The 130,327-nt window shown below is 39.5% G+C and overlaps 5 protein-coding genes across 11 annotated transcripts; 4 read left to right on the forward strand and 1 right to left on the reverse strand.

The window, feature by feature from the left end:
- Positions 1–1,628: 1,628 nt before the first annotated feature.
- ankmy2a (ankyrin repeat and MYND domain containing 2a) lies at positions 1,629–7,330 on the forward strand. Of its 2 annotated transcripts, XM_085177313.1 has the most exons (10): positions 1,629–1,850; positions 2,285–2,349; positions 3,205–3,343; positions 3,450–3,548; positions 3,961–4,121; positions 4,424–4,638; positions 5,023–5,158; positions 5,359–5,487; positions 5,686–5,815; positions 6,399–7,330. In XM_085177313.1, exons 1-10 carry the CDS (start codon positions 1,784–1,786, stop codon positions 6,536–6,538), a joined length of 1,281 nt encoding a protein of 426 aa, XP_085033439.1. In that variant the 5' UTR covers positions 1,629–1,783; the 3' UTR covers positions 6,539–7,330. The 2 variants fall into 2 exon arrangements, with proteins under 2 accessions (XP_085033439.1, XP_085033440.1); XM_085177314.1 differs by lacking the exons at positions 1,629–1,850; positions 2,285–2,349 and adding an exon at positions 2,675–3,145 and having other exon boundaries at positions 3,186–3,343.
- A 1,319-nt stretch (positions 7,331–8,649) lies between these two features.
- lrrc72 (leucine rich repeat containing 72) lies at positions 8,650–10,806 on the reverse strand. Its single transcript, XM_085177316.1, has 7 exons — positions 10,486–10,806; positions 10,319–10,392; positions 10,149–10,218; positions 9,987–10,068; positions 9,089–9,202; positions 8,873–8,962; positions 8,650–8,790 (listed from the first exon to the last, which is right to left on the reverse strand). The coding sequence occupies exons 1-7, from the start codon at positions 10,498–10,500 to the stop codon at positions 8,690–8,692; spliced, it is 546 nt and encodes a 181-aa protein (XP_085033442.1). The 5' UTR covers positions 10,501–10,806; the 3' UTR covers positions 8,650–8,689.
- Positions 10,807–17,428: 6,622 nt separating this feature from the next.
- On the forward strand, positions 17,429–20,819 carry sostdc1a (sclerostin domain containing 1a). Its single transcript, XM_085177315.1, has 2 exons — positions 17,429–17,763; positions 19,075–20,819. Exons 1-2 carry the CDS (start codon positions 17,559–17,561, stop codon positions 19,518–19,520), a joined length of 651 nt encoding a protein of 216 aa, XP_085033441.1. The 5' UTR covers positions 17,429–17,558; the 3' UTR covers positions 19,521–20,819.
- Positions 20,820–20,963: 144 nt separating this feature from the next.
- Positions 20,964–74,578, forward strand: crppa (CDP-L-ribitol pyrophosphorylase A). Of its 6 annotated transcripts, none has more exons than XR_014876856.1 (10): positions 20,967–21,358; positions 23,946–24,219; positions 29,996–30,145; positions 37,754–37,858; positions 39,105–39,150; positions 41,102–41,199; positions 49,299–49,376; positions 49,480–49,572; positions 56,126–61,783; positions 62,402–74,273. XR_014876856.1 is itself a non-coding variant. In XM_085177310.1 (10 exons), the coding sequence occupies exons 1-10, from the start codon at positions 21,123–21,125 to the stop codon at positions 74,373–74,375; spliced, it is 1,302 nt and encodes a 433-aa protein (XP_085033436.1). In that variant the 5' UTR covers positions 20,970–21,122; the 3' UTR covers positions 74,376–74,578. The 6 variants fall into 6 exon arrangements, 4 of the variants coding, with proteins under 4 accessions (XP_085033437.1, XP_085033435.1, XP_085033438.1 ...); XR_014876855.1 differs by having other exon boundaries at positions 56,126–61,778; positions 62,396–74,273; XM_085177310.1 differs by lacking the exon at positions 62,402–74,273 and adding an exon at positions 74,280–74,578 and having other exon boundaries at positions 20,970–21,358; positions 56,126–56,251.
- Positions 74,579–116,436: 41,858 nt separating this feature from the next.
- meox2a (mesenchyme homeobox 2a) lies at positions 116,437–127,208 on the forward strand. Its single transcript, XM_085177913.1, has 3 exons — positions 116,437–117,488; positions 121,593–121,765; positions 126,299–127,208. Exons 1-3 carry the CDS (start codon positions 116,936–116,938, stop codon positions 126,515–126,517), a joined length of 945 nt encoding a protein of 314 aa, XP_085034039.1. The 5' UTR covers positions 116,437–116,935; the 3' UTR covers positions 126,518–127,208.
- Positions 127,209–130,327: the final 3,119 nt, after the last annotated feature.

A 130,327-nucleotide genomic window follows, 5' to 3' on the forward strand; every position in this document is an offset into this window, starting at 1 on the left:
TTACTTTCATTCCAGTCGTCTAGCTCTACTTGCCTAAATATGATCATGAGATTTTAAGACAATATTATTTAATGATCAACAAAATACATATAAAGTGAAATGCAAAGACAATTCTAATCAAACAGACCAATTCACGTATGTGACTTGGGACCCGGTGTCAATTAAACACCGACACTGAACTTGATCTAACCATGCTAAACCATCGCAAGGCTCCCCAATTAAACCCTGGGGAAACTGGAAAGGCACCGTTGGAGCTGGGGTTTCGTACATGCACTGGCTTGAAGGCTTGGAACTACTCTGACCATCAGCTCCTGCTCGTTCCACAGCAAGAGAGCTCCTACTGGTTTAAAGGCAAGTTGGACTGTGGACTATTCTGTCGTTGAGCCATTGAACACTGGCTTTGCCCAGCACTGTGCCTTTCACACAATTTCTCTTGCACTAATATACTAATATAATAAATAACAAAGAATTTCCAAAAATTACTAAGGCTATCCCTCAAAACATTCTATGTACAGCATATAATCTTTTTCAAAACCCTGACTATAAATCCCCTGACCTCCCTGAACTCTTGGTAAATGGGCATAACATTACAGCTAACCGTCTAAAAAACTCCCAAATTAGGGAATTATTTACTAATGGTTTTTTCCCCTATAGATCCAATCCAAATTCCATCTCACATCTGTTCTTCGGTGATCAAAAGAAAGAGATCAGAAACAATTACCTAAAACTTCCCATTCCTCCCAAAGCTAAGGAGGTCCACTACAAAATCCTTTCTGGTATTTACCCTTCCAAAGAATTTCTCAGACGTCGCTTTGCTATTGATAATAATTCTTGCTCTTTTTGTGATGGGGATATTGAATCAATAGAACATTTATTTTATAAACATTTATTTTATTTTATCTTCCCAAAGATTCCAAATTTACTTGAATTTTCTAAAAATGATATTATCTTTGGTTCTCTAAGAAAAGAAAAGAAGCTTGAAAATGTTCTAAATGTAATAATTATTACGGGCAAATTCTTCATTCACAAATGTCGTTTTCTGAAAACAAAGCCGTCCTTTTTTACTTTTCACAAAGAACTCTGCCTCTTCCTCTCATCTGTTAAATTTATGGACAAAAAACAAGCTCTGGTTCTCAATCATATGATTATTGAATTAGATCTGCTAGAAAACCCCTAAGGTATAACGTCTTTTTTTTTTTTTTTTTTTTTTTTTGCTTTGATTCTGTTTGGGTTTTTTTTTTTTTTTTTTTTTTTAATTTGTTGTTGTTTTTACTTCCTGTTCATTATCTATCTTCTATATGTTGGAATTCAGCCTGTTCTGATACTATTTCATGTTGGGAAATAGTATCAGATTGCCATTTGTAGAGATTGCCATAATTGTTGTACATTTCTGTGCAATTAAAAAAAAAAACTTTCTAGACTTCCGTGGAACTCATCAGTTTTTTAAAGGGGGGTTATCTCTTGCACTTCACTGTTGTGACATATGATGAGAAAATGTGACATTATATGTAATCCTCATATTTCTTAGATTTTTTTGTTGCATTGTTCTAAAAAGTCCAAAAGTCCAGACGGTGGATTAAACGTTGACGTATTTTTGACTGTGACACATATCCTCCCTACTAGGGGTTGGCAGTGGTACATTCCAGATGACAGCTCGTTCTGAGCTAGCCTTCATGCCTGAGCATCAGCATACTGTCGGAGCCACGGACAGTGTAGAGTTATTTGAAAACTCGGTGGTTTATTTGTGCCATTATAGTCTCGTTTGAAGCTAATATTGGCCAGAATGTCTGCTTTAAAGAAAGGAGACTTGTCACCAAGTGAAAAGGAGTTGTTTGAGGTTATTACTGCAGGTAAGCCGGCTAACGCTAATCCCTGAAAACACAATACAGCAGTTAGCTCTTGTTAGCTCTTTTGAGAAAATGTGACTGAATTAAATAACTGAACCGCAGTTAAAGCCGTGATGCATGTTTGCAGCTCCTTTATTAATAGCAGTTGACTTTAAAATTAGCTGTGTCAAAGCATATGAATAGCTGATGTTAGCTCAAAGCTAATCATTCAGGCTAAAATGTAGTCCCACCTCACTAATGCCAACTTGCAGGATAACATGAGTTTTAAACGTGATCTAAGTGGACCGAACTACGTGGTAGATTAGAATGATTATGCAGTGTATAAGTTGGACTATGGCAGACTAATTTAGAAAAAAATCTTAATTTAATATAGTTTAGTAGCTGTAAATCGTAGTGTTGTGTATACTGAAATAATACTGAGGGTTTTTTGTCTTTAGGAAACGTTCAAGAGGCCTCAAGGTTGCTGGGGTGTAAGGATGTTCGAGTCAACTGTTTGGATGAGGTAAAAGAGTATGTCTGATCGCAATATCGAGAAAACAAAACGTGCACATGTAACAAAGCACGTTATCTCTCTCGTCTCTTTTACGTATTTCATCGAATGTTGACTTGCAATGATAATTTTTAGTTACGTTTAATTTATATTAACAGCGTATGCACTAATAATTCTTTTTTGAGTACAAATACTAAATCTGGTGTCATAAATTGACAACTTACTGGACATTTTTCAAAAGCTCCTCTCTACCTCGTTTACAAGGGTTAGGGCCCCCCTAACCCTTGTAAACGAGGTAGAGAGGAGCTTTTAAAAAATGTCCAGTAAGTTGTCAATTTAGATTATTTCTTGTGTCTTATCCTTGTCACAAAAATCGCATTCATCTCTAATTACGATATAATCATCAGGCCAAAAGGTTCAAATGGTAAAATAATAACTACATCTGAGACACCATCTGTGGTTTCTTCTAAAAAGTAGGTCTTTTCATTTCAGGACTGCAGTGTATTTGTGGAGCACACATTATGGGCTATTTAAGACAAGGTCAAACACATGTGTTGCTGAATAAAAGGACAAATTATAAGTCACCACTCTGAAGGACTTTAGAGGACGTTTGTCCTGTCCACCTGTCAGAAGCAGATGGTTGTAGTTAGATGTTTTTTAACTTTACTGTACCTGTAGTAGATGGTGAAGGTAAGTACAGACAGATAATAAAAACAAGCATTTTAACTGTTTAGAAGCAATTGTAGTAACCATTTTTTTAATCTATTAGTTTAGAATTTTTTTCTGTAAATATTTCCTTATTTCTAATCTTTGCTTAAATGCAATAAATATCAGCAGCTTTTCTTAACTTTTTTGTCTTATCCACAGTATGGGATGACTCCTCTCATGCACGCCGCTTACAAGGGAAAAGCAGACATGTGCAAGTTGTTGCTTCAACACGGTGCAGATGTGAATTGTAATGAGCATGAGCATGGATACACAGCGCTGATGTTTGCTGGCCTGTCAGGTAAAACCTGTGTGTGCGTGTTGGTTTTAATCGTTCCAGCAGCATCACTGAAGAATCAGTTGTTTCTTTATTAAGTGTTGTGACTTTCCTTCTTTTGTGCCTGCAGGAAAGACTGATATCACATGGATGATGCTGGACGCAGGGGCAGAAACAGACATAGTTAACTCTGTCGGAAGGACTGCTGCACAGATGGCAGCTTTTGTTGGTACGTTTGGAGTAACGGTTAGCGTTTAGGTCTTCAGTGGTCTACACACAAAGACAAAAAGACAGAGACAAAACCTTTTTAGTCAGATTTTATTTTCTTCTCTTTGCATGGAAGAAAAAAACTAGAGATTGGCATTAGCTTCAGTTTTTTTATGTATTTCTTTTTCTTAACATCCCTTACCTACCTACTTGACCTACATTAGATACAAATTATTGGAACTGACTGATCTTGGGTATGATCACTTTTTTTCGATTATATCACTTCATTTTTTGCTAGCTGATACATTCCCACCATCCGTGCCCTCCATACACACTGAAGAAATCTTAGAATTGCCTTTAGTATTTCTGTTTGACTGGTCATTTATTGTACATGTGCTAAAACAAATGAACAAACTAATTTGTTCTCTCTTTAGGGCAACATGATTGTGTCACAGTGATCAACAACTTCTTCTCCCGTGCCAGACTGGATTACTACACTAAGCCTCAGGGTTTGGAGAAGGAACCCAAGCTACCACCCAAACTTGCTGGACCTTTGCATAAGGTCATCATGAGCACCAACCTGAACCCTGTCAAGGTAAAGCTTCCCTGGTTTCTAAAAGGTCATGATATAAAAATATATAATTGATGCAGCTATTGTTATTACCCACTGATACAGATTAAAGTGCTGTTGCAGTCTTTTATTTATTCATTTGCAAATATTACTCTGATTTCTTCTGGTTATGGGCATTGTGCAGCAAACCTTCAAATACATTTTGTCACCGAGCAATGAACGGAACTGAAAATAGATTTTTACATCACAAATTATGAGCAAAGACATTAAATGTAAACTGCATTTCTTTTACTAAGAAGAACCTCAGTGTTTGGTTTGTTTTCCAGATGGTGATGCTGGTGAAGGAGAATCCTTTACTGGCGGAGGTGGAGGCGCTGGACAAATGTCGCCGTGTGATGGAGCTTATCTGTGAGAAGTGCATCAAGCAGCAGGACATGAACGAGGTGTTGGCCATGAAGATGCACTACATCAGCTGTGTGCTGGGAAAATGTGCCTCCTTCCTCAAAGACCGTGAGGACAAACTAGATGGTCTCCTTAAGAGGTGTGTGATCTAAAAATGATCTTTGTTAGACCTACGATGATCTAGTGTTTACTTTCTGTGCTTTTTTGTGTGTGTTAAATAAATGTAAAGGTAGCACAGGTTAGAATAGGTTCTTAATTAATTTTTTTAATGCTTCTAAGCAGCTTTTCATGGTAGGGCATTTGTTTTTGTCAGTGTTGTGACCAATATGGATCGTAACAACACTGATGGTGACAGAATTGTTGGTTATTGTACCCACTCTAACACTCAAGCCTGATCCTGAGTGGAGCTATGTCTGTTAAAACCAAAAATTCCAAAATGCAGTGAATTTTATTATTATTTTAAGTTATTTTTGAGATGACATCCACTGTACAGTTATAAATACCTCTAATCCTTGTTTTCCAGCTTGCTGAAGGGTCGGGACTCTGATGGTTTCCCCGTGTATCAAGAGAAGTTTATCAGAGAATGCATTCGCAAATTCCCATATTGTGATGCTACTCTGCTGCAGCAGCTGGTGCGGAGTATCGCTCCTGTAGAGATTGTGAGTTTGCAAATCCAACTCACTGGAAAGCTGAATGGATCAAAAGGCTAAATTAAGCGTTGTGTGTCTTTTCATGAAAAAACAAAAAAGTCAGAACTTTGTTTTGAATAGGTTTCATTCAAGCTTAATGTATTTTGTAATTAGCTGTGTGTGGTGGTTGATTTGTGTCTTTTTTTTTTTTCTTTCTAACATCATTGCAGGGTAACGACCCCACAGCTCTGTCAGTGCTGACTCAGGCCATCACCGGTCAGGTCGGCTTCATGGACGCAGAGTTCTGCACGACCTGTGGAGAGAAGGGAGCCGAGAAGAGATGCTCCATCTGTAAAATGGTGAGCGCCAGAGCTACAACAGATTGTCGGTTTTACCTCAACAATGAAGCCTGTTGTTGTTTCTTTGTTTTAATTTGATGTGAAATTTTTAATTATGACCTTTTCTGAGAGTCCTTTCTTTAACTGAGTGCTTGGATTGTTTACCTTTTTTGACATAAACGGTGTACAAATAAAGTTGTTGTTTTTCTTTCTCACCAGGTGATCTACTGTGGCCAAGCTTGTCAAAAGATGCACTGGTTCACCCACAAGAAAGTTTGCAAGAAGCTCCAAGAGCAGAGAGAGAAACAAGAAGCAGAGGCAGCCAAACTGAGGATGCAACAGAACAAAGGTCTTTTCTCCATCAGAGAGTTAAAATAAGTCACACAAAATAGTAACACAAACATTTGTTTGTTAAATGTTACAAAATGTGTGTAATGACAGTGTTCTAGTAAAGTAGCATCAGTTCCATTTTAAGGTCATTTTAACATCAATATCTGACTTTTTACTTAAAATTGTCTGCTTCAGGATCAGTGTGAATAGAGCCATCATGTTTCAATATTTTTTTATTTTTTTATTTTTTCTTTAAATTCCACTTTTGAGAAAACCCTTAAAAGCTCAAATTTTCTGCTTATGGATTTACAAAAAAAAATATTTTCAAATTAAAAAAAAAATAAAAAATTTTACATGCTTAAAAAAGAAAATTTTAAAAAGGGAGGCATACAAAATAACATCACTAATTAAGAACTCATTTGAATTTTCTCCCATATTTAAATAAACTCACAGTAAAAGCATGCTGTGAAAGACCTTATATTAAAATATGATCAGTTTAATATAGAACTTTAACTGACGGTCATCAAGAGTTGATCAGGATAAAACACAGAGCTGCATGTGATTAAAATAGGTTTGAATGACTTGTCTTGTTTGTCTTTCAGAGGAGAGTAAAGCTGTGCAGGATGCCACAGACTCCATGCAGGAGCTTTCAGTAGACACTAGCAGTGAGGTCACCCCTTCAAACACTGCAGCAGAAACGGAAACATCAGACCCTGAAAGCACCCCAGCTGCTGGCAACTGATGAACATCTGACAGTTGAAGACAATGACCATCTTCTCTAGGGTCTATCCACACACCACAGAGAGCAAACTGGCCATAATAATAAACGCCAGATAAAGACTCGAAGAAGGACTCATATTTATTTACAATCTAAGACTCTCACCATAATGGCAAGACACATCCGAGGAATGCAGTCTTTGTGTCCTTTTTCTAAGTTAACTTTTCATATGGAATCGTTATAATATCTGAATGTGAACACTGCATAGGCTAAAGTGTTTTTGGTAGACGTCACTGGGAGGGATTCGTAATGGCTCACATCCATTATGGAAAGCAATTCTGCCTTAAACTGTAGCAAACTGTGTGGGAATGAAGTAGCCAATCAGAGTTGTTGTTTCTTTGCGGTTATTTGATGTATTTCTGGGACGTCTTTTGTACTGAAAACATTATGGGAGCTGTGAGTGAAAGGCATGGCTGAAAAATGTTGACCAAAAATGTATATTTTTTAAATATAAATGACATCAGTTTATTTTTCATGAATGATGAGATGTGACTTTAATTCTCAGGATTTTCCAAATTCCGACTAAATAGAAACATTTACTCCAACATCCACTGTTGAACAAGGACATCATGTCAGGACGGCAAGTGTCAGTTTGTCTTGAAAGATCTCACTGTTGTAGTTTTGATGTTCTTTCATTTGTTGTGCACCATGAATTATTAGAGAAGCTGAAGTCAAAATATCAAGTTCAATAAGGCTGTGATTGTTCTGAGAGCTGGTGACTTCAAATACATTAAACAGAGACCAACTTCACTGAAATATGCTGTAGAGTTTCATTTTTTTTAAGTGTATTTATTTATGTTTGTACACTCACTCCTGAAATTATCAGGGTGTGTTTAGTGCAATCGATAGCATGTAAATCCTGTGAAACACACTTGCCCCTTTACTGTGCCCTATTGATTTGTTTCGAGTCTTCCTGAGGACTTGACAAACATATTCAGCACAGCTTCCCTTTATTGTTCAAAATGCCAATTAACACTTTAAACTTTTGCCTATAAACATTAAAAGTTACCAAGATGCATTCTGGGACTTGACACCTTTTCATAGTTAGGTAAAGACATGTGGAAAATCATTTTGGCATAAGCATAAATGTCAGCGATGGACGAGGAGGCAGAGCGGTTCTGCTAATCAGGTGGTTCGATTTATCCAGTATGCATGCCAAAGTGTCCTTGAGCAAGATACTAAAACTCAAATTCCCCCTAATGCATAGATCTAGGTATGAGTCCTTGATGGGGTAAAGACATTCAAGGATTAGAATAATGAGCTGTATTGATGTGCAAATTTGTGAATGGGTGAATTGGAGAAGTTCTTTGAGTGCTGGTATTATTTATCAAGTGTATTACTTTGAGGTTTATTGGTCAGATTAAAGTGGAAATATGTATTTATCATATATTCTGAGTGATAACTGGACTCTAAATCAGTTTTTATTCTGTAATTGTTAGCTTCAACTTTGCTAATTAGGACCAAGCATGAAAACATCAAGTATATATGTGACTCACATTGTTTGTGCTGCTGTAACTTTACTGTATGGTTTCCATTGGTGGTATTTAACATCCAGAAGTGACACATATGAAAGAGCATGGAAATGTCTTTTACAAGGAATCTGTAGTTCCGAGTATGTTGTCCAGGAAAGAACTGGTTAAAATGCGACGCTTCCTACCGATTTGAAATAAAGTCTGAGTATATCCTGTTCAGCAGAGAATAAACCACATTCTCCATTAACCCATTAAACTCTCTTGTTTAGTGCACACTTAAGATGACTGTACAAACTGTTACTGCCAGTTTGCATCTATCATTTCGTTTTGCATTTTATTCTGTTTGATATTTGTTTTCATTTCTTTTCATCTCTGGGGTCATCTGTGGCTCACTTTGTGTCAAATAACATTTTGGGGTTTTTCAGATTTATTTTTACGGTCAACTTCTTCCTGTGATTGTTATTGGTCTTGGGGGAAATCTTCAGTTGTAGCTTTTTTTTTCACTGTTTTGGTTTACTGGTACTTTAGGCTATTCAAATTTACGTTTGCAGTGCACCTTTTGCTCTATTTTGAACATATCACAGAAATAATGAGAATGGAGGAGAAACTTTGCACTGTGTAATGACTGAACTTGCATAGGAAGTTAGGAAGACTGGCGTCTTCCAAAAGCCACAGACTGGAGGACGCGGTGACAATCCTGACTGTAAATCTGGAACGACGTCTTCCTCTCTGCTGGCTTCACTTCTAATAACACAACAGAGACAGTTCCTGTGTTTGTAATGACAAACCGCGTGTCCGATATGTCAGAACATTTCAACATCTTTACCTTTTCCATCTAAGATCTGGAGTGAGGGCAGGCGATGGATTACATGTTGGCGATAGCCAAGTTCATGAGAGATGGGATTGAGGGAAAAAGCTGCATTTTAAAATACACAGTATAGTCAAACATCCACATTTGCAGATGGATCTTTAAAGCATGAACAGAATTTCTCAGCCCAGGTTGTTGATCTGTGATGGGTGTGGTTGATGGTTCAGGACTCACTGGCATTTTGGAGCTGCTGCATCCTCCTGAGCTCGTGCATTGTGTCCTCCAACCCTCTGATCAAGTTGTTGTGAAGAAACAGGATTTGCAGGCAGGTCAGATGACTTAGAGCACCTGTGTGGGAGAGAAAGTTTGAAAAAGTCACGACTACATATGTCTTCTTTTCTAGAACTTTTTCTTCAGGTCCCTACAGCATATCTATATGCATAAATGTGCATGTCGAGGTGAAAAAATTACTTTTAATAATTAAAAATAATTTAAGCATTAATTCCAGCGCATTTTAGAGTAAAATGTTTTTTCACCACTTTATATTCATCTGATTTGTGTAGTAACTTTAAAAAAAAATCAAATAAGTAATCTAAAAATACATAAGTAAGTATATATACAAGAAAAGAAATTGTTAAATGTTAAATCATTAAAAAGATGGGACTGTGTTATAACAGAGGAAACTGTGTATTATTTCAAAATAAAAGTACAAAAGTGTTTGTAGCCTCCCCGAGTATTTCAGGGAGTTTCAGAATTTAGCATAATAAGGACCTTATATACATGATTTTTTCTTCAAATCAAATCAAATCAAATCACTTTTATTGTCACATCACAATAAAAGTGATTTGATTTGATTTGATTTGATTTGAAGAAAAAATCTTGTAATTCAGGTGATGCTCTTTCTTAAAAGAAAGACTGCAGCACTTGTTTCAACACCTAAAAATTAAAGTACCTAACTAAATATGTTGCAAACTGTGAGTAAAAATTGAAAAATATATTATACACATATTTTTAAAAAATCTGCCATTAGACTTTCTTTTGATCCAGTAAAAATCACGTTTTTTGTGTTTCTTTTTGTTGTTGTTGTTGTTGTTTGTCTCTTTTTGCATTCAGGGGAGACTGAGAGGTTAACCTGAGACAGACTTGATGTTGTTATTTTGAAGGTAAAGCTCAGTCAAACAACAGTTGACGGAACGGCAGCTCAGCTCTCTAATCTGTAAGAATTAGAGAGAAATAAATTTAATCGTCTGTTCCATCCTGTATGCAAAAAAAAAAAAAGCTGTAAGTAGATTACCTGGTTGTTGTTCAGCCACAACGTCCTCAGAAAGTGAAATCTTGATAAATCAGGAACACTGGTGAGTTTTCTGTTTAACACAATACAAACCGTCTAAATAATCTCTGGAAAATTTTCCTCTGTAAGTTAAAGATATACATATATTTTAGAACAGTTAATGCTTTTCTTACTTTGTGGTAAGGCTGAGTTGACAAACATCGCGGTCCCTTCTTATTCCACACTTCTGGAGATAGTCTTCGATGACCTGTGGGTAGTAGGAAAAGGAAAAAAAGGGGTAAAACTTACATTCATGGCTGTGAAATGGTTGTGAGAGGTGTTGAGGTTAAAGCCGATTCACCTTGCCCACCTCCATCTTCTGCTATATTTCCTGACCAAGGCACACCTGTTGCCAGGATACACCTGTTGAAATCACAACAAACACAAAAGTTGCTCTTCTATTTCAAAAGAATATGTGATTGTGATATGTGATGTTGTTGGCTTTGCTCTCATAGGGCTGTGGGAGATTTACGCACTTTTTGTTCATTTTTGCACAGGTTAAAGAGTTTATGTTTGTAACATCTGCAGGACAGCCAGAGATCCAGCAGAGGGCAATGCTTCACCAGACCTGAGTGGCAAAGTCAGTAGAATTCATTTAGGTTAAAACAGTACATGCAGCAACCTAAATGATTAGTCAGATTTTTCTATTATCGCCAGCTGCATTTCAGCCACTTAGTGCAGTGATTCACATTTAAATAACAACAGTTTAAGTCTCCATATGTGGAAAGTCATGTTTAAAGTACTTTTTTCCCATTTACTTTATCTGAAATTTGACTGTTTGTTTTTATTAACGTGCTTGCACGAACTATGTGTGCAACAAGGATGGCTTTTTGACCCCAGATACTACCCTCATGTTTACTGTCTGTTAGTCATAAGTAGAAACTGTCTTTTGTGCTCTCAGACAGTTAACTGTTATTTCATGTGACTGGGCATGAAACAGAGCACTAAAACCCATTTGTGAAACTGACAACGGGAAAATTTGCTACGTTACTTGTTCTACATTTCTTTCTTTGTCATGGCTCACTGGTCTTCACATTGTTGGAAATAGTTTTACTTGCATAAATGTAAAATCAGGCTACACTGTTACATCTTCAACATTACGTAAATATTTTAAATAGAAAATATGTGTATAGTTTTAATAATTATTTACATTTACAAATATTTACATTATTATTTTATTTAAGTCCTTCATAGACTTCCATACATAAAACTGAAATTATGGCTCTTGAGGAACTTGTGTTTGGTCACATCTATTCTCAATCTAATCTTAATTGACTTAATCACTTTTGATTAATCAAAGTACTGATATACTGTAAATAGCCTCAGCTTGCGGTCAATTTGATGGGTGTTCAATCACATTTCATAATCTTCTTTATCAGTTGGAACAGGCTGATTGTAAAGTGGTTGCATAAAAATGAAAACTGTCAGTGGGAAGCATGATGATGACAAGATACCACCCCCTCTTTTGTTTGTATTATACATACAGAAGCTGACTAGCTTTGTTTACCACAAATGCCTGAAATGCGAAAACAGCTTGTTATAAATGGTAACTTAAGACAGCTAGCAGCATTTCTAAAACTCACAAATAACAACACATTTATTTTCCTTACATTGGCGTTTTCTACCTTTCCTTTTCACTATAACATTTCGAAAGTGTAAAAAGCAAACTGTATTGGATTCCACTACGACACCATGAAATCTTGTTGTTCTAAGCACCTCGGAGCACCTGCCAGTGTTCCTCCATAAATTTTGTTTGTCACAATCTCTTTTATCTTTTTGTGTAATCCCAGATTATGATGTTGAAATCTAGGGCTGGATCAGGTGACCCTGAATCCTCCGTTAGTTACACTGCATTAGACCTAGGCTGCTGGGAGTTCCCGTGATGGACTGAGTGCTCACTCAACTCTTTTCATTTCAACATCATTTCATTTAATCATTAGTTATTATTCATCTCTTGCCGTCTTCCATAGTGTGTGTTTTATGCTGTCTTCCCAGCCAGTCATGGCAGATGACTGCCCCTTCCTGAGCCTGGGTCTTCCGGTTGTTTCTTCCTTTTGAAAAGGAATTTTTTTCTTCCCAGTGTCGCCAAGTGCTCGCTAATAATAATAGTGTAAATACCAGACAGGTAAACTCGGGAGAGAACAGCAGTGACTGAGACACCAGCCACGGTTTGTTCAGCTTCTGCTGAGAACTTTTCCAAACTGTGTTGCCACATTGACCCTTCCTTCTTGGCTTTGTTCCAGGTGTTGTGCATACCTTTTGTACCCCTCCGGTTGCCCTCGCCTCACCTCTCATTACTGCATACGGGCACTTCCTGGTCATGCACACACTCCTGCTTGTCAATATGCTGTTAACCCGGCCACCTTTCATTTCCCATGAGGGTTGGGGGAAGCGTGTTCCTGCTGCTGAGTTAGAGCGTGTGCAGAGAGGGAGTCGCTCTCACCTCTCTTTTTTTTTTTCTTTTATATGGTGAGGACACAAAAGGTAGAGCCTATCATGTTTACCCTTCGGCATTCACCCACTCCCATAAGAAGCTCAGAGGGGCGTCAAAGTGTAAATAGTCCTCTGAGAAGAGTTGGCCACGTTGTCCTTTATTTTCTCTCGGAAGTAGAGTGAATGAGCCCCCGGTGTTCCTGTTTGAGGAAAAACAAAAGAGAGAGGAAACAATAACAGAAGCTCAGTGTCAAGCTTAATGACAGAAACCAATCACCTGCGGAAGGGATAGAAAGGGATTACATTTATGCAGGTGTGGTACTACACTGCAAAAACACCACTTATGAATGAAGCTTCCAATTTAATGTCCATCTCCAAAGTCTATTAATCTGTCTTGAGAATTGTATGTAGTCAGTAGCATTGATCCTGTTAGAAAATCCTGAAAGGTGTTGAGCAGGCCAGTCAACGTCTTTCTCACAAACTGGGAAAACCATTTCATTATGAACGTTTCTTTCTCTCCTGCACAACTTTTTTCTTACTTTCCTCCCTTATTTTGTCTTGTTTCTTTCCTCCATTGTTTTCTCCTTTTATCTTTCCCATTTCTATTTTTCCTTATTTTACACACATTTTGTTTTTATCAAGTCTCTTGATATTCGTTTCATCCTGCTAATGTTGTTTCTATTTGTTTTTCCTTTTAATTTCCTTTTTCCTTTCCATTTTATCGTTCTTATTTCTCTTTCCCTTTTGTTTCTGCCTTCTTACATTCATTAATTTGCCCATCCTAACCCACTTCTTTCCTAAATTTTTGACAATTCTTATTAATTTTTAAACAAATTTCAAAAATTTTGATTTTTAACATCGTAGTCCATCTGAGTATCTCTTCCATCTCACTCAGCAGAAGTATGACATCCTCAGGCTGTCTCTCCTGAAAAGGGAGACCAGCCCTAAAAAGTGTTTGTGTTATAATAAAAGCAAACAGGTAAGAGATCTTGCATATCAACTTTCATTCACATGAGCAACAATTAGTGCCTGTGCATGACACCGCTTTTCATATCTGTAAGACAAGTCTGGATTGAGTGTTCCCCACAAAAGTAATTAAATCTCTTGTTGTTTTGTACAGCGAACATACAAAGACTCCAGTTAGTCTGGGCACTTGAATCATTAGACGTGTAACTGACAGGAACTGAGGGGTCGGCAGAGGGAGGATACAGCAAATTACCCACACACAGTATCAGCTTTCATCACTGAATTCAAGGCAAGTCCCAACGTGGAGTATGTCTAATGTGACAAACTGAGCAGGAGGTACAGCTTAACCCGGTGTCTTTAACCGTCAGCCTTGCAGACATTTGCAGTTCATTTTCTAGTATCACTACTGAAGACGAGCACTTTCATCTGCACTTATAATCATCAGGTTTAGTCATGAGTGATGCATTTTTTTCCTTTTTAAAAAAACACTTTCTGTGATTGGTCTGGAACACAGAAAGTCAGAGAGGTTCGATTTTTCTTTTATTTTGGAGAACATGCTGTAAAATTGTTCATAGTTCAGTCATTTTTACCTTTATTTAGAGTCAAAGAGCATGTTATTATAATTAATCCATTATTTTCATTTCCAGCTCAACTCTACTTTTATTCTTGGACTTCATTAGAGGAGCATGAGTCACCATTCTTATGTAGCTTATACTGAATGTTGGTTCGGTCCTTAAGTTCATGCACAGTTTGAAGCCAGCTGTTTTAGCTCATGTTTTTTTAAGCCCACCGTTCCTTTAAGCCTGCTTTGGCTACTCCTCACAAAAAAGAAGGTTTGAACAGCAGGTGGGTGAGGCTGTGTGCCTGAGGTTACCATATAAGGGACATCCACTCTTTGACATGATAAATAGCCAAGAGTAATTTTTTTAAGGGTAAAACTGAGAGTTTACAGCAGTTTGAATCTCGAGATTCTGGCTCACAGGGACTCTGCACATACACAGACCTCATTATTATGAGGTCCACTTTATAGACTCTACCTTTTCTGGACAGAGTATATATTTTTCAGCCGCATGCAGTTTGGATTTGTCTTATGTTTTAAATTTCACTGTAATTTAGAAAATCAAATTCACACGCACATGGATAGATGGATGGATGCCACATTGTGAATTATACTGACTTTATACTGACTTTGCTTTGCTGACTCCTGCTTCTCTCACAGTTCACAATTGAGTTTGTATGAGTGCCATGAAATAGCATGGAGATGGTGTGATGGTTTGCACTGTTGCCTCACAGCAAGAAGGTTCTGGGTTCAAATCCAGACTGAGCCTTTATGTGTGGAGCCTGGCCAGCCTGTGTTACCTCCAGTTATTTGAACTTCCTCCTTGTATAAAGACATGTAGGTTGAGTAAATCAGTGAATGGTTATCTGTCTCTATGTGAAGGTGGTATACCGTGCAACTTGCCCTATGACAGCTGGAGTAGGCTCCAGCTTTCCTGCAACCCTCATTTAATATGCAGAGGCGAACAGATTTAGCACAGACATTTATGTTCTTCCCAGGATGAGCCTAAAATTTGATGACCCTAAAACTTTCGCTGTAGTACCATGTAATTTGTCAAATCAGTAATGATGTTTATAAGCTAATATTTACATTGCCATTGTGTTCACTTGTAATCATCACATTTAGGAGTAATTAGCAAATTTGAGGAAATCACAGGCCATCTTCCCATGAACCTCTACCAAAGAGTCTTTTCATGACTAGATGAGCTGCGCCCTGCTGGCACAATTGGAATCAACTGGAATCCATTTATGTGTCTGTGTTGAAAACACAGACGTTCCTGAACCTCCCATAGCTACTATCAAAACTGTTGCTTTTTCTCTTCTTCCATCCTTATACAGACCACTTCGTGTAAGGTACTTTATTGTACTTGGTAAGAATCAGCAGGTTTGGCCTGAAGTGAAGTCCCGATGGCTTTAGCAGATATCACTTACATTGGGAAGAGGCTCTGCACTGAAGAAATCCACCACTTTTCAAAGAGCTTGGGAAAGCCAATATCAGCTGCCATGACCGCAGTAATGGCACCATATCGGGAGCTGAAAGTTGACCTGGAGAAGTAATTACAGTCAAAGTTGGTAAAACAACTCCAAGGTCAGACATGGTGCTCATTTTTTCATGAGGAGGATTGTTGTTAATGAGCCAGCCATCCACAGGGGCCAGTAGGCAGGGGCTGTTAAACTGGGCAGTGTGGTGGCAGAGGTTTTGGTTGGTTCTGGGGAGCCATGAAGCTTCCCAAACACTGTCTGATGATAAAAGATCTGGAACAACCAATGACCCCAGGAAGCACCATATAAGCTGTACAGGTGCATTAAGAGTTTCATGAATTATTTCTACATCTTTTTCAGCTGACATAAAAAAAGCCTCAGAATTTAAGGTATAAGACTTTCACCCAACAAGGACCATTGCTGCTGATTGCTTTCCAGGATGCATTTCAGCCAACATAAGCAATTACTAACGGTACACTATTTATATGTGTTTTAGAACTTATGTAATGATGCTCACACTTAAGCGCATTTAACCAATTTGGGTTTTCACTACTCTGTTATGTTGTATATCCAGTGCAGGTCTGGAATATTTGAATATTTGTGTTGCTGAGAAATTATTATCTAGTAAATAATATTTAATTAGAGCAAACAGAAATCAGTCATGGTGTTCAGAGTTGAAGTAATCTGGAAAAAAAATGCAACCACTGATTTAGAAACTATAACTGTGCGAATAAGCAGCAAATAATTGACTTTGATTGGTCAAAAATGTTTATTTAAATCAATACTTTGTCCTCCTCTTTGGACTTAAAGTGGCCCATAGACCTTTTTAAGCATCTTATGCCCCTTCATGCCACTTAAAGTATACACTGATACAAACCAGCTTTGCTTTTTTATAATATCAACAGCAGGAGTCACTAAAAGCTAATCTGTTTATTATGGGAACCCAGTAGCAGCCAGTCTTATTGTATGACACCTCAGTGAAACTATTACTTCAAAACACTGGCACACGTTAGAGCCCTTTTTTTTTTTCTTAAGCAGAGGAACAAATCTGATTTAAGAACGTTTTGGAAGTCAGAACCATTCCTGATCTCTAATAAAAAAAAAGACTACTCAGCTGCCTTTTCTCGAGAATGGAAAAGTTTTATATGATTTATATGTTTTGACTTATTCTCTGTATTTAAGATGTATAGCTAAACTATTGCATTCAGCCAACTCAAATTCAGACAAAAAGCTGAAATGGACTTCCAATCTAATCAGCATTTCTTGGCTTTTCTGCCCTCCTGTAGCGGATTAAATTAAAGGTTAAGCTCTCTGATATTTGATTTTGGTACGCCGTCTCCAGAGAATATATGCAAACTTGTAATCTTGTTTCCATTCACTTGATTCTGGTATGACAAATGAGATTATGAAGAATTATTCTGAATCATGATGGAATTTCTTTAATGAAATCCCAAAGATAGTTTTATCCACACTGTGCCTGTAATTGCTGTTCTTGTTTGGCTGAGTCAGAAATTAGTTTTAATGCCGATAAAGGTCAGAGCTGTGGAAACTTGGGAGCATTATATTTCTGTTTACTGCTGTTTGTTAATTTAGCCCAAACTGCATCTGAATGTTTTAAGTGAACAAGCAAAACCTGTTGATGTGCCAACTGCTCACATAATCCCATCATGCTCATCACCCTTTCTGCATCTAGTATACTGTTTAGCTCTCCAAAATAAAAATAAAAAACTGGGCGGGGTTGTCTTACTGGGGTATACTTTTGGCGACCAATCAAAACTTCTCGATGAAACGCACCTGAGAAGCTGCCAAAGCGAGAGGCGGGCGGGCTATATAAAACCCACTGCCCTCACATGTGTCCCCCAGCGTCGGTTCGCTTATAAGAGGCGACTGCTTCTCGTTTCCAACGTTACACTCTCTCCGTCCCCAAACGCAGCCATGCATCTCAGCGCGCACGAGTCTCGCCATTCCCTCTTCTTGTTTTGCATCCTGCTGAGGAGTTGCCAAGCCTTCAAGAACGACGCGACGGAGCTCCTGTTCTCTCACGTGAGCGCCCCGGTGCCGGAGGTCCAAACCAACGTCTCCTTGAACCGTCCACGAACCGGCGGGAGAGGAGCGGGCAGCGCGGCGCACGACAGAAGCGGTGAGTGGAGTGAGGGGACGCATCCTGTTTCAGAGGACCAGAGGATGCTCCTCTGCTTTGGTATTTTTGGAGTTTGCAGTGAAGTTTATTCTGCTTTAAACTTACTTTAGAGAAAAAGGTTCTGCTTTGTTGCAGAATGTTTTTTTTAAATTGCTTATTGTAAATTTCTGATGTTTGGAGATGTTTCGCATGATACTCTATATCCTACCATGTGTGCCTTTCGCACATTGTAGACTGTTTTTGCATCTTAAGAAGCTTGAACGTTTTTAATTTATCTAGTTATTCTTCTCTATGAAAATGTGTTTGCAACTACAACTAAAACCAGTTTATGAAGATCAGGTTTAAATACATAATGCTTTTTAAACCACAAAGATCAAATGTCTCTTAATCAGGCACTTAATCCCATCATCACCATACTGTTCCAATTTACACATTCCTACATTCTTAAAAGGGATTATTTTACACTAAATCATCATCACCAGTTTGCAGACATGACTGGAAGCTTATCAGAGTGTCTAGACTGGAAAGACATGGAGCAAATTTAGGGGTGTTATAAAAGGGATAGATGGGCAGTGAATTTGAGCACCCCCCCCCCCTCCCCCTCCCCAGTGATATATTGCTCAGTGTAACACACACCTGATTGGCTGGGGTCCAGACAGGGATGCAAGGCTCTATCAGGCCGAGCAGCGGACTGGATGAAAGTGTTCTCCCATACCATTGTGGCGGATTACTAAACAGGGGGAGGGGGTGAAGTGGCAAAAGGGAGGGAGAGATCAGACTGGAGCCTTCCTTCATTCATCAAACACTGTCACTGAGAAGGGAGGGCATTGTATATGGAGTTGTTTCAATGGACTCAAGCTTGGGTTACAGTGACAGAGGGGAGAGCAGTGGGACACTGTTTGTAGCCTACGGGAGAATAATGTTGCTGTACAGAAGTAAAGACCCGCTTCCCAGATTTAAAGAAGAGAGTTTTTCTGTTTCACAGTGCTGTAATTACTGAAGTAGAAATGTCAGGGTGCTCCTCTTGTATCGTGTGACTTGCCAGAGGCTGCGAAAGGGCTTATGACTAGTACAATGGGGGGTAATCTTCAATCAGACCAAAAACTAGAGATGCAAAATTGTTCTGCAAGGCACTTGATTGGAGCTTTGCAACTGTGAGAATTTTCTGCTTTTATTTTTCACTTTCAAAAAGAGTACACAAAGAAATCTGTGAAGTAACTAATAGTCAAATAATTAGTTGCAGCCCAGTTTCTGTCTAGCTGCCTACATATATTTCTTCATATTCTCACACGTCTTTGTTTCTGCCTACAGAGCAAAGTCAAATTGGATGCAGAGAACTGAGGTCCACTAAGTACATCTCTGATGGTCACTGCACCAGCATCAACCCCATCAAGGAGTTGGTGTGTGCAGGCGAGTGTCTTCCAGCTCAGATGCTGGAAAACTGGATTGGCGGAACCCATGGCAGAAGGTTCTGGAATCGACGGAGCAGCAACCAGGACTGGCGGTGCGTCAATGACAAGACCCGTACCCAGCGCATCCAGCTTCAGTGCCAGGATGGCAGCACGAGAACTTACAAGATTACAGTGGTCACCTCCTGCAAGTGCAAGAGGTACTCAAGACAACACAATGAATCCGGAAACAAGTTTGAGGAGTCGGCCCTGTCGCCACCGAGGCTCCTCCACAAACACAAATCTAAGAGCAAGAGAAGGTCGGGGAAGAACAGGCTGAGTGAAAACTGGCACGAGACTGAACCCTGAGAGACACTGAACATGCAGAGTGACTCTAAACCTCAAGAAGTTTTGTCTCAGTGATGTTAAGACACGACATCCAGAGACAGCAGTTGTGGATTATATGTGTGTGACTGGGACTTGATTTATGTGAACTGGTTCCTCACCATGATGAAGAACTCCAAGCAGGACTCTGAGAACTTTTCTTGACATTTTAATCCACATGCTTAAAGCTAATATGACCAGGACTTGTCTGCAGAATGTTCTCCAGCCATGAGTCATGCATAGACTGCCCTCTAGCCCTGTGCATGTGTTCATATAGTCATTTGATATGCAGATGGAGATCTTTAACTAACGAAGCGCCAACACCAGTAAACACTACCCAACATCTTAAAGGAATATTGTGTAAATAGATGTACATATATAAAATTCATGCTTTATAAAGTATGTCCATTTGTATAAAATTTTACCATGTAAGATTTATGATGTAATATATTTTATTTGGCAGCGAACCTGATAAGTGTGGCTTAAGTGCAGTCAGCATGTGGGTGACTCCTCTGGAAAAAGCTTTGTCATCAATCAGTCGTGTAAAAATAACATTGTATGAAATAAATATCCTTTTTTTTATCATATGTGTTGTTTCTAGTAGGAATTTTTGGTTTGATGTGTTTCATCTTCAAGAGGGCTCTCATTAAAACTTAAAAAGCCTCGGCCATAAAATGCACCAATAAATTTATATTTTTCAGGTAAGAAAGCTGGATGGATTCAGCACTGGCATATAGCATAATTTCTGCCATAAACACATTTCCACCTATCTGCAGTGTAAATGGTCTTGAAACATCTCAGGAATTAGGACCTCCCAGTCCTGACCAGTGGTCCTGCAGACAGGAGCTGGCAAATATTTCCCATAATTTTTTTTGGAATTACTTCTTTACTAAAATGGGAAATTAAACACTGTAAAGTTTAAATTATACTAATACAAACAATAAATGAAAGAACAGTAGATGAAACTGATTATGATGCTTCTGGATTCAATTAAATTGTTTGAGTATTGTTAACATTAGAAAATTACTGGGCTAATTGTGTTAATCAAAAATAAAAATCCCCTGGACTTCTTTGGAAACCAGAAAGACATATGTACAAATGAATGCATAGAATAAAAAGTACATTACAGGTGCACAAATGTAAGTATTTCTAAAAGTTCTCACTTTTACATCCTGCGTTTTCCTCTTTAAGGACCACATATTAAAGGGAAAACACTGTTTTCTTACTTTTCTTCAAGTCACATAAACTTCACAAAGTGAAGTTCACAAACTGTCACCTTTAATCCTCTGTTGTGAAGTGTAGTTAACTTTTTAAATCAAAATAAATACTCTACGAGCTGTTGTGAGTTCATAAATTTTACATTTGCAACTTTCAAACGCTTTTATTTTTATTTTGAAGCGTTCACCGGAAGTGTTCGCCATCGATAATTGCCCGCTTCACAGCGGAGGTTCCCTATTTTCCTCCTTTCCATCCACGTTTTCGGTATCTTACCCACCCCGCCCATCAGAAGGGAATGGATAGCTTTGGAAAGTAACCTACAGTGAAACCCCTCACACCCCTATCTGTAAACATATTGAGGTCAGTAATATGAACACGCGGGGTGATAACTGTGAACCGCACAGGCCCGCTCATCCCGGGATTTTCACAAGGTGCGAGGCCGGGAAGAGCGACCACCACTCGGCAGAACGCTGCGTGGACTTCCCTGTATCGGTGGTTCTTCCTGCCGGAGGCACCGGAGAAAGAACGGGACTACAGACACCAAAACAGTTCTGCACGTTTCTTGGCAGACCGCTCATAAGCTACACTATTCAGGCTTTCGAGAGGTAGGAAACGTCTACGATAGGAGAGGCGACAAGATTCAATCCCTGTTAGTTATTAGGGAGACACGGAAATAGAAGGAAAAATGCCTCAGCTACTGCCACCATGGCCGGATTAGTGGCTCGGGTGGCCCATGGGCAATATTTAATCGTTGGGCCCCCGCAGTGCACAGTACAGTCAATATCTGATTGCTCATTAATAATCATATTAAAAATATATATAAATACTGAAATTGGGGGAATCCTGGTTTTTAATTCAAAAGAAAACAGCTTTGGTAATTCAAATATTTGCTTTGGCTTCAGCAAATATGGTGGGCGTATTTTCCTATGTTGTGACATTATATGCACAAAAATCAATTGATTGTTGATCATTTCTATTTTCAGTACATTTCCTGGCTTCCATTAGTTATGAAAATAATTTAAAATAGAAAAATAGCTCATTCCCACTCATGCATTTTCAGCCTTTCTACAGCAATAATCCCTATCCTGTTGAAAATGAGTTGTACTGAAAAAATCTAAATCTGGTCACTTGTTTTACGCAGTCTTCTATTTGATGTGCAGATGTGGCATACATACATGTTATGCTTTGCAGGCGAATGAACCCTAAGATCAGGTGTACTGGTAGGGCTGTGCGATATGATCAAAATCTCATGTCCCGATATAAGACATCTATCGTCCTGATAACGATATAAATCACAAAAATTTAACATTTTCTGTAAATTCTGTGAATCTTAGGCAGCTCGACTTGTGTGAAGTGTTTCCAGCTGGGCATCGTGTACCTGGAGTCAAGTGTTTTAACCGATGCATGAAACGATACATTTTTAGACATAAGTTGCAACAGCAGCCGTTTTCTTTGTGAGTATTTATTACACAGCATGCCGTGGGGAAAAGCCTGTTCTAACGTTTGAGTCTAAGGTTTATTTTTTAGCACCTGGCGGCTCTTTTTTGCTTCTCATCCGTAAACACTCTGCATACTCTTTCACGTGATTCAGTTTATTTTGAAAAGTCTCAACAGGATTTTGAGCTTTATTGTGAAAGGTTTATGTGTTAAATAAACAAGCAGGCACCCGATGGTTTTACCGTCATTGTTGCTAACGACAACCCATAAAAACAGGCGCTTGTCCGTCAGTAGTGTGGTTATATTAAATATAAGAGAAAGAGAGAACTTTAAGAAATTAATATAGCCACTACAGTGACCATCAAAACCATGAAAAAATATTGACGTAAACAGTTTATTTTGCGACACCACGAAACAAACAATAGCGTAAAATGAAACAATAGACGTTTTTATATCGTCATCCGATATATATCGTTATATCGAACAGCCCTATGTACTGGTGCAGTGTGAGGAAAATAATTACTTGGAAATAAGTTGCATAATATATTTTTTTTGTTCCAGTAGATTTTTCTTTGCATGCATATTGGGATCAGCTAAATTTTGCACAACTGGCAGAGGGGGTGAATTGATAACTTTTTCTCTGTCATGCTCCTTCAGCTTTTCTAGCATGTTAATTCTACCTTTCTTTTTCAACCTATAACAGTCCGTTAAGCGTTTGTACCCTTTCACATGCTTTGTCCAATTTGGTGCCTCATTCTGATACACCAGAGACATTTTTATCTTTATTATTATATCTTTTATTTTCATCTTATTAACTTTTGTAGGAGTAAAATCTGCTCACTCAATTTTTATTTTATTTTACTCAATTTATGATTGTCAAAGCATTAGGGTATTTTTGTTCAGCAGATTTTTGGCTCAATAACTAAAGTGATGAAAAGATGGAGCTACTCTGTGTTGTGTTCATTGTTTGACCTCCATTACAACAATACAAAGACAGCTGGTTTTTGAAATCTGATGTGTCTCCTCTTAGCTTGTTGTCAGTTTATGTGCCTGTCAGAAAATTAACAAGCAGAAAAGACACAGCCTGTGTGGCCCTCCTCGAGGTTACAGGGAGGCTGCCAGTTTGCTGGTAAAAAGCGGCTTATTTGAACCCAGAACTTCTCTTTTGTTCATGTTTTTCATGCATTTTACAATCAGCTGCAGGCAGTACCTTATTAGCTTGGTTTAACATTAAGATCCAAAGCTTTTAATTTTAATTTATAAAAGATGAGATGATACATTCTAGTTATAAAACAAAGGTGCTGGCTGGCAGATTTTTGAACTAGTGGACATTCACTAGTCCCCACACTTCACTTCTCTATGCTAAGCTAACGGTCTCTTGGGGCTACTTTCCTATTTATGTGTATGTGAATTTAATGTAAACTGTTTGCAAGAGAAACAACTATATTATTTTTTACCCAAATGCATATGTTTTACTAAATAATAAGAATACTTTAAGCTAAAATAAAACTAAAACAAGCATTTTTAGCGTGTTAATTGTCATATAAATATTATACATATTTATATTATACATGTTTAAGTGGTCAGAAAATGTCATGCAGTGTTTTGGGAACTTTTCAAATCTTTCCTGACTTTTTCCACATTACACAGCCTAAAAAATACTAAATATTTGAATACTTGCAGTCCCAATTCTCCATCTGTGGGCTCAGCTTACAAATCAGGCATTTCTGAGCTGATGTTTCTTTTTTTTTGCAGTGTGCCATGGATCCAAAGCATTGTGGTTGCTGTTGCCAAAGAAAACATGGACCTGATGACGGACATCATCCAGCGGTTTAAGCACAGAAAGGTTCGTGCGGTGCCAGGAGGCTCGACACGTCACAGGTCGATATGTAATGGAGTCCTGGCTCTGGGTGAGGAGGAGAGGCCAGCAGTGGGCAGACCGAAGGTTGTCATCATACATGATGCTGTTCGGCCTTTTGTGGAGGAGGATTTTCTGTTCAAGATAGCAATGGCTGCCAAGGAACAAGGGGTTAGTGTGATTAAAATGATTAATATTTAAAAGATTAATCACGTATTGGAACCTAACCTGTAATCCACCCAACACGTTGTTACATTTGCTGCTAATTTTGTGTTGTTTAGAACAGAGTTTTCATCCTTAGATTGTCTTATTTCCAGCACCTCAAATCTGACCTTTCCTGGAGTAATCTATTACATGGTCATGTAATCATCCTCTGTGTGTATGTTCCTCTTTTGCTTCTGCCTTGTAATAATTGTTCTTAAAATATCTTCAAACGTTAATATATAAGAAAAGCTGGCTCATAGCCAGTAAAAAAGAGGGAAGAAAACATTGTTTGTGATGCCAGTAATACTTTATTTACAAAAGTAAAAAATAATAAACATGACATCTGAGGAATCAGAGGTATACGTCGTGGCATGGAGGCATAGATAAGTGAAGTGTAAGTGAGGTGGTCTGGGCATCAAAGCGAGAACAACAAATGGAAACCTGGAGGTGTCATTCCGAGGAGGTAGAGAGAGATGACGCTCAGGCTTACTTGAGGTATAATGCAAACCCTGCACAGATCAGTCAGTGGAATGACTCTGTCCACCACCAGGCCTCTGCAGGAGAAAACCTGGCAAAGCATACAGGAAAGGTACTCGGCCTAACTCGACTCGCTTATTTATAGGGAAAAGAATACAGAGCTTGGGAGCACACAGCTCGGCAGACAACAAAACACAGGAAGACTGTAACAATATATACATGAGAGGTAACGAGGGAAGGAGAAACAGATGGGGAACTAAACACAGCTGAAAGCAATCTAGACAACGAGCAGGGGGAAGGCTAAACACAATACAGGAGATGTACACAAGATACAAACAAACCACTATCAAAATAAAACAGGAAATAAAACAACTAAACATGGAAACAGCAAGGCAGTGGAACACTAAAAGGCAAAAGAAAACACAGAGACAAGACTGGAGGAACAGAATGGAAACAGCAACTGTTAAGAACAGTAAAGTAAATACTAACCCAAACATAGAACCACAAACATAAACTGCACGTCTTGAATAATCAGCTAAACACAAACAAGAGCCACTGGGAAAGTATAATACATAAAACCAAACATATAAACAATGTTATATTCAAAAATAAACACCAGTCAAACATAAATCAAGTCAAAAAACAATGACAAAAACAGGATATCTGAAGGTGTTACCGTCAACTAGGAAGGAGTCATTACTTAAAGCTAGGTTCTAAAACCAAACGTCCTCATTTTTATACGGTGTTTCCATCTTCTCTACCTGTCCTGCCACCACCACTTTTGAGTCTTACACTGCCATCACATTAATAGCAGTGTAAGGTTGGACAGCTCTTTTAAACTCGAGAAACAAATCTCCTCTGTGGTAAAAAACAGTTTCTACCAGCTGCGTCAGATATCTAAAGCAAAGCCATAACTTCCTTTGAAGGACCTTGAAATGCTCATTCACGCTCTTATCACTTCCAAATTAGACTACTAATTCTCTCTACTCGGGCCTCCCATCTTCCTCTGTTCACCGGCTCCAGTTAGTTCAAAACGCAGCTGTGTGTCTCTTAACTGGTACTAGAAATTATGCCCACATCACACCAGTTTTAGCCAACCTACATTGGCTCCCTGTTGATTATCGTATCAATTTCAAAATTCTTTTGCTTACCTTTAAAATTTTAAACAATTTGGCTCCCAGCTATCTATGTGAACTCCTTCATTTGTATATCCCTAACAAGGCACTTAGATCTTCCAATCAAAAGCTCCTGACGCAACCGAGGTCTCGTCTGAAGTCCAGAGGTGATCGGGCCTTTGCAGTCATAGCTCCCAGACTCTGAAATAACCTCCCTCCTTATATTCGTTATTTCGAGTCTTTCAAATTGAGTCTTAAAACTTATTATTTTAGTCGGGCTTTTGATTCAAACTAGTATGTTATTTCGTGGCTAGTTTTGTTTCAAACAATTGTCATATTGTTTCCTGCCCTCCTTTTAACTGTTTCTTTTGTATTCTGTCTTATGCTATTGCTCTGACCGACTGTGAAGCACTTTGGTCAACTTTGTTGTATTATTATGTGCTATAGAAATACATTTTGATTTGATTTGAATAATAGTGGCATCATTAGGACAGATGTCATTAGATGTGAAGGTTAAGTACTACATGACTGTAAACGCATACAAAACAGCAGAGTGTATCTAACAGCGATGGCAGGTTGAAGGCAGGATTGGACACCACCGGTGTGTCTGCTATGTGTTCAGCAGACACTGGGTTTGCGGTAAAACCCAGTGTCTGCTGAGCATACACAATTATTTTCATTACAAACGTGTTCTCTGTTGTTGTAAACAACACACCTAGAAGAAGAACGAATAGTAGTGGCTCTAGCTGAATTTCCCATTAATTGAATTTCCCATTGATTTTCTTCACTGAAACATAAAAACATTTATAAATCTATGAATTTTAAGTCTTAAACCAAAACAACAACAAAAAACAACTGCAAGGTGACTTATGACTTAAAAAAAAGACATATTTATGTTTAACAGTAAAGGAACGACACATCCCATAACTCATTACAAATCCCAGCGTCCACAACAAACAACTTCCAACCTTCTCAAATGTAATCCTTCCCATTACTGCAATGTTAATATGGTTAATATTAATGTTGTATAATAAAAATTATATATTTTATTATATATATATATAATATATATAGGCAGAATAAAGTCAGAATAAATTAAATAATCTTTATAGTAAGTTAAAACACAGATTTCTTTCGGCAAGTTTCACTTTGCTGGTGTGTAGTTGTGTATTTAAATCTCAGAAATTGTCATATCATGAAAAATCTGGTACATATTCAGGAAACCTCTGTTTTCATCACAGGAGCTACTGAGAGAAAGATCTTAATCCTCCTGCAAAAAGAGAAAAAACCACAAAAGCCAGTCGTTCCTCACGCTTGGAAAGCGTAGCGTACCTAAATGAAATTGCAACTTTAGTGCATACTTCATTTTTTCTTGTGCTTTAGCAGAAAACCAGAGAAGGCCAATTAACGCACATGGTGTAAACACATCAGACATCCTGCTGTTTTATTTTTCTGTGAGGAGTACGGAAGTTAACCACACACTAAAATACGAGAAGTTCAAGTTCTCCCGTCAAAGAAAAACCAAAGTGTTTTTGATTGCACCTTTCACTCGCCCCTTTAAAACCAGATGAATCCATCTTCTCATAAACTGTTTATGAGACCGACAGCTCCATTGCTCCTGGCGGTGGTGTTTATGTCACTGGTAACACGCAGAAAACATTTAGGCCGAAGCCACGGCCTCGTTGATGAAGAAACTCACAGATTAGGTTCATTATGAGTCGTGATTGAAGAACCCAAACTGAGAGAGGTCACACAGGTTATGAAAAAAGCAAGCGCTCCTTTACACAGGTCAAACATTTGTGGTGTTTCTGAGAGTCCATGCGTGCTATGTGACGCGCATTCACAGCGGGCAGCCTGGTCTCCATTATCCTGCCTGTGTCCACGCTCATGATAGAAAGCCCGTCTCCACTAAAACGTAACAGATTAATTTTGATTCTAACAGCGTGTGTAACATGCAGAAACACATGTTTGCTTTCCTTTCATTTGTTTCTTCCACACAGGCTTGCTGAATGCCTACTCCTGGAGTCTGTCTTCAATCTGCCACAGAGAGATGAAAATATTATCTCAGAAGTTGTTATTATTTTAAATATCCAAGGGAGGAAGTGCAGAGTGTGTAGTGCGTACTCTGGCTGTTCTGGTTACGATGGATTTATTGTTACTGTGAAGCTGCCAGCTCATGTGATCAAGGAAATGTTCTGTCCTCGAAATTTTCACTCTTGGCTGAAAAATAATCAGAATTATTTGATGAAAAAATATCTGAAGTGAAGGCCAGTTTACTACTTGTATAGTAATAATTCATGATTCATGTACATGTTTAGTAATATTGTTTTAAAGGTCACACTTTGATCATAAAGGGCAAAAGTTATACTAAAGCGTTGACATTAACTCACTATAGAGTTTTGCTTTGACGTAAGGTAACTGCATGTGATAGAAAAACTCTGATTTTCCTCTTTTAAGAGTTTCTGTCTGTTCCTCTCTCTGTTCTGTAGAACTGTATAGTCACGCAGTATTTGGTCAGACTGATTTGTGGCACCATCAGCTCATTGCACACATATTTTTGGTTCCCTTGAGTGTGTCTAATGACTATAAGCACATTCCAACTCTAATCATCGCTTCATAAATATGTGTACACGTGAATGTACTTATTCACGACATTCACCTTAAATATTTGGATTTAATTGTGCCTTACTTATGCGTTTGGAAGCAAATGTGATCCTTGTCTTATTGAGGATTTTAATTTTTCTGTGTATTTTTGCATGAATATGTTGATAGATATGTATCCGTGTGCTGTCCAGTATGCTTTCTTGTAAAAGGCTTTTTGTTTTTTCTCTAGTCTCCCTTCAAAAACTATTAATAATTGTTAGAAGCATCTGTGATAGTTTTTACAGCAAGCTTTATGACAGTCAGGTATATATTAGGGGTGCAACGATACTCATATCGATATTGAAGCTTTCGGTTCAGTACGCATATGTATGAACAATACAAAAATTTTAATTTATTTTATCAACTTTTCTTCTGACGATGCTGTCTGTGTTGAGCGCTCAGTGGATCTGTGTTCGACTACTCCACCTAGGCTGCACTGTCGAGCGCAAATCCACTGAGAGCAACACAAGCTAGCAAGACAGAAGCTAAGCTCCTTGCAACATGGCAAATTGAACCTCCCCCACCCTCATTCAGATCTGGTCTTTGGAACTATTTTGGTCTTCATGTGAAGTATGACCCTGAAGGTAAGCGTGTCATGGACAAAAGTAAAACAGTATGTCGGATGTGCCACGCAATGCTCAATTACATGGGTGGGAACTACTGTGTTAGCGCAGTTAGCTCGTTAACGTGTTGACGCCGTCCAGCCCCACGCACGGGGCGATCCGCGGTAGCTCGTTAACGGAGATTTGCCGTGTTGTGGCGTTAACGTTATTTCAGAGTAACGCTGACAGCACTAGTGCGAACACAATGAATATGACTGCACATTTACACCGACATCATCCTAGTGCAAAGACAAGTGGAAACAGACAAAAACAACAAGCACGCATGCTACAAACTTTACCAGAGTCATTTAGACAGCCGTTAGCACATGATTCTCCTTATGGGGACCTGATATGTTTAATATGCTGCTGAGAATATAGCCCAGAAGAAGCGTATAGTATAGCTTTTGTTTTGGAAAGAGCCATTTCTCTGTAATAAACTCTCTTTTCCAAAGATGAGTGATTTCTCGATCAGATAGATTTATTTTTTTATTACTTTGTTGTTTCAGCAACATTAAATTTAAAAACTGTACTTTTGAGTTAAAATATATATTTATAATTTTAATAAATGACAAATTAAAAAGGCATGGACATTTTTTTGTATCGAAAAAATATCGAACCGTGACACCAAAGTATCAAACCGAACTGTGAATCGTTGCACCCCTAGTATATATGTATGCAGAAATGTTCCATACATATGCATGCTAACTGTGAAATTACATTCCAGAGCTCAAGATAACACTGCTTTTATAGCATGAAATTATTTCATGTTCTTTTGAAGATAGTTTGGGACTGACTTCATTGTTTACAGAGCTTTTCTTGTTCTCTTTTTTCTCTTAGAAATTCTGTCCTTGTGAACTATTGAGCACAAATACGTTAACCTAAATGCTTTGTCTTTTGTCCAAACAGGCAGCAGGAGCTATCCGACCTCTTGTTTCCACAGTGATCGCCACCACATCCGAGGGCTACCTAGACCACTCTTTGGAGAGAGCCAAGTACAGAGCCAGCGAGATGCCTCAAGGATTTACATATGATGTCATCTCTCAGGCCTATCAGAGGGTAGGACCTATACTCTGATGTATCTTTAACAAACAAATGGGCTGTTTGAGGCATCTTGTTTTGGGTCTATCTGGTTTGATGCAGTTATGTGCACGATAAAAAGAAACCTGACATTCTGTATTTAGCTAAGATTTCAGTTTACAAAAAGAAAAAAAACAAAATACTTGGCTGTCAAGTCTTGCTGTAAACACAGGTCTGTGTGCGACCATTTCTGTAACACCCACTTCACACATTGATTGGTCAAGTGTGGGAGGTGGAAAAACAAGCTGGATTTGAGCTTTTCTTTTTCTTGTAGTTTGTTTTGTAATTCCTTTCAGGACAGATCGTCTGTAACTGTGTGCCTTTTTCACCATATTTGGCTCTTTTCTGTGAAGGCTGGCTCCTCACCCCACTTTCACATCAGTTTAAATATTGATGTTTAACCACAGTTTATCTCTTTCACTTTCGGTCTTTGTTTTTCCACCTTGTACTTCATACACAATGTTCACATTTTGGACAGAGAAGAAATATGGTTTGAAAGAGGAGTGAAAGAAGCCATCAATGTCCACTGTGAACAACCATCTTTGAACAGAGGCGGTAGTTTACGGCACCAACTGTCTGCCATCTATAATCCAGTTTTGAGATCCCTTCCCAGACCCCTTAATGTCCACTCACATCCTGGGCCTGTTGACCTCAGGAAATCACATGATAGGGTGGGGCTAGACTTCACAATGGGTTCACCCGAAACCCTGGTTGATTGTGATCTTCAGACCTTGGCTTGTGTGTGGTAGAGGATCAATAGGGGGTCCATGACCCTCTTGGGGGACACTCCCATAGGGCTTAAAATCTGGGACTCTCCACCAATTGCTCTTAGAGCTGAAGACGCTTCTTGGATGAGAGGTGAAACGTCTTCAAGAAATCTAAAGAAGTCCAGACACTTTTCTTTCCAAGCTCCTTAGACTGTTTTGCTAAAGATTAGTTTTAGCTGTTAGTACAATGGTATTTTCAACCAGAGAAAATATTACTTGATGCCACAGAATTGTCGCAACTTTATAAATAACAATAGAAATTTCCTTAGCCCAACCTCATTGATTTTCCAGTGGGCTCCCCTACCTTTTAAGAAACTTTCTTTTGATTTGCTGCTGCATGTAAATAGAAAGTAGTGGTCCTTCTATGCTCGCAGTCGGAGCTTGTTGCTTGAGATGACTATATTAGGGATATCTGCTCTCATTGACATCATACATAGCTCAGTGTAGAAAAACAGGCTGAGCTTATTATCTAAAACTTGAATGAAAGAAAAGACAAAACAAAATAGGTCAACTTCAAAATTGGCAAAAATTTCTCTTAGGACTTGAAAAGTAATCCAAAATATACAATTAAAAGTAAATTTTTGTATAAATCACATGGATGACTGGTGATTTATGGCCAGTCATCCATGTCATCCAAAGGGCTTTATGACATAAAGCCCTTTGGATGACAAAGGGCTTTATGATTCCCATACATCATAACAGACCCTTATAGTCCTTCATGGTTCAGCTGATATGCCAGAACCTGCAGGGTTTCACTCTGAAGAGCTTGTGGCATGGGTGCTATCACTTTCTCTTGGCCTCATCTGCATCTAGGAAAGAAATCACACACGATTATATTCTGCCACAGTGCAGAAGATTAGTTTGTGGAACAAAAGTGAACAAAGGCTAAGTTGGAAAAATGGTAACATAGGACTGAAATTACACGGAACGTCTAGGTGGATTCAGATGAATGTTCTCGCATGTATAGGGTGTTTTACAATGTGTACCTGAAAAATGGAAAGAATTATACGCTGACGTAAACTGTAAATGCGTTAATTGTTCTCTGAAAGCAGAAGTTTATTGCTAAAACGTAGTGGGCCAACGAAATGTGAAACTTAAGTCGATGAAGTTGACCTTATTTATTTTTCAGACGCTCCCAGTTTGCTATTTCAACCTTTACTTCATTAGAGGGTTCTTCCGATAGTCACTTTTTTCAAGGGCACGGCAAACTTTGAGCTAAGACGTTAAGTATGCCTTAAATTGGAGCGCCGTGTGTCTGCAGTTATTTTTACTCCTGGCACACATGGATCTTCAGATTGCTCTGAGAGGCCTGTTGGCTTTGGCCTTCTCAGAAAATGAGCTCACTTTTCTGCAGTATTTTCAAGGCACACTGGAGAAGGAGGTCGAGTAAGATTGCGTCCCCCTCGCCTCCTTTTCAATCTTTTCAAAAGAAGGGAAAGTGTAAGGTGTCTGTCAGGTTAAGACTCTAGGACATGCACATGAAAAATCTCTAGAGCTGCTCATTTGTAGCTTGACATCTATTGAAAGCAGAAGAACTCAGGGCTGAAAAGACAAAAGGGAGGACACTTTATCCAGTCCCCAGCAAGAGCCTTTGTACCAGGAGAAAATGCTAAAGGTTAAATTACCACAAAACCAAGAGCATATTTCTTCTGTAATTTCTCTCTGCAGTTCCATGGTCCCAGATATAAAAGACTCCCCTCTCTTTTATAGCTTGATAAAATATTACCCTGCTATAATCTCAGGTAGCCTGAATTTGTCTTTGTAGTAGAGAAAACCTCATCGCCTCAATCCAAACTTGCATGTGATCTTCAGAAATGGAGCCAGGAAAGCACAAATAAAATATTCATTGTTAAAATGAACTCTAATGAGTTTAGACACAGAGTAACAAGGACATAAAAACACTAGAACATGAGTCTAATTGCTCTAATCAGCATAGTTTCCAGCAACAGACAGCAAAAAAAGCTCATATAAACCCATTGCACTCTACCTGCTTTGACCCAAACAGCAAGCAGACACAGTTAGTGAAGAATTTAGCAGCTAAATATGGAAGTATTTTCCTTGGAGTTGATATTGTTATTCAATGCTGTTTAATGTTGGTTCGTATCTGCTGGATGTGTTCTTAGGCAACTCTTTGCTATAACCCAAGGTCTTTTTTGCCTAATTAAAGCTAAACTTTTTATTTTTTAAACTGAAATAATAAAAACTAAGTAAAACAGTACTGTGTTCTTAAGATAGCTAATTAAAATTCAATGTATGTATAGACAATGACTTTAGTTTTAGTCTCGGTCAATTTGGTCAAAACAAGAAAACCATCCTGAGGAGGCTTTAGTGATTATCTTTATTGCAACCGTGACCTTTACATTACTGTGAGTCGGTCATTTTTAATGTAATCCATGTTTTCAGACACTTAAATTGTGCCCCTGAAAACTACGCTACATGGACAAAATTACAGGGGCACACCTATTAATCTCTGAATTCAGGTCTTTTCAGTCCCATTGCTGCAGGTGTATACATTCAGTCACCTAGCCATGCAGTCTGTCTTTACAAACTTTTTGAAAGAATGGGTCAGTCTACAGCAGAGGTTCCCAAAGTGTCGGTTTAAGGCTACGTCCACACGTACCCGGGTATTTTTGAAAACGCAGATTTTTCTATGCGTTGCACCTTTCGTCCACACGTAAACGGCGTTTTTGGTCACTGAAAACGGAGATTTCTAAAAACTCCTGCCAGGGTGGATATTTTCTTAAACTCCGTTTTTGCATTTACGTGTGGACGAGAAAAACGGAGAAAACGCAGCGTCAAAGGTGTGCGCCACGTTATTGTTTCGGTGAAATGAATTTCTACAATACTGTTACTGTTAATTGTACTCTGTGCAGTGTTTAAATGTTTACATATACACACACAGTTACTGTCCCTCCACACATACGACTCGGTTCTGCTTCTATGCCCCAGCTTTGTTTACTATTTCCCACCGAGGCTTCTAGACTTCTGATTGGCTAACATTTCTACACGGTTAGGAATACAGCGCCACCTGTTGCTTTGGCATGTTCCTAGCAGCGTTTTCCTTCATTTCTGCCTTTACGTGTGGACGGGATTATTTTTTAAAACGAAAACGGAAAATCTCCGTTTTCAAAAATACCCGTGTACGTGTGGACGTAGCCTAAATCACGGACAAACAATATCCCACAGTTGTTTATGTTTTTGAACCCATTTTGCACAGAGAGGCATTTTTTGAAAAATGTATTGATAGCAATGTTGAATATTATTACACAGGAAAAAAACAACTACACATAAAATAATCGCACCGTGACGCCTCTGCCTTTCTAAATGGAGGAACAGTAACTGCGTGTGTATATAAAACCTGCAGATAGTCAGATTAACAGTATTTTGTCTCTATCTGCCATTCTGCAATTCATCTCATGTAAACAATAACGTGGCGCTCAGCGTGATGTGAAAAAAGGCACATACCTTTGACGTTGCGTGATGAAGTCTGTATTCCTCGTCCACACGTAAACGCAAAAAAGGAGTTTTAGTTTTCAGTGATTCGAAACGCCGTTTACGTGTGGATGAAAGACCCAAACGCACAGAAACAGCTGCGTTTTTAAAAATACCCATGTAGGTGTGGACGTATTGTAAAAGAGTTAGTAATGTAATTTATTACTACCTGTAATTTATTGCAGTTTACTTGTGTCTGCTTAATTGTTTACTAAATGGTTGAGGTGTGAAATAAACCGCAATGGAGTTTGAAAACAAAATATGGGTGTGTGTGGTTGGAGGATGTGTTTGTGCGGGTGGTGGGTGTTTAGGTGGTGAGGGGGCGCGAACATTTTTATTGTAAAACAAAGGGGGGCCTAGCAAAAAATGTTTGAGAACCACTGGTCTACAGAGTTCATGAAATCTGAGTGTGGTACTGTAATATATTGTGTAAGTGAAGTGACAGACCACATAGAGTTACAGAGTGACTGAGTGCTGAAGCATACAGGGAATAAAAGACTCTGGTGACACTGTAATTGCAGAGATCCTATCCTACACTGGTATTAACATCAGCATAAGACTGTGTGCAGGGACCTTCAAGGCATGGGTTTCCATTGTCAAGCAGCTTCTATAGGTGTAATGTGTAGATGGCCAATACTTTTTTCCATGTAGCGTATACGCCAACCTAAACTAAAACTCACGCTGTAACATCCATCCATCCATCCATCCATTCGCTTCCGCTTATCCTTTTCAGGGTCGCGGGGGGCGCTGGAGCCTATCCCAGCTGTCATAGGGATGACAGCTGGGATCCCAGCTGTCAACCTCAGAGCCTGGACCTTCTTGCTGTGCGGCAACAATGCTAACCACTGTGCCACCATGCTGCTGACCGTGCCACATTATTGGGATGTGTTGTCTGCATATAGCCACTGATGACTGTTATTGGTCTGTCGGCAGGTCTGACAGTAATGCAAATCTTTTGTCAGCTTCACATTACTGATGGGAAACTGCTTCTCCTTCTCCTTCTTCTGCTGTTACGCTGTAACATATAAGAGTAAAACTAAAGCTAAAGTCTTTCAAAACAATGAAAACTAAACTGAAAGAGGCAAAATCTCTCTGGAAGCTGAGTTGAATTGCAAACAAAAAAACCCCCTAAACTATAAAACTTAAACCAAAAAAACCGATTCACTAGGTTACTTTTAAGATCCACCAGTTTTTGAAGTCCTTACACTGCAGTGTAAAAAAGATACAGTTGTGAGACATACAATTTTGGCCATTCCTTTAACAATGTATTTATTGTTAAAGGAATTTCTTTCAGACGAAAACCTCAGAGCCTGCTAACCTTTTAACCTCGACAAAATAACCAAAAAAAGCTCCTTTAAAACCTCTGTACACCACATCTTCAGCACCAAATAAAACATATCACATCTCCCACAACAATGTGGGAAAATGTCTTATGAACCTGATGAAACCAGTGTTGCACCTTTTAAATCTTATTTCAGAAAGATAAGAGGGCTACAATTCCAAGAGCGCATTAGCCAAAGAAAACAGCGTCCTGTGAAACATCCGTTGAAAAATGTGGTGACGGCAGCTTTGTTTTATGAAACCTTTACTGTGTAAACATTGTCACAGTATGGAGAGTGAAATAAAAGGCTCCAGATATGGAAATCTTTTCAGCTGAAAGTCTAACCTGTGTTGCACAAAGCCAACTTATCTGAGGAGCGCCCTGAGGAAAGAAGTACCTTATTTAGCAATTTGCACATCATACCAGCAGTACATAATAAATTAGATTGTACCTGAAGTCTTTTAGTAATAAAAATGTAAGATAATTCTTAAACACAGGTGCACTAAGTTAACTAAAATCTTTCAAACCAATAAAAAGAGTCAACGCAAGAAGTATCTATAAGAACTGTTTCACATTTGGTGCTTCTGCTTAGCGTAGAAATCGTAGAAGTCATCATTTAGTTCGCTAGTTTAAGAATTTGGTGCACAATGAACTTTCTCAACAACTACATGTTAAATCTCTAGGAAATTTGGGTTGGAAATGAAATGTCTCCAGGGGGTTGTTTATTATGATTTTGGTAATTGGTATAATCAAGTTTAGGTTCCCCATAGGCCATGGACAAGCATCTCAAGGTATAATGACCACATGTCCACAAATACTGGGAATAATAGTAGAAGCCAAAAATCACATTTTCTTACTGAGTTAATTAATTCTTCACGTTCCTCAGAGGATAAACAGTTTGGATGTGTTTTTGATGTCCCAAGACAAGATATTTCTCTCTGGCAGCACATATGATTTAAAACTCCAAACAATACAACAAGTGATCGATTGTTCTTCAAGCTTTTTGTGTTGATTTAGGCAACATTTGTTTTACTGTAGGTGTTGAAAATTGGATCAACGAAGAAAAGTAATGCTGTTTGCTTTCTGCATGGGCTGCTTTTCACAAAGACTGCTTGAAAATGGCTCTTGTCTGGTATAATTCTGATATTAGCTGGCATGGTGAAAACGGTTTTGGCAGTCACTGTCTGAGATTTCACAACAAAGGCATGAATCTAATATTTTTAGCCCCTCTACTATAGATTATGTCTAAAAGATGGATGTAGCCATGATGACTTCATCAAAGGACTGGATAAGTGTGTGTTTTAACAATGCCGTGGGGGTTTTTAAGGTAGAGATGACCATATTTTGCTGCTGGCAGTACCTGCTAATTGGTGCAAAATTCGAGCACATACTATTTGGATGCTCTCTACTTCAAAGCACACTATATTAATTCAATTAAGAAAGCTTCAAAAGGCCCCAGCACCACAAACACAGGCTGAGAGTTGTGGGTACGACTTTCAAAGTGGTCCACACCCTTATCTAACAAAAATAGAGACCTTAACAACATTCAGACTTGTGAGTTATAATTTACTCACTGAAATATTCTTAATGAAATGTTATGAAGTAGGAAACTACCCATACCTACTTGTAAACCTGCTTATTTCTGCTGGTAGTTTATGGGAACTGAGTCAGGCAGCCTCAAGTGTCCAGCTGGAGGAATTGCAGTTTTTGACATTTATGTGTTGGATTCATTTTTCAACCCTGACGTTTCTGCTTGTCCTTTACTGGCTCTTTAAATATGAGTAATCGTCCTGTTACTCAACTCAGATTGTGGTAAAAGGAGGATTACAAAACAGAACATTTTCAAACTTTTGTACAAATCTGTTAGTAAGAACATATTTTATGTGAAGCAGAGCATACACTGTGGTGGAACAACAGCACGTACCTTCATTCCGCTGAGTTTGATGGAAATACACTGGTGTCAGCGACCGTCCACAGCATCTGCTCTCTCTTGTGTCCCCTCTGCAGTGCAGTGAGTCAGACTTTGAGTTTGGCACAGAGTGTCTCCATCTGGCTCTGCAGTACTGTGGCACCAATGCCAAGCTCATTGAGGGTCCGCCAACACTGTGGAAGGTGAGCTCACCAGGGGCCTGCTTTGGGTTTGGGATCGAGGATTTTGTGACATTTTGGCTAGCACGACTGCACGCCACTGATTTATCAAATGAGTGAAGATAAATCATGAATTGAAAGTTTGTGGGTGCTGGCAAAAAAGGAAACGCACATAAATTGACTGTGACATCCAGGATAAGCATATAGAAATTAGGCTAACTACTGTATTAACATTTCTTCTCAGTTTTCTGTGCGATCCATTCTTAATGACGCGTGTTTTTTTAGTTAGACGTAATGTTAACTTGATATGAAGGCAATTTGGTTTTACATGCTGAAGGCTCTGCTCCAATATAACAGGTTGAATTTACTTTGCGGTGCTCAAAGCAGCACAACAGTCACCCACTGAGTCAGAGTTACGATGGATCGCTAACCCTTTTTTAGCAGGTAGTTTGAATATTTATGGAGTCAAAAACTAAATCAAGAATCATACATGTGTTATGAAACTGTGAGATAATGCATTTCAAAACAGAGTGTAGTCTCAGATGATATTGTTTTTGCACAAGTTATACATTTGTGGTGTTGTTTGATCACCTCAGTTTTACTTTCAAAGTAGGAACATATTCTATGGCAAACTAACAGAAGTGCTATCTTCTTCAGTCAAATAAATTTTCTAAATACTTAAAATGCTGCTTATTCCACTGGAAGTTACAGAGTTACTATCATATTGTCTCATTTGAATAATCTTTAGAGATGTGAAAGTGCATCATGACATAAAAGCAATGAGCAGAAACTGAAGGAAAGTCAAAATCTGAGGTCCAGATCATTGATTGAAGCTAAACGGGTTGTTGTTGTTTTTGGGAAAACACATGTATGGCTTTATAAATGTTAGTCTCAGTCTGTCTATTCATTCACTACTTTGGCGTAGCTTGAAATATATCAACAGCTTTTCAATGAATTTCTAGTGAAACCAAAATCTTTATTTGTGTTTCACACTGAAATAACTCAGCAGCTATTGTTTTGTATTTGATGAACACGTTAATTTTATCAGAGAATATTTCTAATAATCTGAGAAAACCTTTAAAAAGCAACATAATCAGCTCAATTGTCAGTGTAGCTCACAGATAAGAATCCAGCGAGTTTCTGGGAGCAGATATCTGAAAATCTCTGCACATAAAACTGAAACAATGTGCCCAGATCTCCATAAATAAAATGTTCCTTTCTCTCATTTGGGTAAACTGACTGGATAAACCCAAGTTATTTTGTCCTCCAGGTGACCTACAAACGGGATTTGGCTGCCGCAGAGTCCATTATCAAAGGTGAGTTTCTTTTGTGGATATGCTTTCATAGAACTTCCTGTATGTACAGTACAAAGTACAATAGTTTTTCATCCTCTTACTTATCTAAAATGTGTATGTTGACAGGTAGACATGAATGGTTGTTTCCACTAGGTCTTCTCACACAGGTTAAATGGTCAGAAATAAGCAGTGTAGGAGTGTCTACATTCTTTTTGTGTGGTCTGGAGTTGTGAATAGGTGACATTGAATTAAAATAGGCTATTGTTTTCAAAGGAAGAAATTCTTTGTAGTATTGTTTAGCCTGGGATGAACACTGTGGATTTACACAGTCAGTGAGTACTACAGAAAGCAAGTCAGGACAAGGGAGACTATCATAATCAGAGAAATGGAAATAAACACAGCACTATATTTCACCCCGCCAGCACCTGGACCAACAAGTACCTGTTTGATGATGACATAAGTGATTATTCTCAGAGCCTCTGAGGTGAATGAATTCATTGTTTGATTTTTAGAAAGGACGTGGAAAAAAAGTTCTCATATCTGTCAGTACAAGAAACGGACGAGAGTTTCAATTTGTGTTTGCATTTCTGTGTGATTGCATAGAGCCACCACAGAGAGTGTGTGTGTTTGTTTGAACATTTATGGCTACTCTACAGAAGGCTTTCAAATAACAACAATATAGTTAGTCTTACTTTGTTTTGCTGCAGCAGTAGTGTGTAATAGGATGAATGTCACAGTGAAATTGTGTTATTTTTATCTATGAACTTTTAAATTTGATTTGTAGTCCTACTTTGAATCCTCAAAGGGCCCACAACACAGTAGGTGACGCTGTTTGCCATCACTAAAATTAAGATAAAAGTGAAATCGAGGTAGTCATGTTGGACTTGCTGCTGTTCAGTATTTGTTAGCTTTAACTTTAATGAATTCAGGAAAAATAATAAAACTTCACAAATACTTTTTTTCTATAAATTAATTGTCATAACTATGAAAAGTAGGAATCAGGCTTTGCCTACAGTGCTATTTTTATAGCTATTTTTAGCATTTCGAGCGTGCAATATAAGTAATATGTTGTTTACCCCGGGGTGGCAGACCCTTGCGAATAAGGGAGCACTGCATATTACTACCAAACATAAAGTGTCAGCTGAAGAAGCGCAGTATTGTGTCAGCGTGTAATGTCATAATTAGCTATGTATTACATTTGGTGCTCGCCTCTCCTGATAAACTTTTAAAGTAGAACAAGTTTGCAAGTGTATCTTTCATTTTCATACTGAGGAAAGAACTTTGACTTTGAGTAAGTTTATTTTCTTGTTTTGAAACTATGGCAAAGTGTATGGATCCTACCTTATTTTAGTGCAGTTTGATTCAGACCACTCAAGTAGAGGATTTCAGGTATCTTCTGCTTTTCTTTACAAATGAGGGAAGGAGATGAGAAATTGGTGCAATACCTGCAAAAGTGAGGGCTTGGTTTGTTGTAGTGAAGACTTGTTTGATTGTGAAACCTAAAGCTGTCGATTTGCTTGTCAGTCCACATTTCCCCACAGGAATGGCCAAAAGCTGGGGGCGAGTCTCTCTCTGACTGCCGCCTATTTGTAACTGCTGCTTATCCATGTCCGGTGGGGGATGGAGGGTAGCTGAGGTTCTGGGTGTCTATAAGCTACGTTTTCCCACACAAACTGACAACAAAGATGTAAATTTACAGAAATAACTCTCGAGAAAAAATGATCAGTGATGTATATTTTACTACACATCACTGATAACTGTACCGATCGTTTTGTAGCTACTATTAAGTCAATGCTGTTTTGATAATTTATATTCAATCTCAAATCCTAATTAATTTCCAGGCAAGCCAGGTTGTGGTGCAGTCATGTTAATTTTTCAAGTGTACCTCTTGTAAATGTGACAAGATTGATTTATTTGTCGTTCAGAGTTTTGCCATTTTTGTGTTTTTAAAATCACACGTCTTCTCTTTCAGAGACTTTATCACGATCAGCATGCGTTATCACAGGTGGATTGGCAGAAGCTGTGAACCTGGCAGATGCTCTTCGGAAGGCTGTTGGAGCTCTGGATATGGTACGTACGGGGCAGTAACAGCTAATTCAAGTGTTGTTTGTGATGACAACAAAACTGAAGAGCCTCACCAATTTACCATTATGTTTTCCTCTATCTCATCCATATCCGTCTCCTGTCGTATACCTCAAATCTCCCCACAAACTCTATGCGAGCTCCACTTGGGTGGCCCAGTGGTGAAACTTGCCATCTGTGGTCACACCTCTAATGGAGCCTGTCTGGGACTTCCACACCCTGCAACTTTCCTCGCCTCAGCCCCAGCCTCCTCCTCTGACTCTGCACGCAGGAGAGCAGATGCCCCTTCTCCTTAACTTGTAGTCACTTTGTGGGCACATCAAATTCCCACAATGCCTTCAGTCCATATAGCAAACATCCTCTATTTAATTTGTAAAATTGTTCCTGATAGACAATGAGTAAAGTGTCCATGTGCAAAACAGAAAAGAGTGACAGTCTGGGACATCTGACAGCACAGACCACATAGAGGCTCCAAATATGAATTACTCTCCTCTTACCTCAACAACCGTTGGGTTTCCTTAGAGGAAGCCATGTAACCAGTAACTCAAACAACCTGGATTTTGAAAAGAAGGCAAATAAACAAATGTGGCAAATTACTTTTAATCAAAATAAACTGTTCTTAGTATCCAGTTAGAGGGATATCCAGTAGGAAACAACTGTAATAAACCTACAGTCAACCATTTTAAACATTTTAAACAGCCAGGAGGTGTTGTACTAATAGGCATAGTTCGCAAATGAGCATAAAACAATTTTAGTTTGTTTATTGTACAAAACAATTCAATGAGTTCAGATAAATTTTTGAAGACTTTGACGGTGAGCTCAACTTATTGCTGGTCTTTGCCAGCAGTGATATTCAGGGATGAAAAGGTGGAAGGATAGAATGTTATAATATAATTAAAAGTAAAAAGTTGATTAGCTTTAGCTAACTGTTAAAAAGGCCAAATATTTCGAACTGTATCGTCGGTTGTTCGCTGCTTTCTATTGCCTATAAACAGTAACCTATTTATTATTAATTATCGGGATGTCTATCCATCCATCCATTCGCTTCCGCTTATCATTTTCAGGGTCGCAGGGGGCGCTGGAGCCTATCCCAGCTATCATAGGGCGAGAGGCGGGGTACACCCTGGACAGGTCGCCAGTCTGTCGCAGGGCCAACACACAGGGACAGACAACCATTCGCACTCACATTCATTCGCACATTCACACCTAGTGACAATTAACCTATCCCCACAAGCTGCATGTCTTTGGACGGTGGGAGGAAGCCGGAGTACCTGGAGGGAACCCACACAAACACGGGGAGAACATGCAAACTCCACACAGAAAGACCCCGGCCTGATTTTGGAATTGAACTCAGGACCTTCTTGCTGTGCGGCAACAGTGCTAACCACCGTGCCACCGTGCTGCTGACCGTGCCATATTATCGGGATGTGTTGTCTGCATATAGCCACTGATAACTGTTATTGGTCTGTCGGCAGGTCTGACAGTAATGCAAATTATTTGTCAGCTTCACATTACTGATGAGAAACTGCTTCTCCACCACTGAGATCTGGTGACTGTGGAGACCATTTGAGTACAGAGAACTTATTGTCATGTTCAAGAAACCAGTTGGAGACTTTTTGAGCTTTGTCCATTATTCTGCTGGAAGCAACCATCAGGAGATGGGTACACCTTGGTCATAAAGGGATGGACACGGACAGCAACAATGCTCAGCTGTGTCATTTAAACAGTGCTCAGGTGGAACGAAGGGACACAAATTGTACTAAGAAAATATCCCTATGCCTGAGCTGTTGATCCAATTGAGGATAGATCCATTCTTTCATGCTGTTTACATCAAATTCTGACCCTACCACTAGAACACAGTGTTTTTCCATTCTTCAATTATTAGAAGTTTTCTGCTCTTAGCTGACAGAAGTCCCACCTGGTGTGGTCTTCTGCTGCTTTAATCCAATTGCTTCACAAATGGTATTTTGGATGCCTCAGTTGTAATGAGTGGTTATTTGAGTTACTGTTGCTTTCCCATTAGCTTGAAGTAGTCTGGTCATTCTCCTCTGACTTCTGGCCTCAATATTGTATTTTTATCCAGAGAAGTGTTTTTTTTCTGACCATCTTCTCTAGAGATGGATCTGTAGGAAAATCCCAGTAGAACAACTGTTTCTCAGATACTCAGGGCAGCCCCTCTGATACCATCAACTATGCCAGATTCAAGCTCAATTTGAACTTTGGTGGGCCGATTTGACCATGTCCACATGTTTTATTGAACTGACTACACCGACTGGCTTCCATTTTATTGGATGACTAGATATGTCACCCAATAAAATTGAATAATTGAACAAACAATTGAACAGATATACCTAACAAAGTAGTCAGTTTAAGTAGCTGACTTATTTGATCCCAACAAACACGTTAAATTAACAATTGTAATGGATGACTGTTGATTTGAAAACAAATCATTGTTGCCTAATAAATTAGAAATGTAATTGTCTTCTTAGCAAGCAAGAGTTAATCAACTCAATTTAAAAATAGTCTACATTGTCTGTGTACCATACGTTGTCTTTTTTGTTAATATAGCACAAAATAGTGTTGCGGGAAAAATTGATGCAGCAAAGTAAAATGAAACTGATTTAAGAAACTGGAGGGGACTCAAATCAACCTGCTGGTTTCAATTCATTTATTTATTTAAAAGAGGCAATGCACTTTCACATATTCCAGTTTTGAGCATGAAACTGATGTGCGGTCATTTGTTTTTGCACAGTTTAGAGCTGCTGCTAATTTTCAACCCTTGTCCCTTTCTGGGCTTTTACATTCCCAATACACAAACAAATTTACAACATTCAATTACATGAAACCAAAATACACTATGATTCCAAATCTACAAAGAATTTAGTATAAAGTATATTTTGTTTAAATCGAGAGAAAGATGGAAAAAAAGTATAATTTTAAAAAGTATGAATACTTGTAAAATCTAATATGGTATTCTGGTTCCATAACTATAGAGCAAAACGGGTGCTGAGGGCAAATGTAATAGTTCAATAAGGAGAGATCATGAACATGACTTATTGATGTACAGAATTTAGAGGTATTTGGTAATTTGACTCTGATGGCAAAATGCACCCCCAGCAGTGATTGGATTAGGGCAGGACACTCCAGAGTGTAGACGCTGGTGGTGGAGATGAAGATAGAGGCATGAATGGAGCCTGCGTGATGACAGGCACTGATAGGGATTAAGTGGGTTTGCACAAAATTGTCTGCAAAGGATAATGACAAACGCGCAGTGAGATTTTAAGTACACAGTGTGAACGCTGATTGTACTGAAGGCTAGGAGAAAGATGATTGGACTAGACCACAACAAATTTGTGACTTTCAAAAATGTATCACAATTAATTGCAATATTATCATAAACAGGCTGCAGGTAATTGCCAGCTTTACCCCTTTCAGACACACACTGATATCAGACTGATATGGTTCACAATATCATTTTATAGCAAAAAAATAACTGAAGTGAAATAAATGTATCTTATTGGATAAAACGGATATTGACAAGTAGAAATGTATGTTTTTTCAATACTCGAATATCACAGAATGTTAAAAATCCCAATTAGTATCATGAGTAAAGTACTGTATTAGTATTATATCGCAGGGTTTGAGATGATTTCCATCTCTGCCACATAAGCAAATAATTATGGCTCTACAATTCCACATTGTTGGGGTTGCAGCAGCTGAGAAATGATGAAATGAAATGATGAAAAAATTAATAGTTTTTTAGGATAAAATAATCCATGCGTGTAGGCTTTAAGCAGTTGAAGAAGAAGAGTTGACTCATCACTTCTCTTACACTATGAATCGTGTCTATTTACATCAAATGTATTTTCATAGTGTTTATTATACACTGAAATTTCACATCCATCAGTTATTACACATCTATACAGGTTTAATAATGTTTTTCCTGTATTTTTTGATGTGGTGTAGATATTCGCTGGGCATTACTGCAGACAATGGAGTGCAGTGGCACAGCAAGCTGCAAGTCATGATTCCATATTTGTCAGTGATCCAAACTGTTCATCCTCCTTTAAACTTGCTCCAAGTCCCTCCTTAGCTGGTGTCAGAACGAGCGGATCTTGCTGTCTGGTGCTGGAATGGGCCCCAGAGATGGATTTGGGGTCATGTTGTCCTCCTTGGATCGGCTGATTAGAGCTATTCCAGTCTGTACTTAGGTGGCCGGTGAGGCTGTGTTTTTTTCCGGCACACGTGTTCGGAACCAGATACATCCTTTTCAGGGAGTATGTGAGGGAGGAAGAAAAATGGGGGAGATGAAAGGCAAGTGGAAGAAGCGGAAGATGAAGAATTAGCTTTGTCCCAGTGCCATTGCCTGAATCTAATACAGGGATAAGTGGGATATGTGTGTGCAGGTGGATGATTTGGCAGCATGTGTGCACAAGAGACAAAGACCATGCAATAAATATGATTTTATGGTTAGGGATTCTTTCAGCAGGATATTATCTAAGAGATCAATTTGATGCAGTTTAAAGGGCCAGTTCACCTCAAAATCACATTTACTGATTTTCCATTGGCCTGTGGTGCTATCTGTCTTTCTAGATTTGTTTTAAGTGTTAGTTGGCCAGTTTTACTGGCTGTAGAGATGTCCAAAACTGAGCATCTCTTAAATATAATGGAGCTCAGTGGTACCTTGTGGTAAACCTTGATGTGAGTAATCTCATGTGGAAACCAAAGAGTGAAGAATGAAGCGTGCACCTAACCATGACGAGATTCTTGTGGTTGTGACGGTGTGATAGAATGTAAACACTTGTACCCCACACCTGAGCCACAGTCTTATCTAGCTGTGGTGGCTGTAGGTAGTGTGAAAAATAATTCTCCCATGAACTTGCTCATTGCAATGTTCAGATTTTTATGAGCCACGAGCTCTGTAAAGAGGCATTGTTGCTGAGTTTTTCAAAATTAAATTCAGGAAAAGGATTGATATCTCTACAGATGCAAAACTGGGTAGCTCATACCAAAACAGTCTGCATACAGTATATATGTTTTATTGAAGGACACAGGACAATTATGTGCATTCAGTTGTGGAGTGAAATATTCCTTTTTAAATTTCTAAAAAAAATGTATAAAAGAAGATTCTCTCATGTTAACTCCTAAAAATACCGTAACACCACCAATGTGTGAATATGTTTAAAACCTTAATAGAAGCACTTGCTCTTAAATTCCCAGATATTGTTTTCCATACTAACATTTACCCACGTTTGTGACATTGGATTGGTGAACACTAGTGTGGTTATTTTGGCCAAACAATGTAGTGGTTTTGTCATTATAAATACTTGATACTGTCATTGACATGATATGCAGCGCACACATGCCTTTGTTTAACCTCCTAAGACCCAAACTCTTTCATGGCATGCATTTTTAATTTCTCTTTGCTATTTGGGCTGATTGGGACCTGATGAATGTAAAAGCAAAGAATTACTAGATTTTTTTTCTTTACCTGATCTTTGTTTCTGAGAAAAATTAGATCCACATATGAGGATGTTCTTTTTAAATTTTGATAATTTAAAACGAACATTGTAAGTGGACATCAGGCCCTTGTAGAGCAAAATTTTGTATTTTTGTCTAGACAACCCAAAATGTGATGTCCACATATGTGGACACCAGGTCCTAGGAGGTTAACCTACTTTACTAAATATGAAACAAATATTTTTGTGTCTAGTATATCCAGTGTTTGGTTCCTTCAAGTGACCACATCTAAATACATCATATCATTGTGATAAAAACCTTAACCTCTTCCAAGAAAATGACTCTGCATTGAACAGTGTCATTAAATACCCGACAATTCTTGTTTTATTAAAAACACATTTTCAGTATTTGATTGGAGTAAAATCGAAACAAAGACAGACACAGACAAGTAGATGTTTTATGGGAGGAAAAAAACACATTAAACTTTTTTTCCAAATCAAATTATCTCCTCTTTCTTCCCCCTGGTGTCGTTTAATCTTGACACGTGTTATTTTAATATGCTGTGCACATCAAAGGCAATCCTCAGATCCATATCAGCTTAGTGAAGGTTTTTGATAATTACTTTCAACTCAAGAGAATTTGTCATTTAGACAGAAAACAAGTAGTATGATTGGACAGACAGTGTGCCAGCAAATGTGCTTTTTTTGGCTGTCAGCCACAGATAGTTTTAAATAATGGGTTCTAAGCTTTGCTTGCAATTTGCCAACAAGTTGTTTTTTTTAGACTAGATGATTGATCTTTGAATATATTTTAGGGCCAAAGTGTCTGGTAGCTTTAACAAACGTACCATATTCATACTGTCAGCAGTATTTGTAGCTTGCAGCTGTTGTTAATGTTTCATCTTGATGCAAACACAAGCTTAAATATGTAATAAAGTACCTGTGTCTGATATAACAATGACCTTTCATGCTAGAATCTGGACTTTAAGCACATAAACTTTGTTTAAGAAAAGAAAATGATAAGAGTATGTGATACAAGTCGCTTTGGACATATGAGACAAATAATAAATAATGTATTTTTCTTACAAAAAATTATGTAAGAATTGGACATAAGTATCATAAATACAGTAAAAATAACCAGTCAATAATGTTACACAGTAAAAGCTTTGTAAAAGAATTCACATTGTAAGTCTGTGTACCTTGTACTTTTTGTACCTTACAGAAAAAAACAATTCAGGTATCAATACAAGATGGAGTCCGTTTTATTCATAAAAGTTGGATTCCTCTTTTAAATCTTGGAACTGAGCAATTCTGTGGTCACCATCTTGTTGTTTAAAGGAATAGTGGGGAACCAGTGACAGGATCATGGGCAGCCAAGGCTCAAGTGAAGCATGTGGTCTGATCCAACAGACTAGATACTGTAGCTCAAATTGCTGAAATTGGTTCTGATAGAAAGGTGTCAGAATACACAGTGCATCTCAGCTAGTTGTGTTTATATATATATATATATATCATGTATGTGTGTGTGTGTGTGTTTTTATGTAAACATGATGTGCCTTATTATTTGTATAAAAATGAGAATGGTTTCTTAACACTTTTAAATTTCATATTAACTGTATGTCTCTGGTTTGTTTAACTGGTCTTTTTGGTGTTTGGGGTTCTTTGGCTTCTTGGCTCTCTAGGCCTAAACTAAAATAAACACGTCTACTCTGCGATTTCATGGCCAACCTGTTTTAGATCATGTCAGATTTTTTTTAGAACCCTGCAAATCTGCATGTCGGACCAAAAAGATTTTCCTCCTGAAGCTGGGGGCAGTTATCCTTCAAGAACAATTAACCATTGAGCATATGGTTCCCATAACCATTTCACATTCTCATTTACTTTCAGTTACTGTAATGCGACATCTCAATGCCAAACATAGATTTTGAATGTTTATTTCAGTGTTTATTTCCTGAATGTTTGACACTATAGTAACAGGTTATATTTTTAAGGGAAAACAACAAAAATGAATTCAAAATGGACATTGTGGGCTATCCAGTTGCCTCGTTTTATTTGTATGCCCGAGCCAAAATTAAAAGAAAAGATCAGAACGTAAATGTCTCATTTCTCTAAGTAAAAAGGCTTTTACAGTTCTTGGCTGCATGTCGGGCTTCAACTCAATTTGCAGCATAATGAAATTTAAGTTGGCTTACGTATGATTGCTGTTCCCGTTTTTTGCGTATGACAGAATTTTTCTGCCAGTTCAGGAGTATAAGAAGCCCAGAAATTGTTTCTTTTTTTACCCTGTCTCATTTGTTCTAATAAGTTTCTGACTGCAGTTGATGGAAATAAGCCCCTCAGTTATGTGATCTTTAGGCACAAATCTTTTCCTTTTTTTTAATAACCTTTTTCTGTAATCATAGAATGATTCATGGCAGAAACGCAGGTGGATGTACTCTCGCAACAGATGACTGAAATAGTGGCTGAAACAAAAACCAGAAGCCTCTTGACCTTTGAGCGTTGGAGTCGATCAGTCATTCTATATGAAATGCATTAGGACCTTGGCACTGGTGGACCTACCTTAAATCTTATCAGTCAAGCAAGATACATCAGCTGAATATTTAACATGAGGGTATCTCTCATTCACAGGAGTTGGACATCGTCCCAGATCTAATGGGAGACAACGCCAGGTGTCTGTTAAAGGAGTGGAACTTCATCCAGCTTTCTGTAAGTTCTTATTCTATTTTCTACAACTTCTCTGTGAAAGTAAAATATGCCGCTGTAAGTAGTCATGAATTTTTTTGTTTTTGTTTTTGTCTTTGGTCTTTAGGTCAGTCACTCATACTTGTCTGAAGTGGAGGCGATACTTGTAGCTTTAGAGGCAGAAAATCGAGCTCTTCTCCACCCGGTGGTTGTTATTTGGGTGAGTTGAGATGTAGATCCTATAACCGTCTCACAGTTAGAGTGCTAATCCATGTCCATCATCGTAGTGTGGCATTTTTCTAGGTTCTTGGACTAGAAGACAAGCTATGGGGGTGTAAAAACTGAGATGTAATGAAAAACCCAAGGAGAAATTAAAGCCTCTAAAATTTAATGAAAAATCCTCCAAATGTTGTTGACACATTTGATTAAAACCACTGAAGTCAAAGGCTTTGGTGGTTTTAAAGGAAAATGTCAGTAACAGTCATCCTCTAGAGCCCACAAGTGTTCATGCCAAATTTCAGGGCATTAACTTATTAACATATTTCAGTCAGGACCCAAGTGATGCACTCACTGACAGATGCAGCCATCCTTACTGTGATTTCACATACAAATCTACTCTACGTCCCCCACAACTCTGTTTCCATTCCTTGCTGGGACCTCGTGTATTCTTGTTGTTGTCATCTAAGAGACAGATTTGTAAACCATTAAAATACAAAGAATGTATTGCTGGCAATTACAGGGACAGCACAGCAGCTCTTGCGTGCAGTTATGTGGGGAAAACGCATCATTTTTTAAGTCATCATTGCCATTCTCAACTTTTTAACTCCTACAAACTGTGTACCTAAAAAACAAAATACAGTTCAGGAATCTAGTTAACAGAAAACCTGCTCTTGATTCTGTTATGTACAGTCCTGCCTTGAAAGCATCCACAGGAAGTATCCATAAGAAGCATGCATACTGGCTTAGTTATAATAAGTTAAAATAAATGGGCATAACTTAAAAAATGCTAGTTGGTTTAACAAGTTATTTTTATTTTGTCAATGTCAAGCATTATTTAAACAGTCAATTCTGCTGCCTGTATGATTTTTTTTTGCTTCACTGAAACTAGACAATAGTTTCCTTCTCCCATCTCTGCTGCCTCAGATGTTGTAAGCCAGCGAGGCATGGAGAAGGTCTAATGACATTTGGAACAACCATGATTCAGTAACTTTTAGAACCAACTTTAACAGCAACACCTAGAAGTAATCATTTTCTGACTGACTTTTAGTCTCTCATATTATTTTGGAGGAATTTGTCCCACTTTTTTAAAATTAATTCATGCACAGCTCTCTTAAGTTCCTATCACAGCATTTCAATCTGGATGAAGTCTGGACTTCAGTGTGATGGACCGAAATCAGCCATTGTGTTGTAGATTGCTGTTGTGCTTGGGATCACTGTACTGTTGGAATGCCAAACCTTAGCTGTTGGACAGATGGCCTCATGTTTGTTTGTTAAATAATTAGGTAAACAGAGTTTATGGTCCCCACGGCCATCACCCCTCCACCAGTGTGCTTTACAGTCAGTATGACGTGTTTGTGCTGATATGCTGACTTTTCTCCAAATGTGGCTTTGTGCATCATCTCCGCTTCGGTCTTGTCTGTCCAAAGCTCATTGTTCCAGAAATCTTGTGGTTTGTTTTGACACAGCTTTGCAAACCTTAGTTGTGCTACCATGTTCTTTTCTGAGAAAAGAGGCTTAGCAACCCTTCCAAACAAGGCATACTTGTTCATACTTGTCTTTTTTTCTAATTGTTGTGTCATGAACTTTATAATTTAACATGCAAACCAAGGTTTCTAGTGTCTGAAATGTAGCTCTTGAGATTTTTAGCATTTTCTCTGAACATTGTATGATCTGACCTTGGGGAGAATATGCTGAGACATCCACTCCTGGGAAGATTTTGGCATATTGTTATAACATATACCTGAAAGCCCCAGACCACCAAACTGTCAGAACTTGTCCAGTGACCTCCATGTTAGGCTACTAAATTGGACAGATGGATGGAGAGAATGAAAGATATAGGCTATATCATATAAATGTTATAACCAGTGCATTAGTACAGTTTCTTTTTAACAGGAGGGGACCTCTGCCAGCTGTCTACTATGGCTGGATTGAGAGGTTAAGGGAAAAAGAAAGGGGGGGAAAAGAGTGCATAGACAGATGAGGACAAAAAACATACTATTCGAACGAGAAGACGAAAGTTAACAGCGTGGATTAGTGCTATATATACACACGCAGTGAATGGAAAGAGGTGAGCGCTGAACAAATGCTCTGTGCAACATGTTAAGACCCACAGGAGCCTGAGCCTATTGCAGCATAGCTTTGTGTTGTGTTGACTTACTGTTATCATCATGATTCAATCCAAAATTGATCCAAATGGGACTGAATAATTTTCCTTTTACAAATCACACTTTTTCCCAGCTCACTGAGCTCAGCTTCCTGTCGGACCAGTGGAAACTGCTCCAGTGCAACAATACAGGTTTTCCACACCATTTTAATAAAGCCTCAATCATTAAATTGCCAGAAAATAGCATTTTTTTTAAACTGAAGCATTCAAACGTATCATCTTAAGTTTTTTTAAACCCAATTAAATATTAATTTTCATCTATGTTTTAATTTGTATCATATTTGCTACATCCAAGAAATGATACCAATGATGTAAAGTCTCAAACTCACAAAAACTGCATACATCAACTGTGATACATTAACATTAGGGGGTTCTGTTTTTTCAAGTACTGAAATTCATACCGTTGGGAGTTTAAACTGTTATAATTGATACTACTCAAGCCTTCTATACATCGCCACTCTCTTTTCTTGGATATCTACATACAGTTCAACTCACTTGTAATTCAAAGCACACAGGTTTGACGTTTCTTTAAGCAAACATTTTTTCTTTTTTATATGTAGTGTATTCAGTATGTACTCTTTTTTTTTTTCCCTTAAACGAGCTATTAATACCATTTGAGGACTAAAGGTGTGTTATTTGCAGTTGTGTGTTTGTTAGGGAAGCCACCTAAAGGGTTACAAGTTTGTCTCTTTAATATATAAATAAAAGCTCATAAATCTATAACATGTCCTTAAAGTCATACAGTATATAAACTACTGTATGTCTCAGTGACATTTCCCCACACACCTGGTGCAGCACAGATTAAGTTTCATTGAGGTACATGTACTGCATAGCATTGAAAACCTTTTCCTTTTTTTTTCTGCTTGTAAAAATCTAACCTGTGGTCCACCTCACGTCCCTTCTGGAGCTCTGGAGCCATTTGGAAACTCTACGCCTCCCTTGAAAGCACCTCTGCACGACCTCGCTTACGGCTCGCTTTCCTTCAAACTGTGGCTGATCCCACCAGAGCTACACTAACCTGAGAGCTCACTGAGGGAAAAAAAGAACAAACTGCTTTAATCTGCTCTGGGAAACATTTAAATGTTTGTGAAAGGCTTGTTTACTTTTTTTTAATTTGGAAAATGTAACTCTTCATCTAAAACAATGAGCCAGCATCAAAAACAATGCCGGGTAATGAGAACAACATAAACCCACAGAGGCTGATTTCTGTGACAAAACAAGCCAGATGTCATGCAGAATTGCTCCGCTAAAGCCCCCGGTCTTACTTGTGTTAGTTTTCAATAAAGATTGAAGCACATAGATTCAGATGTGTAAACACTCGGTTTGAAGCTGGGGGTTTAATGGGATTGACTCCCTTCCACATCAGAACAAACCAGGTTCCCACAAAACTCCCACTGGTAAATGTTGCTAGTTCATCCTAATCTTATTCTGTTCTAACATTTATTCCGATCAGCCACAACAATGAAACCGCTGAAAGGTGAAGTGAATAACATTGATCATCTTGTTACAATTCAATGTTCTGCTGGGTCCTGGGATTTATGTGGATGTTATTTGACGTATACCACCCACATAAAGATTGTTGCGCACCAAATTGCAACCTCCAGGGATGAAAAATTAAGCCAATTAATTAACTGTAGTTCCTTGGGAGGCCACTTGAGGCTATCTCATAAAGAGGTTCAGTGCTTGTAGACTGCAGTGTTTAAATGCCAAACTTTAAAGCAATTAAAACATTTTTAGATGCATCCATTTTCTGCCACTTATCCTTCTTAGGGGGGGCTGGAACCTATCCCAGCTGTCTTGGGGTGAGAGGCAGGGTACAGCCTGGACAGGTCGCCAGTCTGTCTCAGGGCTAACACATAGACACAGACAACCATTCGCACTCATATTCACACCTCCATTCACACCTATGGGTAACTGAAAGCTTCCAATTAACCTACCCCCACTAACTGCATGTCTTTGTGACTGTGGGAGAAAGCTGAAGTACTCGGAGAGAACCCACATGCAAACTGCACACTGAAAGGCAGGTTTGAACTCAGGTGGAATTGAACTCAGAACCTTCTTGCTGTGAGGCAACAGTGCTAACCACCATGCTGCCCTATTTTTAGATTCTGCAGCCAAAAAAAGACTCTATAGGTCTTGATGCATGCTCATTCATCCAGGTAAGTAAATCTCCAAAAGTTGATTTTGTTCATCTGGACGTAGCGTTTTTAGTGGGAGAAATATTTAACTACTCATCCAAGTGACTTCTTCAGTCCCAGCGGACTGCAAGTTTCCCCAATCTTATAAACAGGGAGGAACGCTGGTTTGAGGGCGGAGTCAAGGAGGCCATTTACGTGAAAAGGGAAAGACCATCTTTGAATTGAGGAGGGGGCCTAAGGGTACATCTTTCGCCATCGTACAATGATGTGATTGCAGCCATTGCCCAAATCTCTGTGAATGGTTCTCATGGCCATTGATCAATGGTTGTTGATCAATGGTCATGAGAAGTCGCATAATTATGATGAAGGAACTGACCTCCCAGCCCTTTGTTCCTTCAGTGGTGCTGGTTTCAGTCATTATGCAAATGTACCGTTTATAAGATTGGCGACGGCCTTCTTTTCCTGTATTGTGAGGTTGGACGGAGGGACTTTGGCACTGGAGAGGGTGGCTGAGACTTTCATCCTAATTTGCTCTGCTTCTGTCTGTGATAATTTATTAATCCGTATGGCAGATTCTGTGGCTGTGATGAGGTCCACTATGGGCAACTGTTGTGGAGAAATGGCAAAATTGAGTCCTCTGACCTCAGGAATTCGCATGATAAGGTGGGGCCAGGTTCCACAATGAACTGACCCGAAACTCTGGCTGATTGGGACCCACACCCGCTTTCACACCTTGACTCAGGCGATTAGAGGATCATCAGGGGGTCCTTTTGTCCCTCTGTGGGGGGATACTCCCACTAGGTTTATATCTGGGACTCTCCTCCATTTGACCTTAGAACTGAAGAAGCTTCTCGGATGAGAGGTGAAACGTCTTCAAGTAACTTAAAGAAGTCCAGACGCTTTTCTTTGCAAGCTCCTTTGAATTCTATTAAAGTAAATCACATCTGTCATTTTTCCCCCCATCTATGCCTAACCTAATTTCGTCAACATTCAAATGTGCATAAACTCATCCTGGAAAGTTGAAAATACGACAAAACATGAGGCAGTCCTCCTAAGTGATTTGGTCCTGCACCAGAGTGTCTGGTTTTTTTTTTGGGGGGGGGGGGGGGGGGGGGGGGGTTGCCTAGGGCTATTATTAGATTGCATATGCACTCCGTTATTTATCCCAGGCTTGATCACATGGTAGTGATCACTGAGGGATCAGAGTTTCAAGTGTTGGTGGTAGCCTCAAGGGGAGAAAAGGAGACTGGATAATGGAGGTCACTTTGTTTTACTTAGTCTAAGATGTTATGGCCTTGAGCAAGACATTTCAAAGAAAAAAAATGCTGCTGTTGAGTTCACGCTATAAGAAATCACCAATCTATGATAAACATGTGTCTGGAGTTTATTACCATTATTATCAATAATATTATTATTGTATAATTATCACTTAAGCAGCTTGTACTTGATTGATTGTCAGGTTGTTGGGGGCTCTTCAAGTATATTTTACATCAGCTTAGCATCCCCTCTAAGTCATTATGGAAGGTGCCCAATAACAATAGTGTCTATGTTCAAGTTTTTTTAATTTCCGGTAAAATTCAGTCTAATAAGGACAAATACTTCTGTACTCTCATTCCTCATGAGCTAGCTCGCCGTTGAGGATTCTTGGCCCGAATAAGACAATTTGGTGTCCTACCCCTGCGAATGTGCTGAATAATCAGTTTTCAAGTTGGAACTTCAGCTGATGACAACCAACATTTGATTGATATTCAAGGAAAGTGCAATAATTGTACGTTTAAAGCAGATGTCTTGACATTTTTGAAACTATTCTCCTGACTATTGCATCTCACTGCCGCAGTTTTTTACGATATGTGACAGAATAATTGAAAGGAATAAATCTCCATTTAAGTTGCTGTCAGCAGTATGGTTATGGAAATCGACTAAAGTTTAGCTGCTCATAGAGATGACACAGTAACCTGAACCATTGTATCTGGATTATGCTACCCTAATTGAGGAAAATAAACCCCGGAGGTCCATAAGATTTACAACTCAATTAGAGTCATTATATCCTCAGACAGGATTGTGTATCAACCGACCTCTGTTTACTCTAAGCAGACGCTCATGCTTCCCTAAACTTCCCCAAACATAGCCCCAAATAAATAAGCCTGTTGAGCTGCAACATGTTTAAACTACTGCTTGAACAATGTCCTGTAATTGCTATTCTTTACTGGCAGTTGTTTTCTGATTGGGTGCGGTGGTCTTTGTTTTGATAGGTGCATTTCAGCAGGACTGATGAGCTCCCTGTCAGCGAGAGAGCACCCACGGCAATCATGGAGTTGGCCTCAACAGCCAAGCACAGAAATATTCTCATCTATGGCATCCGGCTTAAACAGTCAAAGGTAAGAGTGTTGTCTTTTCTCCATCTTCTCCATTCCTTCCTTTTATTTCTTTTTAAAGTGAACTTAAGAGTTATTGAGAAAAGCACAACTAAGAAAGGCCAAATTTAAAGCAGTGGAAAAGTTATTTTTAACTGTGTAGTTCCAAAGTCTTGTCAGACTTTTTGTCTTTCAGGTAATGTTGCTGTCTTATATCAGCCATCTGTACATTTTAGGATGCACACACATCCTCATTTGCATTGGAATACATGTGTGCCCAGTAGTGTGACTAAGAGGATGGATAGAAACTTTAAATCCTCTGTTATATGAGTTGCGTTTTTTGAACTGAATGACAGGGATGAAAAATATGCAGAGGTGCTTTAGGTCCAAAGCACTGTGCAGTTCGAATGAAGTACATGTAGGCCAAGTCACAGCAGTTAACCTGATGTGGGGATCCTATGTAAGGCCCTCCAAATGTGTACTGGAGTCATTAGGATGGATGTGGCTGTCAGACTTGACCTGAAATCCATATCTGACTTCTTACTTATTGCAGGATTATATAACGAGAAATTATTCTTCCCCCACAGTGAGAAATATCAAGATTCGTGCTACTAAAGCCATTAAATCAAATCCCTGTTTTTGGGCCAGATGTGTAAAGCAAACCTAAAACAATATAAATGAATATTCATGGCGTTATTGGCCTTAAATATGACATTTGTTGTGATTCATGTTCCTGACAAATGAGGTTTCTTGGCAGCTGCACCACTTCACAAATAAATGGTAAAAACCTCTTTGCCTCAGGCAAGAGGATGTTTGAGCATGTCGGGTTTGTTCACATTGGTGAGAGGAAAAAGAAGAAGAAGAAAAATGTGACGGGTGACCTGGTTTTGTTCGTGGTCAGTGAAATGGTAGGTCTTGACACCGCACTGTCGTTTAATTAAAAAGAGATGTTTTGTTTTAGATGTTTTGTTTTCTCGGTAGTGAGGCATGCAAAATGTCACTGCCCCACACGTGAGATTGATTCCACTATCGGATGTTGGATATCATGGTTTTCCTGAGAATTGCGAAGAGTAAAGTTGTTAATTAGTCATCCTGTTTAACTCCTTAGAGAGAAAAGAGGAAAGGGAAAGGGAGTGACAGAGATAATGCGCGTTTCGCCATGATAAAATTCTTATCGTTATGAGATAGTGGAACAACAGAATACAACCTCCTATAAATCACTGATAGCTTTTTGTTATAATGAGGATAATTCTTCCCAGATGTCCTTATTCATACTTGCGGCGATGCCTGCCAACACACGCTCCATCAGTCGTACACCTTATATGAATATTGCTTTTATACCTAAGTTTGCTTTACGTTTTTGACTTGAATAAAAAATATCTGAAAGCAGACACCACTACTAACATTGCTGTTAATTTGATTTTAATATTAGTGAAAGATTCATTAGCTCCACGTGGATTATTAGTCTTTAAATAAACAGAGCCATTAAAAAAGAAGCTGGGGTGGCATGAATTCACACGAGTGAACATGTAACTATTGTTAGTATCTTTGCCATGGTTTTCAGATTTTTATCATCCAGAGAATTATGATGTCTACAGTTTGGTCGCATGAAGACGAACGTGTTGTGTTTTCCCCATGACAACATGGTCTGGATTGCATTTTCTGTTCCTTGCAAAGAAAGGTCAAGTTTTCCTGTTTGGATTTCTCAGAATGTCTTTGTAAGGGAAGCCAGTGCAGACTGCAAACATTTAGTTATGCCTCTGTCTACAGCTTTATACATATATCTTCCCTGTGACACTTTATAGCTCGCTTTCTATTATTAAACATAGTTAGTGTGCATTTTTTGCTTTTTATGACTCTGTGTATGTGTAGAAATTTCACCACTACCATGCAATTTCTAAAGCGTTCCCTACATTCTGTACAAAACAACTCAGTGGTCTAAATTCTATCTCGCTAAGAGAATGCCTGGCTGTCCTGGATCCTAAGATTGGATGGAGGTTATCTTGCTTATTAAACTGTTGCCAGTAACCAATAATCAGCTTATTGCAAGTAGGACTGATGTGCTGATTAAATGTCCAAAGTAAATCACATAAGGACCCAAAAGACTTGTCTCGTCCTTTATTATCTTTAAGATGAACAAAATTAGTATTTCTTCAGCCACTGTCCAAATTGCTATTTTTACACATCCGTATTGATTTCAACCCAAAATTTCACAATTGGTGCTTTCCTGTGCAGTATTATGTAATGGCTGAGGTCATGTTGTACAAATCAGATACACAATCTGTCACAATTTGAACTATGACTACTGTTAATGTGTGTAACAGTAATGATGAAGGATTATACTCCTGTGTTATCAGCACTGAGGTGTTCCTGGAGAAGATGGATAGCTGCTCTAGAGGACAGCAAATCAACCAGAATAAATTATTGTGTAAAAAATCATGTATACACGGAGGGGAAAAAAACTACAAAACAAGATTATGCTGATGCTTTTTTGCTCACCTGTTGTTTTAAGGTTTGGACTCATTTTGGTGTCTAAAAACCACTAATTTACTTCCTTTTAATTTTGCCTCCTTGTTGTCTTACTGAAAGAAGATCAGCACAAGGGGTGTGTTCAGTCTAAAACTACAGCCAGGAGTGGGTTAGCTTAGCTTACCTAATAGTAGAAATATGACTAAACTCTAAAGCTCAATGTGCAAAGTCTAAGTTTATAGGTCAACACATTTCTTTATTCTATGCAAAAATTAGAGTTTTACTTACTTGATAATTAGCCAGGCTAATACTGCAATTAGTATCAAAAAATCCTTTAAAGTAAACAATCTGTAAGGACATAGTTTTAAAACACTAATGCTGGTATTGAAAATTAAAAATAATAATGAAAATATCAAGGATTCATTATAGAAAAGCTGAACAGGTACATTATGTGTTTAGTAGAGGTGGGAATCACCATACACCCCACGATACGATATTATCACAATACTTAACGCACGATACGATATTATTGCAATTTTTTAAAATATTTTGCGATATTCAGATTCTGTACATAAAGGTAAACTTTATCAATATTCATTTTATCTAATATCAAAGTCTCACACTCAGTCTTTCTCTCATTTCAGTCAGTTTTATTGTTGACAAACTGAACGGTTTGTATTACAGTCTAGTCCAAATTAACTGAACACAACCATCTGGTACAATTATAGCTATTCTGAACTATGCAATTTATGAAAACTATGCAGCCCATTCAGCAATTGAAGAAACTCTGAAATCAGAGCATGTTCCAGTGCATAAAATAACAAAATATCGATTTCTGCTGTCCCTGTATCGATACATTATTAGCAAACAAAATATCATGATACTACACAGTATCGTTTTTTTCCCCCACGCCTAGTGTTTAGTTATAATTTCTCTCCAGTGGAGTTTAACCTTCAGGATGTTACTACAAAGTAACATGTGGTGCTGTATACTACTGACCAGAATACTGTTCTGTGAGAAATGTGAATATTAGAGCCACATTCCAGTGAAAATATTTATATAAACACTTTACAAAAAACGTAACAACGCTTTAGAAATTTAAGATGTAGCTTTAATCTCAATTTGCCATCAATAGTAAAAACATGTGTAGCATCACCACAGTGTCTCTTTTCCAATTTTTTACACGCATCATTGTTAATCGTCCATAAATTTCGGGTGCCTTTTGTTCCTCCCTAAATGATTTCATCCTTTACACTGACATGACTGCTCGTTGTCAACTGCACACAAGTGAAAAGCACAACTGGGGAGTGCATTTAAGTGTCCCTCACTTCTCATTATGCATCGCACTGAGGAATTATTGGACACACCCGCCGCTTTGGAAAAGAAAAGCTGTTTGGCTAATTGAATTTTAACCTTTTGACAGCTAAAATGCATGAGCACATGGAATTGTGCTCGTCCCAGTGAGGTTGGAAAACTGATCCACCTCATTGACCTTCGGTGATGTCTTTTTGGATAAAAAGCGTGTTTTTCTTAAATGAGGCCCGATTGTGGTTTTACTTTATAACACCCAGCCGCTGAAGCACAATGCATCCAGCAGCACGTTGCCATGCATGGTACTTCGCTTTGTCAACAGGAGAGAGTGAAATGGAGTCTTTGGGCAATGAACGGCACTCTCTCTGAAAGGATCAAAGAGCTTCTCTAGAGTTCTTTTCCGTTTGTGCTGTTGCCTCTTTGAAGATGCCCACAAGCCAAACATCAGGTGCAACAATGTGTGAAAACCTCAAACCGATCTGAAGACGTTGGCTGAGAATGCGCAGACACCGGATCCTCATAAACTAACACGATGTTGTGAAAACGGTGACGGTATATGCTATCGGTGTCTGCTGTGTTGATAGGAAGTGTCATTGGATCCTTTCTCGCACAGGGTCCTGGTGACTTGTCATTTGTTGAAAAGGGAGTTGTCTCAGTGATATATGGGTGTTGTAATCCCTGCAGTGAGAGCCCTGATGTTTACCCAACCCCATATTTCCTCCTCCTCAAAGAGCCCGAACCGGGAACCCTAAACCTGAGAAGAGATTAGCCGGCCAGGAAGAAAAGAGAGGGAGAGAAAGGAGAAGAGGGAGGGGAGGGAAGAGGAAAAGAAGAGGACTCTATAGGCCTATTCTCCTCTACCTGTTCAGATCTAGGTCTGAAAGGCAGACAGGTGAAACCGTACACGACCGAGTGAAAATCTTGCTGTGACGCCCGTGGAGTTGTACTCCTGCTGAAGTCGGGGGGAGATTAGGGAAGGCTGCTGTCTCTGTGTTTTCAGCTCACTCCTGACTATTTCACATCCTAAATCCAACAGTTATTCTGTGCCGAATAAAAGAATGGTTTTTCATGGCGATGCAGAGCATTGGATAAAAGGAAACAAGTTCAGTGAACTGGATATCTCTACTAACCACATATCACAAAATCTTTGAGTTCTTAAATGATTTTTTAAAGAGCTGCGGTCAGCAGATAAATCTAAGGGGCGGCAGTGGCTCTGGTATCAAGCCAAAGCGTTTAGGAACTATTATGATTGATGATCGATGTAAACAAGGGTATTTATGCTTGTCAACAAAATAAAGTAAATGTAGCCAGGAATGTGCAGGGTAGTTTTACTACAGAAACGTTCCTACCTTCGCCCATTAGTAACAGTGTCTAGGTTTTTTTTTTCTTTAAGGTTTTAAAGATAAAATTGTTTTCTAAAAATCCTGCTATGCTAGATGCCATAATACTACCCAGGACTAATTGACTTGATGAAAAGTTAAGAGATCAGTAAATCACAATATATACCACATTTTATTATAACTACTTTGGTTCTTACTGGTACTTTTTAGTACAAATACCAGCCTAATAGTAGTCCTGCTGAAATAACTGGATGGCAACTATAGCTGATGTAAAAAAAAAAAAAAAAGAAGAAGAAGAAGCCAGTGGTTCACCAGACATTAGAAACAAACAAGTGAAGCTCTTTTCGTGACATCTCTGTGTTTGCCTGCTGTTAGGGTTAAAAGAAATCAAGGATGGTTGCTGTCTCCGCTCACTCTTAGATGTGACTGGTGTCGGGTAGAGGTGGGAATCACCATACATCCCACGATACGATATTATCACAATACTTAACGCACGATACGATATTATTGCAATTTTTTAAAATATTTTTCGATATTCAGATTCTGTACATAAAGGTAAACTTTATCAATATTCATTTTATCTAATATCAAAGTCTCACACTCAGTCTTTCTCTTATTTCAGTTTTATTGTTGACAAACTGAACGGTTTGTATTACAGTCTAGTCCAACTTAACTGAACGCAACCATCTGGTACAATTATAGCTATTCTGAACTATGCAGTTTATGAAAACTATGCAGCCCCTTCAGCAACTGAAGAATTCGAAAGTAAATTAAAACAAAATATAATTTTGCATTAAATAAAAAAGTTTTACACTTAATTAAAACTTTTTTATTTTTAATTAAAAAATAAAAAATAATGGACAGTGAAGGAATGTCAGGATTCTTGCTCAGAAAAAAGATCAACATGCTCTGAAGTCAGAGCATGTTCCAGTCCGCAAAAACTTTTTTTGTAACAAAATATTGATTTCTGCTGTCCCTGTATCGATACATTATTAGCAAACAAAATATCACGATACTACACAGTATTGATTTTTTCCCCCACCCCTAGTGTCAGGTGTTAATTTCTCTGTTGGAACGTTAAATGTATTCAATTATAACCTACGATTGCATGCAGTAGTCTCTCTGATATTTCAGTCCCGTTGAAAATAAGAGATAAATTGTGAGTTAAAATGATAAACACTAAATAACATCATATAACTTAATCCAAACAGTGCAGAAAACAACACAGATAAGAAATGACGTGGCATTACACAAATCTGTTTATTGTTACCAAAATGTTTCTGACACATCTGGCAGATCTTTCAGTGGATTCAAAGAGTAAAAGTTCAGTATCCACCCTGCCCCTTCACATAATTTTTCCCCTGTTGTTGTCTAAGTACTTGTCTTTCTTCTGACAATTATGTCGTTTTTACTTTAAGATCCTTCTGGAAAAGTGAATGAGAGCACTTGGCTCCCTCAGTTGAATCCTGACATCTCCATAAAGACAGAAGCCTGGGATCACTCCCCTCTTAGTAATGTATTTGTAGAGTTAGGGTTGAGCCATTCACTGCCTTGACATGTGCAGAATATCAAGCTTGATCCTCCACGCTGAGTGCTCCAGATGTGTGTTGGTATGTGTGAAACTTGACCGCTGGAGTTTGGCTCAAGGAATTAGACATACCAAGGCGGTGTTTACTCAGCTTTGATTTCATAGATTAAAAAGACCAGCAGCGTTGTGTTTGGGTTGATGTGTCTTGAATCAGGGAGAATCTTGCAGACAATTGGAAAATGACATTCCAAGAGGGAATATATTTGAAACAGAGAGTTTATTCTTATGGAAGATCGGTTTAAGCCAGTTCTTCACAATGAGTTTGTAAACATTCAGTCACGCAGAGAAAGAGCCGAACATACGCGTATATTTGTTTTGCCACTTGGTGTTGAAGTCTTTCTGACCACCCACGGTAGTCCTGGTTTCAGTTTACGTCCAGTTATGTGGTGGGGAAGTGCAGCTCTGCTGAAATTATGCTTTCATTTAACGGACTTGATCAAGGTTTGTTTTTGTGCCACTCACCTTCTTACTCTACTCGTGCTTTTATTTGCAGAGACCTTGGCACACGTGCTTGCGTGGCTGTTTATGGTTGAAAATAGCTGGAACAGCACGTAACAAGGCCAGACCAAAAAAATTAGAGCAGAAAGCCCCAAGAGGTTGGCAAACATGTAGCCGTCCTCATCAGTCCTTATGGAAAATTAGAAACGAGGATTAAAATCCATATTGCTTTCCTCCGAAAAATAAAAAATACTTTTTCTCATGTAAACTGATATCGATATGTATCACAATATAAATCAAATCACTATTTCTGTTAACCCTAAAGGTTCCCCTTTAAACCTAATTTGATATATAAATATAAGTGTGGTGGGGCGTGGCCTGCGGTGCCGTGCAGAGGAGGCGGACGCACCTGCACGGCATCCGCAATCACGCCCCGCCGAATGAAATATTGTACTGGGTCCTGTGGTTGGCGTTGTTGTTGTAGTCGTTATGTTGAGTTGGCAGCGGGAGAGCTGCAGCCCTGGGTGCGGATGTACAGCAACCGTGAAAGTGTTAATAAAATATGCTGCAAAGCATGAACGTGCACCAGGGTCTGCCGTGGTCGTTTACAATAAGGTTAATTTTCTTCCTGTCAGAAGTTAAATATGATAAATATACTGCAACATTGTACAACTTATGTTTATATTGCTAAGACCTTTGCATGATAATTATGTTATTGTTTTATCGCCTAGCTCTGTGTGAACCCATGAAGTCAATTGATGCAGTTTCCGTGGTGCTAGCACTGAACCCACTCACCAAAATACGGCCACTTCTGGCTACAAAGCCTCAAGAAGACAGTGGCCATTTAAGGCATGCAAATCCACAAACTATAATGTTATGGCTCTGGACTTGCAGCCATCCTTTATATACAGTCTATGTGCCCAACCAACGATTTTCCACAGCTGACATGTTGAATTTGCCTGGTTAAAAATGCAAAATGAGTTTTTCCAAGAGTTTTCTCATGAAGCCTTGTGTAAAAACATTTTTCTTAACAGTTTCTTGTAGCAATTATTTTCATTCTTCATCTCTCAAACCACATGGGTAGCATCCCCCTGTTGTTTAGTCTGCAGCACACTGGTATTTTGACAGGAGTATAAAAACACTGTGTTGCACCTATGTTTGCATATTTAGCTTACAGTCGACTGCAATTACATTCGCACGCTTGCATTAGCGATGGAAGTGAGGGCACCGAGTCTTGGCCAGGATGCTGCTGAAAACCCAGGTAGTAATAAATGTCTTGTTTTCTAAAATCTGCCTGCACCTGCAGCTGACCTCAGATGACCTGCGATATGGAGTGTGTTTAGCCTCCCTGGGTTTCTGTAAGTGATACAATGTGATCAGTAAATGAGGCTTCTGTGGCGAGTGTGTGTGCGCTTGTTCTTCTCTCTCAGCGCACGGAGGATTTGGTATGTCCCAGTTCATAACTCCCCACCCATGCCTTCATGCTTTCATACCTCCTCAACTAAGGATCCATTGTTCTTGCACACTGTTTTGAGGTGTGTCTTTCGGTGAGTTGAATTCAAACAAAGTCATCTCTCACCAGAGCTTGTTCAAAAAGTTCTCACTGAAGGGCTCCGGTGGAAATACAGACCCCCTCAGTGTCCCATTCTTAGCAGAGTTTTCCTTTTCTCAGGAGGGTACACAGAAGGGGAAGTCGCACATGGGACATGACTAACAAACTGCTTTGTTTGCCCGACGGATGCCCCTAGACAGGATATTTTGGAAACCCTTGTTGAAAGAGCTTTTCCAGTGTACCGTGAAAAGGTTGTGTGGCAGCAGTTGTTCTCTCAATGTGATCTCAAAAGGCAGTTATCAGGACAAAAGTTCTTTCTTTTAACCTGTCAGCTCTTTTGGACTTTTGGAAAGTCTGAGGAAGCCTCACAAAAGTAGGGCGGGATACAGACTTATTCATTTTCCTACATTATAGTCCCTTTCAGATGAAGTGAGGCAGAATGGGAATGATGGGAATATCTAAAATACAGACATTCAGGCAGCAACACTAAATACCTCAGTAAAATTCAATAAAAACACACTCCCTAGAGGCGCTTCATCTCTGAGAAGTACGAAATAATACTTATGTCACTATCATCTCTGTCAGCTTTAGGTCCCAGTCTCTTAGCTTGGATACAGACGGCTTTTAAATTTATGGCTGAACTTTCAGTGTAAGCCTGATATATACTCTGAAAGTTGTTTAGACCTGAAGCTCAGCAGTAAATATTAGCACTGTTTGGATCTAAATCTAATATTTGGATGTATGTGTGTGAGCGTTTTCTTTCTTCTCTGTCTCCTGTCACTTTAATCCAAGTGCCTGACTGAAGTTTGGCAGTTATTGGTCATCTTTTATTCATTCCATCTCAGTAGATTGAAGTTAGAGCCTCTGTTCGTTTGTCCCATAATGTGCTGCGGTCAGTATCCCCGTCATTATCATATCTGGAAAGTATGTTTACTGATGTGAAGTACTTTTATTTTTAGTTTTATTTCCTTTCTTCGTATCTCCTGTCATTGCATATTTTGTTTTTGTCTTTCAGCTAGATTTACTATCTTTTCTCCAAGCAGCAAAACTGAACATTAGCTTTCACATAAAACTGCACATCTTGGTACAGATCACAATTATATACATTTCCTTGCTCTTTCCTCTATCACTTCAATGTATTATTTCTACCTTCCTGTAGAGCACAAATTTACCATGGATCTGAAATGTTATGTGCAAGAAAATAAATAAATCTTCATAGTTGATTTATGTTGTTTTTTTAAGCACAGAATGCAAAAACGATGCCAGGACTTTTCTTAATACTCTCTGTTGTGGGTTATGTTGATCAAACAAAGGAAGTAGTATAGTATAAAGTGTAATGGTCTCTAACAGTAGAAATACACTAAAACTACATTTTAATACTGATGCCTGGACTAAAAGTACTCTTAATGCTCCAGCTAGAACTGAACGTTTCAGTTTTCTTCCCGCTTTGTGCACATTCTCATTACATTTCTTTTCTTGAACTGCTCTGTAATCTTCATGCAAATTCTGTAACACAGTTCTTCACTATTGCTGTTTTAACTGTTTTAATATTCTCATCTACATCTACTTTTTTAATCCCAATAACCCACCAGTCTAATGGCTCAATGTGCCGCTAATTATATGCTGCTAAACAAATCCACTAAACCAATCCACAGAAACTTTTGTCAAATTATATCCTAAAAGAGATCCCAAAGTTTCCAAAATTAACTTGACACCAAGGAATAAAAAATAAGATAAAATGTATTGTACTGGTGTATTGTTCCTTGGTGCTGTTCTCAGTAGAGGGAGTTAGTCATTCTGCCACAGCTCCTGATTACATCAATGAATCTCTACAGGACATTGGTGGTGTAACATTCAGGGCTCTAATCAGACTGACCAGTAATTGAACCTGTTATCCCCCTCTCCTTTCTCAGTTTAGCCCCTAGCTACTGCCTGTCTTCAATGATACACGGAGAGGAGGGAGAGCAAGAGGACCACAATACCCACTCAGGGACGAGCTGTCAGAAGCCCTGAAACACTATCCTCTCTGTGTTAAAAGCACTGGGTGTTTTTAGCGGTATTATATCACTGGGATTCGGTAAGGCAGGTCGTTTGGGGAGAGTTTTCCTGAGAAATGACTTCTATTAAAGAGCATTGCTCACCGAGGCTCACATTAGGTGATGGTTTTAACTTTTAAGACTCCCAGAGTGGAGAACGCTGTCTGGCTACGATGCCAGTAATGACACTGCCCTCAAGTGGATCCTACAGCCATTTGTACTACAGCACTTTTATGTCACAGAGAAAAATGCAGAGACAGTAAAATATTAGGATGATGAAAAGAGGTGATAAAAACTCTCCTGATGTTCTTGGCCACTTTAGCTATGGTAGCTAGTGTGACTCTAACAACTCTTTCCAGTTCTCTTAGCTTGGGGTCAGTGCCAAACTTTTCCATAAGCTGTTTTTATATTAGGACCTGGTTCTTGGCATTTTATAAAGGGAATATGAGTGGACCAGAGAGCCCAGGTTCTCATGAGAATGACAGAGATGTGCAAATTATCACAGCTAAAAGCCCTAATTGCCTGAAACCTTTCTGCATCAAAGCTGGCCCTTCTTGTGTGGCAGAAGTGCCGCTGCGTGCTCTTTAAAATGGAAAGGTTGATTGCATCAGTGGCATTTAGAAGTAGAGAGTTTGAGGATCGCTTATTGTGTGGTCCACTGATGCTCTCCTCCCCCATTCTTCCCCATGTATTTCAAAGACCTGTCACCTCACGACTTGTCAAAATCCTTCCTTCAAACAGTAAGCGAAAATAGAAGCTAACGATTGAAGTTCCATTCTGTAAACTTGCGGTTGCCGTGTGGAATAACAGGCCCGTTGCATGTGTTGCATTTGTACACATGGGAATGATTGGGAACATTTTCCCTTTAGTTACTGCACTGTCATAGGATTATACAGCAGATCGCATTGTTTATGTGTCAAAACAAAGCTGTAACTTGATTTTCTAATGGGCCTGCAAGCCGCAGCTGAAATCCGCGTTTTTGTTGCACAAGCCTAAAAATTAAAAGAAAACCCTTAAGCTCTCCACAACTCACTCCAGCTGTGGTTTGTATCCAGTGGTCTTTTCCCCTTGATACCAGTTCATATATTGTTTTCTCTCTGTTCTAAAATATAAAATCTGTGAAGAAAAACGACATAAATGCCATTTTGGCCACTGAGAGATTGGACGTGTCACTAATGGATGTAGCAGACAGTGTTGGGGGGAAAAAGTGTTTCAAAATGTAAATGTGTTGCTTTCCTATTTAATATGACATACACTAGCGATCGTCCTTCCACTAATGTGAATAAATGATGATACTTTTGGCTTTAAGTGAGGATTTGTGGCAGTTAATCATTATGAAGTGGAAAGTGAGGTTCCCTCACGACTAATAATAATAAAGTGAATCTCGTAAAATCCAGCCCTTTTAAAATAAAATAAAATACCCTCCTGCTGTCTGCACTTAGACTTTGGCACATGTGGATTTTCTGCCGTTGGAACATCTGAAGATTAATTCCACATTGGAAACAGGTGAGGAGTGCCTATTAGCTCAAAAAGGACCATCAATCAAACTAATTTGCTTGTGGGTTTCGTCTCACGGGGGCTCCGTTATGCTTTGGCTTGAGGTTTCATCTCATGTCAGTCCAAATGCCCACTCCCAGTCTGTTTATCTCAGCTCTGCCACAGTGAGAAAAATTCAGCTTCGAGTTAACTGGTTTATTCATCTACATACGGCTGGAAGAGAGGCCGGGTCTGAAACAGTGGAAAACCATCTCAGTCAACGCTGGAGGACATGGATTCTGATGATGATGAAGATCTGGAGACATGCAAATCCTCCAGGATCACATTCCAAATCCTAGTGTGTGTGTATGTGGGCGCATGCATAGGCTCGTGCACACTAAAGTGTCTATGCGGTCTGTGCATGTGTTCACTCTTCTGTAGGCATCTGTCCCAACACATGTAATCCCTCTCATGGATGTTTGCGTGCCCATAACAATGAGCCAGCGAGCTGCTTTATTCATCCTGTATGGTCCACAGTGGAAAGAGGAGACACGAGCTGTGGCACCCCCGCCAGCGGCAGCTAAACAGACATACCAGCTCTTGTATGTCAAGAAAATCTACTTGCTGGAGTAAACTGCGGCTCTTCCATCAGTTTGCAAGTTCCTCGCACTTAAGTCATATAGATTTCAGCCTGAAAGCAGTTTAATATGCAAATGTCTCTGAGGGCTTGGAGTTTGTTGTTGTAGTAAGTAATTCTACCCTTTTTCTTTTGCCTTTTCCTCAACCGCATTTGAAGCCTGAGTGGCAGTTGTGACTACTTAAAGCTGTGCCACGAGTCAATGAAGAGCTAAAGTCGTATTTGTGTTCCACTATGCAAGAAAACTACTGGATTTAATAATGATGTTTTATGAAGCGTGATTCATATTTCAAAGGCTGCATGTCTGGAGTGGAAATAATTCAGCACTGGGTCTTAGGCAGGCTTAAAACTTTGATCCTCCTTGGTGATCTTGACTTGATTTTTTTCTGTGTGTTTTTGTGTTCAAATTAAAATGTTTGGGGGTTTTTTTTGCTTGTCTATTAGAAGACAGACTTCTATAATTGAGCGATTAGTTGTGGTTTAATAGCCGTAGCTGTCTTCCATTTGCAAAGAGACACCCGGCATTCTTGCTACTTTCCCAGGGTCCTCGTCCCGTACACTTGGGTGGTAATCAGCTGATAATCGTACTCATCACATTTATCATCCCCACAGTATTTCAGATCATCCAAACACATGTAGCATTTCAAAAACCTTCCGTGTGAACATGTAATTGGTTTTAGATAACAACTGAAGGAATGCTTTCATCTAATAAACAATGAAAAGACGCAATCACATTTACCAAAACTTTCGGTTTCTCGCACTGATGAACCAGTGCATATTCCTTAGTCTATATGAGTAACTTTGTGCTATCAGCCACATTCTGTTGACTGCTTACAGATGTGCTGCCCAATCTCCTCGTTTCATTGTACCATTGATTAAACCACAGAAGAATGGCTTGGGTACACGATAAAGAAAAATGGCACCCTTGATCTTATTCCTCAGAAAAATCAAAAGGCATACTAAGAAGCGGTGGCATATGACAGAATGGCTCTGGAGCCCATTCATCATATTTTAATCCCATATATTATTTATTTATTTTCTTCCATTTCACCGATGTTACTTTAATCAATGAAGCTACAATTGGTGATCTGTACTCCAATACCTCAGTTCCCCCTTCAGTTTCTTGGTGTGGAAAATCAATGTCATCTGATTCCTCCTCCTGCTGGTTCTGATTATTGAGGAGTGCTCTAGGAGCTCTGGATCCCAGGTTTTCTTGCTTCCTTTAACCACGGTCAGGCCCAATTCCACGCTCATCGCTCTCACACCTCGTTGCACTCCCATCCAGGCCCTGCACAAGCTGGCTAGTGGAGCTAGGCTGTAAGGTCAAGAAAGGACAGAGTGACAGAAAGCTTATTTTCTGCTCCAGATGCGTTAAAACTGCCGACACCAATCTGTAATACTAAATGTATTTAGAAGCCAGGTCCAAATATGTGCTAAACAGGATGTTCCAGATCACAAATCACAGATGATTTGTCATTTTAGCAGGATATATTTTTAATATATTTTTATTTTCCTCTATGTGGGTGTTAGAAAATTAAAAGCTTTGTGAAAAGCCCTCCTACATGTTTTTATTCCTTTCTAAGAAACCCTTCCTTCTGAGAGTTGGCTAATGAAAGCGGCTGCAGACCCAGGAGAATAGCCGTCAGCCTGGTTGGTGTTATTTTGCTGAAATACTGCAAGTCTGATTCAAATCTGCTGTAAGGGATAATTTGGCATAACTAAAACCTGGATTCTGCATTGTAGGTTTGACCATTCTTTTTGTCTGACAGTATTGCACTTTGATAGGTTTGCTTTTGGATCTTAAACAAGACAAGCGAAAGTGGGAATAATGATGAAGACTTCCTAAACAAAGCATGGTGGGTTTCTAAGTGACAATATGTTGAGTGGATTATATAGCTTTTGGTGTCTTCCACAGCAAACATTGCAAATATGTGCTGTGGAAAAATGGAAAGCTTTACAGACCAGTAACTAAAGGTTGAAGGGCTGAGCTAGTGATTACTTATTATAACAAGGGCTGCATACCTCTGCCAAGGCAGAAAATTCCCTCTGCACTATTCATGAGTTGAGTACCAGGATTAAGAAGAACATCTGGACCCAGTATAGTCTCTGATATTTTCTTGGGAACATCCAGGCGATATCTCACAATTTCTTCTTATTGCAATCTCTGTAAGTTCGATGTGCCCACTTCAGGCCAAAAACAAATTTACTGCCACAGCTGGAGGAGTTTAAGTATCACAGGGTCTTGTTCATGAGTGAGAGGAAAGTGAAGCAGGAGATCGACTAATGGATTGGTGCAGTGTCAGCAATGATGTGGACTCTGTAGCGGTGAAGAAAGAGCTGAGCACCAACGCAAAACAGTCGATTCATTGGTTGAGCTCCGCTCCTACACTCACCTCGCGGTAGTGTCAGAAAGAATACGATTGTGGATACTTTGGAAATTAGCCTCCTCCTATGGGTGTCTGGGGTCAGAGATGGGATGAGGAGCTGGCCATGTGGGACTCGGAGAAGAGCAAATACTCCTGCACATCAAAAGGAGTTCAGGTGCTCAAGCATCTGACCAGGATGCTTCCTGTGCACCTCCTAGTATGTGAGATGTTCCAGTCATGTCCTTTCCAGGAAGAGGACCTGAGACATCCCCAGGATATGCTTTCAGCTGGCTCAGAAGTGCCTTTGTGTCCCCCTAAATGGGCTGGAGGAGGTGGCCGGAAAGCGGAAGGTCTGGATGTCTCTGCTTAGACCGCTGCCCCTAAACCCAGATAAGCAGCGATAGATGGATCTGATATGTATTTATGAAGAAATGATGCAAAAATAATTAACCTCTTACAAGGATAAAGAATCCTTTTAAAAAATTCCTATGGAAAAACTTTTCATGGAAATTTGCCAATAATGTTTTAAATACCCTGCTAATAAAAAACAAAACAGACCATTGCTTTAAACAGGTAATGCACATAATAAGTATGTTATTAGAAATGAAAGTTAATGTGAAAATAACATCCAAGCCTTTTATAAATCTGGTAACAAAAGAAGAACATAAGCAGATTTTACCATAAACAGCCATAATATTAAAATCTGAATAGCAAAAAATAACATAGTGCAGGTGACATGCTGTGGACATACAGAGCCATACCACTGAAGATACAGTATGGGAAAGAGTAGCTGAAGCTAGGCTCGATGTTTGCTCTGAGAGTGTTGATGGAGAGGTATAGAGATGGTCAGAATGAGTTGCACAGATAATAGGGTGCCAAGTGAGGAACTGTGGTACTGCACGAGGAAGTCACAGTAAGACGGTGGTGAAGTGTGCAGTAGGAGTGACAGATGGGTTTAAAGTGGGAGTAGGATTCGATCAGGGATCTGCTCTGAGCTCCTTTGCGATGGTGATGGACAGGTGAACAGTTGAGGACAGGTAGGAGTTTCTGTGGACTGTGATGTTCATAGACAACATTGTGATCTGAGCAGGTGGAAGAGAACCTGGAGGGGTTGAAGGTATGCAATGGAGAGAAGAGGAACAAAAGTAGAAGCAAGACAAAGTAGAGGTGGAAAGGTGAAGATGCAAGAAGAGGTAGTCAAGGTAGAGGATGATGCATGGTTTATAGATGGTGGCAATAGTTAAAAAATTCAAAAAAGCTTCATGCAAAGAAAAGAGGAAGACAACAGAGAAGATTAATGCAAAGCATTAGTGTGACAGGAGGTGACGCTTGAGATAATGTTGGTGAAACTAAGGCAGTGGCGTGACGAGCTGAAAGATCTCATTACAGTCTAATTATCTGCTGGGAAACACTGGATCCTTTGGGGTCTTGACGTGTGCCACCACCCCCAGCCTCAACAGTTCAGTGCTGATTTGTCAGCACGAGGGCGAGCTGCGCAATATGAAGGAGGTGGTTTTTAATATGCCATAAGCTGCAGGTGCTGTAGCAAACAAAAAACATGATATTGTTTTTTGGTGTTTGAGTAGAAAACATTTTACTCCATTACGAAAACGTAATCTTTTCCAGACCGTTGCTTTTCTTTTTCTCTCTCTGTGTGCTGTTTTGTGTTCTGAGTATACTCTTTGCTGCGTGTTGTTGCACATTTGTCTTTAATGCTTAATGCTACATCAGCTACATCAAAAGCCATAGTGAAGTCCACAGATTCTATATGAAAAAGGGCAGGTTGAGCATGAAGCATAAATCTGTGTAAGGACACAAGCCATGGTTTTAAAAAAGCGAAGCTCCTTGAACTCCATTCCCTTTGAAAAAATGGAAAACAGGTCACTCATTGACGTCATCAAGAAACTAAATCAAAGTAGGGAGTCACTGCAGCCTATAAGGAATGAAGTCAGGGGAGTGAGAACCATTTAAAGTGCATTGCGCAGTCGGTCTGCATAGAAAAAAGAAACTGATACAGACGAGAGGAATCACGAAAGCAAAACAACCACAAGAGTGGAGCCCGCCCTAAAGGGCCAAACTGGTCTCCTTTTGTCTGAACGTGTGGTTTACTGCAGATCTGTCCAATATCATGCAGCATAAATATCAAAGGAGATCTTATTGGTTCACAAGCTTAAGAGAGCTTGAATTTTAACCACATTTCTGAAAAAAGAAATTGGTTTACTTCTGTTCTGATCTTTTCGCCCTTTTTTTGAAAATTGCTTTCGGCTGTTGATTGAACAAACTGTGAAACTGACACGCTAGTCGAGAAAATCCACCACCAGAATTTGCGATTGTTAATATCAAATTAAAGTGGTGAATTCAGAATGCCACGCACTTCATGCCGTGTTTAGATTTCTCTCTCGTTAGGGGAATTCTTGTGGAAAGCGTGCGTGTCAATTTTAAACATCGAATTTGTCACTCGCGTCTGTGTAGAGCAGAGCACAGCCAAGCCATTGATGTTACAAATCCAACTAACAGATCTGTTTCTTTCTTTTGTCATTACTGCAAGTGGAACAACATGGGTGTGCTTGAACATTGTTTCCAACTGTTTTGAATTGACTGCTAATGCTCACTGGATGCTTCTGGCTGAATTTTTGAGGTTACAAACCCTGTGATGACTTAAACACACTCGTGTCTCCTGAGAAGAGACATAAAAGTGAACAAATGGTTATTTGAACTGTTATGTTGGGACTTTATTTACACTAGCAGCGTGTTGTTGTCTTATTTTAATTGTATGTTCTTTAAAAAATGACCTCATTGTCTTTTGTTTTTCTCCTCCTGTTGTCTCTCTGGCACCAAGCACTGGGAGAGGTCAGCGTCACGGGTCGCCGAGATCGCGTCAGCCTTAATTCGGGAGAGGAGCCCTGCCCTGGTGGGACAGCTTCTGCAGGCATGAAGGAATCGGCACAACCGGAAAATCCCCACGCTGTGACTCATGAACACTCCTGGGATGAGAGCGTCTGAGACTTTTCTTTGTAACCTTGAATCAATTACTGTAAGGTTAAACGTGGAAGTGTATAGATCGTCAAGAAGCAGACTGAAAAAGAGACTTTTTTCTCTGTTGGTGGCCTGTTTATCTCTGTGTGTGTGTGTGTGTGTGTGTGTATATATAAAAAAAAAACTATTGTGGTTCATCATAGTAAAAAAAAACATGTCATCAGTTGGCTTATTTTTTATTTTCCAGAGTTTGTGTCCCCCAGACAAACAGTGTCGCTCTGTCGCACTGACGATTAAGATATGTGGCGCTTTGGCTGCAGATGATTCTTGTTGTCGGATCAGTTTTGTTTTTTAATCGCTTTAAGAGTTATTTTGCTGCGGTTGTCACAGATGTGCAATAACAGGCCACATCGCTTTGAATTATTACTGTGGAAATGTGAACTGCAGCGCGTATGCCAAAAAAACTGGGTGTCAAATTCGCTGCCTTTACCACTGGATGAAGCTTTTTATGACTGAAACATGAACACGGAGCTGCTAATATTTTTGTACTTGAATAAAACAATGAATATGTCAAATGTTGTTCTGTGAGTCTCTCTTGAACATAAGTCATTCAAAGATGTCAGGAAAAAAAATATTTTCAGAGAAACTTGATTGGTAATTGAAGTCCGTGAAGTCTGCCTGCGACCACATGCATCAGTGACGCCCTCCGGTGAAGCCGCTCAGTGCAGAAGAAGCTCGTGTTTCCTTCAGCGAGCCAACTCTGGTGAGCTGGTGGAATCCCGTGTTCTTCTTGGAGAGACTTTGGAATAATTAGCATTCATTAAAAGTATGTTATTATTATGCAGTGCGGCTCTGTTCTGGAGCTTCCCTGCTCTTCCATTGATATATACAGAAAACTGACAGCAGGGAATAAAGAACAGAGTAGATATCAATGACAGCAGATTGGTATTTCTTTATATTTAACCTTTCATCATCTAAGTATCATACAGGCTGCCTGGATGTATTGTTTTACTGCAGGGGTCCCCAATCCTAGTCCACGAGGGCCGGTGTCCTGCGGGTTTTAGATCTCACCCTGGGTCAACACACCTGAATCACATGATTAGTTCATTACCAGGCCTCTGGAGAACTTCAAGACATGTTGGCTGTGTCCCAATTCAGGGTCTGCACGCTTGAAGTACGCGCACTACGCGTACTACGTACGGTGCGTACTATAAGTACGAGAAGTGAGGAAGTGAGAGGCTTGTGAAATGGGACGGTCTAGCCTTTGTCGCGCTGTTCAGGTTGCCTAGCAACCATGATACTAACCGCGAGAAACGCGAGATTGTGTGACAGAAATGAAGGAGAAAAAAATGTTTTGTTGGTCATTCATTTTTGTCATGACATCACTTTGATTAGTTGAGTATCTGAGGCTGAGACCACAGGACTGGAAAACATGATTGTTGGGCTTCATTTCTGTACTGAACAGTCATTTCAAGAGTAGTTAGTAAATAACAATTAGCTAATGTTGTTCATGAGACTAAAGTCATCTCACTGTGGTAATGTAAATATATCATGGCCAATATTATAGTATTGTCAGATTATGATATATATATATATATATATATATATATATATATATATATATATATATATATATATAGAGGCTGAAAGTACAAACATCACTAATGTTACATAACTTTGCCGACATGTGGCCAACAGCAATGTTTTAATGTTCTTCGTTATTAAACATTCGCACATAAATAAGTGACGTCATATTCAGTACTTACTTTTGACAGTTCACTTTTCGGCCGCTCCCTTCTGCCGTATTTTGCGGCAAAATTATCCACACCCACCGCCGTGCTATGAATTGTGGGATATATGGGACCACGAAGCGTGCACCGGACCACGCTTGATATTTGGGGAAATCGACGGCGCATTTGGAGTATGCATTTGAAGTACACTTCGAATTGGGACAGCCGTCGTCGCGTGGCGGTGACGTAATCGCACTTGAAATGCGTACTTCAAGCGTGCAGACCCTGAATTGGGACACAGCAGTTGAGAAGGTAATTTATCCATGTAAATCAGCTGTGATGGATCAAGGACACAGGGACCCCTGTTTTACTGGCTGTAAAATTTAAAAAAAAATTATTTTACAGGAACCTTTGGATTTTGTCTTTAGCTCAAAATAGTTGAAAAGTTACAGTAATGTGAATACAGTAGATGGTAAAATCTTTATGTCTTGATTTCTGTGTTCAGACAGATTGCTTTGTGCATCTGTGAAGGTCCTCTTCTCTCCAAAGCCATTCAATTTGAATTTTGTCTCTAGGACAGAACAGTAATAGAGTTACAGCCATTTAAGATGTACTGGGATCCCTATCTTGGGGGTTGCCTGACCACCTGTTTCCACAGCTCCAGCTGATTTCTCCAGTCAGCCTAACTGCAAATAGAGAGGACAGCTTTGCTAAGTCTTGGCCAGATTTGTTTGTGCTGCAGTGTTCATGCTGGGCTTCTGTCCTGAAACACCATAAAAATGTTCCCTGACTTTGCTCCATTTTCATTCCATCTTTGCTTTGTTCTTAAATCCATTTAAAATCATACCTTAACAAGATTAACCAGAAACACCGGCTTTTATAGTGAACAGCTACAGCATTAAAACCACCTGTGGCCCCACCTCACAGCCCCTGTAATACGTCAGAGTTGTTAGGCGATGGACTCCAAATCCTCAGAAGATGACTTTTGATATGAAGCAACAAAAAGTAAGCACCAGATCCTTTAAATCCTCTGAGATGCTAGGTAGGACTTCCATGGATCAGACATGTTTTTCCAGCATGTTTTCCAAGATGCTTCATCAGATTGATATCAGGGAAATTTGGAGGTTAAGTCGTCACCTTCATTTTTTCTGTAATGTTTCTCAAACCATTCAAAAGACCAATATTTATAGTGGATCAGAGTGTGTTAGTATTCTGAAGGAGGCTAATTTCACATCAGGATGGTGCACAATCAAAAAAAACATTCAGGTAGTTGGTATGTGAAGTCAAAGCCACATGAAAGCCAGAACCCAAAAATTCCCAGCAGGATGTCTTCTATAGTGCATCCTACTGCCTTTCCTTCCCACAGATAAACAAGAGAAAGAAAGAAAAATGCCAGGCTACTTACTTCACCTTTTCACAGTCCAGTTTTAACATTTGTACATCTAAATATAGTTACTGTCTATAATACAGTCCCGATCAAACGTTTAAGACCATTTGAAAAATGGCGAAAAATCATATTTTGTATGGTTGGATCTTAAAAAGGTTTGAAGTAGAGCTTCAACATGCAACAAGAAGAAATTGGAATGAGACAAAGAAAAATTTTGAGCATGCAATTTATTGAAAACAACACTTAACCTGAAACAGGATGTTTTACAGCTGATCGAAAGTTAAGACCACGTGTCTTTAAAAGGCCAAATCTGTGCAAAAATGTTGATTCATTGTCACTTTCTGCCAGGTAGTCACACTGTCATGACGTTCTGATGTTAAAGGCAAAGAATCTTTCCCTTTTTTGAACACGGTTGGGTTGTTGAACTGCATAAGCAGGGTCTCTCACAGCGCACCATCGCTGCTGAGGTGGGACGCAGTAAGACAGTCATTTGGAATTTCTTTAATGATCCTGAGGGTTACGGAACTAAAAAGTCAAGCAGAAGACCCAAAGAATTTCACCAGCAGTGAGCCAGAGGATCCAATTAGCTGTCTGTCAAGACACTGGACGATCCTTGACCCAAATTAAGGCTGTTACTGGTACTGACTGCAGCCCCATAGCCATCAGACGACATCTGAGACTGAAGGGCTTCAAAAACAAAAAATGTCTTTAAAGGCCTCGCCTCCTTGAACGCCACAGAACTGACTGTTTGGACTTTGCAAGAGAGCAGCAAACATGGGACATTGAAAGGTGGCAGAAAGTTTTATTCTCTGATGAGAAAAAAAAATTAACCTTGATGGTCCACCATTACTGGCATGACAAGCAGATCCCACCTGAGATGTGCCACAGTGGAGGGGGCGCCATAATGGTCTGGGGTGCTTTTTCCTTCAGTGGAACAATGGAGCAGGTGCGTCAAACAACCACTGGCTATGCCCAGATGTTGCAGAGAGCATCCCATGACTGAGGCCATCACCTGTGTGGTAATGACTGCGTTTTTCAGCAAGACAACGCTACAGTACACACTGCCCGCAGGACAAGGGACTTCTTCCAGGAGAATAAAACTTTTGGACCATCCTGCATGTTCCCCTGATCTAAATCCAACTGAGAACCTTTGGGGATGGATGGCAAGGGAAGTTTGGAAAAATGGACAACAGCTCCAGACAGTAGAAGCCCTTTGTGCGGCCGTCTTCACCACTTGGAAAAATGTTCCCAGTCACCTCATAGAAACGCTCGCATCAAGCATGCTGCAGCAAATTTCTGAAGTGATCAACAATAATGGTGGAGTTACTGAGTTCATGTTTGGAACTTTGGTTTCTGTTTTGGGGGGTTTACGAGGTTTTTTGGAGGTGTGGCCCTAAATTTTTGATCAGCTGTAAAACACCCTGTTTCAGTTTAAGGGTTGTTTTCAATAAATTGCATGCTCAAAAAAATGTTTTTCTCACTCCCATTTGTTCTTGTTGCATGTTGAAGGTCTACTTGGAACCGTGTTAAGATCCAACCATGCAAAATCTGACCTTGTGCTTCTTTAATATCTGCATTTAGTTTAACCATCCTGAATTAACAAATTTTTCCACGTGCATGGACTTTTCTCTAAATCAGACACAAAACAGGTGCTGCATCCTCTCGGATTGTGGTTATTGGTGCATACTCCTTATTGGACAGCTTTAAACCCACCTCCACTTAAGACTAGTTGGTTTGGAAGGGCACCTAATGCGGTGGACCCCAAGCAACATTACTAATGAATGTTAAATGGAAAATATTAAACACAGTAACCACAGTTTATATTATTTAATAGATTATTTAACAAATGAGTCATTAAAGTTTTCATGTGCATGTGCTAAAGCACAGAGGATGTTCATGTATATATAAAATGTGAGTCATTCTCAGGCTCATTCTCTGTCACCAGAGTGGCGAGAAGGAAAAACAACCTTGGACATCAAAGAGCCTTTAAAGACTGTCGAAGCCGGAACATTCCTAAGGTCGTCACAAAGACCTGGCCGTTTTGCATACACTTCTCACACTTCCAGGGCATCTCCAGTTTCCTGCACTTCTCCTTCCTCTACAGCTCGCTGGAATTCCAGCTGTTGATAGAGAGTCGCCTGAGGCGAGAGAAGCCCCGTCTTCGCGTTCAGATCCCTGTAATGAACTCCTCAAAACATATACTTATATTTCAGTTCGGTGGCAACCGTAACCCGCAGTGACATGTGATGAGAGCTGCAAGCTACAATATGTAAAGTGCAAAAAAGTACGAAAACCCAGACTCGTCTCTGGAGCTCATATTATGGGATGAACACAAATCTTCTGGCAGATACTCAGTTTTTGGTGTTTTGGTGGAGGAGAATGTTTTTAAAGATGCAGAGAGATCATACATTATTAATGTGTTGAGATCTGGGCCTGATTAGCATTATTTTATGTATGAACAGAGTTTCTCTCCTTATGTCAATTAAAGATTGTTAAAGTGTTGCATGGCTGCACTAACTTGTTTAAACCTTTGTCTAAAGATGTATAATACATGTAAACTGAGGTACCAACCTCTCTTTTTTCTTAAATGTTAATCCTCAAAGAATTTTTACCTTTTTACTTTTTTTCTTTTGGACCGTTGAGCCTCTTGGAGATTTCTTTACTTTTTTAATGGCTCATTGTTCTAGTTTTAAATCTCTTAACTCTATTCTGTTGTTCACTCCAGCTTGCACTCATCAATCAACTTAATATCCACCAGCAGGAGAAGGCAGCCTTTTTCACTGAAAAGCTGAAACCATCAAACTCCATGAAGACAAAATCTGCATCCAGAGAAGCGGCAGAAGTAGAATTGAAATCCCTCTAAGTGCTGAGTGAGTAGAGTAACGGTGCACTCCTGAGCATTCAAGAACTCTCTATCTTCACTTATCTCAGCGTTTCAGACCTGGCAGGTTATCTGCCGGGGGCCTGGATAGGTGCAGCTTTGACTTTGTTGTCATTTTGAAAGAGCAGTTTTCAAACGTTGACTAAAGGTTCTTCACCCATGCGTTGCTGCTGTGTGCCAGACAAACAAAAAGTATTACCAGGCTTTTTACCCCAAAGTTTACCATCACAGCCAAATGCCACTTTCTTACAATAATCTGAACCTAGTTCTAATTTAAACTAATTTAAAAAACATGGTTAGAACATATGGTTTCCTTTAAAAGGGAGTTTTTCCTTCCCACTGTCGCCAAAGTGCTTGCTCATAGGGGGTCATATGATTGTTGGGCTTTTCTCTGTATCTATGAAGCGCCTTGAGGCGACATTTGTTGTGATTTGGCGCTATATAAATAAAATTGAATTGAATTGAACTGTGATGAATGATCACTCACTTGTGTTGTTTGGATGAGTATTTTTTGTTGTCGTCTTGTTTGTTGGTGAAATCTGCAGCCCACAATCCTCATGTTTTTAACAGACATAACACACACACACACACACACACACACACACACACACACACACACAAACACTGTGCGAGTGTGTTCTTAAAGCTGTCTTGTTTTCAAAACTGTCGTTTTTTAATTGCTTGCATGTGATGTGTTCATGGGAACGTATATTGCAGTTGTAACAAATAACCTGGGCTGTGCATACTATAAATAGTATTTTATTTATAGTTTTTTTAAAATACTTACATGATTATTACCATGTTAGTCTCTCCCTAGTTGTAAAAACCAGTTACCTTTGATCAAGTTCTTCAGTTTTTCTTACAGAAAATGTAAAACATGCATTTTCTGTAATGATGCTTTGATGTGAAGCTGGTGAAACATTTACATCAACTTCAACAACTGACAGCTGTGGCTCCTCCTAATACAGCCATCACTTCCCACCTTCGCAGGAAACATGTTGTCCTAATTTCAGTTCAGTCCCTAAACAAAAAGGATACTTTCTTTGTTCTTTTGAAACAGAGACACACAATAGGATGAAACTATTGAGAAAGGCCACATGATTCAGCTGCGGTGAAATATTTGGGAAAAAAAGGGGGTTCTGATCTTACAGTGGGAGGAAGGTGGGTGAGGCCGAGTGTGAAAAGTCAGTCTGAATGACTGAAACTGCAGGAGAGAGAAGGCCAAGCTGGATGGGATGACAGAATAACTGTGTGAATACTGAATTTGTTTGAGTATGCTGACACCTGGTGGACAGAGCGATTAAACTTGAAGACCAGTTCAGTCTGGGTGTTTAGACATACTTCCACCACTAGAGGGAGACATTAGATTTACTTTTCTGTCTGCAGAAAGGCAGATTGTACCTCCTTCACTGAGAAATGCTGGATCTTTTGGTCAGGCTTGTTACAAACCTGTACTTTTGTGATAGTGAAAGAGGATTTTCTAGTTATTTAAACTTGCAACTGCACATTTTTGTGGCATTTCTGCACTGTACTTTGGTCATTTATCAGATAAAATCTATTCTGGTGTTGGAGAGCTGTTGCATATTCTTTGACACCGTTTACTTGGTGAATGTGTCCTGTGTAAATACTTGAATAAATGCCCTTTAAGTGTATCTTTTTACAATAGTAGTTAAAAACCCTGCAGGCTAATTCAGGGTGTTATTTGATGACCACTGTCCCTTTTAATTAAATGGACTATATAAAACATAACGGGCCATTAAATAACTCTGCAAATAAGAAGAAGAACAGGCCAATGAAAAATATGTTTCACTACAGTCAAACACAATTACATAAAGATGAATTACTACTAGCAAAACAAGATGCAGACAAGGGATAAGGCAGAAAAACAGAACAAGTTAACAACAGCAGCAGCAATTTAGCATTTAGTATATGACCTAAGTCCCAGTTGTGTTAAGTCTCTCTGACTGGTTTATATTCAATATTTTAATGATGATATTTGAACTGAAACTTATAAAGATGTTTTACTAAGTCAGGGGTGTCCAAACTCCGGCCCGCGGGCCAACTGCGGCCCGCGATCCATTTTTAATTGGCCCGCAAGTAACTTTATAAATAGAATAGAATATGGCCCGCACTTCAACTTTTGCTTGAGTGTATTGCACTTCTTAGTTTTAACACCAGGGGGAGCTACTAAGTGGATAGAAAAGCTCATTAGCTCTCACCTCTCTACTTTCAAATCTTTACTGAAAGGCTAAAAACACTTCTTTGAATCGAGATTGTAATCGTTTGATCCATTTAACGTTTCCTTTGCATTTTATTTTTTAAAATGAGAAGAAAACATATCCGGTTCTTTAATTTCTTCAGCCTGTGACTAACCTACAGTGTTACGGTTGTAGGTGCTGCCAGACTGGATGAGTTCTGGTTGTTTTAGCTGCTGTAATGGGCTCTGTCTGTGTCCAGTTAACTTAATGCTAACCAGAGACACAAACCTTGGCTGGAGCTGTTTAGATAGCACCACTGCTGGTGCTGCAGAGAGGAAGACCAAATCCAGATTCCACAATTTGGCTGTCTGTAGGTCAGCCAGCTGAGCCAACCACAGCTCTGATTATTGCCTTGTACTCGTCTGAACAACCAGATTTTTTTCCCTTAACGCCTGTACAGTGTGTGACAGCAAATAGGACGTCTGTAAATTTAGGTTCCAGGTGTCTCAGTTCATCCCACTTAAAGGATTCCCAAATCTGGATCAGAGTAAAAGTGACAATTGTATTTCTGCAAATCCAAGCACAGGCCACGGAGACAGAGAGAAAAAGTACAAAAAAAGCTCTCCTTCCTGGATACTCGAAAACAAACAGAGCGAGGAGGTCAAAAGAGCAGACCGAGAATATGAGGGGTTTGGACAGGTCAGGAAGCTCCGTGAGATGAGATGCCAAGTAAAATAATGCAGGCATGAATGTGTTCAAGAACTGGACCTTGTTAAGTCACTGCAAACCCACAACGTCTGGCATCCTGGACTGTAAAGCAAACTCTGATTTGTTGGATTCAACATGTGTTTGTTTTTGCTGTAGTAAAAACCCTAAAGCAGCAGCTGCAGCACTTTGATTTCTTCCCATTAGTTCATGCAACACTAACATTAGAGGCACATGAAGTCACTTCGCATTAGAGCACCTGAACCCTAAGAGGAACATCTGTGGACAATAGTGCCATCTGCTGGAGATTACGTTTCAATTTCATGGTGGATTTAAAACAAATGCTCCCTGCTCAAACCGCCAAATGCAAACAACTGCATGCAACTGTTTGTTGTGTCACATTCAAGCTGCAATAAAAGGTGCTATAATACTCAGATTATGCTTCCCTTAAAGAGTCATCAGACTACGGTAACAGGCGGATGTTGAAACAATCCACTCCTGAGATACTGCAGCGTAAACATCATGGAGAGAGTTTATAAAGAAACCGGGAAGCGAAGCTGTGATTTTGGTGCTCTGAGGGGAGCTCAGACATCAAAGAGTCATCCTGGGAAATTCCAGAACGGGGGAATTCAGTGACACTATTGCTGTGCATTTATGTTGCACTTTCAAAGCTGTTTTCGAGTCTTTTGGACATCCTGGTTTAAATTTTTCCCTTTTTTTAAAGCACAAGATGCAAATTCAGCTTTCAGTTAGGGTGTGGTGAAAATTGCCTATATCTGTGCACCCAATGTCTCATATAACAGAAAAACCTGTATTTCATTTGTTAAAATTCACTCTGAAAATGTTTAATGAATGCTGTCTTGTGTTTAACATACCTGTGATGCAGCTGATATCATAATAAAGCATATTACTGTTAAAAAAAATGTTGGTTAGGCAATTTTGTTTCATTTTATTTTTCTCCTCTGTATGATGAAATCACCTTTCTGAGTTTATTTTTGCTTTCTTTCAGTGCCACAGTTTCTCTTCAAGACATATTTTGATCTCTGAGTCCCTAATTGTAAAAATTGAACACACATTGTTTTCTTGAGGCCAAGAAATCCTTTTAAAAACATGGATGTAGCAATAAAAAAACAAACCCTAAATATGAGTGAAGAGTAGACGTTTACAGGATCATCAAAACCTTTAAAAGAAAAGACTAATTTATTTAGTCTGAGTTTAGTCTAAGTTAATTAATTTTTTTGGTAATTTGGTTTAAAGACTTCAGTAAGTAGAACAGAGGGAAATCTTTGGATCTGTTGGTCACTATAAAAAATCGAGTTAAATCTTTTAATGTTTTCTAATCTTCTTCAGCACTTTCACAGGAAATTTATTATCTGTATCTTAATCCTCTTTGTCCTGGAATGCAAACAAGCATTAAAAAGTGGTGACAGCGATCAGCACTGCGGGGGAATAACTTCCACTCAGTCTTGCGTCTTTAGTTACCGTACAACAGTAGAATTTGGCAGGTTTCGCTCTATTGTATTTCTTTTATTGTGCTGTCTTCTCCAGCCCCCGTACCCACTCCTACATATTTTCTCCATCCATCCAAGATGACTGTTCCTGAGGGCTAGATGAATTCCACATTTCTCCCCCTCCGAGCTGTCACTGCTCCACACACAGCTGAGGCTCGCCTTAAAAATGAGACTCAGCAGGACGTGGGATCTCGCTGACAGCTATGTCTGAAACAACCTGGTGGAAATGGAGATTCAGTCAGTCACTGCGAGGCTTCATCTGATGCTCTGCTCGATGCAGCCTCGAGGAGCTACCCAGGGTGCGCGAATGTGGACAGGTCTGGGGGTGCACGGCGGTGCTGTGGTGAACCACTGCACCTGGTGCTGAGTGGCAATATTGTGAAGATCTGCCACAGCTCGCTGCAGATGAAGGGAGCGTTTTACTTAGTATGATCAAATTAAGGCTTTTTTCTTAGCCACAGAGGTAATGCTGCAGAATCCAATGCTGAGAAAGAAAGAAAGAGCCAAAGTCAAAATTGGATTCACAAGTAGTTCTGAGTCATGTCCTACAGTATTATTACTGGAGCATTCACTCAAAGCCTGCAGTTTAATGTGTGTGATGGCAGAGTGGAAAAACTTGGAATAAAATGTACTTGAAAGTTCTTTGTAAATTGATGTTTTTTCTATTTGGTATTCTTTCTTTGACATTAGGTGAAGAATGGAAAGAGAGATGATATTAGCCTTTTTATTTTTTGGTGTGTTTTGAATGTGAAATCCTAAACTCCGACATAAGCAACTTGACTGTGATTGTTTTGTGCTAAATTAAAAACTATTTTTTGAACCATGTTTTACAGGAAAAGTCTTTCAAAAAGGTAATACTAAACTTTATTTCCAGTCTGTACTTAAAGCTGTTTTAAAGGGATTTTTGACCACTAGAGGGCAGAAATATGTCTTAGCCACAAAACCGTATTTACTAGCATAAACTAGGCGTTGGTGTAAAAAAAAAAAAAAGAAGTCTTATCTGTTTTAACAAAAAAAGCACAATGCCAAGATTGTGTGTGAGAGGTAGCAACTCTGAAACTTTTGTAACTGACCCTGTTGCATATGTATTTTATAGGAGTTCCTTCTCAAGGCTCAGATGGGGAGGAGAATATTTAAATCAAGCGCACAAACTGATTTGCTAATGTTTGCGACACATCATGTACCACTAATTTCAACTATTTGAAGCAAATCTTATGTTTTGCGCTTGACATTGAGATGAACTGACTCCACCTGTGTTTCTAAAGCAGCATAACGTTTGTAAAGCACCCATAAAACCAACCACAACTATAAACAAAATTCACCTGGTTCACCTGTTTGTGTGGAGTTTTTTTTATGTCCAGTGGATGAAATTCAGTATTTACTTTCTTTTTGGCTTCAGTTTTGGCCTCAACCAACTCCTGGAGGGAATATCTTATCCTTGTTACCATCTGGCAGACGTTACAGGAGTCTGTCTGCTCGGACTACAAGACTTAAAAACAGTTTTTACCACCAAGCCATACGACACCTCAACCACAACACTTAAACACAGACAACACAGCACTCAGAAGCTACCCTGCAGCTTCACAAGTACTCTGTTTAATCTGCACTGGTCACTTCACTTTATTGTTATTGATATTTATATTTAAAAGTGCAATACTGTGATTTTCTGCTGCTCATTCCTGTGCAATATCCCATCTGCCCTCCCGTCATATTTCTTTTCAAGATTTTCTTATTTAATCACTAGTGTAAATATATATTTATATTTATAGATACATATATATTTAGTCATCTTTTCTCTTTTACCATGTCTCTCTAATATTTTGCTCCTTACTATTTTTCTATTTTTTTATTTTATTATATTTTATCATATTTTCTTATATTTTCTCCTACTGTATCATGCTGCTGAGTGACTGCTGCTCGTCAAACACATTTTATTGCAATGTTGACCCTGTGCTAACTTGCACATGACAAATAAAACTGAAAACTGAAACTGAATATCTGGCTATTTAACTCGAAGCTGTTGTCAAACACACGTGTATCTACAAGCTGAGAATCTGCCGTATTTGATAACCTGGAAGCCAAATTTACAGAAGGACCTGCAGCTAACTTTAGCATATCACCAACATATAAGAAATTGAACGCAATGATGATGATGAAACTTTTAATGAGACATCAACAGCTTCATTGATATGTTCTTTTGATCATTAATTAGGTAGTTGGAGAGCTTGTCAGAGAAATGAGGCTTTTTCACTGTTTTAGCGTAACATTTTTAGCTGACTGCACTGACATTTCTAGTCAGCACGCCACTTCAGCAAACAAACATTTTCTATCCAAAACCTTAATAAATAACCATAAAAATCAATCATTTAACATTCCTATTTTATATTGTGTATATTGAAACACAGTGACAGCGACATCACAGATGTGAGAGAAAAATTACAGGTTTTTATTTGAAAAAAAGAACAAATACTAAATTCCATGACCCGATACTGGTATTGGTTCAAACATCAAGGGCAAAGACGAGTGCCTTTTGCTTTTGTGCAACATTCTGACATAAGTGCACTAGCACATCAGAGCAAAAGAAACATCCATATCAACCACACTTTGTTTCCCATTTCATTTACAGCCAGAAAGTGTGTGTAGACCTGTGCCAGTATGCTTAAAATCCATCCCCAACCATTAGTCCACACCAGCACAGATCAGTACCATCAAAGGCTGTGATTTGTTACAAATCACAAACCTTCGGTGTCCGCCTGGCTGACAGACCAAATAATATTTGTTGTGAAGCTCATATTTCATGTATAGTAATGTAATCCCATCATCTTCACATTATCTGAATCTCCTCTGCTCATCACGTACCACGGCCATACAAAAACAAAGCAGCAGACACTCAGAAAGAGAAATGGTGCACATGCATCGACTGATTTATTTATTTGACCCAGTAGAAAGTTGCTCTGCAGTCTCTTAATAAACATGGCGAGGGTTATTTGCATGCATGGGCGGCCAGACCAGCTACCAAAACATAGAGAGGCTCAGATTACGGCACAAACAAAGGGAGTGCAACTGCAAGGATGCCATTTCTCCATTTTATATTTGCATATACTCGTGAATAGATTATATTAATCTTCACAATCTTTAGATCCTGTCATTTCTATCTAAGCTAAGCAAAAAAACTGGCGTTATCCAGTGTTTACTTGTGCTCTTTGCAGACTCTATCAGTCAGCAGGTCTGACATCCAAACATTGTGTATATTACGAGTGCCAGAAAGAGGGATTAGATGTAAGAAAGAGTTTAGCAATAGGGTGAATTGGTCTAAATTAGGTCCAACAATTATCTTCAATTATGGCAGTGGGAGGACGCAATCGCACATCAGCACTGATTATTTGTGTTTGGAGGCGGAGGGTGCTGCGGGTTAATGGGTGCTCCATCAGAGGAGGGGATGACTCATCTTCTGTGTACGTCTCTGTAGGGTTTCTTCTGGGTCTGATGTTATAAACAAGGATGTTCAGAATGGTGAGCAGGTGAAACGTGACAGCTGAAAGAATGTGAAAACTATTTATTTAGAAGAGAGATGAGAGGATTAGGGATCAAAATGAGTGAAGTGAGGAATTGAAGGGTGGAAAAGGAAATAGTGATCGGACAGCAAAGGCTTGGGTAGTGACAATAATAATAAGCAAGCAGAGTAAACAGAAAGAAACTATAGGCAGAGGAAGAAAGGTTTAATGAACCATAAAAAGACAGAGAGAAGGATGAAATAACAAGGAAAGGATGGAAGGAAATTAATCAAAAACAAGATTTTGGCAGAAAAGAAAGCAGGGCTGTGGCGTCAAATCCAAGGAGCAAAAAATAAATAAAAGAAAAATGAAAAAAGAGATTTCTGAAAAAACTAAAAAGAAGGAAATAAATGTAAATCAAAGAACAAAGGAAAGGAAGCAATGATCTAAATAAACAAGCCAGGGCAGAACAATAAAGCCTAAACATTTATTGGACAAAAAAATGCTTGACGGCAAGAAAAAAGAGACACAAAAGAGAGAAAGATGATTAAAAAATGTGAGGAAAGTGGGAACAGAGAAAGAAAAAAACAAAATACTAATAGTTTGGTGGAGCAGGCAAGAAAGAAAAGCAATAACATTTGGAAGTGAAGACAAAATTTTAAAAAATAAAGGAAAAAACAGGGTGGCTGCTAAGAGCAACAGTGAAAAAAACAACAAAGGAAAGTAACAAAGTATGATGGATAGGAAAGAATGAAGGAAAGAAGAAAGAAAAAGTAACTGGGAAGAAGGGACAGATAAAAGCAATGAAGGAAAGAAGAAAAGACAAAGAAAGAAGAAAAGAATAAAGGGAAGGAAATAATGATGGGAAGAAAGAAGAGGAAACAAGGAATAAGGGGGAAAGACAGTGAGGACAGAAAGAAAGAATGAAGGAAGAAACTGATCGTTTATGGTTCAGCTACTGAAACACTTGCTGATAAAAGCTCATATTAGAGCAGAATTAGAGTTAGCACAAAAAGATACTTTAATCTGGAGTTACGTGATTTCTTGTTGCTTTCGATGCCAGTAAAGTTCAGTGAATGGATCTGAAGCTGAAGCAGAGCCGAGCTAGTTGGAAGCAGCTGTGGATTTGGCTTTTGTGATGCGAGCTCAGCCCCCCCCCCCCCTCGATAGGATCTCCATCATGCTGACAGCCATGTTGCAGCTCTGTTCATGATTCAGATGATGAAATATCAGCAGGGCTCGGTGGCTCCTCTGTGCATTCATCTCCTGGGTTGTTTTCTTTGCTCCTCAACTCCTCCGACGGCGTTCAATCAAGCCCACCTTCAGTGGGCGAGACAGGACGTCCATCCATTACAGCTCTCTCACACACACACATGTGAACACACACTGTAATAATCCACATGGCCATATTAATAAATGTTGGATTGCCTGTTTAATTACCAGTGGGTAATCTGAATCCAACAAGCACAACTATTAACCTTTTAAAAATTCAGCCTTAAGAAGGACTAAAAAAGGTGAACCCATTCGTCTTTTAGCAAGTAACTAATTATGACAATCAGCAAATGTGCAAAAATCTTTTATCATCACAATATTTTTATAATTAGGAACATCCTGGAGCAGAGTTATGTTGATTAACTAATCCATGTGGTTATATAACAATAATTCTTTTTAAATCAACATATCCTAATGTCTCTGAAACAGCTTGGTGAAAATGCTGTAGTAAGAAAAGTAACAGGAACTAGAAAAAGAAACCATATTAGCTTCACTTTGTTGGCTTTAGAATCCTCACAATCACTCAACTGCTAAATTGAGAGGCCCCGTTGAATTTTAAATAGCTCAAAGTACCATGTTATTCCAAAAACAACACTTTGTTCTTACAGTGCGTTCAGACCGGACACAATTCAATCCAATTCAATGTCTTTTATTACAATAGTTGCCTCGGGGGACTTTGTAAAGACACAACAATAACAATCACACAACCTAATGAGAGCAAGCTCTAGGTGAGCGTGAGAAGATGAAACTTCCTATTAAGAGGAAGAAACCTCCAGCAGAACTGTGCTCTGATTGGCGACAGAGGGCATAGTTTTTGCTTTGTGTTATTCATGCAAACTGAATTTTTTTTGTACCATTTTGGAACCAAATGTTCAGCCCTAACAGCTAAAGGTGACCTACTTCTTTCCAAAGTCCAGTGATGGAAAGAATTAAGTAATTGGAATTAATTAACAATAGCAAACTTTCAGAGTGTCCTACGATTTTGCTCTCTTTTATTCAAATTCTCCCTTTTTTCTCTTATAACAAAGCAAAACTGAATCCAACAGATCCAGCTGCCGGCAACTGGCAGCAGTTATATAGTCCTCAATTTCTTATTATGAGTAGCATCATAAAAACCCCATAGTCTATGAGAAAATCTCATAGCATCAAGCTATTGTTTCACAATAGTTTTTTGAAATAAATTAGATTGCATTTTATTTATGACCTTGGGCATAACTTCTAGGTGTAGCCTGTGGGTGGAGGGTATTGGGTTTGGTGGGTTCGAGAGATCATTTCTCCTTTTTTGCAGATGAATATGGTTCTGTTAACTTTATTGAGCCATGACCTCCAGCTTGTGCTGGAGTGGTTTGCAGCGGAGTGTGAAACAGATGGGAGCAAAACCACCTCCGAGTCCGAGGTCACAGTTTTCACTTGGATGAGGCCAGAGTGCCCACCTGGTGGATGAGTTTGTTATCTTGGAGTTTTCTTCATGAGTGAGTGGAGCGAGATACTGACACATGGATTGATGTAGAGTCAGCAGTGATACAGACGGTCTGTTGTGGTGAACAGAGAGCTGAGCATGAAAGCGAAGCTGCTGATTTACTGGTTGATCTACGTTCCAACTTTCACCTTTGGCACTCTGGAAGTGATGGAAAGGATGAAATTGCTGATACAAGCAAAATTAGTTTTCTCCATAGGGTGTGAGGCGCTCAGTCATTTGGGAAGGATTCAGAGTAGAACCTGCAACTCCTCCACGTCAAAAGAAGCTACTTGAGGTGGTTCGGGTACTTGATTTGGCTGCCTCTCGTGCGCCTCCTAGGTCAGGTGTTTCAGGGATATCCTAGCGAGATGAGGCCCCATGTTTGGCTCAGGACACGCTGGTGAGATTACACCCTTGGTCTCCACCAAGAGAGCTGAAGGACGTGGCAAGAGAGAGAGAGGTCTGAGGGAACTCAAGATCTCTATTGACTTCTGCCGTTGTCACCCAGAGCAACGAAAATACAGCCATATTTGTGTCATCACTACGCCTTTGCGTGGAATTTGTATCAAAGGAAAACTTCATGTTTGATCTGAAACAAACCATGAGATTGCAGGCCTGCTTGTTTCCTGGTGAATCAGCTCTTTTGGTGTGTTTACTTTTAAGACTAGGACTAAATCTTTCTTTCCTAACCTCAGTTTCCAGGGGACCTCCAATGATGCACACTACCGTATCATTAATTTTGTGTCTTCTCTCTGTTCTGTTGTTTGTGTTTTTTTTTTTTCTTGGTTCTTGCTTTCCGTAGCTCTCCATGTCAGAAACGGCATGTTTCTGATCTGTGGTTGGCCCAATCAGTGTGCCCAGTTTGTTTATTGTGCCTCAGTGCTTCTCTCTCCATTCTCCCCTCACCCAGACCGGATGAAGCAGACACCCGCTATCGCTAATCCTTACTCTATCAGGAATAAAGAGTTTTCCAAACCTACTTTTGACAAGAACTGCTCATTTTTGTAAGGCCTTCCAATTTAAAAGGCCCCAAGATAGCAGCTTTCAAGATTTGGTCCTACAGGAAAGCCTGAATGAAAGCAGTGGCTGCAGTAATAACATCTGGAAGAAAAGGAAGTCAGATGACATAATGTGACATAGTCATAGTGTTAAAAACTCCATGAAAGGAGGAGATGGGTTTTATTTTTCTCTTTCAGACCATCAGGTGCTTATTTTTGTAACCCCAATAAAAGGCGTGAAGACACCTATACTGATTTCTTTTTCTTCAAAACCTATCCAAGTGAAATTAGATCAGTGAAGGTGCAGTGTCGTTTTGGTAACTTCACACTAAAAGCATTCAGACTTCTGCCTTTTCAGTGTTCACAATGTCATCCACCATAAAGAGCAGTATATTTCCATTCATCATCCCATCTACTCTAGGCTGAACGGCAATCTCTTTTTGAATTGTCCTGATTAACATTTGCCTGTAAATCTGTCTCTTTGTTTTCCTTGTAATCTGTGCTACCTGGCAAACGACAAGCTTTTACCCGTCTGTCTCAGGGTTGTTCATTTGTGTTTAAATATAGTTTTTTTCTGCGCTTAAAACAAAACAAAACCCACCACAATATGAAACTTTTATATTGAGAGAGTTTTTTAAAAAGAAGCTAAAACAGAAGCTTGTTGTGAATGGCTGTCCCAAACAAAGAACAAATGATTTGTTTTCAAATTTATCTGAATTACTGCGGCCATAATTTCAAACTCAGCTGCACTCCCCCCCACACACACACACACACATGCATTCACAGACTAAGTACACCGTAGAGACAAATTCCCCCTTGATCTTTCCCATGAACATGTCTCTCCGACTCAGGACTCCCTCGGCTCCCTCCGGGCCACGGTGAATGACTCTAACTATTTTCTCCACAACGAAAACCTCAAACACAACAACAGCAAGTTAGTCATCGCGACCTGCCATAACATCTTGATTTGTGTTATAGCGTGGGAGCTGCGACGCGCGCACACAACGCCGTTCTGCGCAGCACCTTTTGAGGGATCAACTAATCAGTCGTGCATGAAAAAGGCTCCCGGTTTTGGAAGCTCCCTGCATCTCTCCCCAAAAAATGATTTATGAGGCCAAATCATTCACAGCACTCACTTCCTGTCAGTGAAATCTCCAGACGTTCTCTTCTGTTTTATACTGTCACGTCCCATCTAGATGGCTGCCTGTGGAATTTAGTGCACTGCTGGATTAGTCTTGTCCGCACATGTGTTTCGCTGCGGGAAGCTCTGTGCTGTTTGACTGTCCTCGTTCGCTTTTAACAGTTTTTCCCCCCTTATTTTATGCACAGACTCACTTCGTGTTTTCTTTACATTTCTTAATCATCTCCTTTGGCGGTGAGTTAAGCATTCGTACTGACAGAAATACAGTGTCCTGTAAGACTTTCAGGCTCCTAAATTGTTCATACCCTTGGCTTTAACTTTGGCTTCATCAGTTGGCTTGACGACTTCCTTTCCGATGCTGCTGTGATATTTTATGGCCTTCTGGTCAGGCACTTGAAGATGCTGAAGCACTTGCGCAAGAGCAGACAGAAAAGACAGACAGAAAGGTAATATTTCAGTGACTTCAGTATCCGTCCTGTCTAAAAGAGCCACTTTTGCTTTTCACATGCGAATTGACTGTTCACCTCCAAGTAGCGACATGCTCTGGTGGTATTTATTGATATGCAACAGCTTCTAAGCACCTAATTGGCTATTTTGGAACTCACCCGACCTGTGATGGCTCCCTCAGCTGCCAGCTCTCCTCCCAAAATGGCTGTCCCAACCACAAGCCTTCGGTTGGCCCAGCACTTTTCATAGAGCTCGGCTGTAAATCCTTTTTCTTTTCCCTTCTCTCTCTCCCTTGCCCTCTAACGTCTTCATTACCCAAGTTGTTTTGTCAGCACACCATTGGGTGTAACAGAATACCATACTGACCAACATTTAGGTCATTTCCTCCTCTTAAGAGCAGATATTGCTCCGCCGCAAAGGTAGCCGGATTGCCAGATTGGAGCCCTGGGTTGCCAGATTGGGGACCCGGCTAATCTAATTAGAGAGTGAGGGAAAGAGGCCCATGGGGCCCGCAGGACTGGGACTGTGGTGGAGCCAAGACTGGTTCCCCCTTTTGAAAAACTATGCACTGCAAAATACAATGTGGTAATGTCTGCGGGCCTAATTCTTCCGGAGGGGAGAGAGCCGGACTCTGTGCTGCAGACAGCCACATCCCTCGCTTCAGAGAGAAAGAAGGGGGGCAAAAAAGAAAGAGGGAGCAGAAGAAAGAGAGTCCGAGGATGATTTATGTCCTTCTCCACAGACGCAGAAATAAATCCAGGGAACCTAGTGGGGGGGTAGGGAGGGGGGGGGGAGCAGGCCGTAAAGCACGAGATCAATTCAGAGCTGGTTCCCCTTTCTGAAAAACCCCAAATGAGCTAAAATCTCCTCCCACGTCAAAGTCAATCGCTTTGTTTTATGTCATCAAGGCCTTTTATGATAGTGTTCCCGTTTTTAAGGGTGGGGGCGTGGTCGCCTGTCTGTTGACATATGAGGTTCAGTATCTGGAGTGAACTCAGGGCTCACGAAGCTGATAATTAGGGTCTTCAGTAGTGAACGTGGTGATAGCTGCGTGGGAGGCCCCTTTAAAAGTGCACCTCTAATTTGAGCCGTAGAAGTTATTGGGGTTATTGCTCCTCGCTTCACCTCCGGCTCTCAGCGGTGTGTGTGTGTGCGTAGCCTGCAAGGTGTCTTAGATGTCACTCACATATTTATGCATGCGCACGCACACACTCACATGTGTGTGCACCTCCAGGTGGCCGAGCGCTGCGCATATATTTCACACCCACTCTTCTACGATCAATTTCACCTCCTCGCATGCGTCCAGTTAAGTGTGCAACTTTTACAAGTGGGAGAGGGATCGGTTTTCAACTCCCCCAGAAATCCCAGCTTCTTTCCATCTCTATTAAATGGACCTGATGTTGACCAGTAAAATGATCGCTACGCTTATATGTGACCCCTTGAATCTGTCTACAGCACAGAGGCAAAACGCAGCCAGAACATTTCCAAAAGGCAGAATTAAACAAGTGTATATATACAAGTTAAGTCAAGATTTTCTTATTTATTATGTCTCACTCACAGTTACAAAGAAATGTCATAAAATAAAATGTACTCAGTGGTACAAATATGCTTTGGTACAAGTGAATTAAAAAAAAGAAATACAACAAAAATTAAATGGTATGATATTGTTTAAAATATTAAATAGCAGCAAAACTGTAATACAATTTTAAGGACAACATTGACTGTTTGTGGGTTTCTTTTAACATCACTTGTTTAATCAGCAAAACTGAATTTTGAGGAGACTTTAAAGAATAAAAATAAGAAATGAATAATAACAGCGGACCCGTAACAGAATAACAGAACATTTTTATAGTCATTTTATAGGTTTTTTTATCTTTCCTTGCAAAGGCTGCATGATTCAACAATAAACAAACAAACTACAGAAAAAAAAGTAAATAATATTATGAATAAAGGCTTTACACTTTTGTTTTACCTCAATCATTTGTTATTATTTATCTCTTTAGATGTTACATTTTTTGCTTTACTTTGGACTTGTGTCCTGTATTTGATCAAACTTACGTAATACGTAGATTAATAGCCTAATATTATGAGCTCATTTTCTTTTTTACTTAATTTTTTTAAACCTTTCTGTCTATATTTCTTTTTAATCACTTCTTAAATGAATCAATCATTTTCACTTCAATCTACATGTAAAGTTCTTGATTGAATGAGCTTTTTAATCTTTGTCTCAACGGCCTGGCTGTACACAATGATATATTTCTGTTTCCACTTTCAGAAGTGTGCGATCAAACTCACACAAGGTGCCTCCAAGACCTACCAAACCTTATGATTATTGATGCACATTGGCCAGTTCAAGCCTTAAACCAGAAAAAACAAAGGACAAAAGGATGTACAAAACCACATTTGAGATTTTGCAGTCATGTGACCTTGAACTTGTATGTCAACATAAGGTCAGCTTAGGACTAGTAAGGCCACAGCTACGCAGGCCTAGAGACTGGTCATTGACACCGGTCATTATGGAAATTTTGTATATTGTATATACCTCCTCGGGACAGCTTTGGTTGCTAGCAGAGATGGGCAGTAACGCGTTACTGTAATCCGATTACTTTTTTCAAGTAACGAGTAAAGTAAGGGATTACTATTGCAAAAATGGTAATTAGATTACCGTTACTTTCCCGTAGGAACGCTGCGTTACTGCGTTACTAAAACCGTGATTTTTTGCAAGAATGTCTCATGACAGTGACGTAAGCGAGTGCTACGTTTGTGACAACAGCTGTGTGCAGATCAACAATGGATAATATATCGAGTGCGGAAGAGAGTATGAGCGTGCAGTGTTTAAAGCGTGGAAGTACTGACCTTACTTTGAGTTTGATTCCATAAAAAGTGACAAAAACATTAGTGTCTGTTGTGCGTGGGAAGAAAACTTCTTTTTACAGCGAAAAAAACCCCTAAACTTCCAAGCAAGCACCGAGTGCGCTATGACATAATGGGAAACTCACAGAGAAACTCACGGATTCTTCCACTGACCGCTGCGGCACACCTGCACCAGGGTAAACCTCCGCCTACCCCACTCCTGCTTTACAGGTGAAAATAGAGCAAAAGGACCGCTAGTCTTTGACTTTATTTATTTTCTGCTGTGTTTTACTTGCATCTATTTGAAAGAGTGAGTGTTAACACACACACAAAAAAAAATTATGGGCTGGAATGTGCAGAAAATAAGTTTAAATGTTAAACAAATTTCTTCCAGTCAGAGAATGTTGCATATAATTAAAATTTTTGCTTGATGCATAAAGTTAAAAGATTAAAACTAATAAAACAAGTTTTAAAAAGAGACTTTTCCATTTGATTACATTTTGTATGATGGATTATGCAGAAAAAGTAGAATTGGGCTGAAAGATCTATCGCTTTATCACCTATTCAGGTTGTAAATCGTGTTGTTAAAAAGTAACTAAGTAACTAAGTAATTAATTACTTTTGAAAATAAGTAATCAGTAAAGTAACGGGATTACTTTTTGGGGGAAGTAATCAGTAATTAGTTACTGATTACTTTTTTCAAGTAACTTGACCAACACTGGTCGCTAGCAGCCACTGCTGCACAAACCAGAAACAAGGACTTTTATTTCAAAGTACAAGCTGCAACTTTTGAAAACTGTTGACATCAATGCTTAGACACAACTTTTATTTTGAAGGCATGAACATTATCCATCATTGATAAGAGTTTGCAGAAAAATCTGTATTTCCCATGCAAACTGCAGGTGACTATGGCAACCTGCCAGCGACCAAAACAATCGTAAGGAGGTTTTTGGTGCAGCAGTCATATTTACAGGAACCACTTGCTAACCAGCTGGGAAATACACCCTCGTAATGGCGAACAGCTCTCAGATATGCGACTTAGCTCTAGAGTTGGCTATTCCTGACAAGTTGATAGGCTATCAGATCCAGTATAAATGATGTATAATTAACTGAATACATTTAGTTCATCGGTTAAAGCTTTAACCTTGCTCACGTTCTGGGGATTTTCATGACTAAGATGGTTAACGTGTGATTTAGGGTTTAAATAAATAGCAAATGTTTTGCATAACATTTTCATACGACGTTGATCACAGTCAAATGAGCTGATATCCATCATGCCAAACAGCAGACTAAATAATTTGGCACTAGCTGTCATATGACACAACCAAAAGACGGTCACAAGAAAGCTGAATAATTGACTTGGATTCATCAAGTGGCTCCAAACTAAGGCTAATTGTGCCTTTTTGTCTGGTGGTTATGTTAGAAGGCGACCATTCACTAATGTGACAGAAGCGGCAAACACTAATAGTGCTGTTTCAATAGAATATGTTTAATTCAGCTGAATTATCAGTGGTTTTCATTTTTAAACAGGAAAAATCATTGTGCAAAATTTTGTTTACCCCTTACGTTTCCCCAGAGCTTTGATTTTGTCACCATGGAAAAAAAAAAACGAAGAAAAAAACAGAACATGCCCCTTTTCAAACAGTAAAAAATATTTTGAGTACATTTCACAAACTGTGATTAAAATGATGAATCGATTCCTCAGAACAAATCGCAAACATGCTCCTTTCTGATATTATTATAAACCACACATATCCATTGGTTATGTGTGGAAGCTTTCAGTTTACAGTGGGCTGAACATTAATTTCCCTCATTATAATATAATCGCAGGGATCCCGGGGGAAAACATTTTTTGGTGCAACACAGTTTCTGGCACAACAGCCCGTCTTCCTCTCTCCTTCTTTCTCACACGTTGTAAGTCCCGGACCAAACCCCCTCATCACTCCTCCTCTCAATCTCTCTGACGTTGACTGATTGTGCTTTGTTGTGATTAAAGCGGCCAGATGCTCTGGAGAAACTGGCCAAAACCCCCGTAAACTCACAGCTCTTTTTCTACGCCTGCTCTTTCTTGTGGAGAGCAGCAGGAATGTCGGCCATCTTCCCATCAGCACGGGATGCCACAACGTGCTCGCTTTTAAGAGCGTGTTTACAGTGAAACGTTCCGCTGATGTGGGATAGATTTATTACTTATTTACTCTCTGGCTTGGCCCGGCTTTTTGTTGGTCCCACTTCTGATCACTTTCGATGCCTCACGCCAGACCACGAAGTGATGGTGGCATGTAAACACATCCCAGGAGAACTAGAATCAAGGAATGTGTATGTTAGCGTTCGTGTGGGTGTGAGATTGAGGCAGGGAATCAGTGCAAATATATCCATGCAACGTGTGAGTGAGCGCTTGTGCACTTTTCATTATTTGTTAATTCATAAGTTTGCACGCCGGTGTGCGTTTGCACATGCACTTGTGCTTTTGTCTTTAAACTTTGTGTGTGTTCTTGCAAGTTTGAGTGCGAATGCGTGCGATCTGCCTCCCACTCAGCGCTCCCTAATTAGTCGGATGTAATCAGCGCTTTATAAAGGATCAATCAGGTGGAAGATAAACATGACATGGTTGTGTAACACACTTCATTAGGAGAGAAAATGGAGCCTGTGATCACACAAACAGCTGCACTTTGTGAGATTTCTAATGTTCATTTAACTTTCACACTCTGGTTCAGGGGTGAAAATTTTAGCAATTTTCCTAATAGACTGTCTATAATAATAGTTTTGGTTTATTATAAACTGGATCCATGTTGTGTTTTCATAGTTTTGGAAACATGGTTTAGCAGGAAAAGAAACACAAACAGACAATCGGGTATGTTGTAATGGATCCAAGTTTAGCCAGAATATCTAAACCACATTTTAACCACATTTGGAGACAGAACAAAAGCGACTGCACTTGTCAGTACAGTCATTCCTTATTATAATACATGATCGTGAAGCAGGAAGTTGGTCTGTAAACTAGGATGGATGTTTACATTGGATAGTTTGGGTAATAATTTAACTGTCCGCCTTTGTTTTTTGCTTTCAGATATGTTTGGTTAACTTTGACGTTTGTCTAACTATCTGACTTTTTGTGTTTCTTTGTTGTTGTATTGTTGGACTTCTTTTTGGTCATGTTCCACGATAACATATATCTGTAACTGACAGGGTAAGTAATCAATAGGAATGGAGACATAAACTGGAAAATTTATAGTGATTTTGTTGCTTGAATCTAACCGCACAAGTGAGGCGAACCTAGCTCTCGGGTGTTGGAGTTGTGCGTTTTGTATGGCAGCCGTCCGCGCCAACCAAGCCCTTAAAGTTTGATAGTCAAAAGAAGATTGTTTCAATCTACGGCAACATAGCGGGCCTTGGTGACGACAGTGATGACATCTGTTAAGTTGGGCACGGCATAAACATGAGGAGCTGGGGTAGCGGTGCAAAGCGGCTGGTAGGTGCCTTAAATAGTGTCCATTAACTGGATGCAGATCATTTGAGCCATCAGCTGATGTAGAGTGCCCATTTTTTGTGGGCTAGGTAACCTGTCTCTGTGTTGCCCACACTCAAGATTGGATAGCAAACTGATTATGATATTATGTTTTCAGTAAAGGGTTGTAGTTCCCCATCCGTCCATTTCAAGTCAAAATGTCTGAGATAATTAAGTTGAGTCAGAGCAACATTTGAAAAAAGGGAGGACGAACTTCAACTATGGTTTTCTGCATGACAGCCTCTCACTTAACTGAGTTTTGCAGGCATTCACACAACGGTCGAGTCAAACTGCACCGACTTGACTCTTTTCTTTTTCAGCTGTTCTGTTTGCTGCTGTACTAATGCTCATTATTCACTTATAAATCTTTGGCTGTCAAACATACGATCTCAGATACTGAGGAGTTCATGATTGACTCAGTGACTGCAATGTGCCCAGTCGTCATCATCATCATCATCATATGAGGTGTTTGTGCTGATAGGCAGCCTATCAGCTGATATACTGATAGCTTTCACCCGACGCTGTGCTTTATGGCCAGATATCTCCAGTTTGGTCTTGTGTGCCCAAAGGACATTGTTCCAGAAGTCTTTTGGTTTGTTCAGATGTCACTTTGCAAATCTAAGATGTACTGCTATGTTCTTCTTAGAGAGAAAAGGGCTTTATGTCATGAACTTTAACATTTAGCATGCCAAGTGAGGCCTGTAGAATGTGAGCTGTAGCTCTTGGGTTTTTTGCTGTTTCTCAGTCTGAAGTATCAGGGACATCCACTCTTGGGAAGACTGGCAACTGTCTTGAATGTTTTCCACTGGTGAATAATCTTTTTTCCCCTCTAGACTTCAAATTCTTGGAAATTTAAACCTTTCCCAGATTGACGAGAAGCAACAAGCCATACACCTGAATGCTCCAGACCAGCAAAATGCCAAACCTTCTGCTTTTATAGAGCCGGTCACACACATGCTCATGATCAATTAATGAAGATGCATGTGCATCAGCAACCAGCTGCTACGTCTCCTCTTAATGTCCATGGAAACAGTGAGAGCGTACTTAGTTTTTCACATGCAAAGTCAGGCGAACATTTGTTTTCACATTGCATTTAGCACGTTTTTTCATCCGTATGGTGTCTTATGGTGTATTAGCACATTATCCTCACAGTATTAGTCAAGTCTATCTCGCATGTGTCGTGTACACCAACATGTAATCTGCACCTCCTCTCTGTGTTTGCACTGTAATCATTTGGTCTTTGTAGAATGTAGCGGAATTTTGGACAAATTGCTGAGAAAGTTATCTGGTGATGGACAAGGAAAAATAAACAGTTACCTCAAAGGGAATTCATTGTATGCAGCTGTTTGTATACTTGGCAAATAGCTGTGAAGCATGCAGCAAACACACATAATGAATTTTAAACTAAAGAGTTTATTTATTCAGAGTTTATTTATTCATTTCACAGAACATCCAAAATTACAGTAACAGTGAGTTTTTGTTCAAAACCAGACTTTATCTAAATGTCCAATTCTGTCACAGTGATGTGATTTTTTTTGTTAGGCCTTGATGGTTTTGCAGTGGTTTGCAGGAACATTGTCGGGTCACAGTGGTCAAGGCATTTTACACCCACTGCTTTTAATTTCAGTGTGACTTGTGAACCGTTTTATTTTTCTTGTTACACTTTCTCGACATTGCAGCTTTAAAAATAGAGACGTAAATCAATTTTATGGAAAACTATCTGGGATCCAAAGTGGCAGGCTTCCCACTCCGGTTCCTGAGTGAGTCTGTTGCTTCAGACCGACAACATCCCCATTGTTTCCTGCCGGATGATGAACTGCAGTAACGCAACTGTCAAACCCCAGGTGTTGTTCTCTTCTTCTCTCCCTTTCTGTCTCTCCTCTCCTTTTCACCATTTTCTGTCTTAGTATGGAGTCATTTTAAGCTTCGTGTAATCACATTTTGCGCAAGCATGCAACATTTTCTGTCTCAAATGTCCTGCAAAATATCTGCAGGGAGTATATGTAGTTATCATCACCAGTGAATCATGAAATAATGCTCTGTATTGATGTTTCTGCCTCTCACTTTCTGGCTCATTTTGTTTTGGAAAAACATAAAATCCCTTTTTGTCCCCCTCAAGCAACTCATTATCAAGCTGACATGGTCAATACTGCAGGACAACAAAGCATGAACACCCTCAGAATACATGTAAAGTGTATAACGGGTAATTATGGTTGGTGAATGCTTGCAGCTTGCTACAGGCTGTTGCACCTGTCTAAGTTGAACCAGCTCACAGTGGAAGGTGGAGAAAAAGCAGAAAGAGAAACTGTTAAAATGTGTGTGTTCCTCTGTGTAGCCCTATGTTGTGATACCAAATGCACTGGAACATAAATTATAGGAAATCGCTGGAACAAGGTGACCGCACCCTGCCTGTTCTCATTCATTCTCACACTGTAGTGAGCAAAAAACGAGCTGTAGTGAGGTAGGTATCTCACTCTCTGCTTGTTACATATGGATGCTTGTACTTTAAAGGATCCCTAGGCATCCCATTTAAATTTGATGGGTACTGATTATTTTACATCCTGTAGGTTTAATGTTGTGAAGGACCACACTTTAACTCAACCAATCAAACCAAGTATTTTGTGATACCTAAACATAAACTGCAAGTGATGACAAAAGCAAAAAGCAGTGAAATGAAGTGTAAAACACAAATCATGGTCGCTTAACTCACCAACATTTATCTTAGCCCACATCCACCCCTCTAACAACTGTGCAGGCTGCACCAGACAATGGAAGTATAACAGGAATCACTACTCAGCCATCCAGCTGTCTGTGTCCGAGTCCACAACAGAGTAAAATCAAGACTTAATGTAAATAGACCCGGCATCTTTTAGTGTCTACATTTAGCAGAGCACTAATTAACATCTTCTTAGTTTCCCTACAACACCAGGAGCATCTAACAGGATGGCAGAATTTGATGCCCCAGGATTAGAAAGTGTTGCCAAGGGCTTAGTGGAAAACTTAGTGTACTGTCACATTTCACTTGAATTCTACAAAACTCTTTCCAAGACTTGGGCCCAAACAGGATTGTGTTCCAATGGCTGGTTTCATTTTTGGACCTGGCTCCCTGTCTGCAAAATACCAGAATTTATTAGGCTCAGATGCCACTGAGGCAGACTTTTTATCTCTCAAGCAAACAAAGTGTAAACAAAGGCCATGCAATGTTAACAGCATTTCATTAAACAAACGATGACTCTTGTTCTTAAAATGACAAACGTTATAGAGGATAGTTAGTATCGTGTTACTGCTATAACAACTACACTGAAATAAATATTTGCTGTTCAGTGTGCTATCTTTAAGCCGATGACTGAATTCTTCCAAAGACTCACAGAGATTGTAAAGAAATGATTAGCTGATTGTGGTTTGTGACACAACAAATAAAGAATGGTCCTTTTTAAGTTGTAAGAGCGGCTACGATGTAGCAGCTTTAAATCAACGAAAAAGCGTGTGAACAGTTTGTGAGCATACAATATAATAACTGCTAAATAATTTGCAAATATTGCACGACAAAAAGTTTATTAATCAGCCCTGCCTTCAAAGGTGAAAAAAGGTGACATATGAGTCTGCATGAGGTGCCAGGAGATTACTTTAAAAGGAGAAAGACAGACTATTATGAGCCAACATATATTTGCAACACAGCCTTTAGTTAATGTATGACTTTAAATTTAGATGAAATAGGTGTAACTGATAATTATGTAATCCTTACTATTCATCACTAGAGGTCAAGGCTGTTATACTTCTGTATTACAGCAGGTTTGTGCTCAGAATAGGTATCATTATCTTTAGAGATATATACCATATTACTGTTGAGTGTAGTCCTTCAGTGCACATTAAACATTGCCGTTCCTATGCGGTCATGGTTGGTCTCTTGCATTCCAACAGGAAGTCCCTCCTCCTCCTCCGCCTCCTCCTTTTGTTTTAATGAAGCCCCTGGGAGGTTCTGGAAAGCCCTGGAACTGAATGCAGTCCATCCCGTCCAAACCGCCGCCTCCTCTTCAGTCCCAGCGAGCTTGGACCAAACCCTGCACTACCTCCTGCACACTACCCTGTTTCCACAGCAACTGCAAACAGGACGAGGACAGGGTCCTGTCGAATACAGGGCTATGATTTCAACAGATGTCACGACACGCAGGCAACAGAAAGGCTCAGCTCTGGTCAGTTTATAGCGTGACTCCGCATGGAAATGATCCACGGGCAACACATTTTATATATTATCAGGGTTTCTTTTATGGGTCATCATTTTTAATAGGGCAAAACATGAAGAGGACCTCAGCTGGCTTAAAGTGTCACCATATTAAATTCAGGAAATCGATGCTACGCTGTATGACAACCTATTTAACCCTGCTGGTATTTGCACCCTTACAGCATGCCTCTGTATCCTCCTATTGTCCTGGCCATGCGTCACGTCCACAAAGCTAAAAGGCTGTTTCTCCAGTCTCTTGATTGGGCGACGACTTGGGATTGTTCTGGACCACAGTCAGGGGAAATGCTTGGGAACTCCACTTCCCAGCGTGAGAGGAGAGCGAGAGCAGAACGGCTCCCGGGAGGCTCAGCCAGTGACCCCTCTGAGTGCAAAATATGCAGAGGTCACGGGGTTTCTATTGGGCAAGAGTTAAATCAGACTGACACCGAGCAGCAATAACCCTTGACTCAAGAGCTGCTGGGGAGACACGCTATTTATTTGCAGGCAGATAAATGTCAAGCAAACAGTGTTGAATTTTTAAACATGCCTTCAGCAGAAAACAATCTGTGATGTAAACTGAGCAGAGTGAGGAATTTCAGCTCAGTCAGAACACGGAGAGGAGATGCCAGAGGAGGAACGTTTTGTATCTCTTCACAATCATCTAACAATTTGCACTTTTAGCGATTGGCAACCTTCACATAAATATTGTATTTTAAAAGATCTAATCCAATACATCAAATATATAGTAGAATAAGCCAACGTTTACTTTTAAAATATGGGTTTAAGATTAAGCTTATGATCACATTTTAATTTCACTGATATTATTGTGACAGAGACGACAAGCTCTCACATGCTGAAATATGTAGTTAATTATAATGTTTCAGTCTAAACTTCAGTGTCTTCAACAGACACTGGACATGTTGCCCACAGTGGCAGGTATCTATATAAATAATGAACGTGGGATACAGACTAGAATATTTCAACAGTCCCATTCAGGATCAGAACTGAAGAAGCTTCCCGGATGAGAGGTGAAACGTCTTCAAGCAACTTAAAGAAGTCCAGACGCTTCAATGATCGTCATAACCAAAATACAATGACATTATGTGCTGGGCCATTCAGTGTAAAGAAAAACAAGGAAAGCAATTAAAAAAAACTGAAAACATAAACGAAAGATAAAAGAAACGTCAGCCAGCTTAGTCATTTTCATGGATAATTGCACATTTCAGTAGTAGTTTATAGTACGGTCCATGACTAATATATTAAAATATATTTACATACAAATACTTATACTTAATACTGGTAGATATACTCAAATTAGGTGGTAACAATTAAGATTTTGCAGACACAAATGAGACTGTCAATAACTTTATAGCATGAGAAATGTCAGATGTTTTACAGGAAAGAAAAAAAATGTAATGTAAGTAACTTAAGTCATAACTTCCATTTGTTTCAGTGTAAAAATCGACAATATTTCCCCGTCACGTTGTAGATAAGGTCGTTTTTGTATTATGGATCGATTTAACCTCCTACTCTTTCTCTGTAATTATGCATTGTTTTGTATTTTTGACTATCTGATTGCACTCTGATAATAACTTTGGGGTAATGTGTTTCTTCTTTCCTGTAAAACACCTGGTTAATGACTCCTTAAAATGAAATGCAGTACAATTATTTATTCTTTCCTGTAAAAACTTGAGTTGTTACACCTTTATTCTAGTGTAGCTACTGATAACTATCTGTAGGTAAATATAATTATATCATAATTTGATAAAAGTAATAAAATTCCATTTAATTCTAGGGGAATAAGAATCTCAATTGTGGGTCATATATTGTTGTGTTATTGTGTTGAAATATCTTATTCAGTTAACTGTACATTAAAAATAACAGTCTAAATGATAAAATAATGAACTGTAATACTATCAGGGGCTATTGTGCCTGTAGGAACTTTAATTTTGTTGCTATCAAGGTTGAATCTGAGATTAGTGGTGGTGTGTTTTTACTTAAGTAAATGATCTGAATATTTTCCACCACTCCCCAGGGCCACAAATTGAAATATTGTGCACTCTGCACGCTTCTCTAGAGAGAACAACAAAAAATACCAGAGCTCACTAGCCGATGCCGCATTTTCTGTCTATTAATTTGGATTAGAAATGAGTTTAGTGTAAATATCTAGACCTAGCTTACAATTAGAGCCCCTTCCTATATAAACATAAAAGAGTCCAAGTTGATATTCTTTAATGTCTATTTGGATCCATGTGTGTCACAACTAATACAGATAACTTTTGCAAAGGACTCTGAAGCACGAGCCAGACCACAGGCTTTCAAAAAGGTTTATTTTATTGTAATTCAGATGAGGGGGAGGGGGGATCTCAGGTGAGCCTCTTTTAACAGAACAGAAATAGTCTTCTTCCAGACAGCAGAGATGAGAAATGGATTAATTATGGCCAGAGTAGTACTGAAGGTTTTTTAGCAGCGATTTTGATTTGAGTACTTGAGCTTTTTTCTTTCTTTCTTTTCCCAGAACAGGCAGAACAGGGAGTTTTTTCAGGAAATACAGGAAGCAGTGGAGGGTGTGGAGGCTGTTGAGTTTCAGGTAAGAGAAAACACAACATGCCAGCTCAGGATTGCAGGTGAGTATTTTCCAGTAGCCCAGGGAGGTCTCAAAGGGTCTGGTAGCAAAGGAGGTCATAGTATGTTTGGCGCACTTGATCCAGGGTAACTGTGAACTCCAAACAGAAGGATTTAAGAAAAAAAACACATTGTAAAGCAACGTCCAGGTCCTCGCCATTATTTGTAGGATGAAACCCAGAGGTCAAACTCAGAATAGTTCTTAAGGCTAAAGGAAAGACTCTCCACACCTAAGAAATTAACTGAAGTCCTCTAATGTCTATGTAACTGGTAAACATGTTGAACTAGGAAGTTTCTCGTTTTAGTGGAGGTTGAAAGTTTATTTAGAACAAAAGATGAGCCGACTTAGAAGATTTGTCCAAGTTTATTTTTATAAGACCAAATCACAAACAGCAGTTGCCTCAAGGCATTTTATATTTTAAGGTAAAAACACTAAATTAACACAGAGAAAACAGAAGACCCCAACAAACCCCACTCAGATCAAGCACTTTGGTGACAGTGGGAAGGAAAAACTCCCTTTTAACAGTAAGAAACCTCTGACAGACACAGGCTTAGGGAGGAATGGCCACTGTCATGTTCATAACCAGGTCATTTTAGAGTGCTTCATGGATAATTTCCCATGGCAGACTGCTAATAGCACACAAAGGTGGTAGGATTGCTTTAGGTTCCAAAAGTTTAGCCTCTGGACAAAACTTTCATAAGAGGGTATCAGGTCTAATGCTGCAAGAACCAGGGGTAAGGTTAAACCTGAAGTGACCAAAAAACAGAGACCACCTTGCCTGTCTGGAGTTTAGTTGTCTGGCGGATTGCAGATAGGAATGATTTCAACATTTGACCAATGCCTCCGCTCCACAGCTGACAGCTTGCAGGTCCCAATATTTTTGCTTTGCTCAGCAGAAGTCCGATGTTGTGAAAGGGAAGAGCAGGAATGTAACTTACCGTGTGGGCCTAACCACACCAGAGTCAGACGCATCCACCTCCACAATGAACTGTTAAATTAAGCCATTGGTTCCCAAAGTGGGGGGCTGGGCTGGGCTGTCCAAATCATGGACAAACAGTATCCAACAGTTGTTTATGTTTTTAAACCTATTTTGCACAGAGAGACATTTTTTTGAAAAAATTGATAGCAATGTTCAATATTATTACACAGTAAAGAAAGAAAAACTACAAGTAAAATAATTACACCATAACAATGTTTTTTTCCTGTTATTTTAAAGAGGTAGCAGTTTATTTTATTGCAACCTGTAAATTATTGCAGTTTACTTTAATTTGTTTAATTGTTTACAGAAAGTTTGAGGCGTGAACAACATCTGCTTCAGTGGAAAAGAAAAACGTTTTTGAGGTGATGTGAGTTTTGTGACGGGAGCATCAACCTTACTGTAGTTCATGATGAATCATTGGCAGAAATAAACAATTGTTAGGAATCAGTGCGAGTGCGATTACTACACAAATGAACCAGAGTTTGATTAAAATGAACTAAATGCCGTAGGTTCAGGAGTGACACCCACCATGTAAGATATTTTAGTCTGTCATCAGGAAAGGAACAGAGAGACAAAAAAATCCCACCAGTTGCCCGAGTCTCGGGAGTCTCTGGACTTGATCAGAGTGATGCAGTTGGTTCTTTTATGGGAGCCTGAGGTAAGTTTGCATGAACTGACTGAACCATACTACACAACTAACCAAGGTGTTCATGGGTAACTTGGTGCTACCAAAAAGGGCTTGATCATATTGGCCAAGCAACATGCATTGATTAGATATCGTATGTGTGGCTGCAGAGTCCGTTTGGTTAGATTGTTCTGTCAAAATCAAACAAACAAGCGACTTTTTCAAAGGACTCTGAAGCAGGGCTTAGATCACAGTGCTCAGTTTTAAAGGGTTTCTTTTACTGAATTCAAATCAACTGAGGGAGACTCCGGAGTTGGAAAAATCTCAGGTGACTGTTCACTTAACTGGAACGTTCTTCTCCCAAAGAGGAAAAATAGATTCGTTTTGGCCAGAGTTGCACCAAATAATATTTTCTGCCCTCAGTTAGACCACAAGGTAGAACCAGCCCAGACTTCACCTGAAAGTGCAGAAAAGGGGAAAGCCTACAGAGAGAAAGGGAGAAAAAAAGCCAACCACCCATGGAGTGTGAGTGCTTACTGCTACTGGGTTCACATTGAAAAGCTCAGTATAATCAACACATGTTTACACAAACACAGGAAACTAAGACAGTGCTGGTTGTCTTGTTGTTGAAAAAACACATTCATTTATCTTTGTATTGCCATGTTTCAACATGAAAATCACACTCATATGTATGCAGATCACTTTCATAACCCACCAGTGGAGGTCACTGTTCTCCTGCTGCACTTCCTGTGACCTTATGGACAGGAAGGCTGCAGGACCTATAGGTCCTCAGGTCACAGTGTGGAGAGATTTGGTAGTAAGGATGGATCAGACACAGTGTGGTCTACACACTGGATATAAAGTCAAACACACCGATAATACAACAACAAGACACATACGTGTAAGTGAATATAGTACGGCTGATAATCACAGCACAACAAGTGACTGAACTATGTTAGCAACGTATTCAGTTTGGATTTTAAGACTGATGCTATGGTTACAGTCTATCTTGCTATTCTACATGCATTTTTCTATTTCTAGACTAAAACCACTTGAAAGTGTTGCAGATGCTCATGATCAAAAGCTTAAACCAACAAATTTGCTTTGATCATAATGCAAAGACATGCGGAGCTCTTACTATTCAGACCACCAGTAGAGTGTACGGCTGTAACAACATGGCAAAATGGCATTTAATCCCACAGACATCCATTACGTAGTACCTTTGCAACAAACAAACTTACCAAAATCTAATTATTCGACAAAAAAGACAAAGAAAGATAAAAAGAACAAGACATGCAAGCAACAATATGTCAGACATATGTTACAAAGATACATGCTAAAGATGAAAGGATTTTCAAAGAGACATATTTTAATCACAATGTGCAAATATATTAATGAAATAAGTCTCACTTTTTTTTACTTTCTTGTTGTAATTTCTCCGTTCCTAAAGTTGTGCTATTTTCATTGATAAATATCCACCAAAACAAGAACGTGGTGCACTGTCAGGCTGTATAAAATAAAATGCAGCTGATTCCTCTTCAAACTCAAACAGCTGTTTCCAGTTATTTTGATTGATTAGACATCTGGTCCGACTGAAATGTGAAGAAAGAAAAATAATGTGAAGAAAGTGTATTAATGATGATATTGGTGTTATTTGTCCCACCTTAACAGGTGCAACGAAGCTAACAGGAGGGTGAGACATCAGCCAATCACAGCCACACCCACACACCCTACACAAGAGGTTTACTCGGGACAGAACAAAAAAGAAATGCTTTAACAGCTGAAATAAAGACAAAATGAAAATGGATGTTGACCTTACTTACACAACTGGAAGTGAAAAAAAGTTGGTTCAAATTCAAATGCAATGTTTATTATCATTAGCTTCAAAATGTGATGTAAGCCTGCTTTTAGAGCACCAGGTTAAAGTACAAGTATAACCAATCTGGGAGTTGATTCACTGGATGACATTACCAATGCATACATACCCATCCATTTCTGATTTGGTAATAAAGATTAGACTAAAGTTAGGAAAAGATCATTGTTTTGTCTGAAGTTGCTGTGGACATTTTTCCCTGTTAAACCACACTATCCTTCTAATCATATCCCAGAGGTGCCAGTGCCTGAGCACAAAAGTACAAAAGCTGAGTAGTGAAGGATATTTCACTGGAGGGTATTTTGAAAGAAAGCAAATGAAATCCATCACCAATAAACAAGTTCAACACCAACATTTTTGCATCTCATTGAACAACATTTCTTCGTTATGTAACAGTTTTTTTCTAAAGCTGTTACAAATCAGTCCTGCATGAACGTAGCTTCTAAGAGACAGTGTTGTAAATGAAACTATCATTGATCCACTATGAAAATAATGATGATGCTGAGCAGAAATCAGACTGATGGCACTGGATTAGGTGTTAATGAGATTTACCAGCCCCAACACGTTGACTTGCATTAGTCAGAAAACAAGTCGGTCCCCCGTATGGTAAGTCGACGGAACAAATTCTCTGGGAATCGTCCAGAAACCCCCAAGAACCCAAAGGGAGAAGGAAGCCGTTAAATCATAAAAGGTTGACTTCACTCTTCTGAATGATTTGCCTTATTGAAACAGCATGTTGAAGCTGGACCATCAGAGGGATGCTGGAGTGATGCAATACAACCAGAGCTCTTCCACAGCGACTGGACCAGGCCTGCAGCATTATGTGCTATAGTGTGGAGCAGGAAGCGTAGTGTGCAGGGTGGTTTTGGTTGGGCGGTAGGTGGGCAGGCGATCAAATCGAACAAATAAAAAATCACTAATGGGCCGGTTCACAAATTGAGAAGTCTGGAGTTGTTCCCCGCCTGGCAACCATTCCCACTCGTTTGGAGATGGTGAGGAGTGTGAAGGGGGCGAAATGAAGGAGGGCGTTTACAAATTTAGTCTGGGAGGAAACGAGCTTAGCACTGCGGCTGGCTGAAGCCGGTGCCGCTTTTGGTTTTGGCGGTTGTACTGGGTCCAGATCTAAATGGAGGTTTTAGTGTGGCGACCCCGGGCTGTTTGAGGTGTGGTCTGACTGGGTGCAGGGGCCCTGCACAGCATCACACACGTCTACTCGGGCTCCAATTCCTTCAAGCTGGAGGCAAAGGGGAACCATCACACCAGGCATTTCCAACCAACCCCCCCATTATAGATGATGATCTCACCCCGGCTGTCCACGGCCATTACAGACACAGAAAATGGCCACCTAAGAGCAGCAAGTGAGTTAGATGACACCATTAGAGGAGCATAACAGACTCTAGAGACACATTTTTGCAGAGGCATTATCATCAGCGCTGTGTTATGTTTGAAATAACACCTTTTCGGGGGGAGAAAATGAGCCTGTTTTTCGCTTGTGTTTTGAATCTATCAGATTAATTTTGGACATTTTTGTCAAAGCAGCCAAATAATTTTTTCAAACAAAACAAAAGTAACAGGAAAAAGTGGAGTGTGCGAATGTTCCCGGCAGCAGTAATATTAAAAAAAAATACTTTGAAAGTAAAAAGGTATCTGTTAAACTAAAAAAAATTAAAGGTTTATGTTTAACAAGTGCATTTTAAGCAGAAAAACCTTCCTTCTCAGAGTTTAAACAATAGATTCTTTCCCCATCATGTAAACAGAAATGTGTCGAATCTCATGCGAGTAAAAGCACAGATGTATTTTGCCCATCTCAAGTCAGATTGAAAATGACAAAATGATTTTAAAGCCGTCACCGTTTTTTCTTCATGCTGTCTCACTGTCACTCCCTGAGAGGGCTGCCGTTCTCTTTATGCAATTGAGCTGTAAACGGAGACGACTTTTACTGTCTCTCTTCATCATATATCACTGACATCCCGCGATCCTGCATACGGACAATATTCCTGACAACTGCCGTAAATCTGCGGCCGAAACTTGAAAGGAAATGAGCAGCGACGACAGCTTCCACACCACCCGCATACATTCATCCCGACACAGCCACTGTCCCTGTTCTGTTATTACTCACAAAATCAGCTCAGTGTGGTATGGTATTTGTCAACGAAGCCGTAGCACATTTAAGTATTGTCTCCTTATTAAGAATCTGAGTCCTAAAAATATGTTCAAGTTAAGGAGCCGGACAAAAATGAGTAAAAACTATTTGCTGCTACTCATTTTAAAGTGATTTTCTATTGATTACAATCATGAAAATTGCTTGTCTTCTAACACATTTAATGCTTGCAATTGTTTTAAAAGAGATAATAATAAAATTTATTTAAAAAAATCACTGTACTCACTCCATCTTGGGTCAGGAGAAATCAGTGTTCTAACTTCTGCAGGTTTCTACTTATTTAAAAAGACACTTCAGTTATCACGTCTGTGCTTGGCTGCAAGCTTTAGAGGCTCACTGAGTGTTATACACTCTGAAGTGTTTCCATATTAGCCGGAGACTAAAACAAGAGGAAAATCTTTAATACTGATTACGCACACACTGGGCCTTTTTAAATGCTCATATTAGACTCCGAAGCCGAGAGAGCTGGCATCAAAGCTTTTCTGTAGTGAAGCATATTACACATCCGGGCCCGTTAAATTTGGGGATTTGAGTGCAGCAAGTGGCAGCAAGAATAACTGAAAGGATTTAGTTTTATCATAAAGTCTGGTAAGCTGGTGTGCCAGCAGATTTCTTTTTAAATGCAATATATATATATATATATATATATATAGTGTTTTGCAACACACTCTAAAGTTGCTGCATGTGGACATACAGGCAGCAATTATAACTTCTCCTAAAAAAGATATTTTACATTATTACGTCGGTGTTTTTCTAATTTGTGTTTGAACCCCATAACGACATATTTGTTACATATTAACAAATATATTAACATCTTTGTCCAGGTGCCATATAAGGCTAATTTACATGCTAAATAAAGGAAATATGTAAACATACAGTTACCCTTTTTTAATGCATAAAACACTCTTTCAACACATTATTTCTTTTATGCCTCTGTTGGATTTTTGTTGTTAGCTCTGTTTGCTTTTGATCATATCATTGCTTGTGTGCTTATCCGTGTAGTACCTCTGTATTGGCCTATTTGCATTTCCAGTTAAGATTTTTCTCTTCCAGGCTCTCAGGGGCTTTTAAATCCAACTACACAACTTCCTTCTATTCTTTTCTTCTAATTTTTGCTCTGTTTTGTGTTTTGCCTACAAGAAAAGAAAAAGAAAAGCACCCTTAGAAGTTTTAATAACATGTTAAATAAATGCAGATATACTTTTTCACTGTTTTATCTTTTGGCTAAATTCAAATCTTTCACTGTTGCTGGCTGGTAACATTTCAGCAATTAGACAAAGTTTGGTAATTTAGCAGCAAATGACGATGTTAACTTTAAACACCATCACACACTCCTTAAATTAGTGTAAGAAAAGGAGTAAAGTGGTAGTTGCATGTTTGTTTTGGTGACGGTGGCACTGAGCTGTGGTTGCTGTAATCTGTCCTGCCTGTGGGACTGACTGACAGCCACAGGTTGAGCAGCAGGTCTTTTACCTTCAGTTTCTGTCTACTGTAGAGAAAACATGCTGTCCCGAGCCCCGCTTTAAGATCACTGCAAACACAGCCTCTTGGTAGCCTCTTCTTTTGAACTTTTTATGCTTTACACACACACACACACTCGCCTTAAAACGTCATGTCACATGTCATCACATAAAAAGTCAGACAAACGTGTGCTTTTGGAGGCCAACACATAGCGGTGGATTTACAGCACAGTATTCAGAATATCATCAAATGGGGCCATTTTTATTTCCAAATAAGAGTTGTTGTTTTGTTTTTTAATTTCAGAGTTGAAACACATTTGAAAATGCATTTAAACCATCAAGCAACACTGAATATCTTCACTGAATACAAACTTTTTTAGTTTTAGTTTACTTTTAGGGTTCGGTGCTCTTAAAGGCACAATATGTAACCAGTGTCAGGGATTACATTTAATTTAAAAAAAGAAAAGCTAATTAAATATATATAAATGTGTGAAATATTTAATTGTTTTTATGAGGGCAATAAGACTCTTTGATCCTTCTTTTTTAACAATAAAAGATGTCGGTTTTAACTGTGAGTGTATCCCTATTTTACACACCAGCACTCTCGCACTTATTCACACACTAGAACATTTTGCCTCATAAAGCTCACAAGGGCCAAAGACTCGGACCGACTGAAAACACCCACGCCACAGGCCATCGGTGCAGCGAGACCAGCAATAGGATTGGAAACACGTGTGTATTAATACCTGCTCAAGGCCCTGAGCAAATATATAGCCTGGGCTAACCTGCTAATAGCCTTAATTTGTAAGATAAACAGTAGAAGAGTTTGACACTCACTCACCTAAGGTGCCTTTCCTCTGCTGCGCTGCCTCTGCTGCCTTCAGAGGCTTTGGAGGGACTGGGGGGGGGGGAGCGACAGCGGCAAAGTTACAGCCTGCCTCCGCCATGCTATCTGTTAAAGTAATTTTCCCTCAAAGAGGAATTAATTTCCTTTCTCAGGCGGCTCACAGAGCCCCATGGCACAGCCTGACGGGATCCCCAGAGCGTGGAGTCATCGTGACCGTCTCCCTCTAAAACCTGGCCGAGCCATGAAAGCTCTGAAGCAGCTTTGACTTTTAATTTTGTTTTATAGATTATATTGATTTAATTTATACTGTGTATTCTTTTCATTTATACTGCAGGCAGTGCGCAAGTGTGCTTTTGAGTTTTAGAAAACAGAAGTAGGAAGGAAAGGAGATATCTATCAGATGATTATTCATCTGTATGTCACCGAAAATGTAAAACCCTTAAGTTACAATTTAATTCTATTATATGAACCACCAATATCACGCAAAGTGTTACATTTTAAATTACATGACTAAGAAAATTTAATTGCATAGAACCTTTTTTATAATTCCCCCATTAGGTCAATACCATACAGCTACAAATCATTATTATGTCTCATCTTTTTCTTCCAAGACTTTCTGTCTTAAATGAGGTTGACAAGAGAAAAATAAATGAATTTTATTTGATTTTATTTGAGCTTTAGTTGAGCTCTGGATCTGAATAATTAGAGAAAATAAGAGAAACCAGTGACACATTCACAGCTGTTTTCCAGCTGCTATTTTCCCCCCTACTTCTCACAAAGAATGACTTTTCTTTTATAGCCAAACAAATTTAAAGAGAAACACTAATGTTAGGAGCAAAGAATTTATGAACAACTTTCCTTCTGTTCATTTCCTTCTCTACACTCGAATACTCTCCATATACTTATATTTAATATATATATATAAAGAGAGAGAGAATTTGTTACAAGCATAGTTTATACAAAAACAATGTGTTGGCATCTAAGATTGTATACAATAGCATTTCCACATTTGCCACGGCAATTATTGGTGCTAAAAAATAGTGGAATAAAGTTTGTTATTTCAGGAAGCAGATTCGTGACCTTCATGACCTCGTATCAAAAGTCGAAATGTATCCATATCGGTTTAATGATGTGTTTCATTTCAAAATGAGATAAACACCATTTCCAAAGAAAAAAGTCACATTCACAAAATGATTGGTTACACTACATTAAAAAGGAACCGTGGTCATTCTAAGTCTAGCATGGGCAAAACGTTAGCCTTCCTTTCACTCAAACACTTATTTTGGAACTAAACTTTTCAAATTTGTTGCCAATAAGTTGCAAGTCTGCGTCGCAGTGACAAAATAGCTCTCTTAACATCACATGATCGTGATAGTGATGGCTTAAAGTGACCTTTAATGGACGCTACAAGCATCCTGCCCGCTACCACCAACTTTTGACAAAGATGGGGTGACACGCTGAGTTAACCCCTGACACCTCTCCTTCGCTCTCTCTTCACACTCCTTCCCCTCATACGACCTCCCTCTCCCTCCCCCAGCCCCACCCATGAACCATTAAGGCTGTTTTCTTGGAGGAAAAAAAGATGGCCACCCGAGGTCAGATCCAAGTCCAAAATAAATTGCCTTCTTTCCTGAGGCTCAGCCATTTTAATAGTACAGATTTATTATGCTGTGCTTTTTGGAGGGTGATCATATGTATGTGGTCAGTAGCGCGTATGCAGTCTATGACCCAGCCTCCCTCTCACGTTACACCCTATTTATAACATCCCCTGCGCTGGCTCCCCTCGTTCTGCAGTTCCTAGGAACCTCCTTCTGCTCCCAGCCTCGAGCTCCAGTCCCGTGTTCCTCCTGACATCTGAGAGGCTCAGCTGCAACTTGTCCTGGGCTAACTGTTTATCCTGTACAGCCTGGCAACTGGCCGCATGCTCTGGATTACCACAGGACACCCATTTCAAAACACATTTTACTTGCTGCTCTGACTATTTTTTCCTAACTGAAGAGAAAAGTTTTGGGATAGTCAAGGGAGAAAGGGAAGCATCTTGGATATGCGCTTGAGATCTTTCTGTTTTTGGTTGATTTAGTAACATTGCCTCTTACGCTTGCCCTTCTCGCCTTTCCTGGAGGGCCGTGTGTGTGTTTGCACACAATGGATCACACACTGTTCGGCTGCCTGCGGAGCCCCCACGCCCCGGCGCAGGCCCTACATCCCGCCTTCACCCAGTCTCCCCTGGCGCTTCACGGACGCTCGGACCACGTCTCCTACCCTGACCTGGCCTCTTCGTCGTCCTCCTCCTCTACCTCCTCACCCTCGCCCTGTATCATCTCCAGCTACCCGGGTGACGACAGCCTGTTTCCTGGGCAGCACCACCACCACCCTCACCGCGGCCACCTGCCCTCCCAGCAGCATCACCACCCACCTCAGCACCATACATCTTGGCATATCCCACAGATGCCGTCACCTGGCAGCAGTACTCGCCACAGTCTTTGCCACCCACACTCCCACTCATCCCACGACAATGGGCCCACGCCTTCAGACCTGGGCCACCCCGGTGGGCCCAGTATGTGTGCCAGCACCCCCAGTCTAGGCAGTGGCAGCACCCCTACAGGGGCCTCTTGTGTGCCTGCAGACTTTGGCAGACAGACTTTGTCACCTGCTGAGGCCGAGAAGAGAAACGGCAAGAGGAAAAGTGACAGTTCAGGTAAGAGAAGCTGGGATTTTCTGAAGCGAGAAGTGAAGCAGTTCTAAAGGCAGAGATTTTATTGGTGTTTTTTTTAAAGCTGACACATTGCACAACCCGAGACTTCATGTAAAATACATTGGAGGCATTTCTAAAATGCCTTTCTTCATTATTTTACTTGGATAAACATTTTAACATAAATATCAGCGTTTAAGAAATTCCACACAGAGCTCAAGAATAACAGAAACATCTGTACACATCACTCTAAATCATTCAACAGCACGACTGTTGGGAATTCTGCAGCTCCGATACAAAAACAAAAAAATGTCTGGAAAGCAGTTTGTAGGTGCCGGCTGACACGCAGCGAGGCAGGAGGCGACAGGCGGACTGAAGCGTGGAGCAAAGGCCACATCATAAGTGTGCGGGCACATCTGACTACTGGCATGTTTTGTTTAAAAATCACATCTGGTTTGTTGCGACACTTTTTAGAGAGCTGAGAATAAAGAGGGCAGTAAAGAATTAATGTCATGGATTGTAAAAGACTACACCGGTGCCTCATGGCACACTAAACAACCGGGCGGACGCTAATTGTTTTCATTTACTAAAAACTGCAGGTTTACTGAAGTAAAATGAAAGTGAAAATATTTGAGTGTCATGTTTAACAAAGGCCAAGTTTAGATAGGGAACTTCCTACTGTTACAAAATAAATGTAGCTAATCATATTAATATTTGATCTTTTTTCATTGATTTTAAATGATCTTATTATCACAAAAAACCACTTAATTCCTATAAAATTTAAAAGACCATTACAAGTTTCCTTTATTTTTATCTACAGGCAGTTGTATGTTCAGTACAGTAAAGGTCCCGAGGGCAGTGAGCTTTAACGACACCTTTTTGTTAAATTTTACATTTGTGATTCTCCCAAAAATCATCCTTGAACTGTATAATCATTTTATTGTTCTTGAATTGGGCCTCATTCATACAAATGTATTTAAAAATTCAAAACCACAGATAATTATAAAAAGCACACTTCTCAGAAATCATTAATAAATAAACACCTTTTTAATACAATTTTTTAAATTGATAGTAAACCAGCTGATGACCTGCAAAACCTTTGCAACCTGCAGGCACCACAATAATCAATCACACGATGACAAATGGCCGGGGTCGGGTCGCAAGAAATCTCACTAGCAAAGTGATATCAGTTAGAGTTTCTCGCAGAAAGTCTGCTTGCCAGTTTGTTTCCATTTGAGGATTGCAGCCTGTCATTGCTAATCCTGCACCCTTTGGATAAGGTCTCTGTACTCACAGTGCATCATCTGCAGTTGACCGGTGATATTCCCACATCTCCACAGGATACTTGGAGAGTGTGTTTTTCCCCCTCTGACTGGTTGGGTGTTGCTGTAGCTGACAAACACATTTATATACCAAAAGTTGGGGAAATATAACAGGATTAACTTCAGACTGACTTTAAATAATAATACAAAACAAAACACCACTGGCACTAATTTAGTTTTCAATCCAAATTCTGCATTGATTATTAGAAACTCCATAAGTGAACGGAAATATTTGCCATTTTACAACATAAAAAGACAAATATTTCAACGTTTTATTTTCCTTTGCACTAAATGTCCAGTTGTCCACATGCTAAATGTTGAAATAGTACATTTAACCCATTAATTCATTACTCTACCTCCTACTCCCTTTCCTCTTTTGTCAAATCACTGGAAAACTGAGCCCTTGCCTCCAGATCCCACTTCCTCTGCAACAATAGTCACTGCATACTCATTACATGTGCGGTGCATTCTCCCAATGCTAACACCAATCACGCTGATTATTGGGGCTAACTAGGCTGCTGACTCAGTCAGCTGTCTAAATATCAGGGCGCTGCCTGTTGCATGAGATAGAGCTCTGATTAGGTTTCGCCATCTGGACGAGAAACTTGAGCGAAACCTGAATTTAGATACAGAAATAATAACAAAACCTGAGAGCTCACTTCCATGCTAGAGTTTACCCCCTTTTTTTTGCTCAAATATGAAGCTTCTCGGCTTTCTGTCTTTAATACCCAACTGTGAATGTTTCCTTAAGGAAGGACGGAGGGTCAGCTAATGAGATGAGTCCGTGTGTCTGGTTTCTGGGGAACCTGCAGCAGACTTTCAGCTGCAGTGACGGCAGAGGGCCTTTGCGGAGTTTCTCGGTCACATTTGCGCAGTACTGTCGAGGGAGTGGTCGTCCTTTAAAAGTTACTAGATTTTCTGTGGGGAACAATAAAAGGTGCTTCGAGTCTTATTTTGTTGAGGCAGAGTTGTAAAACAGACGAGTGAAGTGCCGAAGGCGTTTTGCTGGCATTCAAAATTTCTTTTAAAGCAGTTTAAGAAAAACATTGCGGCATCGTTGATGTGTTTGAATTCTTTTTTGTGCATAAAAATAAAATTAAAAAGGAAAAAAAAATTCAGTAAAGGGAAAACAACCAGTGCTTATGTTCCCAGCACAAGAAAAATAACCCGATCATCATTTTATCCATCCAATCTTACATTATTTTTTAAAAGCGTCACTCCTGTAATGCGCTAAGTTCATTTGGGAACCCTCAACGATGTGCCCCGTCTGGGTGCATGTATTTTTCTCATATTATTCCTGCTTTTTTGTGGAGAGATGAAAGTTACAGGGAGAACCTAATTGCTGTGGTGTAGTGGCTGGGTCATAAAAGCCTGCCGCTTGTTTCAGCTCCAGGCCTATTGGTCTGGAGCAGCTGGCTCTGTTATACTTTTATTTCTCTTTACACAATGTCTGTGTTTACCAGCGAGAGCGGATGAACACATCTGAAAGGCCTGCTTCAATAAGACACACACTGTAGCAAAAGGACTGAAATTACAGAGAGGGAAAGGCAAGGTCAAGGGGGAGCTGGACACAAGTTGCGGGTCAAGCAATGATCGGTTTCATTTCATAAAACGCGTGAGGGAATTCTTGCAGTCTTATATATGTTTTGTTTGTCCTTGGCTCTAAAACTGTGTGACTACCATACAAATATAACTTTTGTAGGGCAGTTTCAGTTTACCTCTCATCTTCTCTTCAGACTCAAGGGAGTTATTTTGCTTGAGAAAATATACACTTAATTAGAAGGAAGATTTTCTTCATGACAGGAAAACAGAACCAGCAGGGGTCCCCGATGGGACAAATCTGAGTTAAAGTTGAAGTTTCCTCTCTTATGTGGCTTCACACTTTGCACCGTTTGTGAGTCTGGCTCTGAGCTGCACGACTATTTACAGTTTGGCTTGACGTAGACCTGCTGGATTAACACACACGACAGAACAGGACCGCAGATGAATTAGCATGCAATCGCTGCTGCCTTCAAGTGCAATGTGCAACTGAAGCGTGTCCAACAGAGAAACCACAAAGACTGCTCACAATAGGAAAGTTTTGGAGGGCAAATGAGCCGTATGTGTTTTCTTCGGAAAGTTTGTGGAAATACCAAAACAAAAAGTATTTTTCTGGCATGATGAATTAAAGTGGAGATGTCACAAGCTAGGAATTTATATTTCTTTTAAGGAAGTGCATAATTTGTTCCAAGTTCCCACTTTGCCCATATTTGTATTACTGGTATATGCATTTTTGAAGACGTTCATTTGCAGCTTCCTGGATTTTACATATCTAACATCTGATCTTATGACTGCAGTATATTTGCTGACTTTCTGAAAACTGCAAAACTTAATGGCAATCAAAAGACACACAGCTAAAAAAATAATAGGATCAAAATAAATGCAAATAGCAGCACTTCAGACACTTTTTCCTTTCCTGATATAAAATTTAAAGCTGGAGCAGCAGACTTCTTCAAGCCAAATTACATCCATGTTGACAGTAAAAGAGCCAGCCTATTGTAATAGCACAGCTGCCGTCGTGCAGACACACATGTGTTGCCGCCCACGAGTCCTTCCAGCCACTTAAAGTATTCATAAACAATGTCTGAACAATAAAGTGTGACTGACAGCTCTCACTGTTTCTCTTACTTTGCCCCTTTTCTCCCCCTGCTGATTTGCACCTGCCACGTAACATTTGCCTTATTTTTATTTTTGCTGCATATAAATCTGCTCTGAGTGCAACACAAACCTGTGTGGTGTTTGGTTTCAGAGTCCCAGGATGGGAATTACAAGTCAGACGTGAGCAGCAAGCCCAGGAAGGAGAGGACGGCATTCACCAAGGAGCAAATCCGAGAGCTGGAGGCAGAGTTCGCCCACCACAACTACCTAACCAGACTAAGGCGCTACGAGATTGCTGTCAACCTCGACCTCACTGAAAGACAAGTATGTTCCTAGCCACCACTGTTTGTTTTCCCCTGGGTTTAGACATTATTGAACCCCCCGCCCCCCCCATTAGCACATTAATGCCATGTTGTGAAAGCAAAGGCGGCCTCGGGATGACGAGGAGGCTTTTCAGCTTGCTACTGTGTTTTTGTAACTTCGGTGTGAGGGCTATTGTACTCCAGATGTGGCTGTATGAAGGGACTATCATATTCCAGATGTTCCTGACTATTCTTTCAGGCCATCCACAGTCAAGACAGGGAGACGGGTTTAAGGAAGTGCTGTCTAGCAAGTCACTTCCTCTCTCCCACTGCCCCTGCAAATACAAATTGGTCTCTGAGCGTGGGCCGATAGCTGTAAAATGCAGGCACGTGAAATAAATAACAGGAGACAAATGGTTGAGGGAAGGAAAAAGTGTGGGTGTCTGTTGTTCTGTGACACCCGTTTGGAAGCTTTAACTCACACTTAGTTGACCCCATGCCAGCAATATTTTGCGTTGTGATAACGTGTAGTTTGAATGTAAAAAACAGACGTTTTATGAGATGCTCTTAGAAGCAAATCACCACATTAGACCCACAAATTATATATATATATATATATATATATATATATATATATATATATATATATATATATATATATATATATATATATATATATGTGTGTGTGTGTGTGTGTGTGTGTGTGTGTGTGTGTGTGTGTGTGTATCACACTGCATAATATTGCATATATATAAGTGTGAGTTAAAGCTTCCAAACGGGTGTCACAGAACAACAGACACCCACACTTTTTCCTTCCCTCAACCATTTGTCTCCTGTTATTTATTTCATGGGCCTGCATTTTACATCAATCGGCCCACGCTCAGAGACCAATTTGATAGCATGCATGTTGGTTAAATTCCAGAGCTTAGTGGAACACATTAATGATTTTAGTTCCACTTACTCTTACTGCTTTCACATATAAATATGTCAGCTACAAGAAAGTAAAAAAAGTTGCACTAAAATGTATAAATAGATTAAACAGACGGACACAAATTAAAGTGCATTACTAAACATGAAAACCTAAATTTCAAAAGAGGTGATTTGTTAGGGAGGAAAAGAAAAGATTAATCTTAAATTGATTTAAGATTAAATCAAGGAAAAGTCTTGATTTACGACCCTGTCCCCCCATTTAGAATGTAAATAAATACATAATTAAATGCAAATAATTTAAAATATATATTTAAATGCAAAGATTACAAAAGCCAATAAATAGGTGTGTCAATCTATTTGAGAATCATACATTTTTAACATATAATTTCATTTTAATTTGATGCCAAAAAACACAGTAAGAAACTGGAACTGGGACATGTTTCCCCTTGTTGCATCATCCCTTCATTTAACAACAATCGGTTTGGGAAAAGTGTTTGGGAAAAGGTTCTCTCCCTCTTGCTTGTCATAGGATTTCAGCAGTTGAGCCTCAAATTTTTTTTGTTTGCTTTGTAAGCCACCGAATGTTTTAAGTGGGCGACAAGTCAAGACTGCAAATAGGCCAGTGTAGCACCAAGGGTCTATTACTGTGCACTGTAAATGCCCTCATTTAAAATTATGTTTTAATAAATTTAACCTAGTTTTTACTGGGCTGTGTGCATTACTTGCATAAAAGAACACGTTGTTAAAAAGTTGCTACTTAACTTTTTTGAGAATGGAATATTTCCACGAGTGCAAAGGATCATGGGATGTTAATGTTTAATTTAGTACTCTAGTGTTGGGATCTTTTTTTTCAGTCATGTGTTTTTAGACTTTGATTCTTGTGGATATCTGATGTGGTTTCCAGGGTTTGTGCTTCAAAGGACAGTGTAAAGGTTTAGCTATTAATAGGATAAGACGGTCAGTGATGCTGATTAAATGTGCGATTTTGTAACTGTGTGGTGTGTGGGGCAGAAAAAACACACTGATATCTTTGTTTCTTAACATGTTATGCAAATAATGTGTAAAAGTACTTTTTTAAAATAAAAGACTTTACAAGTTTTATGAATATGCAAAACTACAGTTGTAAAAAAGTACATTTAACAAAACTGAATGGAAATTTGTTTGGTATATACTCACCAACCACTTTAATAAGCAGAGATTGTGGTCCATACTGACATGAGAGCATTACACAGTTGCTGCAGATTTTTCTGCTCCACATGCATGATGGGAATCTTCCATTCCTTCACATCCAAAAAAGTGCTCTCTTGAACTGAGTTCTGGTGACTATGGAGGCCATTTGAGTACAGTGAACTCACTGATATGTTCAAGAAACCAGTTTGAGATGATCTGTGACATGGCATGTTAGGGGCACGAAGATGGGTACGCTGGGGTCATAAAGGGATGGATGTAGTCAGCAGCAATACTCGGGCATATTGTGGTGTTTAGTCGATGCTCACTTGGTATGACGGAACTCCAAGTGTGCCAAGAAAGTTTTCCCTCACACCATTACAACACCACCGCCAGCATAAACTGTTGATACAAGGGAGGATGAGCCAATCTTTTGTGTTGTTTACGACAAATTCTGAACCTACCATCCAAATGTTGCAGCAGAAATTGAGAACAGCCAATGTTTTTCCAATCCTGTTCTCCAATTTTGTTTCCCGTTCTTTGGTGACTTGTAGTGCATTCAGAGAGGCTCTTCTTCTTTTTCTTCTGTCAGCACAAAACTATCTGGTCATTCTCTTCTGACCTCTGGCATCAACAAAGCAATTTTTGCCAAGAGAACTGCTGCTCTTTGGATAGTCCCTCTTTTTCTGACCATTCTCTGTAAACCCTAGAGATGGTAGTGTGGGAAAATTCCAGCAGATCAGAAGTTTCTGAAATACTCAGACCAACCCATCTGGCAACAATAACCATGCCACATTCTGAGTCACTTAAATCACCTTTCTTTGCCATTCTGATGGTTGGATTTAACTTCAACAGATCTGCTTGACCACGCCCACAAGTCTAAATATGTTGAGTTGTTGCAATGTGATTGGCTGATGAACATTTGCGTTGACAAGCAGTTGAGCTGGTGTACCTAACGAAGCAGACAGCTACAGTGTATATTAAGTTTATATGAAAACGTAGTGAAATCTTTGAATCCCACTAAATGTGGTGACTGTAGACTTTCAGAGTAATGTGCTTCTCAGGCTGAAAGCAAATGTAAATTGTAACATGAATGTGAAATGTACCTTAATGTGTTTAAGTCATGCTCTGCTTTTCCATCACATTTCAAAGTCGCAAAAACTCAAGAAAAGGCCCAACATTTTTTCAACCTTCTCCAAGACTATCGCAATTAATCTTTACGTGGCTTTACAGAGCAGGAAATGTGTGTGAAATTTCGTCAGCTTATGCAGCATATGTTGTGTGTGACCTCAGTTTGGTCTGGGAAGTATACAGCAAGAGATAGTGAGGTAAATATTGGCAATGCAATCAGTTCTTGATTTATGCTGCGTGTGCTGTTTGGGGAAATCTGATGGATGTTTTATGTCTTGCAAAAATAGAAATATTTTCAAAGATGGCAGCTGTAAAGCTCCAACGCCTAATCCCTTGCATGACTGGGTTTAACAGAGAGTTTATTGTAGATTGAGAGTAGATTGTAGCTACAAGCGTAATTGCAGTCATTAAATGCTGTAAACAAAAATGTGATATAAACCTAATCAAACTTTGAAGGTTTTAATCAATATCATTTTTATCCAGATTTGACTTGAAAATTTAAATTGCATGAACCAGTGCTTCTTGTCTTCTTTTGTACGTGTATTACATTAGTGCACCAGAGTGTTTCCAGAGAGGCCATTTCCAGAAAACCAAGTGCCCTATAAGTTCTCCCTACATGCTTGTTTCACACCTGACCTACCCAAACCTGAGTTCAGGGTCTTTGGTATTTTGTATAAACTGAGTGTCACTTTCAGTGTAATGTTAAGCAGTTCAGGCACACTGCAGGTGAGTCTGAATAGTACATTTTTCTGATGTCTTGAGAATATTACTAAATAAATGCTGCTCAGCTTCAGTCCTTATCCCTCTCCTGCTTTTAGCAAAGACCCCAAAGCCTGTGAAGAATCCGAGGTGGTGCTCAGTCCATTGTACACCCTTAACATTTAAGACAAATGTTTGTGCTGTCAACTAACTTCCTGACCATGTGACTGCTCACTCCCCTGGGAATGACACTCCCCAAAAATAAACCGCTTCCACCCTGCATGACAGGGACAAGCTCGGCTTCCCATCTCATCCTCCCCCCTCCCTTCGAGCGCGTGTGTCGACACTAACGGAGCCACTGCTTCTATTTGACGTGTAAACCGTTTTAAGCAACAGCTTAATCATCAGTCTGAGAGACGTAAATACGGTCGGGGCTGTTGAGTCAGGGAAAAACAGGTAGACACCAAGTGCCAGATGTAACCGAACATCCATACATAATTGTTGGTGCAGAAATAGCTGCCGAACTTTAAGAGAAAGTTGCTGTCGAGAGCATTAAGGCTTCCTAATTACTTTTTGGTGATTTATGTTGAGTTGTGCAACGACATTGATATTTTCTGTCTCCCTGCAGGTGAAGGTGTGGTTCCAGAACAGAAGGATGAAGTGGAAAAGAGTGAAGGGTGGCCAGCAGGGGGCAGCAGCTCGAGAGAAAGAACTGGTGAACGTGAAAAAGGGGACGCTGCTGCCTTCAGAGTTCTCTGGCATTGCGGCGCTCCACCATTCGACGGACTCCTTAGCCAATGAAGACAGTCATGACAGCGACCAGAGCTCTGAGCATGCCCACTTATGATGCACACACGTGCAACCCTGTGCCCCCGGAGCCTCCGCCTCAGGACCGTCCTTAGAAGGACTGCTGTTTGCTGATTCGCCATCGTCATACAACGATGCTAAAAAACATGTACAAATGTACAGAGGAATGATGTATAGTAGAGACGGAGTTGTCATGCAGGCAAAATGTAAATTTGATGAACTGAGCACATAAAAGGAGACGGTGGTTTAGAAAGTCCTCAATAAATGCCAAAAAAGAGAAAAATATTATGAATCTGGAAATGTGAGATCATTGGTTATAGAATTCTTCTGAACAGTACAAACAAATTTGGAAATGATATTCATTTAAACATTCCATGTTTGCCTTGAGAAAAGCAGGCTGTGGCTTTGATTTGCACTGTTAAACATACAGTCTGCTCCTCAATCGGTTTCTACTGTAAAAACTGTAAATTAGAATGTAATGGAGTTATTGGTCAAATCAAGTGCCAGGAAAGGAAATTTGCCTAGCTAATATAAATGATTTGTAAATAAATATCAGTATTGTTTTACCTTAACAACGATTCTATACCCAGACTATTCAGCTCATGCAGTAATAAACACTGACGGTTCTTAAGCTGACACTTTTCTGACTGGAGATGATGTTTTGCAAACAAATCTGAAACCCCCTTTTCAGGGTCTGTTGCAAATCGAATAAAAATTTAACCAGTGGTAAATGGAATTTCTTATGTACAACTTTTTCCCCCCATTTATGCAGCCATCCACACTTACGAATCCAAGGTGATGAATGTATGTTCCACAAAGTGAAGCCGAAACCAATTAAAAATTGCAGAGTGTGTAGAAAGCCGGTGATGTGGGAGCAAACTAAAATCACCTTTGCCTGGGGGCAGGGTAGGGGCTCCAGCCCGCAACGGATCGGATTCTGTTACAACATCCAGTTGAAAATAATTTCATGTCTTGATCTCATCTTTCAGCGCGTTGTGATTGTGCATGCTAATTTGTTTAAGAGGCACCACTGCATTTCTTTTTCGCTCCCCCAAACCCACACCATGAGCGTGATTTCTTTTTTCCCGTTTTCCCTGCCACTTTATTTCCATGGATTATTCTTTAGAAAGTATTTACAAATATGAAACACTCACCGTTTCCACAATGTCTTCAATTTTAACCTGGGAACAGTATCGTCCTCAATGTAACAGACCATATATGTAACTGATAAACAAGTCACAGATATGTTCTTGCCACCTCACCTGCCACAACCAGCTTTCCCCTGACCTCTGGACCTTGGCTGCTGTAATTAAAACAAAAGCAAGTAAGTAAAAGGTAAAAGTTAAGCCTCTAAAGTTTACGTATAAACTCTTGAATAAAGGGAAAAATTGCCCAACTTCAATCTGCCTGTATATGGCTTTATGCACATAACATCATGCAAAAACCTCTATAAACCAGATCTCTGATTTATAGAGGTTTTTGCATGATGTTATGTGCATACAGCTCAAGAGTTGTCTGCCATATCAGATGTGACACAACCACAGCTACAGAGGGAAAATGTGCATTCCCTGACTGGTTGTCGTGTGGTTCCTGGTGGTTGTTTGCTGTCACTAGGCAAAACTGGTCACCAGCAAATTATTGGGGTTGCCCATAGTTTGCATGGAAGATGCAGGCATGTCTGCAAACACTTGCTAACTACTAGCAAAATGGCAGTAAAGCTTGAAAAAGTGCAAAACAAACTATAAATGGAGACTATTTGACTTCAAAGTAAAAGTTGTAGCTTAGAGCTGTGGTCAACGTGTTTCAAAAGCCGCAGCTTTTACTTTGAAGGTAAATGGTCTCTGTTTCTGCTTTGTGTCACACTTTTCACAGTTTCACTACTGCCTTGCAAGGATTTGGTGAGTGTGTTCCATGCAACTTGGAACCAAAGAAGGTGGTCTTCTTTAACATGGCAAAGAATGTATATTCTTAGTAACCATATGTCACAAATGGTGGACAAATTAATGTCATGCGGTTAATGATCATGTGACCACAAAAAAAACCCCCAACTTAAAATAAGGACTATACACAATTACACTTATTCGTATGCTAAGTATGACAGCACAACATATACTAATAGCCCGGTGAACAGAAAATGTTAAATATCTTATCCAGCACTGAGTCTTATTATCAGCTAAGGATAGCTCTGGTTGGCTATCAAGCTTAGTTAGCAAGGCACTCACTAATTGTACATCATGATATAGGATGCAATGCACATATTTGCATGGTCAAAAACAAGTGTAAAACAATAAGTAAGGCTAAATCCTTAGAATTTATTTTAGTTGAATGGAACAAAACCCTTCAAGAATCAAATCCTGTTACTTGGTAGCCATCTTGGGCATTTTCTTAGGTAGCATTAAAAAATTAACTTTAATTTCAAAATATAAAAACAAAAATTATATTCCCTTGTTACCTGATACTGAACAAATAGATGAGTTTAAGTTGTCTTTCTTTAACTTTCAAATGAGCTACATGATTAAAAACAAACAAACAAACAAAAACATCTCATTAAAGGGTCAAATCCCAGAGGTTGTTACCTCCTTATGTAGCCTTATGTAGCCAACCCTCCCCCATCCATTTTTAAATCAGTTACAGTGACCAGATGTCCCACTTCATGTGGGACTGCACACCATCTTTATGACCACTGTGAGTCATGGCACATTCCCACTAGAACCCAACAATGATCAACAGACAGAGTAGCAGCAGCGGGGGCAACCATGGCTCAGGGGGTTGGGAAGCGCATCTGTAACCGGAAGGTTGCCGGTTCGATCTCCGGGCTCTCTGTCCTGGTCGTTGTGTCCTTGCCCCAGGGCAGACTTCATTCACTCTTGCATTCACACACTGGTGGGGGCAAGCTACGGTCACTACTGACCCACTGACCCACTGCCCCAGGGCGGACTGACAGTAGCTTGCCTCCACCAGTGTGTGAATGCGAGAGTGAATGAATGAAGTCTGCCCTGACCGTAGTGAATGAATAGTGGCATTGTAAAGCGCTTTGGGTGCCTTGAAAAGCGCTATATGGGGCGATTGGGAGTTCGCCTTGTAATCGGAAGGTTGCCGGTTTGAGCCCCGGCTCCGACAGTGTCGGTCGTTGTGTCCTTGGGCAAGACACTTCACCCGTTGCCTACTAGTGGTGGTCAGAGGGCCCGGTGGCGCCAGTGTCCGGCAGCCTCGCCTCTGTCAGTGCGCCCCAGGGTGGCTGTGGCTACAATGTAGCTTGCCATCACCTGTGTGTGAATGGATGGGTGACTGGTTGTGTAAAGCGCTTTGGGGTCCTTAGGGACTAGTAAAGCGCTATACAAATACAGGCCATTTACCATTTATATAAATCCAATCCATTATTATTATTAACAGTTATTGCAACACACAAAATAAATACGGTAATCTGTGTACACGATGACGACTGCATAAAACTGTAAAAATAAAACTTTAGTTTTCATTTATACTCACAGTATTTACATCGTGATGCCTTTGGGAAAACAATGCTACTGTGAATTTGTCCTGATGATCAATGACAGGCCTACAACATGCACAGTATGTGTCTCTATAGTTTAAGTAACGTGTCTCCTGCAAACACAAGATCTCACATTTAGTTTATGACCTTTAAGGGTCCAGGTCCACCCAATAAGTTACTGCTGTTTGAGCTCTGTATAATCATTCGGTTCACAGTAGTTTGGCACTTCTGCACCAATCATGTACCCAGCTTGACTGAAGAGGACACTGAGCTGATTGTCCAATGCAGGTCAGACTTTGGGAAGTAGCCCTCATGTCTCTTTAAAACCAAAAAGGAAGTCATTCATCAGCTTGTGCA

The sequence above is a fragment of the Neolamprologus multifasciatus genome, chromosome 11 (genome assembly GCF_963576455.1).
Source record: "Neolamprologus multifasciatus chromosome 11, fNeoMul1.2, whole genome shotgun sequence".
In the NCBI taxonomy this organism is placed as follows: Eukaryota; Metazoa; Chordata; class Actinopteri; order Cichliformes; family Cichlidae; genus Neolamprologus; species Neolamprologus multifasciatus.

Coding starts and splice junctions, on each gene's coding strand:
- meox2a (XM_085177913.1), top strand. CDS start 116,936: ATGGATCACACACTGTTCGGCTGCCTGCGGAGCCCCCACGCCCCGGCG. Junction 117,489..121,592: donor GAGGAAAAGTGACAGTTCAG/GTAAGAGAAGCT, acceptor GTTTGGTTTCAG/AGTCCCAGGATGGGAATTAC. Junction 121,766..126,298: donor TCGACCTCACTGAAAGACAA/GTATGTTCCTAG, acceptor GTCTCCCTGCAG/GTGAAGGTGTGGTTCCAGAA.
- crppa (XM_085177309.1), top strand. CDS start 21,123: ATGAACACGCGGGGTGATAACTGTGAACCGCACAGGCCCGCTCATCCC. Junction 37,859..39,104: donor GTCCGCCAACACTGTGGAAG/GTGAGCTCACCA, acceptor TTTGTCCTCCAG/GTGACCTACAAACGGGATTT. Junction 39,151..41,101: donor CGCAGAGTCCATTATCAAAG/GTGAGTTTCTTT, acceptor CTTCTCTTTCAG/AGACTTTATCACGATCAGCA.
- sostdc1a (XM_085177315.1), top strand. CDS start 17,559: ATGCATCTCAGCGCGCACGAGTCTCGCCATTCCCTCTTCTTGTTTTGC. Junction 17,764..19,074: donor CGCGGCGCACGACAGAAGCG/GTGAGTGGAGTG, acceptor TTCTGCCTACAG/AGCAAAGTCAAATTGGATGC.
- lrrc72 (XM_085177316.1), bottom strand. Junction 10,219..10,318: donor CAACTCAGCCTTACCACAAA/GTAAGAAAAGCA, acceptor TGTGTTAAACAG/AAAACTCACCAGTGTTCCTG. Junction 9,203..9,986: donor CAACATCAAGTCTGTCTCAG/GTTAACCTCTCA, acceptor TCTCCCACACAG/GTGCTCTAAGTCATCTGACC.
- ankmy2a (XM_085177313.1), top strand. CDS start 1,784: ATGTCTGCTTTAAAGAAAGGAGACTTGTCACCAAGTGAAAAGGAGTTG. Junction 3,344..3,449: donor GATGTTTGCTGGCCTGTCAG/GTAAAACCTGTG, acceptor TTGTGCCTGCAG/GAAAGACTGATATCACATGG. Junction 5,159..5,358: donor GTATCGCTCCTGTAGAGATT/GTGAGTTTGCAA, acceptor ACATCATTGCAG/GGTAACGACCCCACAGCTCT.